At 37.7% G+C, this 144,179-nt stretch overlaps 1 long non-coding RNA gene across 2 annotated transcripts; it reads left to right on the plus strand.

Annotated features, from left to right (window-relative positions):
* The first annotated feature begins 29,469 nt into the window (after nucleotides 1–29,469).
* Nucleotides 29,470–93,374, plus strand: LOC149251094 (uncharacterized). Of its 2 annotated transcripts, none has more exons than XR_016266854.1 (4): nucleotides 29,470–29,765; nucleotides 59,010–59,080; nucleotides 90,397–90,539; nucleotides 93,111–93,374. It is a non-coding gene; the product is annotated as an uncharacterized LOC149251094 (long non-coding RNA). The 2 variants fall into 2 exon arrangements; XR_016266855.1 differs by lacking the exon at nucleotides 29,470–29,765 and adding an exon at nucleotides 30,317–30,443.
* Nucleotides 93,375–144,179: the final 50,805 nt, after the last annotated feature.

The following is a 144,179-nucleotide window of genomic DNA, read 5'->3' on the forward strand; positions in this document are numbered from 1 at the left end:
TAAAGATCTCGGGTCAAAGGCAAGCTGTTTCAAATAATTCAGCAGTTTTGTAGCGCGCTACGAAACTGCTGAAGGTAATGATTTTAACACAGACATGCAGTTTTGTATTATGAGCGGGAATTTTGAAAGGGAAACGCCAAAAGGGTATGCAAGACATTAGCTGGAACAACAATAGTCAATCAGATCAAGACAGGTGGATGCTTTAAAAAAGGTGGAATATTTCGACCCAATTTTAAATTTCTGTTGTAAAGTCCCTTTATCACCGTTCAAGAGGTATCAAACGATTTGCATACAAGGAACTTTTGCCTGCACACATGTCCATCGATGCATGTTACACTAAAAAATGTAACCATGGCTATTTACAGTTAGTATGGCTCTATCAACAGTCATGCTATCCTCTTAGGCAAGTCTTATGCCTCTGCTCTCCATGTCAAACTCCAAAAAGAGAGAAAGTCTTTATAAATGTATTTATCTCTGGGTACACAGGTTCTCTCAACCTTACCTGCGGGTACGCACCCAATGTTCACAAAAGCTGCGTACTTGTACGCTTTGTATGTAAAGGGGCAGGTGCGTACCCCTGTAAAGGTCAAAATGCGCAAGTTTCATCTTTAAAAAGTTACTTGTAGTCATTTCTAGAGCATTCTAGAAGGTTGTTCGACGTGTATTGAGCGCCTCCAGATGGTTCATGTACCCCTACCAAAGAGGAACTTATCCCATCAATGAGGGAGCTATCCCATCCAAAGAGGGGATTATCCCATTGATGGTGGACCTGAATAAATTCCTCTAGACCACTATAAATACAAGCATTGGGCCAGAAGGAGGAGAGGTTGGAAGCTAAACATTTCTAAGGGTAGATGCTGCTGGAATTAGGACTCCCATTTAGAAGCTTGTGAAGAGAGATTGCCATCTTTGCTTGTTCTATTTGGAAGTGGGTGAGCTTTGTCAAAGTAAAGGAGAACTCTTGATGGACCCTGGGAGGGACTTGCACAACACCAAGGCTCAGGTTGTAATTGTTCCTTTTGTTTCCTATTAATGCAAATGAGTCCATTATTCTCAATAACTTGTTATTTATGAGTTGTTTCATGTACTCCTTGGTCTATGTGTTAAACATGTTTTATTTTATGAGGTTATCAAGTGCTATTTAATCGTTTGATTGTTAGTGAACGTAGGTTTCGAAGTGAAGGAGGAGCTCATCCGGATCAGCGAGGCTGGACTGCTACAACAGCGTTGGACTACAGGTAGGATCTAAACACTTGATTTCTCGTATAGTAAATGCATGTTTAGAGAAGGATAGCTCTTGTTTGTCTTGTTTGTCACTAGAGAGTCTTAGGCTCCTAGGGAGGTTGGTTGTGTCCACACTATCAACTCTTTCCGCCTGACAAAATGGCGACTCCGCTGGGGATTCCATTGATGTGAAAGTCTTTTCCTTTGTATGCAACTTTGATCTGAGAAAAGTCATTTATTTTCTGGTTTTTGGCTCTGTGACTTTGCATTTGGGTGGGTTAGCTTAAGGTCAGATTGAATTTAGTTTTTCTTGGTTTTTTCAGTAGTATGCACCCTCGGAGTATTGCACAGTGCGTACTTGTACGCACTGTTGCTGTGTGCACAGAGCTGGCCCGCACCTGGCTTAACAAGTTGCCTGCGTACCCTGCTAAAAATTGAGAAATTTCCATTTTTTGCATTTTTTCTCTTAGATTTTGCTTTTTCTTAGGTTTTACTGTCCAGATCCATTAGTCTCTTGTCAAAGATCTTCACCTGAACTTGTTTCGATAGCATTGAGTGTTTTAGTGGATTTCATAGAAATTTAAGCCCTAGGGTTTGATTTTTGAGTAGGTCTTGTAGTGACTTTGGCGGTAGAAGTTGTCAAGCCTTAGATCTCTCTGGTTTTGTCAGCCTTCTTAGAAGTCGGACCTGTCATAAAGTCTACCTGTGAGAGCAACTTACCTTTGAGTTATCTCTTTGGCAAATTTCGAAGTGATTGTTGATTGAGTATTGAATTCCATTTTACAAAAAGAACAAAAAGATTTGAGTTTTGTTTTGACTGGTCTTTTGATTCTGCATTAGCTGGTCCTTGGCTTGATTGTGGTCAAGTAAAACAACCTAGAATCATCTTTGTAGGCTTTTGCCTCGTTAGGTTTGCTTAGAGTAAATTTCTTTTTGATTTGCTTGTCAGTCAAGTTTTCATAGATTTTATAACTTTTGAGATTGATTTTTGTTAAAATAGATTTATATGCTTTATTAAATAAGAGAAAATACAAAAAACATCTCCTTTGAAAAGTTTTGTTTCAAGTAGCTTTGAAGGGTTTTGAAAGAAAAAGAGTTTTTCGTGCACGTAAGGAGTGGTCATGTTTGTATGCTTGGAAAGATAAAGAGAATTGTTTCTTTGATTGTCTTTACTAAGAAAGTTGTTTTCTATAAAATTTGCATTTCTCAACTCTCTTAGTTAGGAGTTTCATTGAAAGAGAAAAGTAGCGTAAATCATCTTAGGGGCATCTTTGTAGTGGTTTGAGTCGAGTCTACACACCATTGGTTTTACTTCCGCTACCTTTTGTTTTTAAGAAAAACCATAAAATTAACGCTTAAAGTAAAATCAACTTAGTAACTTTTATTTACTAGGGCTCTGAAACACCAATTTAGATCAGGCTAGTGTCTTGGAGTAGGAGAGTAATTAACTCTCCAAGACAACAAAACCAAACAAGTAGCTTATCTTGTGATAGAATAAATCCAATTGTCTCATTTGTACTCTGGGAAAGCTCCTCTTAAAGGAGAAGCACGAGCTCATGTCTGAACCAGTGAGGGGATCAATCCTCCCTCGTTGGGAACGACGCCAGACACGCACGTATTACAAACGGTAAACCTCAGATTAACCATTGTCGAGGAGCCAGGGGTCACTTGTCGGTAAACCTTGGATTATTGTCAAGGAACCGGCAAGGGGATTGAGCTTGATACTCTGCCCTTGCATGCTCTCGGAGTGTAGACTGTTCCCCCAGGTGCATTTGTTGCGGTTGGTAACCTTAGTGACCATTATCTTTAGGATTCTACTGAGGTGACAGTGGAGGGAAGATCCCACTGTACCTGGAGCAGATGTCGGCTAGACTCACTTGGATTTTCCGGGGGGTTCACTTCACTCGAGACGGTTAAAGTGGAGGAACTTGTGCCGGTCTATTCATTAAGCAGGTTGCCGGGGTAACTGTTCCACCCGCCACTTCTATACTGAATCCGGCGATGTTGGGTTTCATCTCCAACTAGCGTTTTCGGTCTGGAAGGCTACTGTTTGTGCTTGGTTTGACGCCCTAGATTATTTAGGCGTGTGATTCAAATTTGTTTGGTTCTTTAGAGACTTTAGGTGGTTTGATTTGAGATTTTACTTTGTTTTCGTGTGTAGTAGTTAAAAGCTTTTAGCTGTGGCGGAATTACTGAGACAGTCCCGTAGATTTCGGGGCCAGTCTCCTGAAGTTGTTTCTGTGGCCGAATTGTTGAGAAGATCTCGTAGACTTAGGGGTGAACCTCCTCGAGATGACCCGAGTAATCTAGAAGGTTTGAAGGTCCTTGTAACTCCTCCTAGTTGTAGTAGAGTAGGTTCACCTGAAGAAGGAGAATCTTCCTTGGTAGTCCATCCAGATTACCAAAGTCTAGAGACAGGTTATAATCCCGAAGCTGTTACAGTTTCTGAGCTTGTTGGTAGTTTTTCGTCTGCTAGTGATACAAGCGAAGAACCTGAAATATCTGAACCTGTTACTCCGACTTCTAGTGTTCCGGATTCACCAAGAGTAGAACGAGTTATCACCGAAAATCTTCCTACTGGTCTGATTGCTATCGAAGAACTTGCTCCAGAGGAAGAAATAGGCGTCTCTAACCTTGAAGATCAACTTACTATTGAGCTCAGGGAGCGTGAATCTATCTTTTACAGTCCTCCTAGAAGTACTACTTGGTACCTTTCATTAACCAATTATTTAGACAACTCAGGGGTAGGTTTTTCTACACCTCGTACTCCCTTTCCACCTAGAGGTATTTATACTCCTGTAAATATGTCTGGTCAGTCGTCCGTGTTTACTCAAACTCCTGGATCTTTCTTACACGGCGGTCCTTCTGTTCCCACCGGGTATCAATCACTTTCTGGTACCTTTGCGGGGGCATCTCCTCAACCCATTGATCATGGGTTATTAGCTGGAAACAATGGTAATATAACATTGGGTGTAGGAGACATTTACATGATGTCAGGTTCAGTTCCCGTTTCCCAACCTCAAGGTGGTCAATTACCGCCTGGGGGGCAGCCTCAGTTAACGCCTGGGGGGCAAACTCAAGGTACACAAATCGTGTCTGGGGGGAAACCTCAAGGTCAGTATGTACCTATGGTGCAATACATGCCTCAAGGTCAACCCCAGCCTCAATATGTACCCCAAGGTCAACCTCAGTATCAACCTCAAGGGTATCAACGCCAAGGATATCAACCTCAAGGGTATCAACCCCAAGGGTATCAACCTCAAGGGTATCAACCTCAAGGTCAAGGTCAACCCCAGTATCCGTATTTACCTCAAGGCTATCAACCTCAAGGTCAATACTCGAGTCAAGGTTATCAACCACCTCAAGGTCAGTCATATGTTCAAGGTATGGGAACTGTACCTTTCAATTATCAATCCTATCCTCAATCCAGTTATGGATCTCAGTATCCTCAACCTGTTATGGGTCAATACCCCGGAATGATAGTGTGGGATCCATCACAGGGTCAACAGGTGTTGCAGCCAAGTATATAGTTGGTACCTCAAGCTGGACAACCTGTAGTTTCTGGTCCACCCCAGCAACCGCAACCTGTCCAGTCAAATGTTCAAACTTCTGTAACTTCGGTAGTTACTCAGCTGCCAATTGCACCTAGTACTCCATCTCAAACAACTGCTGCAACTACCGCAACATCTGCCACACTTACTTCTGGAGTATCGACAGCTCCGGTTTCTACTGTCTCTGCAACCACTCCTCAGACATCTTTACCGTTGTCTGGATCTACGATTCAAACCACGGTCCAGATGCCTACAGGTCAGCCTGGTATAAGTAGGGTTGTCACTACTCAACCTCAATTTGTTCATCAACCGTACCAGGGACAGTACCAACATGGGCAAGCTGTCCAACAGCCGGTTTACCAGTATCAACCGTATCCTGGGTACACTTATCAACAACCTCAACAACCCCAGTACGGTCCGGTTAATCCTGGTTTTCCAGGAGGATATAATATCCCTAATGCGACTCCTATTCCTAGTTATCCTGGATATCCTCCTCCTGGGACTGGTCTTGTGACCCAGAGTTTTAGAGATCCTAACCAGCAGTTACCGTTTATCGCAACTTTGGATTTACCAGACTTGACGCGCCTAACGAACGATCCAATTCAATATCTTCTGTTCTGTCCGCCAATGCCAAATAAGTTGCCCAGTGATATACCCAAGTTCGAAGGTAAGTCTGGAGAGGATCCGTCCAATCATGTGATGACTTACCATCTCTGGTGTGCTTCAAATTCTATCTCGGATGATTCGATCCGCTTACGTCTTTTCCAGCGTACACTCATTGGTCTCGCGGCCAAGTGGTACATTGAGTTACCACGGGCCTCTTTTTACAATTTCAGCCAGTTAGCTACCTTGTTCTTAACTCACTTTCAGTTGCCGGTCAGATACGATAACGGCACGGAGTTATTAACTTCACTAAAAAAATCGACGTCCACGTATATTTCTGATCACATTCATGAGTGGAGACGTCGAAGAAGGCTAGTGAAAGTTTTTATTCCGGACCAAATCTTAGCTGAATGGTTTGTTAAATCATTATTACCGAAGATTACTGAAGATGTAGCTAAGGCCGGAGTAGTTACTGAGGAGCAAGTCATTGCTCAGGCGCAGTACCTTGACTTAGTTTATACTCAGTCGGGTACGTTACACGAGAAAATTCTAGATCTTCCAAAATCGAATCAAATCGCTGCTGCTCCTTCGGGATCTCATGCCGCTGATGGTATGATTGGCATCGTGAATACAAAGAGTAAGAAGAAATCTTCCAAGACTTCTACTACTCCTATAATCACTTTGCCTGATTCCCCGATAGGAGAGTCTTCTCCTGAACTTTCCGCCGATATTCACGTTGTAGAGTCATCTACGGTCAAATCAAAAAATGGTGGAAAGAAGAAGGCTAAAGCAGACAAAGCTCCGAAGGAGAAAACGGAAAAGTCGGAAACCAATGACGAAAAGAGCAAACCTCGATATCCTTGTCTTATTTGTGAAGAGGATCATTTTACAAGAGATTGCCCTCATCGGGCCGAGGTTGTGAAAATAGTCAAAGGTTCTCCCACTCCTGCTGTGTTAAAAAATCCATTTCCAGAGCAGGAGAATAAGATGATAGGTTCTTCCTCGACTACCAGTGAAGAACCCATTTTGATGATGTCTCATGTGAGGATTGCGACTCGATCGCAAGATTATGGTAGTAAGAATCCTGTTGATGGTAAAGAAGCAGAATCTTTTCATTCTAATCCATCAACCTCAGCTCCTGGTTCCGATCCACTACAGATCGAAAAACCTAACCTGGACTTAGTGATTAAACCGCCCGCCAAGGGTGTACTTCGAAGGTCTGCTTTCAATCCACATGCGAGAGTGGCCCAGAATTACAACATTGTTTAGGACTTAGCTGTTTCACCCTCAGCAATGTTGGCTTTAGAAGTGCTGCAATCATGCCCAGCACAACGAAAATTACTTTTGTCGGCTATCGGAGCTGTTGATGTTCAGGACCCGAACCTGATAATCTTCAATCTAGAAAATAGTACACCGCGTCTACCCCATCAAATGGCTTTCCAAATTCCAGTGATAGTAAAAAACAGGCCTATTCATCGGACTGTGATTGATGAGGGAGCTTCTACGTGTATTATGTCGATTCAATGTTGGAGATCACTTGGGTCTCCTTCATTGAACCAATCCCCGACCATCCTTAAGGCCTTTGATGGCCGTGGGTTCCGTCCATTTGGTATTCTACAGGAATTGCCTATAGGGGCAGAAGGTAAAACCGTTAGTCTGGATGTGGAGGTGGTTGATGCCCCTCTAGACTACAACCTTCTTTTGGGTCGAAGTTGGTCATATGCTATGACAGCGGTCGTTTCATCAGTCTTCAGAGTAATTAAGTTTCCACATAACGGTAAGATCGTGACGATTGATCAGCTGACATACTTTTCATCCGACCCAGCCTCTTCAGAGAGTATCCAGCATGTCGGTAAGACGACAATCCCTTATAGGGACGTTGGCGTAGGTTTAGTTAAAGATTCCGGTTTACTGGGAACTTTTCCTTTCCCTCCAATCAACGCAGACCCTTCATTTGCATCAATTCATATGATTACATCAGACAACATTATTTATGATGATCCTTGGATTGTCCCATCTGAAACTGAGATAGACTCATTCGGTGATGCTATGCCTTTGAGTCCATATGAAATTGCTTATGAAGCCGTCATGTCTTTTACCGACTCGCATTCAACCGAAATCGACCAAATGAATGTGGTCAGTGAAGAATCACTTTTCACATCAACCTTAGAACGGATAGCGTTTCCCGAAGTCATGTCATCTGACGAACAACTTCGCGAAATCCTAAGTGTAGATGATCTACCATGGGAAGATCTCCATCACAGATCTTCGTTTTTACCTAAGGATGATGCTTTTGAAAATGATTTTTCATCTATCTTTACCGCTGAATATGTCAAATATGCTCAGAATCCAACGAAACATTCTGATTCAGAGTTGAATTTAGGGAATATTTCTCGCACTATTCCCATTGATATTTCAGTGAAGCCCGGAATTGAGGAAAACATTCATATAGGTTCCTCATGTACAGAAGATGAAATTCGAACTTACAAGGCCCTATTCCAAGAATTCCGCGATGTGTTTGCCTGGTCTTACGAGGAAATGCCAGGAATCGACCCTGCCATTGTTGTTCATGAAATAAAGACCTACCCGGACGCTAAACCGGTCCGGCAATGGTTGCGTCAGATTCACCCTCGGAAAGCGGCTGCGATTAAAGCAGAAGTCGAGAAGCTGTTGAAAGCAGGTTTCATTTATCCAATCCCGTTAACGGATTGGGTATCGAATATTGTTCCGGTCAACAAAGAACAAGGAACAATAAGAATCTGTATCGACTATAGGGATATAAATCGAGCTTGTCCAAAAGACAACTATCCTACGCCTTATATCGATCAAATTATTGATGATTGTGCCGGAAGTGAAATTTTTTCCTTCATGGATGGTTTTTCGGGCTATAATCAAATCAATATTCTACCTACCGACCAACCAAAAACGGCATTCATTTGTCCATGGGGGACATTTGCTTATTGCAAATTACCTTTTGGACTTAAGAATGCCGGGGCCACTTTTCAACGGGCGATGTCTTACGCATTTCATGACATCAAGCACATTGTGCAACTGTACCTCGATGATTTGCCTGCTCATTCTTTACATCGAGATGATCACCTTGTCCACTTACGAGCAATCTTTATGAGGTGTCGGCATTATCGAATTCAGTTGAATCCCCACAAGTGTGTGTTCTGTATAGAGACGGGTCGATTGCTGGGATTTGTTGTTTCAAAAGCCGGCATTCGCGTCGATCCCTCGAAGGTCGAAGCTATCATCAAATTGCCTCCTCCTTCGAGTTTGCGCCAACTCCAAAGTTTGCAAGGGAAAGCAAATTTTTTACGCCGATTCATTCCAAATTACGCCGAGGTCACTAAAGGTTTTACATGGTTGTTGAAACAGAACGCTCAATTCTTTTGGGACGAGATTGCCCAACAATCTTTTGATGCACTTAAGCACGCGTTGACCCATGCACCGTTGTTGCATCCTCCCAACTACAACCAGGACTACTTCTTATACCTCGCAGCTTCGCATTCCACCCTTGGAATGGTGTTAGTTCAAGAAGATGAATTCGGAGCGGAACATGTGATATATTATCTTAGTAGGACTTTAAACCCCACTGAGCTAAAATATTCGCATGTGGAGAAATTGGCCCTGGCAGCCGTTCAAGCTGTCCAGCGTTTTCGTCACTACATTCTTCTCCGTAAAACTACAGTTATTTCGGATTGCAACCCTATGATTTATATTTTGACAAAACAACTGCTAGGGGGCAAGTACTCTAAATGGATCGTTATCCTGCAAGAGTTCGACTTGGAGTTTGAGAAGTCCAAGTCTAAGAAATCCTTAGTTTTTGCGGAATTGATGTGTGATTTCCCGCGTGCTGACACAGAAACTGTGGCAGAGGAGTCCATTGCGGACGAATCTTTGTTTCTTATCAGTACTTTAGATCCATGGTACGGGGATATAATCATCTATCTCCAAACCCAAACCTTTCGGCCTGAAGCTTCAAAGTCGGAACGTCGAAAAATTCGGTTTCAATCCCAGCAATACAAGATTATTGGAGATACACTTTATCGCCGGGGGGCAGAGTTAGTTTTTCAACGTTGTTTAACTCACGAAGAGGATGAGAGGGTTTTGAATGATTGTCACTCTGGAGCATGTGGCGGTCATATGTCTGGGTATGCCACAGCTCAGAAGGTGTTGCGCGCTGGCTATTTCTGGCCGTCCATGTTTAAAGATTGTATCATTGCGGTCCGGAAGTGCCACAACTGTCAAGTGTTTGATCGCAAGATGCGCGCACCACCTGCTCCTCTCCATCCTATAATTGTCGTTGGTCCTTTCGCCAAATGGGGTATCGATTTTATTACTTGTAACCCTCACTCGGTCGGGTGGCATGCATATATCATCCTCGCGGTTGATTATTTTACTAAATGGGCCGAGGCGATGCCTACATTCGACGCAAGCGGCAAAACAGCTGCAGTTTTCATATTAAATCATATTATAACTAGGTTTGGTGTCCCACAAGCAATCATCACTGACCATGGGAGCCATTTTCGAAACATCATGATGACTGAGCTTACAAGCCAGCTTGGTTTGCGCCACGATAGCTCTACTCCTTATTATCCGCAAGCCAACGGTTTGGTTGAGTCTATCAACAAATTTCTGGTTATCATGATCCGACGAACCATTGGTATTCATCGGTCGAATTGGCACAACATGTTATTTTCAGCGCTATGGGCATACCGAACCTCAGTGAAAACTTCAACAGGGTTCACTCCTTTCCAGCTAGTTTATGGCTTGGAAGCTGTGTTACCCATTGAATGCGAAATCCCATCACTTCAAATGGTTTTCGAATTACTCCCAGCTACTTCCGAAGAGGAGAAACATTTATTATACTTAGCTCAGTTAGATGAGACTCGACGTGACGCTGCATTGGCAATCGAGACTCACGCAAAGCGAATGAAAGCTCAGTATGATAGAAATGTGACCCCTCAAAGTTTTTCGGAGGGAGACCTAGTGCTATTATATGATCAAGCTAACGATAAGCTAGGTGCTGGAAAATTCGTTCCTATGTGGCATGGACCCTACATTGTAAAGCGAAAGCTAGCAAAAGGGGCCTATGAGCTGGTAGATTTTGATGGGGACTCTTTAGGTAAACCCAGAAATGGACTTTACCTTAAGAGGTATTATGCTTAAATGATGGGTATGGAGAATGTTAGTTAGGTTAGGTTTTCTTTCTAGCTAGTATGTTTGTTAGTTTAGATAGTGTGCTTAGCTTAGAACGTGTGTTTTTCGTCGTTATTCTGGATTATCTTGGTTTTATTCTTGATATTGCAGATGTCGACGCCTCTCCAAACATACATTGGATTTGCTGATGGTGCTTGTCGTAGTACACGGAATATCTCTTCCGCAGCTTGGGTTATCTATTCGCCCTCTGACAAGTTAGTTTCTATGCATGGGGTAAGCCTCGGTCAAACGACGAACAACATTGCAGAATACAGTGCAGTGGTTGAATTATTATCTGAATCTATTTCATTTGGAATTCGACGTTTGATAGTGAGGTTAGATTCTGAACTTGTTGTATTACAACTTAATAGAGTATATGCCATTAGAAATCCTGTGTTATTAAGGTTGTTTTTGAGAGTGCGTCTCTTGGAACGTGAATTTTATTACATTGAATATCAGCATATTCCAAGGTCTTTAAATACATTAGCAGATGCAATCGCTTCTCGAATGTTGGACAGACATTTACGATAATCATGCAAGTAAATTTAAAAACATTTCATCACATATGTTAAACAAAATGAGTCGGTAATAATGATATATATATATATATATATATATATATATATATATATATAGATAGGAGTGTGTCAAAAAATATACATCGTCTTCGATCATAGGTTGAAAAACACCTTATGATCGGCAAAAATGATAAGTACAAAAAGCCAAAAATGTCATATGTGTCTACAAAAGTGACTAGCCAATCACTGGTGGTGCTCTCTATACGAGACCACTGCCCGCGCTACCCTACACAAGAACCTCCTAAAAGGTCCTGGGACTGTGACCACATAGCGCTGAAGTCGAATAGGAATATCATCTATGGTCGTCTCTGGTATATCCGCCGTCAGACGCTCTAGATCCTGTTCCAGCTCGGCTAAAGTCTCTGCGGCCGCATCCTGTGGGGTTGGTGCTGGTACAGTTGGTACTCTCCTCTCAAAAGCCCGGAGGTTGGCTGGACGCCGTGGACCTACATCTGCATTTTGAAAATTTGTGCTGTCAGTTTGAGGCGATATATATAAAAACAAAAAAATATATAATTTGAAAACTTGTGAAAAATGAAATACCTCTGTCGTCCCACTGTTCTCCCTGTGGAAGAACCATGTCCAGATCATTCCGAAAATCCATTCCGGCATAAGGAAAGTCCTGAATAGCAAAGACCTGGCTCTCTAGCCAGTGAAAGTAACCATCAGGAAATCGAACAACTGTTGCGCCCTCATCAGAATGCCAGGCCATTACCGCAACCCATCTCGTCAACTTAGGCTCCCGAGGCGCCCCAACTAGAACTGTAAGATGCTGGGGGACCAGCATTGGAACTCTCTCTAGGGAAAAGCTGACAACTATAGGCCCATATCCAAAGGTCTTCAGTTGTCCTCTCTTTGCCCTGGTTAGTTGGCCCTTCAAATTAGCCAACACAGCATCACACCAGTTGAAAATGATGTCATGGAAACAGTCTATAGCCATCCGCATTTGGGACCCGGTGGCTTGGTGCAAAGCGGCCGCGCCGCAAAGTCTGGTAACAGTAAAGGCTATCACCATAAGTTCAGGTCGGGATATGTACTTGATTTCTATCCCCTTCTCATGGTTTTGGTTGTTGCACCACTCTAGTCGGAGACTAGCAAGGGATTGGCCACCCGGCCTAGTCCCGAATAGAGAAAGTTTCTCGCCCCTGTTAGGCAAGCCAGTGAGAAAATATATGTCAGAGGGCTCTATCTCGAGCTGGTGCTCTCCGATGTAGAAAAATTGCTCCTGAATGTTCCACCTTTCAACCAGCCACTCAAGAAAAGGCACTTGGCCCCTCATGCCAGGTATGGCCCAGTATTTGTACAGTCCGCAGGCTTTTAATGCATCAATGGAAGGTTGATGACCTATCGCGGCCAAATCAACATCCTCGTGCTCTCTTTCACGCCAATCAAGCATGGTGTGCTCCCTGCACATCATAAAACATCAGTGAGAATCCATAAAATTTAAAAATTTTGGTTTATTTTGGAGGGCCAAGGGTTTCAAATTGTGTTTTGCGGGGTACGCACCCCGACCTTTAGGCACAGAGCGCCTGTACGCAGGTTCCCTTAAGGCCGGGTGTGTACACCCTGTAATTTTCCCATTGGGAAAATATCGGGGTACGCAGGTCAGCAGTGCATGACCTGCGTACCCCGAAGGGCGCATTTTGAAACCCCAATGCCCCGAAAAAATCAAATAAAAGCTTAAAAATAGATTCTAAATGGATGGAAAACAAGAGAGGGGTGTTGTAGAATACCTGGTGAAACGGTGCTCGATTCTGACGGTCAGATTCTCCGCAATCTCCACGGGAAGTTTCTTGTCAAAAGCCCTTTTCTCAACCTCAATAGTAAAATGGTAAAAATGACATGGTAAGAAGTCTTTTTATAGGTTTTTTGGGTAAATAAATGCTAGATTTGTTTATTTTTCACCATGAAAGGACATTTTCGATGAATTTTTGCCCATCTTAAACAGGTATGATTAATATGTTGTTTTTGTGCAGGACAAAGGGACTTTAAGGTAAATTATCATTTTTCACGTCAGAGTCATCTTTTAAGCTCTTTTCTGACTCCTAAAATATGAAAAGATCGCCGAGCGTTTCTTTTACACTCGTTAAAACGGAATTAAAAGACGGTCCCCTTATAGCTCTTTTCTGACCATAAAATCAGGAAAAGATCGCCGGGTTTTTGTCGTTTCAAACTCGATACGGAAATAAAATGACGTGTCCTTGATCGCTTTTTACTTTTCAGGTCAGAGACACTAATCATGAAAGTACTCCTTGGTCGCAAGATCAAGTGGTTCTCCTACGTATTATTTTATACTTTTTCGAGCTTGGGGGACACAAATTTACGAAAAAGTTCAACCTGGAGTCTTCTTAAGTTTTTCAGACTCTCTAAAATTGAAAAACACCGAGCTTCTCCTATACTGGGCTCGTTAAAATTTCACAGTAAAGGACCTGTTCAATTACAAACAGGAACGAACCACTCCTTCCTAGGGTTCGAATCAAAACTAGGTTGGACTCATCCGAAGGATGAGCTTATAATCAAGCATATGTTATCCTCCTCAAGCTTGTTAAAAATAAAGAGGTACTTGCCAGAAATGGTGGGGGAAAAGAGAGAAGAATGAGCCTATTTGTTATCTTTTGTCTCAGAAGAAACTTTATTACCACTCTTGAACACGACACTTTTCATTCACCTGGGTTGGGAAATCCTTTATCTCACAGTTGATCAAACCACATTGAAAGTCTTCAGCCGGGTTTCGGGGATTAACTTTGAGTCGTTTATCACCAATCCATCTGTTGTGTCGTTATGTGTTCAAGAGGTCTGCAAGCAAAACTTTCATCTGCAAAATACTTGTCATCCATTTGACCATCCCTGAGTCAGTCCTTACAACAACATTTCTTCAACTTGAACAAATGATTTCGTGTTGTAGGCTTGCCTGCAACGGGTCACTTTCTATCGACATCAACACATTATCTAGAGAGATGACTTAGAAATTGTCAGTACCTTGAAGTCTACATGCATCAATGGTAGGTTTCTCGTCTTTGACGTCAGTTTACATCATTGACTTTCGATCAAAGGATTCCGTGAAATGTTCGACATCAACTCATTCATTCACATCTCATGGATTGTACTGGGTACTTTGAGAACCATTGACATTACTGGTGGTCTCTCTCACACTTGTTAACAGTTTACATCATTGACTGGTAATCAAGTGGTTTCTACCATGTTCGACATCAACCCATTTAATCGCATGGCTAGAATCGTACCAATTCGGGAAGCAGAAATGAAGACCTTAGATCTAGTTTCCACCATCCAGGCTGCGAGGAGTTTTGTATTCATTATCTAAGTAGACTAATCATAAATAGATGGTTGCGTCCATACTGTGTCTACAAAATTCTATGATTATGATGTACTGCAAGATCATTCCTGTATCAGAGTAGTTAGTCTGTTAGTTAAAGTTTTGATCTGAGTATGGGAATGCCTACCTCAGTGATGATATAATCTTATGCATGTATTTTGTGTTGAAAATTGCAGGTTCTGACCAGGCTCTCCACGAGATAATCCTTGAAATGATAAAGTGCTTCACCCTTCCTAGATAATACAAAACCCTAATCTATTACAGGCTTCGCACTTTAGGGGGCAATCTGTTACACTAAAAAATGTCACCATGGCTATTTACAGTTAGTATGGCTCTATCAACAGTCATGCTATCCTCTTAGGCAAGTCTTATGCCTCTGCTCTCCATGTCAAACTCCAAAAAGAGAGAAAGTCTTTATAAATGTATTTATCTCTAGGTACGCAGGTTCTCTCAACCTTACCTGCAGGTACGCACCCAATGTTCACAAAAGTTGCGTACTTGTACGCTCTGTATGTAAAGGGGCAGGTGCGTACCCCTGTAAAGGTCAAAATGTGCAAGTTTCATCTTTAAAAAGTTACTTGTGGTCATTTCTAGAGCATTCTAGAAGGTTGTTTGATGTGTATTGAGCGCCTCCAGATGGTTCATGTACCCCTACCAAAGAGGAACTTATCCCATCAATGAGGGAGCTATCCCATCCAAAGAGGGGATTATCCCATTGATGGTGGACCTGAATAACTTCCTCTAGACCACTATAAATATAGGCATTGGGCCAGAAGGAGGAGAGGTTGGAAGCTAAACATTTCTAAGGGTAGATGCTGCTGGAATTAGGACTCCCATTTAGAAGCTTGTGAAGAGAGATTGCCATCTTTGCTTGTTCTATTTGGAAGTGGGTGAGCTTTGTCAAAGTAAAGGAGAACTCTTGATGGACCCTGGGAGGGACTTGCACAACACCAAGGCTCAGGTTGTAATTGTGCCTTTTGTTTCCTATTAATGCAAATGAGTCCATTCTTCTCAATAACTTGTTATTTATGAGTTGTTTCATGTACTCCTTGGTCTATGTGTTAAACATGTTTTATTTTATGAGGTTATCAAGTGCTATTTAATCGTTTGATTGTTAGTGAACGTAGGTTTCGAAGTGAAGGAGGAGCTCATCCGGATCAGGGAGGCTGGACTGCTACAACAGCGTTGGACTACAAGTAGGATCTAAACACTTGATTTCTCGTATAGTAAATGCATGTTTAGAGAAGGATAGCTCTTGTTTGTCTTGTTTGTCACTAGAGAGTCTTAGGCTCCTAGGGAGGTTGGTTGTGTCCGCACTATCGACTCTTTCCGCCTGACAATGCAGCTTACAACACATCAAGAACGTGGCAGTGTTCCATATCGTGGGTTATTAATGTCTAGAAAACATGCTTCTGTACATTCGAGCATTTTGAGGAAAACTGGAGCTGAGAAGCAAGGGAAATCTCCTAATACTTCTGAGCAGTTAAAAGATTCAGCATTCAAGCTCAATATGGAGTATTAAACATCCAACTCAGCCAAATCGAAAGAGGACCAGGTGTCAAAGAACAAGGAGAAGCCATTATGCATGGAAAATGGAGTTAGAGTCATAGTTAATTTAGAGCTCTTTAAAAACTCCAGTCAGCACTTTATTGTATTTATTAGTTAGTTAAATAGCTGATAGGTGTCATTAGAGGTAGTTATCGAATTCCCCTCATGCTGGAGGAGGAAGCTCGAATTAGTTAGAGTAAGGATTCTATATATAGCTGAAATAGCAATGTAATGAGGGTTGGAAATTTTATAACAGTGGACTGTTTTGGCTTATGTAAAGACAGAGTTTCTGTAATATAATTTGGCTGCTTTTCTTCTCAGGATTCATGAAGGATTTCCATGTTCAGAATGTATGAGTTTATTCTTTCCTTAATGTCTTTTACAGTTGCATAGATGTGTAATCACTCAGAATTCACTGATTGTGCTCTGATTTCCTATATGCATTTATGAACTATGGTTTTATATGAGTTGTGTTCTGAAAATCCAAATGCTAAATGCCCTGACTTCTATGTAAAGGCAGTATCATTGTTTACTGAGGTGTTATTGACTCCATAGGCCCAATGGAAACTTGTTTAATGTATTTCCAGCATTCATTTTTATCACTGTTATTTCACAAGAGTTAGCCATCTTATTCTTAATCAAAATCAATAACCCTATGAGAGAGCCCTCTCAGGCTAAGGAGGCTAAGCCTTAGTCAAAAGATTGGTTTGAAACAGTTACTTGAAGTCTTCCTGGTCTGCAGCCTTCCAGGGTCTGATTTTGAGATAACAGGTTCCTTGAGGTAATGCTTGGAATCAAGATAAGAGGCTAAGAAAAGTCACTTATGCTCAATCATAATAGACCATATCCATTTGCATTGCTTCGTACACAACTTGGCCTAGAGTTGACAGTGATAATTGACCAATTTATGATTTCGTGATTGGTGAGAAAGTTCTTGCCACCTTGAATCAGACAACCTGTTGGATTCAAATGTCCTTAGGAAGCACAAAGTCATGGGGAGCAGTCCTCAGTGTCAGAAAAAGAGGAACACTAGTCAAGAAGTGTTTAAAATATGCAAATAGGAGGAGCATCCTTTGTTATCGATGCCAAAGGGGGAGAAAATGCAGTCGGGGGGAGTAGCTAACACAAAGTGTGGAGAGAATGAAGATAGGTGAAACAAGTGTCAAAATAATGCCATCAATAATAAATGGGGATATTGTTGAAAATGGTTGTTATTTATTTTAAACACTATCCAAATGAAAGAGAAAGATACTTAGTCAAAGAACATATTTTGAGAACTTTCCAATGATATATGTTACACCTTCTAAATCCTCATGGTTGAAGAAAAATGATTTTTTGAATATTCATTATACATCTTGCGAGTCGCATAAGTCAACCCAACCAATGGGCAAGTCAGCCTAGCCAGTGAACAGGTCGACCCCAGGACAAATTGGCCCCTAAAAAGGTGATGTCAAACACTATAAATATGCCACTCATGTGGCTCATTTAAGGCAACCAATTTTGTGTTTGCGTGAGAAATAAGGTATGAAATAGACCACCAAAGATTTGGGTTAAAGAATTATTATAAAGAAGGTTGAGTTTGAGGAGCAACAAGTAGACTGACCTAGAGAAAGGATGTCGAGCTAGGAGAACAAGGGACAAGGTTGAGCTAGGAGAACAGGGATTAGCCAAGAGAATAGGGCCCAAATGAGTTGAGACAGGGCCGAGTTGAGGAAGACTACCAAGGTAAATTGTTTGTTTTATTATATGATTTTATCCCATCTGGTATTGGAGGGGGTTGAGTTCTTCTTATTTAGACCACAAGCCTGTAGGGAACCTTGAAATGAAGTGACAACATATTTGTAATGGCTATCTAAGTGCTAGAACATCAAGGAAAAAGGTATAGTGTGGGTACAAGCTTCCAGGAGGGGAAATCTTCTTTTGAACGTACAATAAGCCTAAATATTGACAACGATCGACAAAGTATTTGTTGAAGAATGTAACTAGGTTCGGTCTTCATAAATTGTACTTGAGTCAAAATGTAATATATTTGTCAAAATGAATTTTATTATTAATTGAATTGACTTGTTAAAGCATGGGTTTCATGCTTGGGTCAATTATTATAGGTCAAGCCTCCATTGTAGGCTTTAAGATTGTTTACTTGAGTCAAAAGTCAAAGTTTGTTTGGTCAAAGTCTCCTTGTTGTTGGCATCATCATCAAGTCGACTTCCCTTAATGAACTCAAATTGGCCTAATATAGAGACACATATGGAGAACAAATATAAATAGGAGGGTATACCTCGCTCCACAGGTCAGATTGACATATCGCATAAATGTCAAAAGAAATGTTCGATGTAACACAATGAAGGAGCTCAATTTAGTTGCAGAGATGAACTTGTGATACAAGTGCAGAAATCACAGAAGAAAGGTTTGGTATTTCAAAGATGAAGTTTGGTGTAATCACAGTGAGATAGTGCAGATATTTTAGAGAAAGTTTAAGTGGAATAAAGGTACATAACTTCGACATACCTCATTGAAATTTTTTGGATATTACAGAGATGACTATTCAATGAACCTCAGTAATGGAGTCCAAAATTACAACAAAGTTTTGATGTATTACAGTAAGGAGACTCAAAACATTACAGGACCGACATCAGAGTTTGGGGTAGTCACCACAACACTGAAGGCAACATACATTACAATGTTGGTCATCATATGTTACAGTGTTGGTCGTCATTGTTGGTCATCATATATCATAGTGTTGGTCACTACAAGTATATGGATATATTTATAGGAAATTTATAAAGGGTTACCTCATTGTTGCAAGGAGGACGTGTTGAGTACACATTGGAGGATGAAATACTACTTACAAGACTAAGAGCCAAGGTTGACTTGATGTAGGGAGTCCCTAGTCTAGGTTGTGAGGGCCTTGGTCGTCTCATCCTATTTTGAATCTACTGAAGAAATAATTTTGACTCGGTTTTACCCTAGAGTGGGGTTTTTCCCTCGATGTGTGCCTACACCTTGTGTCCTCTTCTATTTGTTGCTTGGCATTAGTCTTGATGATAAGAAAATATAAATCAAAATAAAGAATAATAATAAAGAAAATATCACAAAATAATGTCATAATAAGATAAATCAATTAACTTGCCACACTTTGGATTTCTCAACATGGTATCAGAGCTAAGGTCATGATCAAAGGCAGCTTGAAGATTACTTATGCATCTTTGAAATATTCTCAGTGAAAGGTTCATAGCTTAATGACATCTCTAGGCTTATAGAATTAAGATTACAGCGAGCTAGTTCAGTCTTTTCAAGACACCTTCAACAAGGAGGATTTCAGTATATCTCAAAGAGACAGAGAGCAAAAAAAAAATTACAGTGAAAAAGTCAAATCATTTCAGAGATAAAGGTTAGATGATCTCGCAGTCTAGAATAAATGTAACTTTGCTCCATAGGATAGTGATATAATCCACAGAAACAAGTGAAGTCCAGACCAAATTTCAGTGAGGAATTTGTAACAGGTGTAGTGATGAACTCGAGACATCTAGTATCACAAGTATAAGGTAAGTACTATCCTCAACAAGACAGTTCAAATCAGTTTCGGTGAAAATCACAAGGAGACAAGTTCGATCATTGAGTACATATAATCTCATAAGTAAAATGAGGATTACAATGTGATGTAAGCTACAATGAGACAACTTGATCACTTCAGAAATTGGGTTCATAGTTTTTTGGTGAAGTCATAGTCACAGTCATGACTTCGCTATAGATTTCAGAAGAAGGATTCAGGATCAGTGATATGTTTATAGTTGAAGCACTAAGTGCTGAAGCAATGATAAGGTCAAAGTAGCAAAAAAGTATATTCTATCTTCCACTCGTTGAAGGAATGGAACTTGGTACAACTGCCTATGAAGATCTATCAAGTACAAGCATAAGGAACCAACTTAAGGAAATCAAGTAAGTATTTTGTACTCAACAAGATGCACTTGCAATAAGTCTAATGAGCTATCTAATGAGAGGTACGTAAATACAAGGTATGCTTTTAGATTTGTAATATATTTAATCTTAGATGGTCCTAGTTTATAGTTAGTCTAGGGTAAAAAGAATGTAATCCCTAGATAACATATAAGAACCTTAATCCTAATAAGTAATCTAGGATGTGTAGCAAAAGCCCTAATATTGATTGGAAGAAGGAATAACTTGATTTTCAATATCATAGGATTCCATCCTCCATGATTAGGTAGAATATCTAACTTGAGAAATTAAATCATGTTCTTGGTACCACATGTTTTGCTTGTAAGTATGTATTACATGTATAAAAGATCATGGCTCAATACAAAGAAGACACTTTAAGGAATCCTTCAAAGGTTTGTCAATCTCCAGGTATGTCGTAGACTATACACCTTATAAAAACTCTCTTAATATAAAAGGTATGTTCATCTTATTTTTGTAATTTTCATTACATTACTAACATCGTTATGTCTAGTTGTCTTGAATCATAAATATTCTTGTCGAGGGTGATTCATCGCTAAGTAAATTTACCCTCCTTACATTCTTGATAGTTCTTACAGAACCCTAGACAGGTTCTCTGGAAACCCTAACTTAAGGGTATGCTAATGTTAATGTGTGAAACTCTAGCCTGCTTAGGGTTATTGGAAATGTTATTTCATGTTTTTGATGATAATGTCATGTTTGGGGTTTGGCATGATCATGAAAACCCTAACTTGTTAGGGTTGAATAATGTTGTCTGAAATTCTAAACCTTTAATGGTTTTGGTAATGTAGGGTTTGATTTTTTATGGTATGAAACCCTAGATCTTTAGGGTTTGGTTGGGTCTATAAGCAAAACCCTTGTTATGTAAGGTCATAGGAATGAAACCCTAGGTATATGTCCATTGGTTGAATCCTTGGCCTAGTCTAGGTCAGTATATGTCTAATATATTGTCTGACATATGATGTGCTTATTCCTGATAATGAATTCCTAGACATGTGTGCTTGACCTAATTATTAATGGTCATATGTCCTAGGGTTTCAAAACAAGCCCTAGTCAAAGTTTGATATTCTAAGATGATGATGTTTGGGAAATCTAGGGTTTTGCAACTAAACCCTAGTAGTAGTTAAATTCTCTAGTATGTGTGATATGACAATCTGGAATCTATGAATTTATATAGTGATTATTGAGATTGTGTAAATGATAAATCTAGGGTGTACATCAAACCCTAGTAGAAGCTAGTTATGTTGTTGATTAAGTTGTGATCATTGTTTAAGCTCATGTGTGAAATCTAGGATATGTATGAAATCCTAGTGAGGATTCTAACATATGAATTCTGATAATTGTTGGATGCATTAGTTGCTTGAATTGTTTATAGGGTTTTTTATATGAAAGAACTTGTCATATCATTGAAAAAATATTGAAACCCTATATGAGTTTAATATTTTGAGCTATTGATGTGATTTAGGGTTTAAAAAAACCTGGGCAAGAAGGTGAAGTATTGAAGTATAGTCTCTTGTTGATTATGTTTGTAAATTCTAATGCTTATGTTATTATGAGATTTTGAGATGATTAACCTCATGTTTCTATAGTTTTGGTTCTACTTGCTATCTAAGTTGTGCAGGTGCATCATCTTCAAGATGGTGAAGATGATCGTAAAATGTGGTAAGCATGAATCTAATAAGAACAATGGAAGCCATGAAAGATTCTCCAATTTCATAAGAAGAAGATGATCTCCCTAAGAGGGAGCCTGAATATAAGATATCTCCCTGAGATTAAGAGGGAGTCTAGATATAAGGAATCTCCTTGGTTGAGAGGGAGGGCATTTCATAGTTTTGATTGGATAATGCATTTTGGAGGATATGTTGTTGCATTTGAAGTAGGAAAGAAAATTTGATTGAGGAATCTTATATCAATGATTCGGTTGATAGTCCTACTGTGTTGAGAAGCAACATCAGTTGTCTAAAAGACCCCAAAGGTTTGTGTTTATTTGTGAACATGTGAAAGTATATTATTGATTGGGGTTGTGCTTGTATAGGTAAATCTTTCAAAGTTTTGATAACATGCTGGTTACTGATCAGTTTGATCCGGAGAGATTGTTGTCCTTGATTTGCTAGATCAAGTAGTGTTGAGGCTTTGTGAGTGAAGCACTGCCCGGGAGGACATCTAGACGACACTTTGTGCTGATGTCTAGGTACTGAAGTTGGGAGGGTGGTGTTGGTCATAGAGCTCTGATCTCGGATACACACGTAGATCCCTGGGTTGATGGTTAACAAGTAAGCCTGATGGTACCTAGAGAGGTTGAAAGCTTGAGAACATCTTAGTCCCTCTTGAATAGATTCCCTTGGTTAGGAATCTAGTCCATGGCATTGCAGTGCCTAAATTGTTGGGAGGCCTTGGATAGATTGCCCTAGTCAGGAATTTAATCCATGGCATTGCGGTGCCTAAACTTCTTCGTAGATGATGTGTTTTGAGATCTTCCATGTACCTATTTGATTATATGTAAATATGAATACCTCCCTAGTTAAGAGGGAGTGTTGAAGAATGTAACTAGGTTCGGTCTTCATAAATTGTACTTGAGTCAAAATTTAATATATTTGTAAAAAGGAATCTTATTATTAATTGAATTGACTTGTTAAAGCACGAGTTTCATGTTTGGGTCAATTTCTATAGTTAGAGAACCCATTGTAGGCTTTAGGATTGCTTACTTGAGTCAAAAGTAAAAGTTTGTCTGGTCAAAGAATCCTCCATCAAAGTCTCTTTGATGTCAACCTCATCATCAAGTTGACTTCCCTCAATGAACTCATACCGGCCTAATATAAAGACACATGTGTTCAAGAAACTCATGTCGACTTATTTATTATGGAGAATAACTATAAATAGGAGGGTATTCCTTGCTCCACAGTTTAGATTGACAACTCGCTAAATCTCAAAAGAAAGGTTCGGTGGACACAATGAAGGAACTCGATTTAGTTGTAGAGATGAACTCGTGAGACAAGTGCGAAAATCACATAAGAAAGGTTCGGTATTTCAGAGATGAAGTTCAGTGTAATCACAGTGAGACAATGCAAATATTTTAGAGAAAGTTTTAGTGGAATGAAGGTACATAACTTCGGCATACCTCAAAGAATTTTTTTGGATATTGCAGAGATGACTATTCAGTGAACCTCAGTAATGGAGTTCGAAATTACAGTAAAGTTTTGATGTATTACAGTAAGGAAACTCAGAAAATTACAGGACTGAGATCAGAGTTTGGGGAAGTCACCACAAGACTGAAGGCAACATACATTACAATGTTGGCCATCATATGTTACAGTGTTGGTCGTCATTGTTGGTCATCATATATTACAGTGTTGGTCACTACAAGTATATGGATATCTTTATAGGAAATTTGTAAAGGATTATCTCATTCTTGTAAGGAGGACGTGTTGAGCACACATTGAAGAATGAAATACTACTTACATGACTAAGAGCCAATGTTGAATTGATGTAGGGAGTCTCTAGTCTAGGTTGTGAGGGGCTTGGCCGTCTCATCTTGTATTGAATCTACTGAAGAAAGAATTTTAACCAGGTTTTCCCTAGAGTGGGGTTTTTCTTTGGTTGCATGCATACATATTGTGTCCTCTTCTATTTGTTGCTTGGCATTAGTCTTGATGATAAGAAAAGATAAATCGAAAGAAAGAACAATAATAATGAAAACATCACAAGATAATGCCATAATAAGAGAAATCAATTAACTTGCCACGCTTTGGATTTCTCAACAGTACTAAGTTGAGTTGAGTTGCAGAGGATTTGTTTTGAGTTGACAAAATAGTCTATGCAACTAACTATTAGGTTTTTTCGATTATGATACTAGTAAAGAGAAGCGCGCAGTCGTTGTGTACAAGTACAAAAAGAAGAAGGGGCAGAAGAAGCCAAACTTTGCTCGAGAAGCTCTGTTATTAGTCCTTGTGAAAAGTCAGAGGTGACCATAGATATTTTAACATTGGGTCTATATTTTTTACTTCATGCGGGAGAAGGAACTACCTGTTTTAAGCCCATATGGAGTTACACAAAAGTTGAAGAGTCAAGCCAAGTTAAATATTAGAGGAAGTGTATAGGAAGGACAAGTGGTTGTCACCAAGGTTGAAGGTACAAACCTAAGAGCGACATAGCGGTGACAAATCCTACTGAAGAAGGGAAATTTGTGTGAACTAGGAGAAGTTGTGAAGCATCTTGAAGAAGTAGGTTGGTGCCTGCAAATTATTGAGTCGGTGCTCAACTGAGGGGCTTATATTCTCCTGTATGTTGGTGCCTATGAAGTTTCTCAGTTAATGCTCAACTAGGGGACTGAAATATCTTGCAATTTGGTGCCTACAAAAGTTGTAAGTTGGTGCTTACTTTGTATGAGAAAGAAATTTGTATAAGTGTTTCTTATAAAAATATGTGTTTCATGAATTATGTGCATCAAATGTTTTAAAAGATAAAATTGTAAATAATAACAAAATATTGATTCACCCCCTAGTGTTTCCAACATATGTAGATTTTTTTTTAGGGTTTTAATAAAATTAAAATAAGAATATTTCTATATACAAAGATGTGAAATTTATATAAATATAAATAATTAAGTTAATAGACATATATATTTTGGAATAAGGTTTCCAAACTTTTAATTCAATTATCAATAAAAAAAATTTGTAAGCTAGAGAAGGACCTTTCATTTTCTATTTAATCGGGTTGAAACAAGTACATACATTCGGTGACCTCAACCCGCCCCGAAGGGAAACCGAGTCTGTTGGCCATCTTAAGTTTTTATTAGCCATCCAAAAGCAAAAAAGGATAAGTCTGTTTGTCCATGCCAAATACACTATACTGCCAAAAAAACTAATCTTGTTTCCTATCGACATAAAGACCTATGAACAGAAAAGGAGAGCTTGCTCTCAGTGAGCTAACAAAGAAAACCTTAAACATAGCTAGCAAGATTAGTCTACCATATTTCCAGGTGGGTTGTCCTCTTCTTTTGGCACAAGAACTATCTTCTGCAACTGTTGTTGAATCTTCTCTAACTTGCTATCCTGCATGAGCAGAGTTATCTGTAGGTTCTTCATTTCTTTCTTCAAATTTGGAATGCCCTAGGCCATCTCTATCATCTCCATAGCCACCTGCTCCATAGCTTTAGCCCGTAATCTCTTTAGCACCCAATAAACATGTAGGGCCTGCTTATATAAGGACATGCGACCTCTAGTATTTCCTGGGTCCGGAATCAGGTTGCCTCAATCCTCCATTTCAGGGTCTGAATCCTCCTGCATGGCTGTAGCTTCTAGTTCTTGGATTATCCTTTTGATGTCAGCGTTGGTTTCTTCACTGTATGCTCTTTCCGCCTCCTGCACCTTATGCTTCATCACTTTCCTGCCACGTCTCTTGCCAACTGGAGATAGAGTGCTCTGCTCCTAGCTATCTGCTCGGCGGCCTTTCTCTCTGCCTCTGCACCCCCTTCCCCGGCCTGGACAGACCACTTTATTGTCGACCGTTGCCTTGCTTCCCTGACCAACTTCGAAGGATGCAGTTCCTGAGAATCCCTCACCTCCCCATCCCTTAGTTTTCTTTCCCAAGTTCTTTTCCTCTCCTTGTTGCTTTTCCTTTGGGCGCCTGAACTTCCCCATTCCTCCTTTCCTCGTCTGTATTTGGTAACTCTGTTCAGGAGCTTTCTCTTCCTCCCATCCTGTCCTCTTTTCCATCTCCGGCTGCCTCTGAGCATTAACCTCCCAGGGATCGTGCATACTCTTATCCTGCCCTATCCAGCGCCCTTCTTTGCTCAATTCTGTTCCTTCCTTTCTCATACTCTCCCTCTCTGTCTTCTGCCTAATATTACAGTGGATGGGTGTTCGGTCCCTCTCTTTTTGTCTATCTTCTATTACTATTAATCCACCTCCACTTTCCTTGCTCTTGTCAGTGCTATCATAGAGAGTAATGGACACTTTCCCGCCTAAATGCCTCTTTTCATGCCAAGTATCATGACATGTCTGCCATCCTCTACCTTTTTGCACCTCCTCCCTTTGCTGCATGCAATTTCCATGTTCGCCATCTCCTCCCCTTCTTAGTCTTGTGCCATCTATCCTGCATCCCATCGATTGATCGCCACCATTCTCCCCACCTTCTCCCTTCATTGCTCTGTCACCGCTACTCCTCGATATTATTATAGGCCTGTAATCCATACTATCGTCCTGTGTTATTATGTTTTTGCGGGGTGGCCTGCCATGCCCCCTTCCTGCCTTCCTAATGATTTCACACGCCACCGCCTCTTTCACCCCGATCGGGGAAATTCAATTATCAATAATTAATAGGTAGATGGTAAGAGATTTAACTTATTTGGAATATTCTATAATATTTTTTTTTGCAATTCAACATTCTATTCATTCAAAAAAAAAAAGATATACATCCGATATTTCAAAAAGCATGTGGTCTCACCACGACTGGATTTGTTGACCATAGTCAACAGAAGGTGGCAAAAATACAAAAGAGATGCCAGTAACATTGCCCACAAATGAGAGGGCCATAGGCTCCAATAGATAAACAAAACATAAAGAAAGCCAGAGGACATTATAATCATCTGAGGTGACTGAAGCTGGGTTGTCTGGAGCAGTTCCTAGAGGAGGCGGAGGACGAAAGTTGCACTAAACGTGCTCTTCGAAGTGCGCCATCCAAGTCTCCCGCTGTTCCACTTTCTCCGCTAGATGGTTTTGTCCTCGCCAGACTACCACGACTCGCTCCCTAACCTAACACTGGAAGTAATGCATGCATTCCAATGTTTCCATTAGCTCATCGTGCTTTTCCCAATTAATTCGTTCTGTTGCATCTACCCGGTCCACCAAGGATTGGATTAGGCCTTGACAGTTTTCCAAGCAGCAGTGCTACAATCCTTTTGGGTTCGGGGCATCACAACGACCATCATTTTGAGCTGTATGAGCCCTCCTGCGCCTGCCACCTCTCCGAGAGCCAAGAGTCCGCGTACTACTACCAGTGTAGGGTGTATTCGTGCCGTCACTGCTGCCACGCTTAGTTAACTACCCCCATCTCCAGCCACCTCATCGACTGCCGCGAAGTCCACCACCTCACCCTCCGCGCGCTTCAATACTTGCACCCTGAGCCTTGCCCACCGGTTTGCTCCCACTTCCACCCAACATGGTTGCCAATGCAAGGGCCTCCTCCCTCCCCGTCCCTGGCTTCGCTGGGAAGTTAGGCCACCCCCGTTGAGGATTAGGATGCATCTATCGCCGGCCAATCACACCCAATTCTGCCGGTTGTGTTTTCGCATCTGCGAGAATTAATTGCTGCCCTCTCGTCCACCAGACCGAACTTAAGGCAGCGCCGCTAACACCACCTTCACATTCCCCGCCACACCAGTCACTCTACTGTATAGATCCAACTACCAGGAGGATGACAATTCTCCAAAAGCTTGATGCATCCCAAACACTAGCATCACCATGGCACTGCCAGCTTTTACAGAGACACTCCTTACCGCAAATGATCCAGAAATAACATTTGCTTTCAGACTGTGCTTGCCAACCCAGTCCAGCCTTGCAAGGCCTGAGAAAAACAAGGAATTGGGCTTCGTTATACACAAAAAACCATAATTCCTCGAAGAAAACCAAGAAACCACCAATTTTGTCATGCCTCCAATGCCTCTTTCGCCATCGAGTAGGAGGCCAAGTATATTTACACCACCAAACCTGAGCACTGAACCGAAATCATGACACCTTCCTCATCTCGCTTATCAACCTGTTGTCGCTTCCCTTTCCCAATGCGCCATAAATACTCACACGTTTGAGAGCTAAGGCTCATGTATGCGATTTCATCCTCCACATGGTATGAGGGGACTTGGAGGTATTACCCTCCCCACTGATCCATTTTTCACTCTTCATGGGGCCCGACAACAATGTTAGTCTCGGTTCTCACCCCCATCGGGGATTCTATACTATTTTTAATAGCAGGTTGACATTGATCTTAAAAGTAGTTATGCCCTTTCCACTCTTTTAATTAAATTGATTAATTGAAAAAAATGTTATATGAACAAGTGTCATATGAAATGAGTTATAATTTTGTTGACTTTGGTATTGATAAGCCATAATATTGTAAGAAAACCTATTTACAATCTCCATGGTAAAGTGGGGTGAATCTCTATGATAAATAATATTGTCACATGTTTTTTTTTAATGTATATATGTTTAATTCACACACACACACACACACACACACACACACACACACACACACACACATATATATATATATATTTAATTAATAAAAATAATAATTATTTAAAATAAAGTGATAATTTAGCTATTTTTTAAATATTTTTTTAAAGGTGAGATGTATCATGAAGTAAGTGTTTTGATGCTTGTTATGGATTGATGTCTATACGTGTTTACCAACCATTTAATTTACATGGTTGCTTTTGTTAAGAACCAACCATTTAATTTATATGGTTGCATTAGTATTATTAAGAACTAGCATAGATCCATGATATCTCCTGATCTACCAAGCACCAAGAGGAATTAAATCTCTAGCAAAGCTTTCCTCAAGTTTTGCACTCAAATTTTTTTTTTCATCTTGAGAGATTTGATCCCTCTAAGTGCTTAGTAGATCTAAACTCAAAATGTATCTCTAATGATATATAGAAAGTATAAAGTTCCAATCTCCTCCCATATTAAAAGTTTAAATGATTAAAAAAATCAATAATCCATTAAATTCTTTATTATATATTTACAATTTTGTATAAAATATTTTTTAAATAACAAACATTATTTTTAAAATTATCTTAAAAATATTTAACATAAAAATGGAAAAATTACATATTAAATATAATTCCATTTAACTAATTTATAGATTTTATTTTTATATTTACATCCTACTCAATTTTAAACATTTATTTTCACATTTAAATTATACTCAATATCAAAATTTTGAACTTTTATTTTCACATTTAAATAATACTTAATTTTGTTGTTGTTGTTGTTAAATAATACTTCATCTAAAATTTATTTTTTTGTTTAGTAGTTTATGTGAGTCTTGAGATGATTGCACCACTAATTTATGGCTTGAGTAAGAGGCATTTAAATTGTCAAAATCACTAGGACCTGGTCTAGGCCACACTAACACTTAGCATCACTGGATTTTGACCATAAAATTTTAAACCAGTAACCTTTACATCCAGAGTGCCTTAACAAAACACCTAACCACTATCTACTCTATACCCCATAAACTATATAATCTGAAAATTACTATATTTTCTCAATTCAGAAAATATTCTGTTATTTAATTTCTACCAAAGTAATTACTATTACCAAATCATATTCAATTTCAATAAAACAAAAACACATTTCCATACACAAACAAAGTTCCCTCTAAAATTCCTGGTGGCTAATGGACATTATCATTTGACAATTAAAAAGAGCAAATGAATTTTTTGTGACCGTCCACCTCCCTTTAGTTAAGTGTAGCACTCAGACCTCCTAGGGAGCTCCACTAATGATGGACCCCTTTCTATTTCTGAAGGTCACCACCATTGTATTATCACTGGAAACAAGGATTGAACGGGGGACGTTAGACACATTAGGGAATTAAACGTGGGGTTACATAAAGACAAACGCCAAGGGCGTGTGTGAGCTCAGGGTTTTATTCGATCTCGAGGAACCGGAGGGGAAGATGGGATGATGAGGACGAGGACGAAGGCGGTTGAGGAGGCTGAGCAGTAGAACCCAAAATTTCCAGGTACATATTTCTTCTTCTATAATATCATTTTCACTTCTCCTCTACTAACAGATGGTCACATGGGTGGCTCTCTCTTCGAGGTTCAATAAATTTTCATTCCCTCTGGTCACATAGTCTTTTCATTTAGCCCCCTTCTTAGATCATTACTGCTGGTTACACTTATACCCACTTTTCTTCCCGCGTTTTCTTTGAGCTGCTTATGGGGTCTATGCATGTGCCCGTTAGATGAATTTACGAATTTGGTTTTGGTTGAAATGCAGTCATGACGGTTCAATGGGAACAAAGCACAATACCCCCATTGTGATTGGGGGTCCCGAAGGTTAAAATTTTTGGGGTTCTGCACGAGAATGGATCCTGTGACTGCATGTTGGCAAATGATACTTGTTGTGCAAAACCCCATTTATGAATACAACAAGAATGCCTTGAATGCTTATGCTTATATGGCATGTAGATGCCATTTTCCTTCCTCTATCACTTGCTGTGTTCATCTTGTTTTTATTTAACCAATAATGGTGATTTTGGGGTTTTATGTGCTCCAACCAGTGCTGTTTTATTGAGGGGTTTCGCCATTCACTGTGGAGAATCTCCAAAATCTTCCATTCACTAACGCAGAACCTGCCCCAATACGAGCTGTTGCTTTTATTCCTTATATGGGCTAGTGGGTTTTGACATATTAAGGTATGATCCATATTCTTGAATAGGCCTTCAAAGATTAAATAGACACAGTACACATAGTAGAGCCCAAGTGATTCAAGTAACACGTTGAACAATGGATCATGTAGCAACCAAAGATAGGATGAACGCAAATGGCTTCCACCTTAAAGCCTGCAGTGCTGTATAGTTCTTAATGGAAGGAATCCTCAACAAGGGATTTGCCACTTCATTTTTAGTAATCTGGCAAGGAAGAAGGCATCGTAAAGGCAACGGGAAGGGGCCCACAAAACGTACACGGGCACTTCTAAGTGGTACGACATGTAAATTCGGGATAAAGAACTAACTTCTGTGGTAGGAGATGAGATGGTGTCCGTCAAGGCAAAGTGTCATGCCACTCATTGGAATTAGTTAATATAGCTAATTTGAGATATTACAGTCAACTCTTGGTATATGTATGTGAGATCAAGGTGCAGTTTAGATATTATCTATGTTTGTGAATCTGCATACTGCTTTTGGTTGGTTCTAACTACGGTCTACTTTTGGATCACAATGACATGTTTAAAACAATATCTAGATTGGTTTAATTGTAACCTCTAAGCAGAAAGAGAGATTGTTATTGATCACTAATTCTCTTTGTAATTCACCATCTTGACAAGATTTGGCTTCTAGTCTATAAACAGATCTCTTCACTGACTCCTTTGCATTGGCAACTATTCTCACGTAACCCTTAAAAAATCTTTGGCTCAATATTCTCATCACATCTTTCGATAGTCTAATTTTCTGAAAAATAACTTTCATTGGATAATGAATTTCATTTTGGGAATTGGTCCTCGTAAATTCCATGATATTATGGCACTTTCCCAAACTTCCAAGTCTTTAAGAATTTTTTTGCCACTCTTGAGATTTTATTATTTAATATCCCCGATTCAATGTTTTAATGTCTTGTAAATAAATAATGAGACAGTTTTATTATTAAGAATTTAATGATGTTATCGGATAGAATGTACAACCTTTTCGTGAAATGGGAAATTCATTGTCAAGACTCCATCAAGCAGGGTATGTACTATGCATACATGTCTAGGTAAAATACGAGGGCAGGTGTGGAATAAATTCAGGATAGATTAGCTTAGGACATGATGATGAGGAGCATGCTATATCAAATGGAGCAAAATCTGATCATTTTGCTTGTTGGGGAACAAAGCCTTATTTAGGTCAATCATTTTTGCCAAGCCACCTCACCTTTATACATCAACCACTTTATAATAATAAGGGGACTTTTTATTTGGCTTGTTCTCTATCCCTTTTTCTTTGGCACTTTCCATGTCATTCCTAGTTGTCATCAAGTCACTCCTTTTGAGTATGGCTAATGGTTGCTAGAAATGCTCTTTTGCATTGTTGTAGTCACTTTGTCTCGCAAGCTGTTCATAGACACATATTGATAAGTCTTTGACGGTGTTCTTTTGTGTTGCTTGCGTGCACATTGTTAGTCTTAAAGAATGCCCTCAATGGATGCCTATAGATTGTTGGCCTTAAAGAATAGCTTCAATGGATATGCAGGGAGAGATGCATGTTTAAGGAGAATACATCTTTGCTGATTGATGATTGTTTAAACTTAAATTAGCATGTTTAGATCCTTGATCTAGTTTGGATAGCAAGGAGGAATTCTAGCTGTACTATTGATTCATTTGGGATCATCAACCAGGTCTTGATTTGGTCAAGTGATAATATAGTTATAGTTGTTAGTAGTTGTGCATTGTTAAGTCTTTGACGAAATTCTTTTGTATCACTTTCGTACACATCGTTAGCCTTGAAGAATAACCCTAATAGATATGTTGGGAGATATATATGTGGGAATCCTTGCTATTGCAATAGTTGTTTAAACTTTAAAGAGCATCTTCTACCTCTTGATCTAGTGGAGTTAGCAAGGAGACATTCTAGCTTTTCCTTGGACTTGATTAGGATGATCAATGTGACCTTGATTTGGTTTTGGATAGCAAGATAGTTTTAGTTGTTCATAAAAGTTTCTTTTAGAGGGAAGAGATTGAGTTCTTTACAACTTACACATATTTAGGGGTTGAATTCAAGGGTTTAGGTTCCAGTGTGTGATACGCCCTCTAGCCTCAACTTAATAAGGGATGCAACGTCCTTGCTCTTCTTGAGAGATAGTGCTTCTAAAATCATTTCAAGGACATCTCATCCAAAATGCACCTCTTGGACATGATTATTAAGCCCATAGTCATTTATGGTTTTGAGGTGTGGGGAACAAGTTTGCTTCAGATTGATTGGGTTCAAGTTAGACAAATTCTAGACGCTCCTCGTCATACATACCATTGGATACAAACAAATTATACCTCGACACATTGTTCAAGTAGATTTTAGGGTTTAGTCTCATTGCCTTAATCATTAATGATGTCTTTTGATTGATCTTGTTTTGCACATCATTTTTTTTTTCGTTTTTGACTTATCTTGTTCCTCGCTTACTTTTGATTTTTGGGTCTTGGCCTTTGGCAAGGATTGGCATCCCAATTTAACATTTTGTTCTTTGGACACTGATCCGAATTGGATCCATAAAAGACTGTCAAGGACCATGACTGTATCAAGGCATGACAAATCTCTAAAGAATTCCAAAACTGCGATCAAAAACACCCCTGAACCAGTGACAATGGCAGCCAGTGTGGAACGATGAGGACCTCGGTCAAGGCGCGTTGACCGAGGCCCATGGAGACTGCACAGGAGGTCAAAGTAGCCCCTGGGAGCCTTGTGTTGGAAATAATACTGAGAGGGGGGGGTGAATCAGTATTATTAGATCAATACAACTTTTTCAATGCTCAGAAACATATACGCTACTTCAGTTAAGTGAACCAGCGTGTACACGCTAGTGTGTCTAAGGAAAACAGCGTATAACTAGAAAACTTATAATTCAGTTAGTTTATCTTCAGTTAAGTGCATCAAGTCATCATTCACCATATTAAGAGTAAACAGATGCAGTATAACAGAACAGATCATCACACAAAAGCCACACACATGAACACCATGATATAAGGTGGAAACCCAATGTGGGTGAAAACCACCTGCTGTAAGTCGTCTCTATCTTTCTTTAATAAGAATTTCAGTTTACAATCTTTTGTACTGGTGTAGCCTTATACCAGTACGCAGGCTACAACCTGCCGAAGGCTTCAACCTTCTCTCATTCTCCAAACTTCCTTGGAAGGGAGCTTCAACCCCCTTTGCTCTTGTACTAGCTAAGATACTAGTACGTAGGTGCTGGCCTACAATCTTCTTTCCTTCAGGTACCACTTTTCATCAATTTTCAGACTGGATACTCCTGAAGCACAACATTACAATCTGAAGACCATGATTCCTTCACAAATCATATAAAACAACCAATACTAGCATCATCAATCTTTGAATCACTGAACCACTGAAACCCTGTCAAACTCAGTCACCAGAACAAAGAGCAGACTACAGAACTCTGCAATAACAGTCAGATCCAGCTGCAACCCAAAAATCAAGCTCCAAAAGATATACGCTACTACTATGAAGGCAACCCGCGTATACACGCGGTTTTACCGAAGACAACCTGCGTACAGATCTAAAAATAAATTTTCATAACTTGCAGCTGTACCAGATTTCAGTTATACCCAGAACATAACATTGTGTCAGTATGCAGATCTAGAAATTCGCATAATCAACCATATAAAGATAGTTCATTTCAAACCATTTGATCCCAATCTCTCCTTAGATCTTGTTCTCCATCAACCGATGAGATCTCTCCTTAGCTCAGATCAAGCAATACACCATCAACCAATAACCTGCATACTGGATCTAATACTTCATCAGATATTCAAGACATTTCAGATACCTTTGCCTAATGATCTTCTTCTCCTTATATAGCCTTAGGCCTTGCTCAATACCACGAGCCAAAACCATAGAAATCCAAAACCATCAACTCAAAACTAGGGATCGACACGTCCGTCGAGACACCATGGTCCGAAACCATAGGCACAACTTCCAAGGAATAACCGCCACGGACCAAAAAAGAGTTTTCCACATACACGCGCTTTTACTGAAGCCAACCTACATGTACACGCGACTTGGGCTTGATGAACCTGCGTATATGAATTTTCTCTTCTTCTTATAGTCTGATCATCAATTCCTTGTTGCTGACCTTCTGCACTATGATTTGTCATCAGTGAGGTTTGCCATCAAGGACAACACTTGTCTCATAATGCCAACAATCTCCCCCTTTGGACTTGATGGCAACCCCAAGATCCTTAGAATCATTCTCCCCCTTTGTCATCAAGGGCAAAGGGCTGTGCTCCCCCTGAGTACATGCTGATTTCTCTGCTCTGCTGTGCTGAACATGCTCCCCCTGACTGTAGGCAAGATCTGCAAAAGATGTTCTTCAAACGAACCAAGACTTATACATCATAAAGGACCTTCCTATCACCAAAAGACTCAATGCATGCATCCATACTCTCAACCAAGAGGAGATACACCAGAAATATAATAGCCAATAACATTACATCATTCATCCATCTCAGGCATAGTGGGGAAATCAACATAGGCCGTTACATGACCTTGACACCATAAAAGAGATATCACAGAAGAGATACATGACATAGAGACAACAAATCTAGACCAGGACTTATGAAAGTCACAAGCAGCATCTGATACACCTCTTTTAGATCAGCATCCAAGATTTCTTTCTGAGCTCCTTCTCCTGAAACCAACAACAGTTGTGTACTAGAACCAAAAGCATCTAAATGCCAACAATGCTTTATGAAACTTTAATCTGCTCCCCCTGAACCTATGCCTGCTGCTCCCCCTGAACCTGTGCCTGAAGAATTCTGGCATACCCATCTCAGACCTTCTCCGACCAGAGTCTGCCCTTGCTGTTCAGAACTCCATATACGCGACTTCTCCTGCAGAAAACGGTGTATGCACGCGGATATGCTTTCTGCAACACGCGTACCCCATACACACGACTTTTCCATTATAAATCAGCGTGTATACGTGGATATCCCTTACGTAACTTGCGTATACCAAATTTTCTGTAGAACATACAAGCTTCAACAGCAGGATGAAGCATCAAATACTCCCAGCTTTTGTCTGAGATATTCAAAAGTTTCCCTGGGCAGTGGTTTTGTGAGAATATCAGCAACTTGTTCCTTAGAAGGAACATACTCCAACTTGACCTTCTGCTCAAGCACTTGTTCCCGAAGAAAATGGTACTTGATTGGTATGTGCTTGGTCTTTGAGTGCATGACTGGATTCTTTGAAATGCTGATTGCACTTGTATTATCACATAAGATAGAGACTGGTGAAGTGAAAGTGATTTGAAAATCCTGCAAGGTCTGCATCATCCAAAGAAGTTGTGTGCAACAAGATGCCGCAACCACATATTCTGCTTCAGTTGTAGATAAGGCAATCGAACTCTGTTTCTTGCTGAACCAAGATACTAATCTGGAACCCATAAAGAATGCACCACCACTTGTGCTCTTCCTGTCATCCACGCTTCCGGCCCAATCTGCATCTGTATAAGCATGAAGTGTGAGATCTGTATCTCTAGGATACCATAATCCATAATTTTGTGTCCCTTGAAGATATTTGAAGATTCTCTTCACTGCCTGAAGATGAGTCTCCTTTGGATTTTCCTGAAATCTCCCAACTATTCCGACTGCATGCATGATGTCTGGTCGGGTACCTGTCAAATAAAGCAAACTCCCAATCATGGATCTATAAGTTGGTTGATGAACTGCTGCTGATTCATCATTTGCACTGAGGCTGCATCCTGTAACCATGGGTGTACATACTGGCTTTGAATCTTCCATGCCATACTTCTTCAAGATCTGCTTGAGGTACTTGGTTTGAGACAAGAAGATGCCTCCTTCATTTTGTTGGATTTGCAATCCAAGAAAGTATGTCAATTCTCCAAGTAGTGACATTTCGAATTCTTTCTGCATAACCAAGGCAAAGTTTTGACTCATAGTCTCTTCATTGCTGCCAAAGATAATATCATCTACATAAACAACAAGTATTAGTAATTTGTTATTTTCAATTTTTATATAGAGATTGCTATCTGCTGATCCTTTTGAAAAGCCTTGTTGGTGAAGATATTTGTCCAATCGATAGTACCAAGCCCTTGTAGCTTGTTTGAGACCATAGAGAGCCTTTTTTAATTTGCATACAAGGTTTGGATCATTCCCAAGAATGAAACCATCTGGCTGCTCAACATATACTTCTTCTTCTAAGTCTCCATTCAGAAAGGCTGATTTCACGTCCATTTGAAATACCTTGAAGTTTTGAAAGCTTGAGAGAGCAAGGAACATTCGGATGGCCTCAAGTCTTGCTATAGGAGCAAAGGTCTCCTCAAAATCTATCCCTTCTTGCTGCGCATACCCTTTACAAACAAGTTTGGCCTTGTTTCTAATTACTTCTCCATTTTCATTCAATTTATTCTTGAAGACCCATTTTGTCCCTATGAAATTCTTATCTTTTGGTCTAGGAACCAGTTCCCAAGTGTTGTTCTTTTCGATTTGCTCAAGTTCTTCATCCATTGCTTTGACCCAACATTCATATTTGCATGCCTCTTTCACATTTTGTGGTTCAATGGACGAGAGTAATGCCAAATAGCTTGAGGCTTCTGCAATTCTTCTTCTTGTTTGTATTCCTGCTTCTTTCTGCTCCACAATCTGAGATTCTGGATGATTCTTTTGAACATATCTGGATGGAGTCTTCTCTTCTATTCTTGCCTGCTCCTCTGGTTCTTCTTGAGGTTCTTCTTCTTCATCATTCTACCTTTGAGTGTAGCCTTCATCTTCTTCAATGTCTTCATGATGAACTTGCCTAGGAATATATCCCTTCTCATCAACCCTACATCAATGCTGTCAACAATTCTGCCAAGTCTTTTATTGTAGCACTTGTATGCTTTGCTATATGGAGAATAAACAAGAAGAATGCCTTCATCTACTCTTGGTTCAAGTTTTCCAAGTTGCTCATCAGTATTCTTAATATAACATTTGCTCCCAAATATTTTGAAGTGCTTCACCGAAGGAGTCTCACCACTCCAGAGCTCATGAGGTGTTTGAGTGCTGTTTACTCGGACATTTGTTTTGTTAAGAATAATAAACGCAGCATGTGCAGCTTCACCCCAGAAAGTTGCAGGAGTGCCTAATTCATCAAGCATAGCACGAGCCATTTGTTGGATTGTTCTGTTCATTCTTTCCACCACCCCATTTTGCTGAGGAGTTCTAGCTGTAGAGAATTCTCTTCTTATCCCATGTTCTTCACAGAAATCAAATAATTCGTTTGAGGTAAACTCCCCACCTCTGTCAGATCTGAGGCACTTAATTTTGTGTCCTGATTCATTTTCAACCAAGGCTTTGAAGGATTTGAATTTTTAGAATGCTTCATCTTTGTGCTTCATAAGTCCTAACCAGACAAACCTGGAGAAATCGTCAATGAATAATATCAAGTATTCTTCTCCTCGAGGTGTTCTTTTTCTGAATGGACCGCATGTATCTGTATGTACTAGCTCAAGTGACATGCTAGCTGATCCTTCCTTCTCTGGAAAGTTAGTTCTGGTTTGCTTTCCAAACTGACAAGATTTGCATATAGTGTTGTCTGGAATTTTGATATCTGGAAGACCACGAACTGCCTGATATTTGCATGCTTTCCTTATTTGTGAAAAGCTTAGATGCCCCAACCTTCGATGCCATAGCCAGTGTTCATCATCCTTGCTCAAATAGCATTGTTGTGGTCCTTCTTCAAATATGTATAGATTATTTGGAGTCCTTCTTCCTTTGATCACTCTTTTACCTGTATCAAGATCACGAACACAACATCCATTTGATCTAAATATTACCTATGTTCCTTGATCGCACATCTGACTGACACTCAGAAGATTATGCTTCAATCCATCAACATACAAAACATTTCCAGCTTTGACCTTCTCTTTCAATGGAGCCACACCTTTTCCTTTTATGGCTGCAGAGATATCGTTTCCAAAAGAAACTTTCTTCCCTTTTTCTAATGCGGTATATGACTCAAGATTTTCTTTGTCCCCTGTCATATGCTTCGAACATCCGTTGTCAATGTACCATAGACTTTCTTGACCTTCTGCATAAAAGGCTATCCCACATCTTTCTGGTTGTGGTTCCTTTATTCTCCATGTTTCGACATTTGAGTTTTGCTCCTTCTGAATTGTCTTTCGGAACCTGCTCCTGCATTCAGAGTCTTCATGACCAAAGTTATTACAAATAGAGCATTCAACTTCATTTTCAAGAACCGAAAAGTTGTTATAAGTCCTTTTCATGGTTTCAGTCATTCTCCCTTGCTTTTGAGCTTCTCTAGTCATGATTGTCTTGTATGCAACACATTGAGCTGCTTTGTGACCGAAGTTATGGCAAGAAAAGCATTGGCCATTAAAGAAAATTCTGCGATAATCAGATCTATCATCCAACCGATTGTAGCTTCTATTTATTCTTGGAGCAAATTGGGAAGATTTTACCTGTGGCTGATTGTAGCTTCTATTTGTCCTTAAGGCAGTTTGTCCCCAAATTTCTTGATGGTCTTTATTTGTTCTTGAGGTAAACTGTCCCTGATTCACCTGATTACTTTTATTTGGCCTTTGCTCGCTTTTCCTTGCTGCATCAAGATAACTTTTAGAGGTATAGGCTTGAGATGTTTCTCCATGATATCCAAGACCTGTCTTGATTAGAGGAGATCGCTGCACATTGATAATCTCATCCAAGGTTTCAGATCCTTTAACAAATTTAAGATTAATAGCTTTTGTTTTCTCAATCTCTTTTCTAAGACCAACAATTTCACCTTCTAGTTTTTCAAGATGTTTTTCCTTTTCATCAATTTGAAATTGCAGAGTATCAATGATCATATTCTTTTCTTCTATACATCTCTCGAGTCTAGTAATTTCATCATAAAGATTATCCACATCTATAGCATCCATATAATCATCATCTTCAAATGCCATTAACAACTTATATTCATTACCTCGTTCATCTTCATCACTAATCGATAGACCATCACTATCTTCATGAGTGTAGTAGCTTTTCTTATTTGCACTCTGTTTCTTGTTCCATCTAGCAGGTTCCTTTCCTTTATCCTTATAAGGACATTTTGCAGCATAATGACCTACTCTTCCACAAGCAAAGCATTTAAAAGGTAACTTACCTCTGAACCTTCCAGAACCCCTTTGAAGATTTCTGACAAAATTTGATTCTTCTTCCTCTTCTTCTGGGACGTGGCTTGCTTCATAATAATCTTCTTTGCCTGATGCCTTGAAAGCAGCTTCTCTTCTGTCTGATGGACCTCCCTTTCTCATTTCATAAGCAGTTAGAATTCCATGTAGCTGAGACATAGTAAGAATTCGTAGATTTTCTTTTTCTTCTATTGCAGATACTTTAGATTCAAACTTGGGGGACAATGATCTTAGAACCTTTTCAACCACTATAGCCTCTTTTATTTCTTCACCCAAATTTTTCATGCAATTAACAATCTCATCTACCCGAAGAAAATAGTTAGCCACACTTTCATCATTATACATCTTGAGAGTCTCATATTGAATCCTGAGAGTTTGAAGTTTAGCACGCTTTACCCGTTCATCTCCTTCATAGCTCGTGACAATTTTGTCCCATATCTCTTTTGCGGATTTGTAGTGCATTACCTTCATGAATTCCATTTGGGATATACATCCTAATAGGGTACTGACTGCTTTCGCATTTGTTTCATACTTCTTTTTCTCAGCTGCATCTGTAGGAGTAGCTGAAGGAAAAGTGTAGCCTGTTTCTACGATGTCCCAAACTTCTGTACCAATAGATTGAAGATAGGCAGTAACTCTTACCTTCCAATAATTGAAGTTTGTCCCATCAAAAACCGGTGGCCTGATTGATGCTTCTCTCTCGTAGTTGCTCATGATGAACGATCTACCTTCAAGCGATCAAGCTTCTCTGAAGGACCTGCTATGATACCAATTGTTGGAAATAATACTGAGAGGGGGGGTGAATCAGTATTATTAGATCAATAAAACTTTTTCAATGCTCAGAAACATATACGCTACTTCAGTTAAGTGAACCAGCGTGTACACGCTACTGTGTCTAAGGAAAACAACGTATAACCAGAAAACTTATAATTCAGTTAGTTTATCTTCACTTAAGTGCATCAGGTCATCATTCACCATATTAAGAGTAAACAGATGCAGTATAACAGAACAGATCATCACACAAAACCCACACACATGAACACCATGATATAAGGTGGAAACCCAATGTGGGTGAAAACCACCTGCTGCAAGTCATCTCTATCTTTCTTTAATAAGAATTTCAGTTTACAATCTTTTGTACTGGTGCAGCCTTATATCAGTACGCAGGCTAAAACCTGCCGAAGGCTTCAACCTTCTCTCGTTCTCCAAACTTCCTTGGAAGGGAGCTTCAACCCCCTTTGCTCTTGTACTAGCTAAGATACTAGTACGTAGGTGCTGGCCTACAATCTTCTTTCCTTCAGGTACCACTTTTCATCAATTTTCAGACTGGATACTCCTGAAGCACAACATTACAATCTGAAGACCATGATTCATTCACAAATCATATAAAACAACCAATACTAGCATCATCAATCTTTGAATCACTGAACCACTGAAACCCTGTCAAACTCAGTCACCAGAACACAGAGCAGACTACAGAACTCTGCAATAACAGTCAGATCCAGCTGCAACCCAAAAATCAAGCTCCAAAAGATATACGCTACTACTATGAAGGCAACCTGCGTATACACGCGGTTTTACCGAAGACAGCCTGCGTACAGATCTAAAAATAAATTTTCATAACTTGCAGCTGTACCAGATTTCAGTTATACCCAGAACATAACATTGCGTCAGTATGCAGATCTAGAAATTCGCATAATCAACCATATAAAGATAGTTCATTTCAAACCATTTGATCCCAATCTCTCCTTAGATCTTGTTCTCCATCAACCGATGAGATCTCTCCTTAGCTCAGATCAAGCAATACACCATCAACCAATAACCTGCATGCTGGATCTAATACTTCATCAGATATTCAAGACATTTCAGATACCTTTGCCTGATGATCTTCTTCTCCTTATATAGCCTTAGGCCTTGCTCAATACCACGAGCCAAAACCATAGAAATCCAAAACCATCAACTCAAAACTAGGGATCGACACGTCCGTCGAGACACCATGGTCCAAAACCATAGGCACAACTTCCAAGGAATAACCGCCACGGACCAAAAAAGAGTTTTCCACATACACGCGCTTTTACTGAAGCCAACCTGCGTGTACACGCGACTTGGGCTTGATGAACCTGCGTATATGAATTTTCTCTTCTTCTTATAGTCTGATCATCAATTCCTTGCTGCTGACCTTCTGCACTATGATTTGTCATTAGTGAGGTTTGCCATCAAGGACAACACTTGTCTCATAATACCAACACTTTGGATCGGGAAAAGTAGGTGGATTTTGATGCGCGATTAGTGTTAATCGCTCATCGCTAGGTAAACAGGGCCGAAGTGGAGGGAGCCCAAGCACTCGAACACATCGGGAACCGGAGAACCATGGGCGAAAAGGCAAAAGCGCTAAACGTACAAAGGCGGGACCCGCGCTCTGGAAACCGGCGGTATTGATCGGGGTGCCCTCAAACGGTAAACGATTTTGGACGAGAGCAGAGCAATCCCACTCAACTATTGACGCGTGGCAAGTGGAGGTGAGAGAAAACTGCCGTTGATCGCGCGTTATCGATCGAGCAAGTCAACCGCGCGGGACGTGCGTATGGCGTCGGATCTGGAGGCCCCAGATCGGACGGCTGAGATCGCGCCCGATGGAGGAAGCGGAATCGACGAAGGAATACGCCGCAATTTGTAAAGATTTGGAATCCGTTTGACCGCCACGGTGGAGGAAAGACTTCATCCACGACGTAATTGAAGAAATGAACTGACGAAGCAGGCTGGCACTGTTTAGAGGAGGACAAGTGGCCACTCCCTGAGCGTTCATGCTGACGCCGAACAGGGAACTCCAAGCGCAGTTGCAGAAGGTGAATCGATAGAGGCGGAAGAGGAACCGAACAGACATGAGTTCGAATGGCTTCAAAGCCATGAACAACGGAAAAATACACAGTGAAGTCCGAGAGACTAAAAAAGACCAGAATCCCGAGAGGACGGAATTGACAGAGAAAGGAGGCAGTAAAGCAAAAGCAGAAAGAGGCAGAGGGTTGAGCTGACCAGCGACAGCATCGAGCACCAGAGAGCTTGAGAGATTCAAGTCGTCCCATAGAGGAATCTGTCCGGACTGAGCACCATAATTGGCTCTTTCCACTGTAGACCAGAAGGTCATAGAGCTGGTAGGTAGAAGAAGAGTCTGTGTACTCCAGTGGCTTAGGGAATCCAAGAACCACCTTACCAAGCAAAACCTGCTTCAGGAGAACTCACATTGAGTCCCTGAATTGTAATTCTCTGCTAAAGGCACAATAAAACAAGGCCACCATTGAAAGCTGGACCGAAGATGTAGCCCTGGAGAATAGGGTGAACTCCTTATTAAAATTCTTGTGTCTTTGTGTTTGCTTACTGTATTTCTCTGTTGTCTTTCCATTTTATTATCTGTGTATTGGCAATCTGATCGATTTGTTGCTTCAACAACATAGAACACACACCAGCACATGAGTCTATATTACCTTTGTTTAATGAATCTTTAACTGATGTCACTCATAAGGTGAATATCAGATCAGATACCCCCCTTTCAAAAAAAAAAACCAAAGGTGGTCAATCAACCTCTTTATAACATTCCCAAAACTTAACCCTGTTGATATTGTAATTGTATTTAATTATACTATTGATCGATGTATGGGCATGTAAATGGGCAAAGACCCAAAATAATTGTAATTACAATTTAAATAGTAGCTGATGAAGCAGTGAAGCCTTGATATGATACAAACCATGTGAGGCCATGAGGAGAGGGAAGCAAACAAAGGGAAATTGGAGGTTAGTAGTTTCCAATGGATTATTGGTCGAGCCAAATGTTCATAAGGACCAACATTGTTAACATTTTCTAAGAAAATATCTAATGGGAAGGTGCAACAATAATTGCCAATAGTTATTGGAGTGGGCAGTAGTACCAAAACTGCATAATGAGTATGGGCAACGTACCTCTTGAATACTTTCACAAGAAGTCTCTGATCTAACCTGCATGGGAAAACATGACATGCAATCCCATCAAGGGAAGAAACCTATGGAAGTTGATTGTGAAAGACAAGAAAAGGCAGAGAAAAAAAAGAAGGGAGAGAGAAGCACTTGTGCTCGAGGACAGAGAAGAGTAGAGCTAAAAAGCAAGGGGAAGAGAGGAGAGCGAAATATAGCACAAGTGGGTGTGCTAGAGGAGAGAGAAGCGCATAGCGCATGGGTGCAGAGAAGACCAGAGATGAGAGGAGGGCTCTCATGTGAAGGAGAAGGGAACCTCGTGCATGATCGGGTTTGCCTAATTTCGATGAGTAAGGTTAGGGGGCGAGTCTTAGCTTGAGTTAGAGGGTTGAATAAATTTTGTTGAGGACTGTCTGTGTAATGCATGAAGACATCGAAAGGAGGCGCTAAGGGACTTATGATTGAGTGGGAAGGGCTCCTTTCATGCTATGCAGGCTTGGAATGGCCATTTGACGAGTGAAATGTTGGAAGTCATGCACTTGAGCACTTGGAAGGGGCATTGAGGAACTCTTGGCCGAGCAAAAGGGTTCTCCTTGTGTTGTGCAGGTTCTATTGTGACCACATTGGGAATGGGATTAGTCCATGGCTATACATGCTAAAAAAACTCAATACGGACCATTGAGTGGATGAAGGACAATGGCCTTCATCGTTACACTACTAGTAGCATGAGAGATGTTTCCCCTTGGGGTGGTTTTTGTGTAGAGCAACTAAGAAATCACCCATAACAAGTAGGCAATGACTTTGGGCATTGTGTGATCTTAAAGGAAACCGATGAGTTAACTTGTTGAAGGAGAATGGATTTCATGAATTCAACCTATAATGCTGAGTAGGACTCCCCTCATGGTCTCTTGGTTTGGCCTCGTGGATGTGTAGCTACAAGAAAGAACACAATGCAATTGAGCGTATGGTGGGGTGGAATGTGGCTCACCCTTCATTATTGCAGACATCATAAAATTGTAATTAGCATGGATTTCATCTCTACAATGTAAACTATGTTAATAAGAAAGATAAGATCATTGTTGAAATGTATTGTATTTATATGCGTTCCTGCTTAATGGACAATATGGTCTGTACAGTGTCTATGTATGATGTGAAGCAGTACATCAAGTTGGAATGGTTGTATAATGCTCATATGCCCATATTCAATCATTAATATATTTTTGTGACATGCCTTTCATGTTATGGACAAGAAGTAAATGGTTCCTCAAGTAAGGGATTGAAGGAGTTCTAATCCTAGCCATATGGCCAATGACGATGGTTGGTTCTTAGACTGGGGAAACCCCAAACTAGCTGAGTTTATTAGAGGGTCTTGTGAATGATGTGGATGTCAAAGGCAGGAGCAGAAGCCTTGACTTCAAAGGGGAAACATAAGGGAAAGAGTCTTCCCAGAACATGTGATGGAATCATGAAAGAGTGAACTAAAGAACTTTGGCACTGTTTGGGGCTAGCTAATGGTTCAAAACAACCATTATGTATATTGGTTTGGGCCGCAATTTAGTTGTGAGATCCTTGGTATGGGAGAGAGAAAAGTCGGGGTTTTGATTCCATTGCTTTGGGTGAAAAGGGATTTGAGGTAGAGACCCTTAACACAATGTTTCATTGGAGATTTGGGGTTTGCAGGCCTCGGCCTTAGCCCCTGGTAGCATGGCTGACATAGGGGCTATGACCAAAAGGCAGGTATATGGAGGGCTTACCATATATCAAGACCTTAGAAGTATGTTGAAAGCATATTTTGTAGAAGTCTTGATATGGTGTGGCCCTCCGTTGATGGTCCTTACTGGATGGAAAAATCTTTGTTAATCGAATTAGACACAGTAAACGATGACATCGAAGCATCAAAGTGTGGGACTTTTGAGGGATGATATCAGAATCAATGACATGGCAGTACCAAGTGGAGAACATGTGTCATGTAGATTTGGGGTTTTTGGCATGCCAACTATTTAAAGGTCACTGACATGTGGCACACATTAGTAGTGCCATGTGGCAAAGGACATTAGTATTTGCCACGTGTCGGTCTGTGGTTGGATTTGATAGTTTTGAGATGGCATGCTGAGTTGGCCATCGGGCCATTGGCCTATTGAGAATTGCAAAAGTTCGTAGTTGTAGGAATTTGTCGATACTCGATATTCCATATTAGCATATTGGGTCACTTGGAATATTGACATATTGGGTTAGCCAAAGTATCAGTTTATTGAAACCTTCAGAGATTGGGATAAGGCCCATTTCATAGAAACAATGATATGGCGAGGGTTGACATCACAAGTGGGCCTGGGGCGTGGAATAGTGTGTGGGCAACACATGGATACGAGCTACCACATGTCAGCGATGTGGGCAAGTACGAATGCTTATATGGCCCTTAAGGGGAGAAGTCTTCAAATGGGAATAACTTGGTGCCTAGAGCTCAAAATGAGGAAATTTATAATGTTGGAAAGCTCTCGACAAGCAGGAGATGATGGTGGTGTCACAATAGTGATTTGAAGTGATGGAAGAAAGAGGAAATTTAATAACCCCATTTTCGTAATAAATCGTGAAGGTCGGGTCTAGTTACGCCCCACATCCCTAATAAGGCATTAGGGGGTTGGGTATGTTGTACTCCATGAGACTCATGAGGTGTAACCTTTTTTGGAACACCACCAAACTAGTGAACAAATTGATTCAGGGTCTCAAAGTTGGGTTACCCTCATCCAACACTCTACTCCCTAGGTTTGTTTGAGTAGCCAAGCTTCCATCTACAGTTTATTACCCATGGCCTTGGATGTTAGTAGTGTTGGGCTTCGTGCTCTTGTGTCTGCCCCAGGATCTTGCAAGTAGGCACTCTCAGTGCCTGTTAGTTCATATATGGGATATCATTTACTAGTTCATATTATTGGCCCTTTCATAGTTATTGATGACTCTGACGAGGAGCATGTTTTTTGGTCCCCTTAGTTGTCCTCAACAACAAACTGTAGGATGCCTTGACATCCTCTCTATTTAGCACAGAAACTTATTAGTTTCTCACCTTTGACAAACTTGGGCTTGAATATGTCCTACTTATAACATTTTCTGGAGTTGTGGGATGGAATCATTGTTTCTTCCCCTTAGACGTGTAGGCATTGGATGCACTCTCTTAGGATCCCTTTGGGATAACTTTGGGTTAGATCCCATCGAATCTAGATTGAGACAAATCACCATTTACCATGATCTGATAGGGTCTGCCAAGTGTGCCACCTTTAGGAGCTGGAGACATAGATGCACCTTATTTTTGTGCCCCTTATATACGAGATTAGAGGATACTATCTTTCCTTTATAGGGGCTTGGGGGACTCCCTCTCTACTTTCTTTGTGTTTCAGGAACAAAGATACTTAGTCCTCTTCATCAGGGAGATCTTTAGCCATAGATTTCAACTTCTGCACACCATGCCTTTCCTTGAGATGACCAAATTGTTCACCTCATACTTTCTTGCCTCGTTGATTTGTTAGATTGACGCAAAAAATGGCAGGCAAAGTTCCACAAGGCACCAAACAACATAATGGTGAGGCATTGGGTTTCTCCTTATCTTCCCCCTCTGAGAGGCCAACTGACATCATCGAGATTGCATTGATGATAATATGATATCAATTTGTACATTAGGCCACACATTCTCAGAGTTGTAGAGGGACCAATTCTAGACGAACTCAGAGTAGAGTACCTTTTGCTCGTCAGACTACCTTCTAGGCTTTGAGGAGCAATCAATGATCCATTTAGGGTTTCCTTTTTTCCAATTTTAGATATCATCGACATCATTGTTCAATCTCCTTCTCTCACTCTCTCTTGATAGACTCTTGAGTTGTCCAACATTGTACCTTTTTCATGATCTCACACACACACACATACACATACATATACATATACATATACATATGAATACAATGTGGCAATGCAAGCACAACTCCTATAAATGTTGAAATTATATAAGCTCATAACATATATATATATATATATATATATATATATATATATATATATATATATATATATATATATATATATATAGGAGCTGTGCTTGCATTGCTACATTGTATTCATACTAGTCGTACTCTTGAGTCCCAGGGACCTACTTTTGTGGTCATTTGTTGAACATTAATATAATTATCTTATCTTATCTCCTATGTCTTGTATCCTAAATCACATGGTTAAGGTTCGACAAGAATAAAGTTCGATTTGAATTTGAATTTTTCAATAAGGTTCACCATTAGGTTCGTCCATATACATATTTTCAAAATATAAATATTTTATAACACATTTTATATATTTATACATATTTTCAAAATATAAATATTTTATAATATGTTTTATATATTTCTATTTTTTATATATAATAAATAACATTTTGTATATATATAACATATATACTAAATATATAATATATAAAATATTTTATATCATTATATAATACAATATTACAAATTATCATAAAATAAAAAATATAAAAAATAACATTCTAACATATATGGTTAATATCTAATATATATAACATATTTTAAAATTCAAAGCATTGTAGCTAAAACTTAAAGGACTATTGCAAAAATTTAAAGAACTCATAGAAATTAACCAGACTGTGACAAAGGTTCAAGGGATAGATTCAAAAATTTACTACCATAGTTGCACAATTAAAGAATATTCATCGTCACAATTGCAGTCACGTGCCGACCGCATCCCCTTGGTTGCATGTTGGTTCTATTTGAAGGATCAATTAGTTTTCTGCCTTGGAATGTTGAGCAAGATTGATCAACTGAATCTCTTATTTACTGAGCGTGTTATACCTTCTCATCTCAGCTTTTTCAATAGTCAAGAAGAAATAAAGAGCATTCGTTCTTCAGAAAATTGGTTGTATGATTAGCTGGTGAATGCCATTGCCGAATTGCAATGAACTTAAAATTACTTTATTGAGATTGAGGTCCGAAATTCAGCGAACCCTGTGACATTTCTTGTACCTTATTTTATATCTTCTTTAAGTTAGTACATATACCTTTTAGCCAGACACTTAGTTTTTTATCCCTTTTTGCTTTTAATGTTGATCTAGAAGAAACTACAAAGTACTTTTAAGATGATAGACTTGGGATTGATGCATTCTTTCCTAGGTTTGGAGGTATGGGAATATGGGGACAACATATATCTATGACATAGAGTAAGCATGTAAATGAGTTATTTTATAGGGTTTAAGATGATCAATTGTAGGTTATCGTCAATGTTCATTGACATTGTTTTGAGGTTGACAATGGAGGATACTTCTAAGCCAATGAATGTAACTATTTATAGCTAATTGGTTGATAGCTTGTTTTACTTGACCAACACATGAATATATTTGGCTTATGCAATTTCATTGGTTGCAAGAGTTTTATCTTCTCCAAAGACCACATATTGCATACATGCTAAGATGATCTTTCAATATGTGATGGGTACCATTGATTATGGGATCAAGTACAACAAAAATGGCGATTTCAAGTGGACAAGGTATACAGATGCAAATCAAATAGGTCACATGATGATAAGAAGTTGATACCAAAGTACATATTTAGTGTGGTAGTAGGTGCAATAAGAACCATTAGGGCCATAGGTAATGGCATTGTCCACGACAAAGGTAGAGTACATGGCAACTATGGATGCTACTTGTGAAGTGGTTTGGCTTCAATGAATATGTGAGTATGAATTAGAAGCATATTTTTCCCTCTACCCTCCGTTGTGATAATCGAAGTGTGTTGGAGTTTGTGAAGAACCAATGTACATGCATGTGCCACATTATTGTGAGGTACACATTTCCATGACATCGGAGAGGAAATGGAAAATAGAGATTGAGTTGAGATAGCATTTTATTGATGACCAAACAATTAATATCACTGGGTAAGGACAAGTTTGAGAAATTTATATCAGCACTTGGAGTTCTGGTCAATGTGTTGATCATTAAGGGGGTGTTAGAATGTTTAAAGACCACATGATGACCTCTTTCATCCTACCTTTTGTTAATAATTTACTGTACTTATTGTCAGGGTCATTTATGGGACACTGATTTTTTATTTTGATCTTGTATCAATGAGGCTATAAATAGGCACACCTAATAGGAGTTTTATGTGGAGTTTGAATTCTTAGAAGCACTGGTATGGTTGCATTGTGTGTATTGATCTTTTGTATTGTTATCTCTCTTACTGTAGACCCTAACAGTGCTCATTTTCATCTTAAAAAATAACAGTACTATATTTTTCTTTTAACCATCACATTGGAGTATATAAATAATTAGGATGGGGTTTTGGGGTTATTGTTTTTAGACCATGGAATCTTTGACTCAGGCTTAATGTTGAATTGTATGTTACCATGTTGTGTAATCAATAATCATCCAAAAATTGGTTGCTTATCTAGGGGTTTTGGAGTTGAGTAGCAACAATCTCTTCCTCATATATATAGGTCAATTGAGCCTGTTTGACAATTAGGTCTTGAACGCATGGTTTAATGATGACTCGTTAAGATCAATACCTTCACAACTAGTTTCATTGAACCTTCATTTTCTAGGTGTCATCTAGTAAGTATTGTTGTCTCATAATTAGTTTAAGGGGCGATGGTGTTCTGCTATTTGTAGATATTATTTATTTAGAATGATATTCCCCTAGAAATGTGCTCTCTTTTTCTTGGTAAAAAAATCTTATGATCTATTGTGATTGTTCTTCACTTGGTGTGTTAATAAGAATTCTCTCTATTTGGGCTTTTTTCTTTTTTTTGGTACCATTTGGAATTGGGTCATTTCCAACTTGTCCTATTCTACCTCTAGGAGTTCCATGGGTTTAATTGTGAGTTCTCTAGTTACAGTTGAACACCCACTTGGATTGTTTAGTTCATCTTTTGGATTCAAACTTATGATTTCCCCGTTATATTTTAGCAATATATTTCTAGTATTTCCTTTTGGTTGATTGTTTTCTATATATGAGATTGTTTAGTACTCAGTTTTACCTGTTTACAGATATAATATTGTAGTGGAAGTACTACCTCTGTTTCTCTTATAACTTTTCAATAGTTTCTTGTTATTGGTAGTAAATTGTTGATTGAATTATAGGTCTCTATCACTCCTAAATTTTTTTGATTGGTTTCCTTTTATGTCTAGTCAGCTACAGTTGGTTTAATATCTTTTGGATTTATCCAAAGGCTTATGGAGATTGTTATTTGTTGGCTATATTGTGCCAGTGTGCTTAGTTATGTCTGCATTTATTGTAGTGCAAGTCTTAACCATGTTTTTTTTATGCAGCTTTAGGTTATATTAGTCATTAGACTCTAGACTCTAGAGTGCTACTACTTAATTCTTTCCATCTGTGGCTTTGATAATTTGTCAAGATGTCAATTTTATTTTGTTTGTGGTGTAATACTCAAATATAATTTATGTTTGACAACACATTTCCATAAAGTTGAATAGCTAGTTTCAGATGTTGAGAGATGTGACAATTGTCTTCTGCTTTCCTTGGTTTCCATGTTCTTCCAAAATAGTTGATTTGTGTCTACATCTATTCTTTTACTCATTTTTTGTAAAGGTGCTTACTTTTAACTAGTAATAAACAATACATATACATATAGACACACATTAGCATTTGTGTACAAAAAAAATAGTGTTGCACATGCCACAAGCACAAACACTAGCAACAAAGGCCTTAGTTGCCCCAAATTTTATGGAAAAAATGTTTTAACTACCATATCTAACAAAATTTATCAATTATCCAGCTGGAATTGGTGAATAAATCTAGGGTTACAATTATTAAAAATAAAACTGCCATCATGGATGCAAAAACCAACATACAAGGCACAAAATATATAGGGAAACTGCAAGTAATATGCTTGTCGCTGGAAAATTATTGTAATCATTGTTTTTGCAAGACACCCCCACCATCTATCTGTGGCTTTGATCTTCCACCCGACAATCTTTCTCTATGGATGCTTCTTAGTTGTAGAAATTCCTAGGGTTAATGTTGGGAACTTACCATTTTTTTAGCCATGGGAATCAGTAATTTGTTCGAATGCTTTGGTCTAGGCCTGGGATCAAACCAACTAGCTGCCACTATAATCCAAGAGTATATCTAATAGCCCGCATGCTAGATACACCAATAACCTATAACTTAGTAAGGGTCGAGGCACCTGAGTGGTCTTCACCCCTCTGTCTATCCTTCTGGTCTTATCACAACCAGCCAAGTCTCATTAGGGAACTAACATTATTGGCTTGTTCTGGGGGATGTAAGGGCAACTGTGATAGCATTGTTGATGTGTCCTCGGCTCCTCTTTGTGTGTCCAGCAATGTGTCTGTGATAGCCTTTGTTTGTGACTGATGAAAATGGAGAGAGGGAGTTGGCAATGGGACAGGAGGCTCCCAGTGTAAGATACAGGGGGCCCTACCTAAATATTTAAGGAGTTGCTAGAGATGGGTACCATCGAGCTCAATTTTCAGGTTCTGCACCTGAATTGGCAGGTTTTGTTCCTGAATTGGTCATAAATGTCAAAACTAGTTGATTTTGTATAGAATTGTATAACAAGTGACGGGGACCACTTGAACTTAAATTTAAAAAAAAAATCAATAAAATTTAAAAAAAAATCAATAAAATGGAAAAAAGTAAAACACTAAACCTAACTAGGCCCACCTCGACTCTATTTAAATAGGTCCCCGCTCCTCCATAAGACTCAAAATTCATGTGAGCAATTTGTAGTTTTTGAGCTGAGTTTCTTGGGCTGATAGAAGGGTTGATTTGAAGATGTGCACCCAGTGGTTGAACATGACCACCGAATCGAGTAGCATAGTCTTGGATGATATTGATCTTTTGTAAAAGAGGGTTATGGAGACTCAGCTAGCAGTGCTTGACAAATCTTGGAGGGACTTTGATCCACTTCCACAGCCAGATGATTTGATCATTGCTGTTGGACAGCTACCTTCAGGGCCAAGGGAATCAAGTCAGAGTCCCTTTTTTAATATACTTATGTTGAGGATGTAGATGATGAGAATTCAGATGATTCTATTATGATTAGATTGTAAAGTCTAGAGTCTAGACTCTAGAATATGGTTATTAATTAGTACTATGCCTATTTTTGGACTATGGGGGCCATTTAGAGCCTCTTTGTTGATGTATGTTGGTTTGGATGTAGATTGCAGTTGGTGCTATTTTCGTTACTGAGTCTAGGGCCTATAGTTATTAATTAGTACTGTATATTTCTGGATTCTAGAGGCCATGTAGAACCCTATTCTCGATGTATTTTGGTTCGAAAGTGGATTGTACTCGGTGCCATTTTGGTTGTATGCACCCTTGCTATTACATGAGAAACTTTGCATATTTTATGTGTAATGGTTTGGATTCACATGGATATATATATCATTTGATTATTTTATGTATTTTTTGGTTGGGGTCTGTTTCTGATTTTTCAATTTTGTCTGCTTCTAGTCCTCTTCCAGTTTTTGGGGTCAACTGGCTTGATCACTGGTCCAGTTCTGATAATACTGGTTTTTGATTTTTGTCTGCTTCTAGTCCTCTTCCAGTTTTTGGGGTCAACTGGCTTGTTCACTGGTCCGGTTCTGATAATACTGGTTTTGACCTCTCTCAGTTCTGTCCACGGCATACAATCCTTGGAAGCAACACCAAAAATATCATGAATAGTCTTAATCCCTTTTTGGAAGGACCTCAAGTCTTAGAACCATGTGGTCTTTGCTAGCAGCTTGCTATTTTCTAACACAGTGGGTGACCACCAGATGGAATATTCATTGAAAGTTAGATGTTACTGAAACTGTCACCCTTCCAATGTAAGAATGGTTTACTGGCCTCTTAGACTCTATAGGTGCTTCGAGCCAGAATTGCGTTTTTCATTTTAACTCTGGTCAGGGTGAGATTGAGATCTCGAAAGCTTAGGCCTGACCCAACATTTCTTTCCATTGGGACCTCTTCGAGTAGTACTGGTCTTTTATAGTAGCACTTTCGAAGCTGCCTGGCTGTCCAAAGATCAAATTATCCACTTAGTTGCACACAACTAGTCCTTGAATGAGTATCAAAGATACCCATAGAATCCTGATCTCTTGATGTAAAACGTACAATCCAATGAAATTTGTGGAAGAATTTTTGACCTTTCCCATATCCAACCTTTCCTTACAGTAATGATGAACTGATTGAATGAGGGAACAGGAGACAGAGATATAGACTCTGCTGTTTGGTAGAGAGCACATGCATGCCTTCACCATCAATTATTTCCAGTTTAAATTTTGTTTCAGTTTTTAGCAATTCCATTTTTGTTAGAGCTTGTTTATTGTTGGAGCTTTGCTTTTGTTAGTCTTCACATGCATGATCTGTTGTTTGTAGGAGGACGCTAATCCCTAGTAAGTTAGGAGTGCTCATGCATTATAAGTTTGCAGTTTAGGTAGATGGCACAGATCTTAAGGAAGGGGGTGCATGCTCCAGTTCGTCTTCCAGTTGAGGCACACATACTTGGCACTCTTATCACGCAGCTAGGGTGATCAGACTAGGATTAAGGTTTGACTGAGTCACCTTGAGTGCTTCATGCATGTGATCAGATACATTGTATTTTCCCTCTTCTTCCTATTTTGTAAGAGACATGCAGAGCACACCACCGTGTTGGTTAGTGAGTTTTTTCTTTGAGCTGTTGTAAGGTATTTTCGTACGTCAGTATTCAAGAGAAGATAGATGTGATTGAGAGTTCAGATCTGTGTATTTGCTGTTCGAATTTTTAGCAGTAGTGTTTGTAGATTATTGTACTTAGATCTGCTGTTTTGATTGAAGCTTTCAAGTTTTCAGCTACCTAGTATCTAGTTTGTTCTTGCTGAGTGCAGAATCTTCTCAGCATGGTTTGAAAATTAAGAGCCCATACAAAATGTAAAGGATTTTTCCAACCCCTTGTAGGTGTGCTCGTGTAAGGATCCCAACATGATTAATAGACATGGGTGGCTTCTAACACACTAGTCCAAAATCGGGCCTCATATCTTTTTACCTTTGGGGTTTATGTCCAATCTTTTTTCATGATTCTGTGAGGATAAATCACGCCTTACATATGACATCTTATGTTAACTTGTTTAATTCTTAAATAGAAGACTTCTAATTCTCAATTTTAAAATTAAAGATGAAAGTCAGTTTGGGCAAGCATTTTGGTAGGAGAGTAGTTGAGAAGTTCAGAATTGTTGGAGTAGGCTACCGTTTTTTAGTATATAAATATTTTTGGAGATTATTTTGTATACACTGGTGAATGCACATTCTGGATTAGCTTCTTTTCCTTCTCAGTCTCCTCAGAATCTTTACTTTTTTTCAGTGTTGTCCTTTGTTGCTTTGTCACTATCCTCCATGTCACTTAATTGCGCAGAGTGAAGAGTAGATGCAATTAAGGGTGGAAGCCATGAATGCTTAGGGTCCTCGATTTATTCCCCGGTTGGCTGGTGAAGAGGAGAGGCAATTATGGGTGGAGGCCATGAATTCTTAGGGTCCTTGATTGATTCCCTGGTTGGCTGGTGAGGGAGAAAGGGAACACTCACAGTGAGGATTTCTAACAGCAAAATCGGGCACTTGGTACCAGATCTTTCGGACAGTATGAGGCAATTCTTGAGGGCTGAAAGAGATTACCCCAATTGTTATTTAATACATGATAGAGTAATGTCTTTAGATTCCAGAAGCCAGAGTGACTGTTACCCGTATTTAGTATTTACATTGAAAAAAGGTGACATAATACATGGATAATGTTATTTCTCTTTCCATGGATATTTAGTAAATTATTATTTAGGTTCATTACATGTTCACATAGAAGTTTCAGCTTCATATAAGTTTTTGAATAGCACACACATTCATTACCACATGAAAAAGATATATATTTACTATTTAGATAATTTGCATATATTCTTGAGCAATTGTCAAGACTTTGTGTATACTCTTCAGATTGTGAAGAGCCATTATAGGAGTTAAATTTTCCAATCACATTTTTACATTGAATGAGTTCCCATGAGTTTTGTCATTGATGAATTTGTTTTGTAGTTGTGCAGATGGGATATTAGAAGGCTGGATTGGTTGTTTGTTGTTAGCTTGCAGCAAAAATTGTTCCCATTTAAGATTTTCTGTGCTTTCCTTTGCACATGAATACTAGTCTATGCATTTTCTTGCATGACTAGTGTACATGTGTTAATTGTAGGTGTTGAAGAATGTAACTAGTGTCAGTCTTCATAATAGTATTCAAGTCATGATGTAATGTATTTGTCAAAAGAAAGAAAAATAAATTTTATTATTAAAGAATTTGACTTATTAAAGCATGGGTTTCATGCTTGGGTCAATTGTTTATATGTCAAAGCCTTTATTGTAGGCTTCTAAGGTTTATGTCAAGTGTCCTTGCCCATTTGTCAAAGAAAAAATGTAATTTATTTGTAAAATAGGCCAATTAGCTCTCCTCCACCAAGTCGGACTCAAACTGGACAAGTCGACCTAACTAAGGGGCATAAACTCCTATATAAAGACAACAACTCGACCTCATTTGGAGCACTCACTGACCAAGTTCGATTTGCAACTTCTGGGCAAGGGAAAGTTGCGGAATTCAATGGAAAAGAAGGAGGCCATTATCTTCAGATTGTGAAGAGCCATTATAGGAGTTAAATTTTCCAATCACATTTGTACACTGAATGAGTTCCCATGAGTTTTTTCATTGATGAATTTGTTTTGTATTTGCGCAGATGGGATATTAGAAGGCTGGATTGGTTGTTTGTTGTTATCTTGCAGCAAAAATTGTTCCCATTTAAGATTTTTTGTGTTTTCCTTTGCACTTGAAAACTAGTCTATGCATTTTCTTGCATGACTAGTGTAGATGTGTTGATTGTAGGTGTTGAAGAATGTAACTAGTGTCGGTCTTCATAATAGTATTTAACTTATAGTATTCAAAGCTACAACTCAATAAGTTCCAACTTCCAAAATGAGCTCAGTCGTGGTTTGCTTCAAGCGGCTTCCTTTTCTGATTATAAAGAGGACAAGACAGTCCCAAATTGAGCAGTGAAGCCTGGTCAAAGAGTTGATGAGTTTTGAGCTTGAAGATCTACAGTTAGGGCTTGTAGATTAACCCAGATCTTGAGACACTTGCAGTGGTCCTTCATTAGGCAAACATGATCTAAGGTTCTGTGCTACAAACAGCCTCCATCAAGGTTTCATGTCTATTTGTACTGCGGCCTGTTCTGCTCCTTAGAACAGCCTTTCGGCCCCCTGTCCAAGACTCACAAATCTTGCGGCCCTCCTGAAATGATTACAAGAAGATGCATCCTTCAATAGAGGAGAAATCTCACCAAAATTCTCTGCCCTGACCTACAACTGCCATACTGCTTCAATATCGAACCTATGGAAGGAAGAACACACCGAAAACTTACCCAATACTTGTCCTCCTAGCTCCTTCAAGCTGCAGCTACCTCAGAGATATATTAGAGCCCTTGAGTTGTGTCAAATGAGGTTGAAAGGCACCTCTTTATATACAATTCAATGGGGTTGAAGAGACGTGACTTTTGGGCTTATTGAGCTGACATATAGGTGAGGCCGACCTTGATGATTTTATATGATAGAAACATAAATTCAAAAACACACTTTTCCTTAACCAAATTCGATTAACTTTAGGTTGATTTTGGTCCTCTCGGAAAGATGAATTCAATGCCATAATTATCTTCTTCAAGAGACCTGCCCAATGTGGAATTTGGCCCCAGTCTCCAATGTTAACAAAATTTCAACAGTTAAATTTGTGAAGAAGATGACCATTACTTTGGCTCCATGCAACATCAGTTGCAAGCAGATGAAGCCCTTCCATGATTCAAATCAATCCCCGAGATTCAATTAGAATACCCTTTATTACATGTTCACATCCTACATGTTTAGCGAAACAGGCAAGTCTGTATTTGTCTAGTCTTTCTTTACTAGGCGTATATTTCAGTCAGCATGGCTAACATGCACACCATGTACTCGATTACATCCTGAAATTCAATGGCATTAAATCTGCACAAATAAAACAAATTGAAAGACCTTGAACTTCTAACAACCACAATTTTGTTATATGGTGTACCTTCAAGGTCCACAACCACTCATTTCATTAGGACTGGCAAGTCCCATACAATGGGAAAGCAAGCAGAAGTTGAAACTTTTATTTAATTAATCCATATAGGTCAACTGATGGAGGGTCACTAGCAATGAGAGCCAAGGCATATATGCTTTCTTGTATATCTTAGCAAGGGTTCATAACTTTATAACTCTTTGTGAAGATTAATTATTGTAACCAACACTATTACTAATATAACTACCACTACTTTTATCTGAGTTTTTTGTTGGGACTGTGAAGATGTTTTAATCTAACTTGTTTCGAGTTAACATTTCACTTATCATCAAAGAAGTGAAATCTTCGAGCAAAATGTGTCAGATTAAATATTTTTACACAGTTCATACCAAAACTCAATAGTGTTAACCTGAGAAAGCCTCCACTTGACTTCTACTTGATTATTACCAAGGTATATCAACTATAACATGGCAGATCAAAACCATTTCTGGAGCATCTCTCATAATCTTTTGCATTATTCTAGCACTTAACATCTTGCTTGTTGAATGATTTGTTTGTGTGGATGCATGTTAGGATCTTTTGCAGGATGTTATTGTTATCACTATGGAAGTTCTTCAAAAATGAAATGCTTTTAGAATTGAGATTCCTTTGGTACTTCCAATTCTGGAATGGTGGCATTTGACACTTATATATCTTTTTTAAAATATCATGGGCATGGAGCTTCAAATAGCTTATTTGCAAATCTCTACTTGGCCTCAAGGAAGAAATTTTAGTACCATATAACTTGTTTTTTGCATGATAACAAGCATCCTAACAAACTTTGCTTTCTCTAGAACTTATAAACTGTCTAGACACAAGCACCTTTTCAGGTTTGGCAATGAAGCAAGTGTGATGCGCAGAGTTTCAATTTATCATTGTTAGAATGATACCCACAGGCAATCAAAAAACACATTTATATCATAATGAATAACCAATTTTCTACCAATACCCTATCCATTCCCATCGTGAAAGGCAGGTTCCACTTCCAAACCAAACAATAGCATTCCATCCTCAGTCCACACTGGCACTAAAATCAACTTTTATAACATACAAGTCCATTGTATTCAATGACCAGATACATTCTCACACTAAAAAATAAAAACTTGAAGAAAAATGACAATCTGAAATAAAAAATTCAGTAAGTTAGATGCTTTATTACATTTTATGAAAATAATTCTTTGTAGTTACCCATTTTGTTTGGGATACAAATTCTTTAAATGGTGTTTCATGTAATTTATTTGAATTTTGTTGGATTGTGATCAAAGAAATTTATAATTTGTACCTTGGTTTTACAGTTTTTGGGATTCTTCTATAGAGATTTACGACAAAGCCTGGTGGACCTCGATGCTCTTTTCAACATCTTAAGGTAATTTTCTTTGCTAAACCCTAGGATACACGTTGATTTTTAGTTTTGCAAGACTCCATAAATGCCATTAGCTTTATGTGTGACCTAATTAGTTATATTTTTTGCATGTGCATGTTGGAGTGTACATCTAAACCAATTTAATCATTTTACTTAAAAATTTGTTCAGAATATTAACAAACCATAATTATGCAAAAATTCCAAGCAAACATAAATAATTATATAACATATCACTAAAAAGAGATAACAAGCATTTATGGAAGCCAAATCTGCACACTGTTTATTAGCTTTTCATTGGCATTGAGAATGTAAAGTCTATTTCTATGATTATTGAGAAGTAGGGAACTTTTATAAGTGAATATTTATTCACCTAGTGGATGAGTAACCCTCATGGTCTATAACTTTTACCATCTTTGCCCTATTAAGATCTTTCAACAAAGCACACTTCAAGGGCCCCTACAAGCAAAATGTCCTAGGATTTTTAGGTCAATTTCACATGATTTGCTTGAGGGAAGTAGAGCCAAGTTTATGATATATTTTTTGGGATTTTTATGGTTCAAACAGACTCTGATATCGAGTAAAATTTTCTGGTAAATTCTAGATTGCAGAATGAAACAAAATGGGGTAAAAGAGAGAATAATTTTGGATTTTTTTTTATTAACAAGGAAAGAAGACTAGTGCCTTGATCTGTTATGGGCACATTATAGCAAAATCTAGCCCCTATTCTAGTCAGCGTATCATTTTGAAAATTTTAATAGATTTTGCAAGAATTCTTGTGTGGGGAAAATTAGGCATCAAGTCATCCTATAGGGTTGACTGTATATGCCATAGGATTCACACAGAGGAAATGCCATTGTGAAACATATAGAACCTGAAATAGTATGTTGTATGCAATTCGATTTTGTGCCTTTGAGATGCTTCACATACAGATCTGCAACCTGTCAATCATGTGATGCCATTCTTCTGTATGTGTTGAGTCTGTCATGTTGTACCTTTTGTTTATATCATGCCTCTTGATGAATTAGCAAAGCATTCATTGTTAGGTTGTAGCTTTTTCTGGAGAATTTACCAGTGTTCATCTTCCAGAATGGTTGATGTTTTGAATCCTCAACTGGATTCATCTTCAGGATGAACACTGGTAAATTCTCCAGGAAACCTACAACCATATATTCCATCCCACAGGAATCTTAAACCTGTCATATATTGTTAATTAATCAAAATTATTGTGCTGTTTTGTGGTTCCAGTGATCCAAGAAATTGATGTGTTGTCTTTTGGGTTCCATTATCTGGATACGAGTCAAAAATATTGAACTCCCAAGAGAAGTTTATCGGTCAATTTCATGAGTGTTAATGCATCAGCGATGGTGATCCCATGGGGTGTTATATTCCTAATATACATGTATATTAACTTGGCAACATTGAAGTGCAAAATATTTAGTAAGAGTGCCTTTCAATATCTAGCACATTAAAAAAGTTTATGTGCTGTCTTTTGGGTTCCATTGTTGCTGACGGTATACGAGTCAAAAATATTGAACTCCCAAGAGAGCAAGAGTATATGAAAATGTTGTTCTTACATAAAATGTCTCTGAGGCAATCCAGCGTTGTTGTGAAAGACACTGCCTTTAAAATGGGCTGTGATGAGCTCAATGGCAAATGATATGCAAAGTACAGAGTACAGAACACATCTGACCTTATTGGTTTTCTTTTGTTTTTATCAACATATAGAGCACACAAATCATAATCAAGTAGAAGAAGATGGTATTTATAGCCTGAGATTCAAGAAGAATGGCATTTTGCAATGAAGATAACTTGTTCTGAGCCATGACCATAGTGGCTTTCTTTGACTAAAATTCTTCCTGAGTTGACAAAACCATAGAGGAGCTCTGTGCTAGGCAATTATGAGTTGGCTAAAGCTCCTCTTGGTAAGTAGTGAACTAAAGCTAGTGTTGGCAAGCATTATCAGCAAGCTGTTTTACTGATACTGATACAAAGTCACTGTGTTGCCAGTGTCATCTGTTATATTTTGAATATTGTCTAATTGAGATGATACAGTGCTAGCCACTTCAGTGATTTGCTTTTATATCTTTGAAGTTAATTTTTTAAGGTACCTTATATCTTGTCCTAATCTTACATAGAACTTTTGAAGATCAACCATACTAGTGTCCACAGTCTTCAACATATCAAACTACTATTCTTGAAACTTAAATTAAATGCCAATTATCTGATGAGATTGCTCAAAAAAATGGAATTGCACTGATCTATAACATTTGTCATTTTATCTTGTACAACCTTTGAATTTGATCCAGTAGTTATGCTTGAGAATAAATAGAGTCTAGGGAATTATGGTTTTCATTAGAGTGCTCCAACTGAGAATCTGACTGCTGCTCTCTTTTATCCAATTTGTTCACTACCCGATGAGTGGATGACTTCAACTCATTCACAACCCTTTATCTTGCTTGAATGAATTGCTCTGCAAATGATGGCACATAGCTCTTGTACCCTGTATGCAATAATCTAATCTCTAGAACACTGATTTGCAGAATCTGATACTAGCAGAATAACAACAGTGAGTAGGGAGCACTCAACCTAATATGATAATCATAGGTAGAACAGAGATGAACTCTGCTTCTTACTGACTTGGTTCTAGAATTCTAACATACTTTAACAACAAGGTAAACAATGTAGGCAATTATATCATCGCTTCATCAACATTAGTATATATAAACCCTCAGTTCAAGTAGAGACAAATTCAGTTAATAAACAAAACCAAGAATTTGTATTAAGTTTTATTTTGTTTCACTGTTGAGAAGATATTAATTTCATTTAATAGTTGATCTACTCCATGAGAACTCCCAAAATGGATCCCTTTTATAGCAACAAGGTGACCATCAGTAAGCCTCCCAGCATATATAGTCCCACAAGCACTATGTCCACACTTTTTTTTGTAGTAGCAAATATTTTAGTGGCCTTCTCCAACATCTTATAAGAGAATAGATCAAGTTTGAATTCTTCAGAGTGCATAGGTAGAAGGTTTGCAAGTTGGCTTCCTCCCTGGACTGTCTAATTCAAAAATTAGATTATCTATGTTGTCTGTGTAAAGCAAGTGCAATAAGACTTGCTGCCACAAGTGTTGACGAAGCCACAAGCCCAGTCGCAAGGACTATTCTCTTTGTTGCATTGTGATCTCTTCGACAGTCCTTATTGTATGACTTCTCACCATGCATTTTGCATACTCTTACATATCCAGTGCCTTGACAGAACTCATCTCCTTGATAGCCATCTTTAGAAGCACACCTCACATTGTCAATTACATCTACTGCATATTGATAGACCACATTGGGGTCATAGTGAACATCATCAAAAAGTGCCCATAACACCCAATTCCCACTTAGCCGATACTTTGCATCCAAATGGGTCAATATGGGTGTGAGTATCCAACTAATGAAGCTCTGGCATTGCAACTAGGAGAAGTGAGCAAAGTCATCATCTCCATGGTGCCATATTGTCTCATTCAGAAAGGGATAGCAAAATGTCCTATCAAACATGCACTGCTCATTGCAGCTCTGCATATAAGGAATATTGCACTTCAACAGAAAATCTGGAGTGTTCTTGCAGTCAAATAACTGGAGAAAGTTGTTGACAGAAATTGCATAATTCTTCATGCCTTTGACACTGAAGCCCTTGAGGTTTTTAGGATAGGAAGATTAGAGAGGATTGATGATGATCCCATCTGATGAGAAACTTATAGTAAAGGTTGTTCACTTAAATCCTCACAATATTGTTATAGAATTGAAATTTGAATCCATCCAGATGACAATGCCTTGAATTGATATAGAAAGGATATGGAATTGAGGCATTCCTACAACTTTCACTGCATTTCCTTGTGCCATGTGCTATGTTAGAAAAAACTCTAATCGAGAAGACCAGAGGCAGCCATGAACCCAAAAAGGCCAGAATAACAAGATAGCAAAGGCTAATACTTATTTGTCTTGAAAGTTACCACATCATTTTAAGGCATGCTAAGACAATATATACTTCCCAGAATAACAAAGCAAATACGCATGTATGTTTTGTATATCCACCTGGTTTTGAAGCCTGCGATGGGAAGATTTTGCCTTTGATATGATGGAAGCGTTCATCCTATGCTCATTACCTACTCTAAACTTCCACTTTCAGCTTCACTACTCCATTCGATTGCAAAGTCTACAATGGTCCGTATCAAATCAACCCAAAAGTAGGACAATCATGGCTCAAAATATATATGCATTCAATTTCTTTGTTCATACTTTTTTTTTTCTTGGTTCTTGACAAGACAAGAGGTTGAATAATTTCTTAGACACTATAGTAGCCTGTCTTTCATAGTGTGCTTGATTAGTACTTCATTGTATGTCCACAACCACCGAGTATATGATATATATATTTACTCAGCCTACTACATATATATACTACATATCTATCCAAATACCAAAAATGACATTTTGGACATGTGGGTTCAAACTTCTTGCATTTGGGTCATGAAGACATGACTAGTGCTTCATTGTCGAATCCCGACAGCTACTGCGTATACATCCTAGTCTACAATATATACATTGGGTATATCACCAAATCCTTGAAATGAAATATTTTTGCATGCGGGTCAAGAGTCCTATATTTCAGTCACCCATTCACAATATAAAATATCAGGGAACCACCACTTTGATACGAGTGCCAGAATTCAAGTGCCACTCTAATAATATGTTTGTTTGCACCAGAACCAGGAAGGAGTTACACTGACGCAGATGGAATTCAAGTCCATATCTATGCAATTAGTGCAATAAAACATTTATTTTGCACAGATTTTTACCAATCTGACAAATATTGCAACGCTTTGACAATAGCCATGAACCATTCCAATAATAAAATACATTATAGACCCGAAGAGGGGGTCTTCATTTTTGTCGAAATAGAAATATTACCAACTTGGTGAAAGTTTTCTTTGAAAAAGATGGAAGAGGCTACAATGATTTTGGATCTTCGTAAACATTCTTGGCGACTGCTATGTGCCAAATTGTAAATTGATAAGACGCGACAATCATATGACGTCTTAAGTGGATATTTAATAAGAACAAAGCTATGTTTGAGCTTTGAGCAACTTGAAATAAAATTGAATGTCTGAATATAGAGGCATTTGGTGCTACTTGTGCAGCAGATCCACCCTTTGTTAAACTTGGGGAGCAAACTTGAGAGTGAGACCATTTGTACTGCCTCAACGCATATTCTTAGTGGAATTTTAACAAACACTTCCCTTGCAAACTCTAATCTCTCACTAGGAATACCACTTTTGTTGCAAACTCATATGCGGGTGTTGTCGTTGGCAGGTTGCAGGTTCAAACCCCGCAGCAGCTAGCTTTCGCCAGATTGCATGGCCCACCAGTTCGATGTGCATGGTAGTCTTCAAGTCAGGTGGCTTCCTATTTTGACTTGAGTTCACTTCTGATAGTGTGTACATTGACTTGCCTGCCCTACTTCAAAGTCGCTAAATGGGCACATGAACTTAAAACACTAACAAAGGTGACCCAATCTGTTTTCATTCTTGCCAAAAACGTTTCTCTAAAAATATGTAGGGTTTTCTCACCATACCCAACTTGGGCATATGTTGCCATCATTGCATTCCAAGAAACTGCATTCCTTGTAGGCATTATATTAAATAATTGGTGTGCACTCTCTAAGGTGCCAAATTCGTAATGATTGATGTCCATGAAATGGCATCTCACATAACCATTTTATCAAATAGAAGGTGTGCATCATCTATACTCCAACACATTTAGTATACATGTCTGCAAGGGAACTCTCGAAAAATACATCCAATTCAAGTTCACTTATGATTATCAAGCCATGTAGATGTCTTCCTTGCTCAATGGAGTGTAAGGTAACAAGCATTGAGGGCACTATTGAAGGTAATATAATTCAGCCTCATGCTAGACCTATGCATTTCACGAAACTATTGGAGGGATTCCTCACTATACCCATGTTGGGTGTAGATCCCAATCAATTTACTCCAAGAGACCACATCCCTCTCAGGAATCATATCAAACAATTACCTTGCACGCTCTAACCTACTGCATCGGGCATATCCGACAACCAAAGAATTCCATGTGAAAACATTAGGCACGCAGATGTGATCGAACACTTGGATTGCATCCTCCTTTCTATCACACTTAACATACATTTCAATAAGAGCAAGCTCTGGAAAGGCATTTGATTCGAATCCCACTTTGATTACCTTAGCTTGAACTTGCGCACCACACTGGGGACACATCAAGTTGGCACATGGATTTAGACCACTTGTCAATGTAAATTGGTCTGGCCTTAAACTTGCAAGCTTCATCTAAAAGTAAAGCTCCAGAGTCTCCTTGTTGTGGCCTTGCTGGGAAAACGCTGAAATGATTGCATTCCAAGACACAAAATCCCAATCAAGCATTTTGTTGATGAGTTCAACTGCATCTTCAACATTTCCCCTTGATAGCCCGGGGTGGAGATCTTTTTTTGGATTCCTGATTGTTTTTGTTCTTGAGCAACCTCCTTATGCCCTGGAATCTGGCTCGATGGTGATTGGGCAACAAGAAAGACCATAATGCTGCCCAATCTATGGCTAGGTGGAAAAGCGTAGTCTCTAACTCAGTTGCCCATTTTATCTGGGATTAGTACTTCTTATGATTGGAATGTGCATTAAACTCTAGGTCGAATTCAAGGTATGAGGCATAATCTTTTATAAGGAAATATATCATTGATGGTATTTCTTGATAGTGCATGAATTAATTTGATGGTTGTAAGAGTTCAATTACAAGCCTATGAGTTCAGTGTTGAAGCATACATAAGTACAATTTGTGAATTAGATATGCATTGTTTCTTGTCACCTTACAACCATTATCACTATGCGTTGATAATCATATCAACATTTTGATGCAATCAGTGATGGAAACTTGTAATTTATCCTTGTTTCTTTCTATCCTAACTATGACATGCAAATAGTTGCAACTACTGTATATCTTGAGGTCTACTAGAAAATGCAGATTTGGTAGCAAACTTTTGGGGGTTGTCATCTTCTGTTCTGCAGTTGGTATTTTTATTCGCTTTATCCAACATTGATTTTTGTTATCCAATGCTTTTACCTACGAGCCATTGACCATTGTAAGAATACTTCTGGCGTAAAGAGCATTGAAAGGCTTACATGCAACCTATAGGCTTAATTACACACACACACACACACATATGCATGTGTGTAGCACCCACAGACTTCATGATACCTAAAGGAATAAATACTCACATCGGTAACATCGATCTTTTTTGATGTGTGACTTGCAGTTTTACCCAGTGATTGAAATAAGGGAGCAAGATCTCTATCTACAGGAACTTTCACATAATCTTTCTAACTCTAAACCTTTGACAGCTATTAAAGTGTCCCTCATTGTAGAGGGTGTGGATGACAAGAAAGTGAATATTTGGGAAGCTAAAGTCCCAAAAGTGTGGTTAACGATATGTCCAAATTCTATAATTTTGCGCTTTGGTTTCTAAACTATCCTGCAAGGTAGATATCTCCTTTCATTCATTTCTATCTTCATTTTCATTTTCTGAATGTTGATGAAACTGGTTTGTCGCTAATAAACTGACTCAGCTTGTAAAGCTCTATATACATCCAAAAGATAATGTGCACAACCCAGATTATAATTTAATGGAATGCATTATCCCAATGATTCACGATTGTCACTGTTATGAATATTTAAAAGGTCTTGAAAGCATTACAATTGTTGGATTATTGAGCGCTTAATACTTTTTCTGGCTGGTGACATCTTAATTCAAATTTAGCTTTTATGACTCTTTAAATGGAAGAAGTGTCCTTAAAGTGAATTTGTAAGTTTTGCACCTTAACCAATTCTGAATGATTAATCATTCAGTTATGGACTTGGAGAAACAATGCCGACTGCTAATTGTCAAATTGTAGTATGTCACGTGTGAGATTTCCCGTTGAAGTTTGTTTAGCTTGAAAGTGTTTCACGCACCTTAATCTAAATGAAACTTATGTTACGTATAAGTGTACCTTCTTATGTGGTTGTTTGATGGGTCCCCTTAACTTGTAGTTGAATTTATCCTCCTTAATCTTCGCTGCCACAAAGATATCTTTTTCTTTTGATTGATGTGTCCCAAATGAGAGGGAATGCTCCTCTATATATACAATTTAGTGGAGTTGAGGGGATGTGACTTATGATCTTCTTAAGCCGACATATAGTTGAGGCCGACCTAAATAATTTACATGAGAGAAACATAAATTCGAAATTCCACTTCTACTTATCCAAATTTGATGATATTTAGATCAATTTTCGTCCTCTCAAAAAGAGGAATTCAATGCCACAATTATCTAGCCCCAAAGGAGCTGTTCAAAGTGGAATTTGGCCCTAGTTTCCATTTTTAACAAAAATAACCATCAATACTTTTTTATAGCATTTTAGGCTGAATTCACAATAGTATGCTAAAAAGTGTCATTTCAATGTCTAGAAATTAGGATATATAAATGTGAGATATATACTCTACATTTTTGGGTTATCTCCTTTTCAAATCTGAGCTTTTTTAGGCTACATGTTAATTGTTTGAACTTTGAACCTTGAAGAAATTTTTGAATGGACTTCGTAAATACTCGAATGAATGGACTTCGTAAGGCAGTGGTACCATAAATTGTGTTAATTCAAAGATTTGACTTCCATATTTTCACAAAATACAATGATCTCAATAAATACTTATATGTATAGATACTTATGTTTAGGATTATATATGTGTTGGAGCAGTGCTTTTATGTTTTACTATAATCCTGATGTTGACAAGTTTTAGTTGACTTTTTTCATCAATTGCTCATAGAATATGCAAAAGGAAATGATTGGCAAAATGTGGCAAAAATTACATTTCTCCTGATTTCTTTTTTTATTGTTCATGACAAGATAATCATGTTGCAGGAATGAGTTATCCTACAATCTGTTTCAATTTGTGGATTTTTTTTCCTCCCATTTTTTTTACAAGGATGTAGATTTCATTTTCATGTTGATGGTTTTTGCACGAATCTTATCTAGCCCCAAATGATGGTAATGGAGTGGATCTTGAGAAGTAGTCGTGGACACAAACTCTATCAGTGGTTAATGTTACAATACCACTTCCACTTGGTATCAGAAAAAGTTTAATGTTCTGTGACATAAAGAAGAGTCATTTAACGACATGGTTGAAAGGGCAACCTCATGTCTTAATTGTAAGTCATTTATTTGCGTTTCTTAGTTGTAAGTCCTCTGTTTGATTTTGAGCTTCATCAGATCAATTATTTCACTAATCCAATATGCATGGCTTGTATTTCTCACCCGATGTTAGTTACTTGACATGGTTGATATAACATTCAATTCTAGGCCACTTTTATTTTAAGTCAGAGATTTTATTGATTAAAATGATGTTCGTATTTTAATTGATTTAAAAAAGTTTTGTAAATTCCACGTGGACGTTGTTAGAGTCGGTCTAGTAGCCCTCCATCAGCGATCAAAGCTCTTTGCATTTGCATAAGTAGGTGTCTCATCAGTGTCATCTCATTGCATTCCATTAGGCATGCCATAACCCTGATGGAGGAGCTGGTGTCTTTATTCCCCTCTTGGCACTGCTGGATCAAGTTGTTTCAGTCAATAAACTCTTTTAAGGTTGCTTGTCTTGTCTTGAGGTCAAAAGTCCTAGGTCTAGGGTTTGGGTCCAATTTGTCTTTAAGGTCAGGTCTTTAAAAGTCAATAAATGCCCAGCAGGCCAGAGGGATGACTATCAAAGTGTTTCTTCAAAAAGATTTCATCTTGTACAACTACATTTTACCTTGGATTTAAAAACCCTGTTTTTAAAGCCCAAGGTCATTTTCTCAAATTTTTGTAAAAATTGTAAAAATTCAAAATTCTTTGAAAGTCAGCATGCAGCCCTGGTCCCCTTTGCCAAGATTCCTCAGAAGCTATCCCTGCAAAATTTTTCAAGAAAAACATCAGTTCAACCAATTTCAGGACAAAAGGAAACCATAAAATCAGCAGTTTTCAAATTTTGAAAAAGTGTCATGATAAAAACATTTGAAAGAGGGTTTGAAAGGAAATTAATTTAAATCAAAACCTATAAAGCTCCTCTCTCCCTCCCTTTAGTCTTCATTGTGCCTCAAAGTAATAGTGAAGAGTGATTGAAGAGGAATTGGGCGAAATTTCATAGACTACCCGCGTGCGACCCGTTGAGCCTTGCGCGCGACTTGTTGGGTGAGTGCGACCCGTCAGGGTGCCCATCGCAGTTCAAAAAACATACAGGCATGACCCATTGGGCGCGTGCGACCCGTCCAGCCTTGCGCGCGACTTGTTGGGAACTCTTCCACCAAATTTCGCCTGCAAGCTGCAAAACAACTCCGGATTGCTTCAAGCTTGCAGGTAGGCCTCCCATCATTAAAATACATTGTTTGCCAAAGCTTGAAAAGCATGAGGATGTATTTTAAAGTCATCATTTTGAAATAATGAGTCCAATGTATATTTTCTTAAGAAACTCAAAGTGTTAGTAAGGCTAGGGTTTGTCTTACTGTTTTCAAGGTCATCCTCTTCACCCCCACTTTTTCCCTACATCCCATTTCCACCTCCCTCATCATTTTTACTCAATCTCTCTACCAAAAATACCAAAAGCCCTAAAACCCTACCCCTATTCCTAAAAATCAAGAATCTAATCCTAAACCCTGTTTCTCATAAAAACTTTGCAAATGATAATTGTGTGATGGGGTGTATCATGATTCCTTCCCTTAAACTCCATATTACATATATTTTTCCCAATTTCCCTTAAAAGTCTCCTTTCCCTAACATTTCCCTTGTGCTATTTGTCCCCTTGAAACAGCATTTCAACAATTAAGCTAGCAGATTTTTGAGCAGAAGCAGCAGTACATTCCAGCCACTTTGCTCTCAAAACCATGTCAGAAACCGAGAGCGATTATGAGCAAAGTGATGACCGTGAGTCAACTCCGGAGGTTGAGGTACAAAGGAGGCCTCACAGGGGTGGTATGAGTGGTCACCATAAGAGAGAGGAGCCCACCTCTTTGACCGATTTGCAGGCTTGTCCAATTGCAGTCACATGTTTCCGCTATCTATCATGTTATGAATTTTGTGAAAGGATCTCTCAAATCCAACATCACAGGGAATTGGCCCGCTTGTTTTTTTTGCATTTGCATGATGGGCATGTGAACCTTGCAGGGGTGGATTTTACATTGACACCTGAGATGATTGCCCAAGCAACAGGGATACCTAATGCTGGAGAAGTGTGGAACAAGCGCAAACTGTTGGATAGATTTCAGTATGAGCCCTACATTAAACCTGCCTTTATGAGACACATGACTGGTGTAGTTCCTTTCAGATTTTTGAGGGATGAGTATGTTCCCTTGATGAGGCTTATCATGCGCTATTTTACCTGTGAGGGCAGATTTGCATCTTTGTATTTGTACCATATTATCTTGTTGATGCATTTAACACGGGTACGGATGATGAACATACCAGTTTTCATATGCCGGAATATTGAGAGGATGGTGCCCTTGGTGCAGAGAAGGAGTCCAACACAACAACAAAGGAACATCTATCATTATGGTTTGATCCAGCTTGTGGTCATACATCAGTTGGCTCAGCAGGGTATCCCATGGGAGGATTTTATCTCTCGGGATTTTTTCACAGCATCAGCATCATCACCCCCTGAGGTTGTTCATGAGGAGGGAGGGCCTTCACGGCAGCATGATATTCCTGAGACCAGACATGTCAGCTCTCCTCCATTGGTCACATATCAGAGAGGCCACAGGGCATTATTTGCAGCAGCTCGGTGAGTATTTTCTCCACATCAGGTGGAAGGGGTCTCGTCGTCTTCATCATCTCAGCGAGTGTTATCTCCACATCAGGTGGAAGGGGTCTCACCTTCTTCAGTAGCAGAGATACCAGAGAGAGGCAAACAGCCCAATATTGATGAGGGGCCATCAGGTGTTCCAGGCATAGAGGTGGTTGATATTGACATCATTTCTCCTAGCCTAGAGTCAAAGGAGATCATTCAGCACCTAAGAGCTGAAAATGACTCATTACGGCAAAGATTGGACATGGCAAATTGGAAAATCACCTACTTAGTGCAGCGCAACAAGCAACTTGAGGAAGAGCACACTCTTGATGAGTTGCGAAGGATCCATGAGGACCGCAACTTGGCGCGCAAGAGACCCGGTGACTTGGTACCCGTTGAGCGTGAGGCTATGCTTCTACAGGTCAATGCTCATTTGGAGAGGCTGCTGGCCAAGGCCAATAAAGATAGACCTACTCCAGAACACGAAAAACCACTATTGGGCCTGAATGCATGTATGCAAGGCGAAAATGAAGGTGATCCAAGGGCGGTTAACCAAAGCACTAAAACAAAGGAAAAGGCCCGATCCCCTCCACATCTTGGCTGAGGCTTCTTTGAAGGATCATGGTGTCAAATAACTCACTTCCAGCACAAAATTCTAAAAATTTTGAGCATTTTTGGTCATTTGTGATATTTTTTGGCAAAAAACAGGTTTTCTCCACCAACGGGTCGCGCGCCGCGCGCGGCCTTTTCGTTGGGAAACTTCTTTTTGGGAAAACTCAGCATTTTTGGATTTTTCATGCAAAGATACACTTGCTCAGCCATTTCCAAGAAATTTCACCAAGTTTTGGGCCTCCAGAAAGTCAAAAAACAAGCAAAAAATGACTTTCTGCCACCTTTTTGACACACAGGAAGCAGTCTTAGGAGATTGCAATTTTGGAGGGGCAAATGACCACCAAATTCAGAAATTCTACTTGGGTTGGAAAGTAGACATCCAGACCTTTCCAACAAGCCCCCGTTTGCCTCATTTGGACACCTAGAAGTACGTCAAAATCCGCTCCAAATTAGCGCGCCCCGTTCAGAAAAAGGGCGCGACCCGTTGGGCAGTTTTCACAGGAATTCATCTACAGCTCAGGAATTCGCCCAGTTTTGACCAGTTTTGACTTGTGATGGGATTTTTCACCATTTTTGATGTAATTAATGTATTTTCATGATGAAATGACACTTATTTACCTATTCTAGAAGATTCATTCATGTGATAGGTAAAAATTTAATGAATGAATTGGTTTCTTAGTTTGTAGAGGCAAGTTGTTTTGACCGCCTAGTTTTTAGTACTCAGTTTAGAATTGGTTGAAACAGCTCCTAGGATAGTGAGCTCGACACCTAGAGGCAAGGAAAGATGTTAGATTTCCTATATTATTTACTTTCTTGGTAATTTTCATGGTTGGACTCTTGAGGGAGAAGCTCTATTGTATTACTCATTGTATCTCTGCAATTTTGGCAAAGGAAGAAAGACCAGGGTTTTGCAGTCTTTTTTGGGATTCCTGTGGTTACATGTATTGATGGTGTGTATCTCTTTGTACTTGTAAATTTTTTATGTGATTCATCATCTTAATTTTCCTTCTGCAAATTAGGCAAATGAAGCGCTAAAGTAGAATTCATGATTGCCATGCTCTGCTTTTAAGTTTGCTTAATATTTATGTTTTCATCTGTCTAAAGAGAACTATTGAAGGTTTCTTGCTCTCTTTAGCTCCTCACCGGTCATTCCTATCCATTCACTTAATTCAAAGGCATCAATACAGTCTCCTACCTTGCCCCAAAGAACCCCCTGCAAAAACTGTGTCCAATCCCCGCACCCAAAATTGCATTTCCCTGATTTTCCACCAAAATCCTAAAACTTCCCAATTAAAATCTTTTTATCAGTTTACTAGCCTAAAATCAGTGTTCCCTTTTTGGTTATCTCACCCATTGAAGATCTTTACCGAGATATACCGGAGAGAGCCCTCTCCTTCCCCGTAGGGCTAGCTACGAGGCTAAGTGGTTTGATGTTGCCTTGGAGTTTGCCTTTCTCAGCCTGAGGTGAAATTTCAAGCGCTAACATATTGGCGACTCCAATGGGGAGAACAAACTTGTTTGTGGATTGATGTGTTTGTTTCATAAGTCTTAGACGGAGCCTGAAGTTATGCCAGGTAGCCTTCGAAACGCTTTTTCTTTGCATTAGCGGAAGTAGATAAACGCTGCTTCAGTCAATCTCCGTGAGCTTGTGAATACAGCCACCTCGATTGTATTTCACCCCAGTATATTTGTAAAACTCTAAACTTTTGGATGATTGGTTAAGAGTTTTCACAGGCTGATTGGCTATTTGTTCCTTGATATCCAAATTGGCTTCAGATTCTGGTCATATATTCAAATCTCATTCATGTCCTGTTGTTTTTGAATATCTTGAAGACATTGATTTTGACAAGAGTTTCGAGTTGTCCTTGTTAAAAACTAAATCTGAAAGTGCACTTGATTCCCTAGTTCCCAATCCTGATTTTGCAGCAGCCCTTGAAATTGAGAGACACAATAGATTGGTTGACAATTTCATCCTAAGATCTCTTCAGTCAGATATTCACGCTACAAATCTTGTTGAGTTCGTTGAAACTATATCTGTTGATATCGGATCCACTATCGCGGCGCATGAGCAGTCCAATCCTCCTTTTATTTTTGTTTCTCCTATAATCACTTATCCGGAATCTACAGTTGGTTCGCCCTCTACATCCCATACCACTTCTCCTCCTCATACTCCTCATACTACAGCTACACTTACTCTACCTGCTACTCCTAGACCCAATCTATCTAAAGCAATGGCTACCCGGTTTGCTCCTCTTGCTCTTCCCCAAAATTTGCATGATATGTCAGCTGATTATCAGAGTAAAATTCCTGTGTTTGGTGGCACACCATAGAGTATTTCTGGTCAGCAACATATAGACAAAATGACGACTTTCTTTGATCTATATGAGATAGATGAGGAGGATGTAACTATGCGTTTGTTTGTACAAACATTTGATGGCGAAGTAAGAAAGTGGTTCAGAGGTTTGACAGCCCGGAGCATCGCTACTTTAGAAGCACTTCAGAACCAGTTTCTAGATCGATGGGAAATCAGAAAGGATCCGCTTTAGATTAATGTTGAATACAACAACCTCAAGCGTAATCATGGTGAGTCCGTTCAAGATTACATAATCAGATTTAATACAGTGTACAATGCTATTCGCGATGATTTGAGACCGTCAAGAAAATCATCACTTCTTAAATTCTGTGATGGCTTTGAGCCGGAGATGGCTTATTCATTGCGAGATAGAGATCCGCCTACATTGGAGGATATGCAGAAAATTGTTGTTAGTGTTGAAGCGAATCTGAATGATAAAAGAGCGAGGATGAAGGCGGAAAAGCGAGTCACAATCAAAGAAGAAGCTTCTACATCAGATCAGCTCCTCCGTAAGGTTGAAAAGATTGAAAGAGCACTTGAACATACTCATCTCAGCAAGCTGGAATGGCAGATCCGTAATCCTAATTTCCGAGGTCCGCAGCAGCCGCAATATAGAATCAAACAGCGTGAAACAAGAGCACAAGAGGCAGTAGTTCAGCAGCAAATTAAACCCCCTTTTCAGAAGAATTTTATTAGTCAAGAATCAGAGGATGAAGGAGATACGGTGGGGGAGGAAAATCACTTTTTCACTCCTGATGATCTGCCTACCTGGTGAGCTCCAGTATTGTAGCAATAATGCTACAACTCCTGGAGCTTCCTATCTCTAATTTTATCAACCCGGTAGTTCGTACAAACTTGGAAGCGACGGTGCTGTATGCACAAGTACTAGCTCTTGTCGCAGCTGTCACTTGGTCAGCTGGCACAAGTCCGCTAGGGCTCAAGCCAACTTCTATATGCTCACAGAAGAAGCTTTATGAATGATGGACGAAAGCTAACTCAAAGGAGACTAGTCTATTTGCAAAAAGAAACTGAAAGCCAACAAAGCATGAAAACCCTAGTAAACCCTAATTTGACTAGCTAGACCCTTACAATGCAAAAATGTGAATGAAACTTCTACCAATGATGCCATTACTTGCAGTGAACTGAAATACATGCATCTAAGCTACTTGCATCTGAAAAGACATGTTTTTGTATTTTTTCATTAAGTGGTTGGATTTATTGTGATGATGCTTTTGATTAGGGTTTGGTTGTGCAGGAGTGGTTTGAATGGAAGGAAAGCATGGGCAAGGTCAGGATGGCTAGGGGAGGTCCCAGAGGGTCTCTAGCATCAGTCCACAAAAGTCTACCACATTCGGATGCTCAGCAACCGAGTTTGCAGGCTTCTACAGGAAGTCTGCAGGGGATCCTACACGAAACTCAGGGATTCTACAGGAAGTCTGTGCAATTCTACAGGATGTTTGACCGTGGAAGTTTTGGAAGATGGTGAAGTGTTGGAGTGGCGTGGGAGGATAGTTGAGATGGAGATGGAGCTGGTGATGGCTCAGGAGCAGAGAAATCAGATGGAGGAAGAGTGCATGCAGTGGGTTGATGGCTGGAAGGATGGGATCACGAAAGGTTAAGTAAATGAAGCTACGTGGAAATGGATGAGTTGGAGGGTAAATGAGCTGGACAGAGGCCGAGTAGGGCTTGAGGAGAGATCAAGAAGAAGAAGAAGGAAGTGGAATGATATGGAGCAGCGTAAATGAAACAAATGACTTATGCACCAAAAACGAGAATTCATTAACCTATGATAACTGTGCCATGAAACCTATGAACAGCAATGGAAAACCAAGAAATGAAACTCGTGCATGGAAGTGGAATGTAGGAGTATGGTTCAATATCAAAAGTGCATGGATGGATCTTCAACGAAAATGTCTATGTTGCAGCTTGCATGGAAGTGAGAAGAATTGTGTTTCTTTTTGGTGGTTGGTTATGGACTGCACCCCAATCCCTAAGAGAGATGGCAATGAGCCTTAACAACCTTTTTCTGGAGCTCCAATAAATTATAACTATCCTCCTATCGAATCTAAGCAACTGAAAGCAAATTCACCATAAACTAATCCTATTCAACCTCATGAAAAAGACTAAATTAACAGATTGTAAATTCAAATTGCATGTCAAAGTAAAGACTCAAAGTGCTGGAACGAAATGCAAATAACATTACAACACCGAGGAGATCTATTTCTCTCAGGTTGGGCCCTAACCTGAGAGCTATAGCTCCCTTAGAAACTCAGAATGAGATCAAAATCTGCCTGCCTTTATTCATAAACGAAAATCTGATGTCATGCCAAAACTGGCTTACAAAAGGAACAAAACACTGAGCTGTAGCTCGTACTTCCAAATTACAAGAGCAATAAAAAAGTTCAGAAAGCTCTATCCAAGGCTATGGCCTCAGTATTTATGCAAAATGATCATCCAACAGGTGTCCTTGATTTGTGGAGCTCGGCTGTCCAACTGAAGGTTAAACTGCTGATCCTGTAGAACAATTTTAATTGCTGTTCCTGTAGAACAGTTGGCTGCCTCTAAGCTCGGTGGGGAGATTTATTGGAGCTCGGAGCTATGGTGGGAATCACGAGGAAGGTCCCCAAGACCGTGGACATCCTCTCCTAAAAACCAGCAGTGCCACCTCACTGTCTCCTTGTCTCCTTTCTCATGGTCTTTGCTCCCTTTTAATGCCAAAAACCTGAAATCATCATGTATTAGTCACGTAGATAGAATGCCTACCCTTCTTCCTACAAACAAAATGAATAAACCAAGAAATGAATGCATAAGCAATAAAAAATGAATGGTTTGAGCAGAGCAAGTAGGCCAAATGAGCCCAAATTGCACCAAAAATTGGGGCTCATCACTACCTATATTACAGAAGAAGAAGAATTTGTGAGAAATTCAGTTATACATGAAGATGAGCATTATATCTTATCAAATGAGGCAGTACTTGAGGAAGAATCGGAGGAATACCAAAGGGGATATCTCAATGCTTTGTCCGCTCAGCAGAGGCAATTAAGAAACCGAGTTGTTCCCATAAATCCCATTCAGAAAAAGAAAGATACTTCAGCAAAGAATGATTCAGCTTCCCCACAGACAAAAGGAAAAGACATAATTGATCCTTCAGCAACTCAATCATCATCAGCAAACAGGATGGGTCAGCCATCAAGCACATCGAGAGATAAAGTTGAAAGAAGAGAAGTTCCGGTTAAAGAAGGTGAGAAGGTTTCAGCTTTCAGTTTGGAGAATGAAATTTCAAAGTTGAAAGTGTCCATCCCTTTGACGGAAATCATGAAGAACAACACTTACCGAGGCCAAATCTCCAAGATGTTGAATTTTGATCCAATGCTAGACACGGTGAATGTAGAAGACGATCAACCGGAATTGGTTTTTGGGCCTGCCTTAAATGGTGAGTCTCCCGAAAGTGATGTTCCTCCATTCTATATCAATTTGCGATTGCATGAGTATGTTTTACATAATGCTATGTTTGACTCGGGAGCTTCGCATAATTTGATGCCAAAAGCAATTATGGAAAGGCTGGGACTAGACATCACAAGGAAATATCATGATTTGTATTCATTTGATTCCAGCCGGGTAAAATGTATTGGTTTGATCAAGGACTTGGTGGTAAGCCTAGATCAAATCCCAGCAAAGAATGTTTTGATGGATGTGGTGGTGGCGGATATTCCTCCGTGGTTCGGCATGTTGCTTTCGAGATTTTGGGGAGCCAAGCTCAAAGGTACACTTCAGCTTGATTTTTCTTATGCTACAATCCCGGTCTTTGGTCAGATGAGGAAGTTATATAGGGAGAAAAAGATGAAATACATGATCACTAGTAAGGACAAGCCAGTGAATCATCCTGTAAATTATGTACATACAGATTTGGAATCGTTTGTTTTGTTTGCTGATAATTTTAATGAGATAGATAGCCAGTTGGTTCAAGCAGAAGATATACCAGATATTACAGAAAATTTTAGAGAAATTTTGAGAAAAGAAAGTGAAGAAAGAACCGCTGTCATGGAGCCAACAGCTGAAATGAACGGGCAGCAGCCAGAAAGTGCAAAGACATCACAATTTCAGCATTTAGAAGATGATGAGGATGGTCTTTGGACCGTGGATTTTGATGGCGCTATGGGCAGCGATGGTGCTGGTATAGGTGTGTGGATTCGAAGCCCATTTTCTGTCCGAAACAAAGTCCCAAGCAAGGTACAAGTATGCTCTTACAAATTGGCATTTGATTGTTCAAACAATGAGGCAGAATATGAGGCTCTCATTGCTGGCTTGAAAATCCTTCGGAAGCTGAAGGGAAAGAAGGTAGCAGTATATGGCGACTCCAAGCTGGTTATAAAGCAAGTGAAAGGTGAGTTTCAGGCCAAGCATCCTCGTATGCGCGTATATCGAAATGTTGTCCTAGATATCTTGAAGTTGTTTTCCGAACATACTTTGACATGTGTGCCCCGTATCCAAAATGGTGTTGCGGATGCATTGGCTAAGGTAGCAAGTAATCTAAAAATTCCCATGAATTCCAACAATAAGTTTGAGATTTATGTAAAGCACCATCCTACAGTCCCAGACAATCAAAGATGTTGGCAAGTTTTCCAAAATGATGAGGAAATCAAGGATTTTCTGCAAGTTGAAGGTAAGTTCGAAGACATTTCCATAGATATCGAACCTGAGGGAGTAAATCAAATGGATGTATTACAGCTTAAAGATAATTTCATTCCTAAAGGATTAATTCCTTTGGAAGAGCTGTTCGATCAAGATGATGTGGCTCGCAGACCAACAGAAGAAGGTGTCGAAGAAGTGAATCTCGGAACAGCTGAAAATCCAAAGATGGTGAAACTATCGAAAGCATTGTCGCCAAAGCATACCATCCCCATAAAGCCAAATCAAAAGCCTTTCCGAAAAAAGTTGAGAAGAATTAATCCTAAGTTGCTGCCATTGATCGAGAAGGAAGTTAACAGGTTGTACAAGTCAGGAATTATAGTTCCAATCAGATTTTCTGATTTGATTTCCAACTTAGTGCCCGTGAGAAAGAAGACCGATGAGATCCGCTTGTGTATAGAATTCAGAAATCTGAACAAGGTGTCGTTAAAGGACAATTATCCGCTGCCCAAGATGGACCATATATTGCAGCGGGTAGTTGGGGCATCAAGGATGTCACTACTTGATGGTTATTCCGGCTACAATCAGATTTTGGTGCATGAGGATGACCGCGACAAGACTGCATTCACTACTCCATGGGGAACATTTCATTATGCCAAGATGCCATTTGGATTGAAAAATGCAGGTGCCACCTTTCAATGGGCGATGGACATGGCCTTTGCTAATGAGAAGGATGTATTTTTGGTTGTTTATCTTGATGATTTAACTGTGTTTTCTAAGTCTGATGAAGAGCATCTGTATCATTTAACAATGGTGTTTCAAAAGTGCAGAAAATATGGTATCTCATTGAATCCAAAGAAGAGTCTTTTCTCCATGAGTGACGGCAAGTTGTTGGGCCACATCATTTCCAAAGATGGCATTCATATAGATCCTGCACGTGTGGAAGCCATTCAGCAATTAGAGCAGCCCCGAAACAAGAAAGAGATTCAGTCTTTCAATGGCAAGTTGAATTTTCTGCGCCGCTTCATTCCGAATCTTGCCGAGCACCTTAGAGAAATCACTAACATGCTTAAAAAGGACAGCCAGCTCAAGTGGACCGAAGAGGTGGTAAAGTCTTTCAATTTGGTAAAGTTAATTTTATCCTCAGCCCCAACTCTAATCAGCCCGGATTATACACAAGATTTTATTTTATTTTCATTTGCTTCTGAGCATACATTGGCAGCTGTGCTCATGCAAAAGAGAGATGGAGGTGAGAAGCCCATTGCTTTTTTCAGTCGTATCATAAGGGACGAAGCGCTGAAGTATAATATCATTGAAAAACAAGCATTGGCGTTGGTAAAAGCTTTGAAGGACTTCCGTGTGTACATACTGAATTCTCACATTTTGGCATATGTTCCTAATGCAGCTGTTAAAGATGTTTTGGTACAAGCGGAACTGGAAGGAAAGCGGGGTAAGTGGATTGCTACACTGTTGGAGTATGATGTGGAAATCAAGCCTACCAAGCTGATGAAGGGCCAAGGTCTCGCTAAATTGATGGCTGAAACAAATCTCCATGTCCTAGACATTAATTTAATTGCTTCCTTGTCCGACGAAGATGAAGAAAATTCAGTGCTACAGGTATCTGATATCTTTATTTCCTCCCCTTGGTATGCTGATATTATATATGTGCTTCAAAATTTGTCTTCACCTCCCGGGATGCCTCGAAACAAAGCTAGGACATTGAAATTAAAGGCTGCCAAATTTTGCATCCTCAAATCTGCACTATATTGGAAAGACCCCGGTGGCATATTGCTGAATTGTTTGGTCGAGGAGGAATCTAAGAGAGCTGTAGAGGATTTTCACAAAGGTGACTGCGGGGGTCACCTGTTTTGGAAGACCACGGCAAACAAGATCTTAAGGGTCGGTTTTTATTGGCCTTCGTTGTTTTCAGATGTATATAAGGCAGTCAAAAGTTGTCATGAATGTCAAATTTTTCAAGGAAAGCAGAAATTACAGCACTTTCCTCTCAAGCCCATTGAAGTCAGTGCACCGTTTCAGCAGTGGGGCTTAGATTTCATCGGCAAAATTCATCCAGCATCTTCCGGGCAGCATCAATGGATATTGACAGCCACCGATTACTTCACGAAATGGATTGAAGCCATTCCCACCCGGTAGGCCACGAACTTTGTAATTATTTCTTTCCTTGAAAATAACATATTGTCACATTTCAGCTGTCCACATAAGTTGATCACAGATAATGCAGCAGCGTTTAAATCAAAGTAGATGGCTGACTTTTGCTAAAAATATAACATCATCTTGGGGCATTCAACCACCTATCATCCGCAAGGAAATGGGCTGGCTGAATCTTCGAATAAATCATTGGTAAACATCATAAAGAAGTTGCTGGAAAACAATAAGAAGAGCTGGCACAAACAGTTAGTAAATGCATTATGGGCTGATCGTGTAAGTCAGAAAAAGTCAATTGGTATGTCACCTTTTGAACTAGTTTATGGGACATATGCGGTGTTTCCTACTTCACTTAGTATTCCGGTAGCAAAGTTGCTTCAAGAAACTAGTGGCGAGGAGGATCCAATGCAAAGGCGGATCAGTCAAATGATTCATTTACAGCAGACCCGAGAGGAGGTTCTTCAAAATACTCTTAAGTTGCAAGAGCGCATAAAGAAAATCTATGACAGAAAAGCAAAGTCGGATGATTTCCAGATAGATGATGTTTTGAGGTGGGATGCCCGCAATGAAGACAAAGGGAAACATGGAAAGTTTGATAATTTATGGAAAGGTCCTTACAAAATTGCAGCATATCGTGGTCCAAATTCCTTTCTTCTCAAAGAAATGAACGGTGATGATTGTCTTGGAGGGTCGGTCAATGGCCGACTGCTCAAGAGGTATCATGTCTGAGTATTTTTTGCTCTAGTCATTATCATTGTAATTACCATTTTACTTTTATTCCGCTGCAAGTGTGAACTGATCTTTCATCTTTAGTCTGGGGCCCGTGGTGAAGGCTATAATTCTGAAGATGGAGATTAGTTGGTGTGAGTTTTTTATGTCGTTTTTATCAGTCAATTTTTTGTACGAAGTTGAGTTAGTTTGTGTCAAATTTAGTCCAATTTTCAGTCAGTTGTCAAAGTCAATAAATCTCTCCCAATTTGGGTCGCATGTGTAAATAATGACTCCATTGCCTAATGATTATAAAGCACTGGTATGCTCTCCCAGAGGTCTAAGGTTCTTGGTACCTCCAAGGAGCTACCATCCCCATTGGAGCCAATGTTAGAGTCGGTCTAGTAGCCCTCCATCAGCGATCAAAGCTCTTTGCATTTGCATAAGTAGGTGTCTCATCAGTGTCATCTCATTGCATTCCATTAGGCATGCCATAACCCTGATGGAGGAGCTGGTGTCTTTATTCCCCTCTTGGCACTGCTGGATCAAGTTGTTTCAGTCAATAAACTCTTTTAAGGTTGCTTGTCTTGTCTTGAGGTCAAAAGTCCTAGGTCTAGGGTTTGGGTCCAATTTGTCTTTAAGGTCAGGTCTTTAAAAGTCAATAAATGCCCAGCAAGCCAGAGGGATGACTATCAAAGTGTTTCTTCAAAAAGATTTCATCTTGTACAGCTACATTTTACCTTGGATTTAAAAACCCTGTTTTTAAAGCCCAAGGTCATTTTCTCAAATTTTTGTAAAAATTGTAAAAATTCAAAATTCTTTGAAAGTCAGCATGCAACCCTGGTCCCCTTTGCCAAGATTCCTCAAAAGCTATCCCTGCAAAATTTTTCAAGAAAAACATCAGTTCAACCAATTTCAGGACAAAAGGAAAACATAAAATCAACAGTTTTCAAATTTCGAAAAAGTGTCATGATAAAAACATTTGAAAGAGGGTTTGAAAGGAAATTAATTTAAATCAAAACCTATAAAGCTCCTCTCTCCCTCCCTTTAGTCTTCATTGTGCCTCAAAGTAATAGTGAAGAGTGATTGAAGAGGAATTGGGCGAAATTTCATAGACTACCCGCGCGCGACCCGTTGAGCCTTGCACGCGACCTGTTGGGTGAGCGCGACCCGTCAGGGTGCCCATCGCAGTTCAAAAAACGCACAGGCGCGACCCGTTGGGCACGCGCGACCCGTCCAGCCTTGCACGCGACCCGTCCAGCCTTGCGCACGACCCGTCCAGCCTTGCGCGCGACCTGTTGGGAACTCTTCCACCAAATTTCGCCTACAAGCTGCAAAACAACTTCGGATTGCTTCAAGGTTGCAGGTAGGCCTCCCATCATTAAAATACATTGTTTTCCAAAGCTTGAAAAGCATGAGGATGTATTTTAAAGTCATCATTTTGAAATAATGAGTCCAATGTATATTTGCTTAAGAAACCCAAAGTGTTAGTAAGGCTAGGGTTTGTCTTGCTGTTTTCAAGGTCATCCTCTTCACCCCCACTTTTTCCCTACATCCCATTTCCACCTCCCTCATCATTTTTACTCAATCTCTCTACAAAAAATACCAAAATCCCTAAAACCCTACCCCTATTCCTAAAAATCAAGAATCTAATCCTAAACCCTGTTTCTCATAAAAACTTTGCAAATGATATTTGTGTGATAGGGTGTATCATGATTCCTTCCCTTAAACTCCATATTTCATATATTTTTCCCAATTTCCATTAAAAGTCTCCCTTCCCTAACATTTCCCTTGTGCTATTTGTCCCCTTGAAACAACATTTCAACAATTAAGCTAGCAGATTTTTGAGCAGAAGCAGCAATACATTCCAGCCACTTTGCTCTCAAAACCATGTCAGAAACCAAGAGCGACTATGAGCAAAGTGATGACCGTGAGTCAACTCCAGAGGTTGAGGTACAAAGGAGGCCTCACAGGGGTGGTAGGAGTGGTCACCATAAGAGAGAGGAGCCCACCTCTTTGACCGATTTGCAGGCTTGTCCAATTGCAGTCACATGTTTCCGCTATCTGTCATGTTATGAATTTTGTGAAAGGATCTCTCAAATCCAGCATCACAAGGAATTGGCCCACTTGTTTGTTCTGCATTTGCATGATGGGCATGTGAACCTTGCAGGGGTGGATTTTACATTGACACCTGAGATGATTGCCCAAGCAACAGGGATACCTAATGCTAGAGAAGTGTGGAACAAGCGCAAACTGTTGGATAGATTTCAGTATGAGCCCTACATTAAACCTGCCTCTATGAGACACATGATTGGTGTAGTTCCTTTCAGATTTTTGAGGGATGAGTATGTTCCGTTGATGAGGCTTATCATGCGCTATTTTATCTGTGAGGGCAGATTTGCATCATTGTATTCGTACCATATTCGCTTGTTGATGCATTTCACACAGGTACGGATGATGAACATACCAGTTTTCATATGCCGGAATATTAAGAGGATGGTGCCCTTGGTGCAGAGAAGGAGTCCAGCACAGCAGCACAGGAGCATCTATCATTATGGTTTGATCCAGCTTGTGGTCATACATCAGTTGGCTCAGCAGGGTATCCCATGGGAGGATTTTATCTCTCGGGATTTTTTCACAGCATCAACATCATCACCCCCTGAGGTTGTTCATGAGGAGGGAGGGCCTTCACAGCAGCATGATATTCCTGAGACCAGACATGTCAACTCTCCTCCATTGGTCACATATCAGAGAGGCCACAGGGCCTTATTTGCAGCAGCTCGGCGAGTATTTTCTCCACATCAGGTGGAAGGGGTCTCGCCGTCTTCATCAGCTCAGCGAGTGTTATCTCCACATCAGGTGGAAGGGGCCTCGCCTTCTTCAGCAGCAGAGATACCAGAGAGAGGCAAACATCCCAAGATTTATGAGGGGCCATCAGGTGTTCCAGGCATAGAGGTGGTTGATATTGACATCATTTCTCCTAGCCTAGAGTCAAAGGAGATCATTCAGCACCTAAGAGCTGAAAATGACTCATTACGGCAAAGATTGGACATGGAAAATTGGACAATCACTTACTTAGAGTAGCACAACAAGCAACTTGAGGAAGAGCACACTCTTGATGAGTTGTGAAGGATCCATGAGGGCCGCAATTTGGCGCGCAAGAGACCCGGTGACTTGGTACCCGTTGAGTGTGAGGCTATGCTTCTACAGGTCAATGCTCATTTGGAGAGGCTGCTGGCCAAGGCCAATAAAGATAAGGACCTGCTCCGGAACATGAAAAACCACTATTGGGCCCGAATGCATGTATGCAAGGCAAAAATGAAGGTGATCCAAGGGCGGTTAACCAAAGCACTAAAACAAAGGAAAAGGCCCGATCCCCTCCACATCTTGGCTGAGGCTTCTTTGAAGGATCATGGTGTTAAATAACTCACTTCCAGCACAAAATTCTAAAAATTTTGAGCATTTTTGGTCATTTGTGATATTTTTTGGCAAAAAACAGGTTTTCTCCGCTTTTTGTTGGGCAACTCCTTTTTGGGAAAACTCAGCATTTTTGGATTTTTCATGCAAAGATACACTTGCTCAGCCATTGCCAAGAAATTTCACCAAGTTTTGGGCCTCCAGAAAGTCAAAAAACAAGCAAAAAATGACTTTCTGCCACCTTTTTGACACACAGGAAGCAGTCTTGGGAGATTGCAATTTTGGAGGGAAAATGACCACCAAATTCAGAAATTATACTTGGGTTGGAAAGTAGACATCCAGCCCTTTCCAACAAGCCCACGTTTGCCTCATTTGGACACCTGGAAGTACCTCAAAATCAGCTCCAAAGTAGCGCGACCTGTTCAGAAAAAGGGCACGACCCGTTGGGCAGTTTTCACAGCAATTCATCTGCAGCTCAGGAATTCGCCCAGTTTTGACCAGTTTTGACTTGTGATGGGATTTTTCACCATTTTTGATGTAATTAATGTATTTTCATGATGACATGACACTTATTTACCTATTCTAGAAGATTCATTCATGTGATAGGTAAAAATTTAATGAATGAATTGGTTTCCTAGTTTGTAGAGGCAAGTTGTTTTGACTACCTAGTTTTTAGTACTCAGTTTAGAATTGGTTGAAACAGCTCCTAGGATAGTGAGCTCGACCCCTAGAGGCAAGGAAAGATGTTAGATTGCCTATATTATGTACTTTCTTGGTCATTTTCATGGTTGGACTCTTGAGGGAGAAGCTCTATTGTATTACTCATTGTATCTCTGCAATTTTGGCAAAGGAAGAAAGACCAGGGTTTTGCAGTCTTTTTTGGGATTCCTGTGGTTACATGTATTGATGGTGTGTATCTCTTTGTACTTTTAAATTTTTTATGTGATTCATCATCTTACTTTTCCTTCTGCAAATTAGGCAAATGAAGTGTTAAAGTAGAATTCATGATTGCCATGCTCTGCTTTTAAGTTTGCTTAATATTTATGTTTTCATCTGTCTAAAGAGAACTCTTGAAGGTTTCTTGCTCTCTTTAGCTCCTCACCGGTCATTCCTATCCATTCACTTAATTCAAAGGCATCAATACGGTCTCGTACCTTGCCCCAAAGAACCCCCTGCAAAAACTGTGTCCAATCCCCGCACCCAAAATTGCCTTTCCCCGATTTTCCACCAAAATCCTAAAACTTCCCAATTCAAACCGTTTTATCAGTTTACTAGCCTAAAATCAGTGTTCCCTTTTTGGTTATCTCGCCCATTGTAGATCTTTACCGAGATATACCGGAGAGAGCCCTCTCCTGCCCCGTAGGGTTAGCTACGAGGCTAAGTGGTTTGATGTTGCCTTGGAGTTTGCCTTTCTCAGCCTGAGGTAAAATTTCAAGCGCTAACATATTGGCGACTCCACTGGGGAGAACAAACTTGTTTGTGGATTGATGTGTTTGTTTCATAAGTCTTAGACAGAGCCTGAAGTTATGCCAGGTAGCCTTCGAAACACTTTTTCTTTGCATTAGCGGAAGTAGATAAACACTGCTTCAGTCAATCTCCGTGACCTTGTGAATACAGCCACCTCGATTGTATTTCACCCCAATATATTTGTAAAACTCTAAACTTTTGGATGATTGGTTAAGAGTTTTCACAGGCTGATTGGCTATTTGTTCCTTGATATCCAAACTGGCTTCAGATTCTGGTCATATATTCAAATCTCATTCATGTCCTGCTGTTTTTGAATATCTTGAAGACATTGATTTTGACGAGAGTTTCCAGTTGTCCTTGTTCAAAACTAAATTTGAAAGTGCACTTGATTCCCTAGTTCCCAATCCTGATTTTGCAGCAGCCCTTGAAATTGAGAGACATAATAGATTGGTTGACAATTTCATCCTAAGATCTCTTCAGTCAGATATTCACGCTACAAATCTTGTTGAGTTCGTTGAAACTATATCTGTTGATATCGGATCCACTATCACGACGCATGAGCAGTCCAATCCTCCTTTTATTTTTGTTTCTCCTATAATCACTTATCCGGAATCTACAGTTGGTTCGCCCTCTACATCCCATACCACTTCTCCTCCTCATACTCCTCATACTACAGCTACACTTACTCCAACTGCTACTCCTAGACCCAATCTATCTAAAGCAATGGCTGCCCGGTTTTCTCCTCTTGCTCTTCCCCAAAATCTGCATGATATGTCAGCCGATTATCAGAGTAAAATTCCTATGTTTGATGGCACTCCACAGAGTATTTCTGGTCAGCAACATATAGACAAAATGACGACTTTCTTTGATCTATATGAGATAGATGAGGAGGATGTAACTATGCGTTTGTTTGTACAAACATTTGATGGCGAAGTAAGAAAGTGGTTCAGAGGTTTGACAGCCCGGAGCATCGCTACTTTAGAAGCACTTCAGAACCAGTTTCTAGGTCAATGGGAAATCAGAAAGGATCTGCTTCAGATTAATGCCGAAGACAACAACCTCAAGCGTAATCATGGTGAGTCCATTCAAGATTACATAATCAGATTTAATACAGTGTACAATGCTATTCCCGATGATTTGAGACCGTCAAGAAAATCATCACTTCTTAAATTCTGTGATGGCTTTGATCTGGAGATGGCTTATTCATTGCGAGATAGAGATCCGCCTACGTTGGAGGATATGCAGAAAATTGTTGTTAGTGTTGAAGCGAATCTGAATGATAAAAGAGTGAGGATGAAGGCGGAAAAGCGAGTCACAATCAAAGAAGAAGCTTCTACATCAGATCAGCTCCTCCGTAAGGTTGAAAAGATTGAAAGAGCACTTGAACATACTCATCTCAGCAAGCCGGAACCGCAGATCCGTAATCCTAATTTCCTAGGTCCGCAGCAACCGCAATATAGAATCAAATAGCGTGAAACAAGAGCACAAGAGGCAGCAGTTCAGTAGCAAATTAAACCCCCTTTTCAGCAGAATTTTGTTAGTCAAGAATCAGAGGATGAAGGAGATACGGTGGGGGAGGAAAATCACTTTTTCACTCCTGATGATCTGCCTACCTATATTACAGAAGAAGAATAATTTGTGAGAAATTCAGTTATACATGAAGATGAGCATTATATCTTATCAAATGAGGCAGTACTTGAGGAAGAATCGGAAGAATACCAAAGGGGATATCTCAATGCTTTGTCCGCTCAGCAGAGGCAATTAAGAAATCGAGTTGTTCCCATAAATCCCATTCAGAAAAAGAAAGATACTTCAGCAAACAATGATTCAGCTTCCCCACAGACAAAAGGAAAAGACATAATTGATCCTTCAGCAAGTCAATCATCATCAGCAAACAGGATGGATCAGCCATCAAGCACATCGAGAGATAAAGTTGAAAGAAGAGAAGTTCCGGTTAAATAAGGTGAGAAGGTTTCATCTTTCAGTTTGGAGAATGAAATTTCAAAGTTGAATGTGTCCATCCCTTTGACGGAAATCATGAAGAACAACACTTACCGAGGCAAAATCTCCAAGATGTTGAATTTTGATCCAATGCTAGACACGGTAAATGTAGAAGACGATCAGCCGGAATTGATTTTTGGGCCTGCTTTAAATGGTGAGTCTCCCGAAAGTGATGTTCCTCCATTCTATATCAGTTTGCGATTGCATGAGTATGTTTTACATAATGCTATGTTTGACTCAGGAGCTTCGCATAATTTGATGCCGAAAGAAATTATGGAAAAGCTGGGACTAGACATCACAAGGAAATATCATGATTTGTATTCATTTGATTCCAGCCGGGTAAAATGTATTGGTTTGATCAAGGACTTGGTGGTAAGCCTAGATCAAATCCCAGAAAAGAATGTTTTGATGGATGTGGTGGTGGCGGATATTCCTCTGCGGTTCGGCATGTTGCTTTCGAGATCTTGGGGAGCCAAGCTCAAAGGTACACTTCAGCTTGATTTTTCTTATGCTACAATCCCGGTCTTTGGTCAGATGAGAAAGTTATATAGGGAGCAAAAGATGAAATACATAATCACTAGTAAGGACAAGCCAGTGAATCATCCTGTAAATTATGTACATACAGATTTGGAATCGTTTGTTTTGTTTGCTGATAATTTTAATGAGATAGATAGCCAATTGGTTCAAGCAGAAGATATACCAGATATTACAGAAAATTTTAGAGAAATTTTGAGAAAAGAAAGTGAAGAAAGAACCGCTGTCATGGAGCCAACAGCTGAAATGAATGGGCAGCAGCCAGAAAGTGCAAAGACATCACAATTTCAGCATTTAGAAGATGATGAGGATGGTCTTTGGACCGTGGATTTTGATGGCGCTGTGGGCAGCGATGGTGCTGGTATAGGTGTGTGGATTCGAAGCCCATTTTCTGTCTGAAACAAAGTCCCAAGCAAGGTACGAGTATGCTCTTACAAATTGGCATTTGATTGTTCAAACAATGAGGCAGAATATGAGGCTCTCATTGCTGGCTTGAAAATCCTTCGGAAGCTGAAGGCAAAGAAGGTAGCAGTATATGGCGACTCCGAGCTAGTTATAAAGCAAGTGAAAGGTGAGTTTCAGGCCAAGCATCCTCGTATGCGCGCATATCGAAACGTTGTCCTAGATATCTTGAAGCTGTTTTCCGAACATACTTTGACATGTGTGCCCCGTATCCAAAATGGTGTTCCGGATGCATTGGCTAAAGCAGCAAGTAATCTAAAAATTCCCATGAATTCCAGCAATAAGTTTGAGATTTATGTAAAGCACCGTCCTACAGTCCCAGACAATCAAATATGTTGGCAAGTTTTCCAAAATGATGAGGAAATCAAGGATTTTCTGCAAGTTGAAGGTAAGTTCAAAGACATTTCCATAGATACCGAACCTAAGGGAGTAAATAAAATGGATGTATTGCAGCTTAAAGATAATTTCATTCCTTTGGAAGAGTTGTTCGATCAAGATGATGTGGCTCGCAGACCAACCTTGAGACCAACAGAAGAAGGTGTCAAAGAAGTGGATCTCGGAACTGCTGAAAATCCAAAGATGGTGAAACTATCGAAAGAATTGTTGCCAAAGCATACCATCCCCATAAAGCCAAATCAAAAGCCTTTCCGACAAAAGTTGAGAAGTATTAATCCTAAGTTGCTGCCATTGATCGAGAAGGAAGTTAACAGGTTGTACAAGTCAGGAATTATAGTGCCAATCAGATTTTCTGATTGGATTTCCAACTTGGTGCCCGTGAGAAAGAAGACCGATGAGATCCGCTTGTGTATAGACTTCAGAAATCTGAACAAGGTGTCGTTAAAGGACAATTATCCGCTGCCCAAGATGGACCATATATTGCAGCGGGTAGTTGGGGCATCAAGGATGTCACTACTTGATGGTTATTCCGGCTACAATCAGATTTTGGTGCATGAGGATGACCGGGACAAGACTGCATTCACTACTCCATGGGAAACATTTCATTATGCCAAGATGCCATTTGGATTGAAAAATGCAGGTGCCACCTTTCAGGCACACACCTTATTCTACTATTGACATGGATCTCCATGGTTTTCAGGCATGGGACAAAAATGCAGATGTCAGTGGGATCTCCAAAGTCCGTGTTGGATGAATTTAATACTAGTGATGATTTTGATTCCTTGTTAGATAAAGAATGTCACAAGTCAAATTCAAATAAACAGAAGTAGCTTAAGAATGAAGGTGAAGCTATTGCTTTCTGTTCACATCAATTTTTTTTATTTGTTGGTTGTTGTTGTGTTTTGAGTGCGGACTTGTGAAATTTTAAATTGCATGTTAGTTTATGTGAAGGGGGAATATATTTATATATATATATATATATATATATATATATATATATATATATATATATATATATATATATTTATATATATCCTATGCCGTTCATGGTTTCTGGAGATCCATGTTACATTTGCACAGAAGTTTAGATATCATTCAAATATCTAAACACCCAACAACAACAACATTGAGATTTTTATTTCACTCAACCTATAACATATTGCATCTGTCTTCATCAATGCTCTTCTTCCATATGCTATCCACTTATGACATTTCTTTTGCAATATTTGGTGCATTTGCTAGTTATAGGTCATTTATAGGTTATAAATGTCTTCAAAGTTTCACTTCTAATTGAGTATTCAACTTAACATATTGATTTTCTTATATGTAATTATTTTTTCCTCCACCCACATTTCATAAGTTCCATAACCATTAAGTAGGGACTTGCAGCTTCGATGCTGCTTTGCTTGTTTAGTAAAATATTTTCGAGACTTTAATTTATTGAAAGTTGTTGAATTTACAATTTATGAAGTTTCAAGGTCTAATTATTTAAAGGGTGCTAGCTCAATGGAAGAGCATCTGCTTTACAAGCAGTTGGTTGGTGGTTCGATTCCATCGTGCCCTGATATCCATATGGAATGATGACGATTAGTTTTTGGTGACGAAGGCTCTTTTGCCCATCACCAATGAGCTTATGGTGACATTTTTTGACCCTCACCAAAATATGAAATGGTGACGGTCAACGAACGACACCATATATACGCATCAATAGTGATGACCATGGAAGGTCCGTAACCATAAATCGTTGTTGTTGATATGAAATGGTGACGGTCACTGTCCGTCATTATAGTCATTATTCGTGACTGACTTTGAATGTCACCACAACACCTATACTTTTGACAATGCGGCGTTTGGTGACGGTCAATGAACGTCACCATATATATGCACCAATAGTGACGACAATGAAATATCCATCACAATAAATCGTTGTAGTTCATATGAAATGGTGACGGTCATTATCCGTTATTATAATCAATATTCGTGACGGACCTTGAATGTCACCATAACACCTATACTTTAGGCGACGCCACCTTTGGTGACGTTCAGTTTTTGGTGACTGACGCTATAGTCCGTCACCATTGCTCATATGAAACGGTGACGGTCACTATCCGTCATTATAAATCATTATTGGTGACAGACTTTGAATGTCACCAAAACACCTATACTTTTGGCGACGCCACCTTTGGTGACGTTCAGTTTTTGGTGACTGAGGCTATGGTCTGTCACCATTGCTCATATGAAACGGTGACGGTCGCTATCCGTCATTATAAATCATTATTGGTGACGGATTTTGAATGTCACCAAAACACCTATACTTTTGGCGACACCACTTTTGGTGACGTTCAGTTTTTGGTGACGAACACTCTTTTGACCGTCACCAATGAGCTTATGGTGACATTTTTCGCCCCTCACCAATGTCATTTTTTCTTGTAGAGTGGTAAGTAGTGTGGTAGCAGCCCTGCTCTGTTCATATACTCATTCCTCTTTTGTTTTGCAATAGTGCTTGCTCAGGCTAGTCTGCTGATCCCGATGGGCATTCCTCTTATGTTTTCAGCATTAACAAGGGTTCTTGTAGATCTTGATAGGCATACTTCTATTGTTTTTTCAGAAGTCCCTGCAGATCCTTGTAGGGGTTCTTCTTTTTGTTTACCTAATTGATTATTATTTTGTCTTGGCTCAGTCTCAGGGCTCAAACATAGCTTCAAACTTATTAACCACCCAAATTCTCACTGCAATTCCTCATCACCATAGGCATTATTCTTTTATCAGCCTTCCTCTTACTGTTTTTGCAGTTATAACTGCTGATACTGATGGGCATACATCTTAGACCTTGTAAGCATATTTTTTACTCATGTAATTATTTATGGTGTTCTACCACTTGAGTAGATAACAGTCAGTCCGGTGGTTAGGGGTGCCCAGGAGCTGTGTGATTTGATGATACTTTGTGCAAAGACATTGTTTCTCATTGTTCATAGTAGTAAGCGGTCCTGTGTGGGACTCCATAACAATAAACAATGTGCTGCCAAGTCCTGACCTTTTCCAACTCAAAATAAATAAATAAAATCTTAAAAACCCAGCAAGAGCTTCATGAAAATGTATAGACTAGGAATAGGCTTTTTTATTAATTCCTGTTGCATTAATCTGCATTGCGTTCTCTGATACAAACTAGGCCTTTTCTAAAATTCAGAATGTCTGCTTTAACCAGAGATCATGATTGTTCTTAAGAATTGCTATTATTTCTGTCTGCTATTGAAAAATCCCTAAATTCCACTCCATTATCTCTGGGCTAAAAGCTTCTCACTGTCTCTGATTGCAGATACAGTTAACTAACTGCAATTTCTGTCTGACACTGAAATCCCTAAATTATACTCCATTATCTCTGGACTAAAAGCTTCTCAATGCCTCTGATTGCAGATACCATTACCTATTCGAATTCTGGATGTTCGGCCGAATCTTACGAAGGATCTGATGGAAGATGACAGCGAGGTTATTGCTGGAAGCTCATCATTAACTCACTGCAAAAGTGTTGCCACAAATCTCGCAAAGCGCTTTAATCGATCTTCAAAGAAAACCAGATCTGTGATGCTTTATGTGCAAAATTGGTTAATATTGTATATATCTGGATCCTTTTTGTCACCAATATGCCTTCGTCAGACATCTCCATGTCGTTGAAAGCAACTTTTTCCGATCACTAGTGAGCTTCATTTTTGGTTCTGTACTCCTGAGGCCCTGAAGGTGAAGGTCAGCGTTTGCTTGTTTGTGACTGATGATAAGCTGCAAATTGTAAATTATTAGGTCCTTGCATTTTCTTCAATTCAAAAGCAACGCACATGGGCCTTACTAAATGTCGGCTATCACTGGGGCTGGCATTAAGGGTAGTATCCTCTCGCTATTCAGGTGGGAATGTGATACAGTTAGGCTGCATTTCAACTGGAAGAATATGTTTTATCATAGAAATCTCAATCAACTTTGTGTTGATTTATGTATGCGATACAGTTATGTTGAATTTCAACCTGAAGAGTATGTTTTATCAATAGAATTCTCAATCCACTGTGTTGAATTTTGTGAATCATACAGTAATGCTGTGTTTCAACAGTATGAGAGTCTTTGTTATCATAGAATGTTCAATCAACTGGTAATTGATTTTAAATATGTATGTTGTATATCATATTCTTACTAAATACTACTTAAACATAACAACAAAAGTTACAAATTATGATGCGAAAATCAAATCAATTCAAACCAAACATGTAAGAAACTAGCCATCTTTTTAATCTTTACATAACAACAAAAGTTACAAATTATGATGCGAAAATCAAATCAATTCAAACCAAACAAGTAAGAAATTAGCCATCTTTTTAATTTTTTTTTTATTCTATAAAAATGTTTTAATTTTTTTAGCCGAAAAGTTCATTCTACAGCTCGATGTGAAAAGTTTATTCTACAGCCCTAGAATGCACGTGAAGAAATTAGATTCCTCTCGGCTTATGTTAGATCCTGATTTAAGATGGATCCTCTCAGCTCATGTTAGATCCTTATTTAAGATGGATCTATGCTGATTCTTTTTATTGAGCCGAGATGGATTTATGTTGGTTCTTTTTATTGAGTAGAGATGGATATACGCTGGTTTTTTATTGAGGAGAGGTTCATTCTATAGCCCAGTGTGATGTGTGACGTTGTATGTCGACTTGTAAAAAAATTTGAATGTGAAGAAATTGGATTCCTCTGGGCTCATGTTAGATCCGTATTTAAGATGGATCTATGCTGCTTCTATAAAAATGCTGAATAAACCAGACTCTATTAGTTCTATGTGCTAGAATTTTGTCAAGTTTCTGTTTATGTTTTTTTACCATAGACACACGCTTCATAGAAGTTGTTTGAAGTAAAAACAGGTAAACCAACAGAATCCACTCAACTTTTGAGACCTCATAAGTCATAACCCAAATTTCCAATACATTTATGACATATCTTTAGTTTACGAGATATCTGAGATTCATTTGCAGAATCAGAGTTTTACACACACTTTCCATGGGTTTTTTTATAGATCTTTTATTGAAAGGATATCATTATTCTTATTTTTCACAAGACATTTGCCATCTTTGAATTGTATAATGTGGTGATCTGCAATTGCAATTTGTTCTATGGAAAACAAATTCCTACCCAACCCTGGTACACGAAGAACTAGACCAGTTGATCATTATATGATCTCTATTGTTTACTCTATCGTTTTTATGGTTCGCTGTGGTCATATGGATGATGATCTTCTCAACTTATGATGTGTTATATTCTTTTCTAAATGCTTGACTATGGTTTGTAATATGTATAGTTGAGTATATGTAGTTTATGGTTCAGTATGATCTATATTGGTGACAAAGCCATTGGATAATTTGTCAATATCCTTTACCCTAATTAATATACTCTTCTCTTTTATGTGTGTGTACTTAAATTTTTTTTATTATTAATCTAAAGAAAAAAATTGTAATTTATATTCAAGAGGAAAAAAGTTTACATTCTGACTTGGGTACATCCCTCAGTATAACCCACTCTCTATTAGCGGCTACAAAGGGAAACCATTAAAATGGTTTAGATGCTTGAAAAGACCACAAAATATATTCAGAAACTAAGTCCCAAGTATCCACAGATCTGTCCATATGGTGTATACATAACAGTCTCAAATCAAATTTAGAGGCGAGCTCAAACTGAGCTTCAAAAGTTCAAAAATAGAACTGAAGAACTTCCTAGAAATGCATAAAGTCTATTCTGGATAGTCCACCTAGCGCTGCAAGATAAACTAGTCAGATATGGCTTTAATGCAAGGAGGCTGTGCAGCTTCTCCTTCTAATTCAGACATTTCCCAAACACCATCATTCTGGTCCAAAGCTTTCCTTGGTAAGTCTTCTGCTTCTGTTTTCAACTCCCTATAGATGTGAGCAACAGTGCAGACCATGAAAGTGCTGACCAGAAGTTTAGCCTGCTGACAGTGGGGTCTAAGAACCAGATTGCATATTACCAAAATGCCTAGAAATGCCATTTGTAACCAGTTTTGAATCAGGCCCTGCAAGCTAGTAATATTTCTTTCCAAGAATCACTAAAGCAAATTACACCTCCAGCTCCACTAGATGCATGATTACCCTGGTATGTCCTTTGAAAACAGCCCATGGAGAAGCTTTGTCCACTTCCAGTACCAAGCTTCCTAGGAACTTTAACCAAAGGAGTACGCTTGATGCCATCATAAACATACATGATTTGGTGCTTTACCTGAGAAGGGGGAGCTTCCTGACCTTGAAATAGAAAATGTTCCTGGCAATCGAAATGGCCCAGGAGACAAACAGGGGAACCATTTTAAACTTCTTCAAAGCTTTGTTAGTGAACCAGTTCATACAGTTGATTAAAATATTTTCCCGCCACAGTATCTCCACACCTCCTTATATATGCACAGTGTATGAGTAGGAGATTTCTCTATTACACTTGCAAAGTGAAAAGAGGCTAGGACCTTGCCATGCTCATTTCTGCAGTACCTCCCAGAAACACTTTGTTGGCTAAAGCAAGCCACATGTAAACATGTGTTTTCATCTGACCTTCCAAATGGGCTTTCACCACTAAACATTTCTCACCAATTTCATCACCAAATGTTTCTCTATAACCTGGTCTGGCAGTGAAATAATTTGTAGCAATATTTTTAGACCATTTAAAGGAATCATATCTATCCCCCAGTCTAACAAAGGATAAAATCAGCTGGTGAGTGTATAGCTTCCATGAAACTGCATCTGGTACCACCAGATTTACATGCTTAGTTTTCTTCCAGCCTTTCTCCAAAATATTAGTGGTTAATAGCTCTGCATTATCAGCAGTGAAGATTAAAGCTTTGCTCTTGAAGTATATTTTGAACCATCTGTTGTCGAGTTTGATGTTTTCCACAGCCCACCCAAGGGTCTGTTCACAATCTAACTCTTTTGCCATCCCCTCTTCTCTAGGCCAGCTAATTTACCCACCAAGGGAAATGATAAAAGTTAAAACAAGTGCTTTCAAAACCGGAGAAACATTAGAAATATACCTTACTGGTAATCTCGTTCATTCCAGATCCAGATATTTATGTTGTATAACAGCCTACCACAGCCACCCCTCAGAAATAAGCCTCTGCTAAGTTTTCACTGCTAGTGCCTTGCCAATTGCTTGTTATCTTACAAACCCCACCCACCAGCACCCTTGGGTTTAGCTATTCTTTTCCACTATACTAAGGCAATGCTATCTCTTTCCTTTTTAGCTCTCCATGAGAAATGGAAGCAGGTCATTCTAATCTTTTCCAACATCTCCACATGAATGTAAGCTAATGAATGCTGGTAAACAGGAACTGTTTCCAATATCGATTTAACAAAACTAAGCCTTTCTCCTATGAACAACCACCTAGTGCACCAATTTGTAACCCTTCTCTCAATTTTCTGATATAACTAAGTACAGTCCTTGAAGTCATATTAACATAAAACACAGGTTCTTTAGGCCATGGTTGAAAGGTATTATAGAGTATGAAAAAAATCTGAAAATTGCGTCCTCTTGACCTTGGTGCACTTTGTTTAGAGAGAAAAGATTTTAGAGTATGTATTTCCATGCCAGTTGCAAAACAATACAAATCTAGTCTTGTTTGACTTATGGACCGTTGCATTTGGATCAGAGTCCTTTATTAAGAATGCAACAATAGAAGTGAATTCATTGAACCAACTCAATATTGTATCTATTTATTCTTTTGACTTTGGAGATCTCTTGCTGCTATTATATTTCATAAAATAATGCTACTAATAGTAACTAGTTAATTACATTTGGTCTTCATGGCGAGAACCCAAGCCCACTTTCATGGTTAATGTGTCTTCTATGTGATCCCTCTTGGTTGTGAGTTGGCATAGTGGGCACAAGTTGTGGATTACTAAACTGATTTCTAAGATGCTTGGCATAATTGTAGGAATTCTGGCACCAAGAGGCTTGCATAGAAAAAAGTTGGGGCAATGATTGTTGCTGAGGTTTTAGTGTAACAAACATTGTCAAGGCTTTAGTGCTACGATCATTACTAAATTTGCATATTGAAAAACTCCTGTATCAGCCACTCTCCTAATATTTCCCCTCAGATTAGGGAAATTCTATATTACTGTAAGATCATTGTTTTCTACCAAAGAGGATAAATTATTAGCAAGTTATACTGTGCAAATAGGGTTTAAAATAAGAGCTCTGACTTTCTGCCTTAAGCAAAGTTCTACGGCCATTAAGAAACTATTCAAGGCCCCCTGTAACAATGATTAAAAGTTTCCAACTGATGGGGAAGTTAGTGTAGGATGAGGAGGCCACAACCGCTGTTGAGACTCAAGGTGAGCCATAGATTGATCAGTGTCACAGTGCAATAGATTTGATGTTTGGAGTTGGAATTGACAGAACCATGAATTCTGAAGCAAAATGTTAGCCATAACTGATAAGTTCTGAATCCACAATTTCCTGTTGTAAGCCTTGAAGATGAATGAGGATGAATTCCATCATTTACCCATCTTGTTTGACTTCCACTCACGCACTCTGCTGCCCTGGAAACTTGGTGGAACATAGGATATTGTGCATACTGTGTGTTCTATTATGACCAATGGTTTTGAAACTTGTAATTTTAGTGAAGAGCAAACAATTATGTTCGATTACAATCCATGATTCTGTCCCTATGCAACAAATGGCTCCTATCTGTTGTTGATTTACCATACCCAATTGAACTTTGATGGGAAGTTGATATGAGGTAGTGGGATTGGCAGCAGACACAAGCTGATGGAACAGAATCAATTTAGCTGATGTGTGATTCTTGCAAAAGTTGTGTGCTTTAATGATTGTTAAGGTATGCTGTCAGCCTGGCACTTATTCGGGTAAGACTTCCATGAATCCGTCCCTATGCAACAATGGATTGTATCCCTTGTTGATTTACCATTAACTGCCCACTTAACTTTGATGGCAAGTGGCAAGTTGATCTAAGGTAGTGGGATTGGCAATCAATGCAAGGTTAAGGAGCAGAATCAATTTTGCTTGTGTAATTTTTACAAAACTTGTTTGGTCTAGTGATTGTCAATGTATGCTGGAAAGTGGGTAACATTTTGTGTCTCTCGGTGCAAACTTCCATTGAAGATGGAAAGAGAGAGGATTCTGAACTGCAATTTGAATTAGTCTCTGTAAAATTTAAATTGTTTTTCAAATTGTTGTTTTTTCCCTTGATGAGAAGTCTGTAACTTGAGGGAATCAAATTTGATACGACATGGTAATAATGTTTGAACTATAAATTGAATTTGAAAATATATTCAAACTCTGTGCATGGCAGGTGTTGGTGGTAAGGGAAATCTTCTCAGGATTAATGCAAAAAAGCTCGTACCAGCTCAAAATTCTCTATCCATGTTGTATCCAGTCTTTAAATTGATATGGATGCTGCTAGTTGGACGATTTATTGGCCTTTAGCTATTCTCCAGTTCATAATTCATTGCTTGAATGATGTAGTATTTTATAAGTCTCTTCTTTACATATGTTGTCAGGTTTAGAAGCTTTGAACTCTTGCCTCGTTAAAAATGAATGCATAAACAACACTTAATTTATCTGTATAAATGCCAAAGTTCCAACAAAATCTATATGAAGTGTAAACATGGAAAATAATCAGAAGAAATATAACAGACCATGAAACCTATATTGAATTCCATGAAATGTTCAGTGAAGTAAGATGGACAATAATCAGAAGAAATATAACAGACCATGAAACCTATATTGAATTCCATGAAATGTTCAGTGAAGCAGGATGGACTAAATCCATATATGTTAATATACAACACCATGATTTTCCTTGTAATCAATTTCTGTCAACACCAGCGGGATTATTTTTAAATATGTACACATGGAGAGGTTTCAACGGCCGATTAATTCATGAAGATAATAGACGGATCGCAACAACACTCATCCAGAAGACAACAACAACAGAGAGCAGCCAAGCTGCACAATAAAAACTCATATCAAAACCCTAACAATACCTGACAATAATTCCTATTAAACCCCCATTCAAATAAAAAACCCTTACAATTCATATCAAAAACTTCAGAATTCCTATCAAACCCTTACATAATACCCAGACGTCAACAAAAACAACAACCAAAAGCTCTGGAAAAAACAACATACCATCCCTCTAGAAACCCTGCATTCCTCCTCGGAGGCGCCTGAGAGTACACCGGTGGGGCAACGACGGGCGGGGTTGCTGGTAATAACCCTGAGGGTAACCTGCAACAACATATTAAACATGGTCTCCTCATCGAATCCATTAAAAGGCAATTCAGACTTCAAAATACTGTGAATTTCAAAGAAATTTGAGTTTTAGAAACGCCAAACGTACCTTGCGCTGGGTATGGATAAGCGTACTTAGGATCCGACATGATTGGTCAATTGATCTCACTATGAATCAATTCGAGATGTCACCGCTATTCCAAAAAGCTCTGAAGGTCAATTTGCAACTTTAATGGCGGCACTGTATATAATCGATTGAAATTTGCTGTGTCAAAACCCAAAATTCTCGGCAAATCGGGAATTGGGCGTCGCTAAATGAATGGAGTAGTCTAACAAGGCGGAGGAATTGCAGAGTGGAAAAATGAACCAGCCTGTCTGGCTGGTGATGTTCGCCTTGGTTTGCTGCCTGTCTGTCGCCTCGGTGGTGAGCTGCAGAGCGCGGGAGCTGGTGAGTCGAATTGGTTAGGGGAGCTGCAGAGCCCGTGGGGAAAATTCGAATGCAAATGAGCGAAATGGGAATTGGTTTGGGGCAAATTTGAATTGCCATACCCGCGCTCAAAATTCTGTCAGACGAATTAATGTTCCACGGTGGTGGGTGGAACAGTGGCGGAGCTCGCGAAAGGTGGCTGAGGGCGGAGGAATTGCCGGTGGTCGGCGCTGGACGTTTTTCCGGGCGGTGACGGAAACCGGGCAATTCCTCCGCCTTGTTAGACTACTCCATTAAGGAGGGTGGAACGGTGGCGGAGGGTGGCGGAGCTTGCGAAAGGTGGCTGAGGGCGGAGGAATTGCCGTTGGCCGGAGCTGGACGTTTTTTCGAGCGGTGACGGAAACCGGGCAATTCCTCTGCCTTGTTAGACTACTCCATTTCATAATTCATGTGCCACATTTATCGAGCTCCTTGTATAAAAACAAAAAAATTAAATGTTAAAATAAAATATCTAATAATATGTAAATGGTGTATTATGGTAACCAAATGATGTTTCAATATTTTAAAAAAATTACTTGAAATAAAATGCATAACGCATTAAAAATTTATGTGAATATATAGTTTTAATAATAAATGTATTTTTATATTTATATTTAAATAAAGTTTTCTTATCTTATCATTTTTTTTCTAGATCGAGAAATAGCAATTATTATTATAATTAAAAAAAAGAATTATGATTTTTTTTATAAAAGTTTGGCAGGATTACATCTTCATAGTGTCCAATATATTACTCTGATTAAGTTGGGAATTGAACCGGTGACTTTACATTAAGGAGTTCATTAACATTGCAGCATATTACCGTCTATTTTATATTTTTAACCTAAGAAAATTTAAATTAAATAATTTTTATGATTTTTGAAAATAAATTTAAATATAACTTATTTATACTTCTAACCAAATTTGTAATGGATTATATCCTTAAAAACTAATTGTTTTTCTTATAAATTTTTAAATTCCCAATATATATATATATATATATATATAAACAATAATATAATTTTTCGGTGTAAATCACATAATTCAACAATAATATAATTTATTTTCACAATTGGAAATCATGATCATCACTTGAAGTATGAAGGAGAAAGATAAGAAATCAATCTCAAGCTTACATGAATTGTAAACAAATCACTATGGGTTGAATTCATTGGCATATTATCCCCATAATTCCTCATTGTGATGGATGGCAAACACTACAATCCACACAAACATGCCCTTAATGAGTTGCGCATTGTCCACCTTCACTTTCCTAAATGCCTATTGAGGCACTAGTGATGTCATCATGAAGAGTCACATTCAATATTATTCTTAATATCACGCAACAATTTAAATGCATTAAAAGTTTAATACACATTCTCAACAAATTTACATAAACACAATTATAATGTGCATATCCATGTAAATTGTATATAAATTTGTGTCTCGAGAGTGTATATAAATTTGTGCTCATTAGACATGTGTTTAAAGGATGGAATGGGATGCAAGTGTTGACTTTCTACATACCCACTATGCATTATATGAATTTTTTAGATATGGATGTTAATGAAATGTTATGTCGTAGATTGCATGTAGTTGCCATTTGGTTTGCATGCACCATGTTTTTTTTATTACCTTCCCATTTTGGTTTGGTCTACCTTAGGAACATCACTAACTGGAGAAATTGTGAATATTATATTAGATAATAATAAGGAAGAAGGGTGTCGTCTGATCACTCATTTGTCAAAAAGATAAAAATTCCAAGTTCTAAGGGTTTGGTAGTTATTGATGGGTTAATTTTGACTTACCCTATGAGAAAATTTTGATATGTCAACAACAAGATTTCGATTGGTGGTATAGGGCCCTATGGTATTGGTAAAACCATGGTATTTGAAGTGATGAAACCTATTAAAATGTTTGAAGAACACCATTATATAATGTTTTTAATTCACTTGGTATTTGTCCACCTTTGCCAAAGAAATACTATGTATTTGTTTGGGTGTTCATTTCTCAAGTAAGAGTTTCCAAGATAAATATTGGCTCTACGAACTTATTTGTGTTTTTTGTTCCTATCTTATAATGACATTTACATCTCTTATTTTTAAAATTTAGTATAAAACCTTAGGCTTGGACTATCTAGTGAGACTAACCTAGGCATTTCCTAGATGGTGAATCAAATCTTAGTATCCTTATCCTTTCTCACTATAGTGGTCTAATATTAATATATATCAATAGAGATAATAAGTCATAATTCCATCAACAGAGAGAATATGTCACAATTCCATCAATAGAAAAAATATGTCACAATTCCATCAATAGAGAGGATATGTCAACATTGTTGCATGATATATTTTTCCCGTGTTGTCTCAATGGTGGAAAGCAACAGGAAATAGATTACAAGAACCAATTTGGAGCATTGGTGACAACACATTACTATAGCTAATGAAGAAGTTTTTTTAATTAAGAAGTGTCTCATTTAGCTTATTGTATTTGAAGTAAAGGTAGATGCTTCAAAAATCATTTTCTTAGTCATATAGTGATAGGATATATGAATTAATAAGTACTTAGTAAGTGTATTTGGAGGATTTGAGTAATGAAGAAAATAGATGCTTTAAGCATTGCATATTTGAGCACACAATTGCAAGTTTATGTATGGAGTTATATGCATTCACATATTTAAATGGGTATATGGCTATAAGATCTATATAGGCATGTCTTCTTTTGATTCGGTTAGTAAGTAGTGTAAAGTGTGGATGTAGATCTAGTGATAAGGAACATTTTATATTATAGAATACATTTTTTTATAACAAAAACGAGAATATTTTCTATTAAAATATGTGCTCTAATGCAACAATTACTTGAGAAGTAGTAACAATAATTCATCTAGTAGTGGGTCCTCTAGAGAGGATCTTTCTAGAATTACAAATTAGCTATATTGTAATCTGACTATTACTGATGAACTACATGCATAAAATTTTCAAAACTGATCGAGAATCAAAACACATTTATAGAGGGAATATTTCAAAGAATTGATGGGGGGTCATCTTTGGGAAGCTAGTTGGGATCAGGCAGTAGTATGCCCACACGCTGATTGGAAGCATTGTTGTTGGTAGTTTGATTATCATCGACCGGGTGTTGCACCTTTAAACCTTCTTTTTGTTGTTGGGAAGCGTCGATTGTGGCCTTCTATCAAGCTAATTTTCCTTTCAAGGATTTTATTTCTTCAAGGAGGTTGATAGACATTGGCATTTGCTTATGCAACTTCCAGTTAATTTCCATTGTTTCCAATTGTAGAGATTCAATTTTCTTGGAACAATTTATACAATTTAGGTTATCCATAGTTTGAGGAGTTTTATCTCTTTTTTCCCACATCCTCAGATTGATGGCACGGGAGACCTCTTTTCCTTCTCGCATGATGCGTAATAGGTGCTAGAGACTAATAGGAGGGATATAGGAGAAAGGTGCTAGGGAACAATTTTCTCAAAGGAGGACAAGAGCGACCTTATAGTAGACAACATGGTCCAGGCAGAGAGGAAACAACCACAATTCACTAAAGGAGATAGAGCACGCTTAAAGAAATCCTAATATTGTGACATTTGGGCCCAAGTAGGAGTGAGACAAACTAATTTCATTGATGAAGGGGTAAAGATAACAAAGACACCAAAGTATAAATCTAACTCCAGAAATGGAAGAGGCTTTGTTGAATTCAAAGACACAAAATATGAGCCAAAAGAAAGGAGTACTAGATAGATGGATAAAGAAAACCAAATTTGAGGAGCTCCAACATAAAAATATAAACTTAGAGATGAAAATACAATCAACAAAGACTAATTGAAATGGGCACACCAGAACGAACCTGAAACCTAGACGAGTCTAGAGGGAATCACTACTGCCAAAGTCCACTCAGAAAATGATGAAGCAACAAACCAGAAAGTTATATTCGCCACCACAGAGATATGCCTAGAGATGTTGATCGTTCTCAATCGAAACTACTTAGAGTACCTTCGAAGGCCAAAAAACAAAAAGTGGCAGGGAATTAACATGTTGAGAGTAGGAGATCGATATGATACTGTAAATTTAACATGCCTGGAGTTAATCCCACATGCGATTATAATCCATATTCCATTAACCTTAAAAAATTATTGTAGCAATTGGAACAATCAATAGCAGGATTTCCAGATCTGAGAAGAGATCAAAACATCGACATTTCCTTGTACTCAGAGAATGTGAAGAGATTGAGATTAAATGAGTTGCATGAAGTGTTGCGTCAATGGGAGCCACAAACCCTGTCACATGGTCCCCCAATTTTTACCCATTTTCCTAAAGTTTGGATAAGACTGAGGGGAAAATGATTTGGCCTTATAACATTAGACATTAAAGCATGTACTTGAAGGAGGGGTTCATGGGATACTTTTCCATCCATTAATACCATTTACTTATGTTTGTCCTGCTTTAAGGAGACAAGCTAGGTATATTCTAGAATACATTGTTAATAAACTTCAAAGGGGTAGTTGTTTATCCCAAAAAAAAATTAAAACAAGAAATTTATATTAATTAAAATCACCTTGATTTTGTCGATCATGAGTTTACCATTGGTGATTATAGATCCATAGTATTAACTAACCCATAATATTTGATGTGATAAAACTTATTTAAAAAATTTCTATTATTTTTCTCTCTCCATAATTTATAAAACTTAATTGAATTGACTAGTATGCATACACCCTTTTTACATGTAAGTTTGAAATTGGTTCATTTACATCTATACCCATACCCATCCCTATACACCTTAACTACTTTGACTTGATTTCATGCAAAATTCCAAATAGTATATAAGGGAGGTGGGACAACCTATCCATTCATTGTCACATTTAATTAAAAAAATAAACATATGTAAAACACAATACCCAATATTTTCACTCAAAATTACTCATTTAGATTAGAGCCCAAGAGTACTTGTACTTCTCACTCTCTCTTTTTCATTTGCTCTACATGTGGCTCTGAAATGTCGACAATAAATTTCACATCTGTGGATATTCCTTTATCAATAAGAAACTCCAACTACAAAAACTTGAAAAATATAGTAATAATTAGTAAATGAAAAGCCTCTTTATATCATTTTCAATGGGTACAAAATATTGTATCTTGGTTTTCACATATCCCGAGGGAAGGGTTGGCCTCCAATCACTTCCAATTATTGTAGGCGAATTGTTAAGACCTGCAATTAGCTTTAAAACATTTGAAAATACAATTAGTACAAAAATACAAGGCAAATCAATGGGGGTTGTACAACCTTATGGCTTAGGGCTTCCCAAAATTGCAAATTTTGTGGTGGTTTTACCAATGATATAACCAATAAATACAATGTAAATCATAGTTGAGTGAATATATTCGCTATCTAAATATTTTTTGGATTTCTTATAAGAAACAAATTGATTTTTTGAAATATATAATTCTTTTAGGGTTTTTGTATTTAAGACTAACTACAAATTTACAAAAAAGATAAGAGATTTTGATATATAATTTTGTAAATAAAATGATTGCAAATTGTTGGAATAAGGATATGATCTTTCTTCCACGGGAGTTAAAGACATGGAATTATGTCCTCTGTTGATTTGGTATCTCAATGCTTGAGGTTTTGGAATATTAGGTGGAACACCAAGGATACAACCCTAGAATCCAAAATAAGAAGTAATAGAACCAAAATTCTACTACGAGGGCCTTCCAAGAAGATACTCCTCCAACCAAGCAATCAACAATTATTGAAGATAAGGTTATCTACCTCAAGAGGTGAAAGTGAATCATGTCCTAAAAGAGAACAAAAATACCTTGAATGAATTAAGAGAATGTGTGAGATGAACCCTAGACCTCCTCTTCCAAGACTTCTTGGATCAATTAGATTAGCCTTGTAGTAACTTTTTGTTTCTCCAAAAATTTCCTTTGAAAAATATTTGATCAACCAAGAAAAAGAAGGAAATTCACATGTAAAGCCTTTTTCCTCATGAAAAAATCCACATTTTGATAGATCTCAACAAGTTCACAATGATTTTCTAAGGAGGAGAAGGCCTATATTTATAGACAAGGCTCTTCAAAAATTCCTCCTTGGTCTTCCACAAAATAAGTAACTTGTCACCCACAAAACGCTTGCAGGCTAAGTTAAAAAATTGAAATTTTCAAATTTACATTGAGTAAACCCCAAAGGAGGAAAAATTTTACATGGATGAGGCCAAGAGGGGTCGTTTCAAATCTAAATGGCCAAACGTTCCACTTGTAATTACATGGTGTAGAAATTTTGTTGCAAGTCAAACCAGGTTTCAAGTTTTCTAAAATCACATCAAGTTTAATGCACAACCCACATGTTTTATGTTGTTGTCATAAACATGGATATTTTTCAAACAAGAAACGCATGAGCCTACTCTACTCTTTCACTTTTGTTGAGAATAACATTAGCAATCACATAATTTTTGAAGAAAGATATTTTGGTCTAATGACCTTGGAAAATCCTCGAAGGAAAAAATGCATTACACCCCTCGAAAAATAACATTGGTCTACATTTCTAACATGCTACAATAAATCTGATTTGATTCCCTTGATTTTCATTCCCAACTCAAATTTCATGCCATTTCTTACAATGATAAATGCTTATCATTCTCCTCGATTTTTTATCCCATAAGACAACAATAAATGCGACCCAAACTACCTCAAATCCTTTTCTATGTCTACAAAAATAAATGCACTGAATTTTCTACTCGAAATTCATGCAAGCCTACTCTGCCTATGCCTTGGAATTCATTCCTATAGCCTTATTATTGTACCTATTGTACTCTCCTTCCTTTGTTGTACTTTGTCCTCTCAAACTCCTTCTCCTCTTCAAATCTCATGAACAAAGTATGCAAATGGTGCCTCCCCCCTTTACTTTTCCTTCTTGTTCACTCATAATGAAGAGATACCTAGCCCTGATATCCAACAAACCAACCTCCTTTCATTTTCTTCAACTACTATCCACCTCTGCATACCCTCAATACAATGTTTTCACCTTCCAAAACCACTTCAATTCCATCCTGTAGCATTATAGGCCTCTTGTAGCAATCGCCTGTAGAAAACCTGTAGCAGCGTTTTCCTTCTTTAGTTTTGATCCCCATGCAAGTTTGACTTAACATAAATGCATAATGACCCCCAGCTGTGATATTATGATCAGGGAAAGCTCCTGGGCCACTCCAAACCTTCCTTTTCTTCACTGCAAAAACATAGTAGAGTTAGTTTCTTTATAATGCAAATAGGTTACTGATTTATGAGAAAGTATGAACTAGGTAGATGGTACATGAAATTCTGATTGGTAGCTTGATGAATTATGCAAGATAAGTTAGTTTCCATTCTGCATGTAGATGAGGTAATTTGATGAATTCCGCAAGATAACATAGCTTTATTTCTGCAAGTAGGTTAGCCTTTGTCCTTTCATGAATTGATTAGTTAAGTTTTTACAAGTTGAGTCAATGGAATTTCTATTTTCATAGCTAGAAGAAATTTCGAGTTGTCCTTTTATCAAGTTTTCATTCTAATTCAGTAGGAGGAAGGGTCTCTGAGAACTTTTTGATATAATGTCATAAATGAGGGTTGCATGAGTGGAATCCTTTCTGCTGTGCATATAACGTTGTCACCTTAAAGTTTATATGAACCTCAGTTTGATAATTTGAGTTGAGGAGCCCTTGGGAGTTGCAACATTCTTGGTGCAATAACAGGGATCACCAGTCACAAGGTCAAGATACAAATACAATATTGCAACGTGGAATTTGGGTTCTGCATAGTACGTTCAGGAGGTCTAGATTGTTTGATCAAATATCACACTAAGAAGGGGCGGGGGGCGGAGCGGTGAATCAATGTGAGAACAATTTTACCATTTCATAAATTTTCTTCAACAAACAATCATATTTCAATGAACCATAACCATATGCAACATATCAACAGATATAACTATAACCACCCATCCCATGTCTATCCATTTTCATCGGCCTGCCGGGGTAATCATGAGAGGAGGAGCTACTATCACATGACCTGAAATCCTAAGTCCCATTAAGGAGTGGGGCCAACCACGAAAAACAAACTAACAACTCAACACATCATACAGGGGCTATAGGTCACTTAGAGGCTGAGTAACCACCCCAGGTGCCCAAAAAATGAGTTGGACACCCTTTTTTCTGATATGAGCCCTCAACTAATCCCATAGAAAGGCATTCATACAGTTGGGAGCCTCCAACCACATGCATAAGCCTGCATCTCAGCGATTGCAACCCAAAAATTTCATTTTAGAGAATGTGGTCCCGAATTCTGAGCTTAATTTCCAGGTCAGCCTCCAGACCACTGCCCAGAACTCAGTGACACTTTCCAGAATCATTTCTTTCATGATGACAAATACATTCAACCAAACATAAACCAAAAACTTGACCTAACCAAGCCTAACCATGACAGTCATTTCGTCAAACATATGGCAAACATGTAATGTACAGGTCATGAATGCATATTTAAACATAGGGGTTTGATACTTATCTGATAATCATCAAGAAGGTCTAGTGCCCTCTCATAATAGATGAAATAACATCTTTTAGTTCATACATTCATTAACCATTCATCAACAATCAAAACACATCAAGATCCATAGCCAATATACATCATATAACCAACAAATGAATATCATGTACATCATGATAAAACAACTGTCAAAGCCACATATTAACAAGTACAACTACTTATGAAAATACAAGAGGAAAGAGCTCTTATTAACATATGAAAAATCAAACCAAGTCATGGACTTCCATGTACCACCCAACCATAGATTGGGATGAACCAAATCTCTCTTTTAGCCAATCACCTCGATGCCATATCCCAAGTGTATATGTGGGATCTCATGGAATAAACCAAACAAAACCAAACTAGGGCTTCTAGAGGCCAACCATCTCAACCCTCAACCTGATTCCACCTCACGGTCGGACATCACTAACACCAACCAGATCAGTCCCTACCCAAGTTGTCCAAGGCTCCAGAGCATTTGTCCCAACCACAGCTCCAGGAACTGATAACTCAACCCACAACCTTCCATGGCTCCAAAGCGTTTGTCCAACCAAGGCTCCAAGGCTAGTAACTCAACCCAATTTGTCTAGAACAAGTGGAAAAACCCACAACGCCATGGCTATCTAGGAAATGGAAAAGCTAGGAAAATCCATTGTCAATCTAGGCAATCCTCTGTGCCAATGATAGATCATAACCAAATAACCACATGCATATACCATGTATGCCAATACTAGCAAGGAAATCATACATGCAACTCAATATGTGCAAAGCAATCATGTTGTAGTTGTTGATCCCATTGTCCTCTTGCGATTTCCTTCTTTCACCAAATCGAATGAAAACTAGAGTGCTCCAAGCATGCTCCAACAATGCTCTAAGATTGCTTTAAGTGTGCAAGGGTACAAGAGAGAGAGAAAAAGGGAGAGCTCCAAAACTGAACTGATAAAATCTTGTACTGTCAAAAACTATGAACTGATCCTCATAAGCCTTTTTATCATTGAGGCCTATATTTTCTTCATTTTCCTCTAATTTTCCTTCAATTTTCCTCACATGCAATTTTGTGACCTTTCACCTTCGTTTTCTCCTATTTTCCATTATTTTCATAAAAAATGTCAATAAATTCCACTTTTCCTTTGCCAATGCCTTTGCTAATTTCCATAGCCATTTATTAATCACCAGTGATCCCCATCACTATGTTTTTGTGCCCAATATTCAGCTTGGAATACGTGTCCCATGACCTTGGTCATTATTTTTATTTATTTACATAGTAAATCAACCAAGGGTTGTTAGACTAACAATGCATCATGAAGCTACCATCACATCAATAACACATCAAGAAGCTATCGCATCAATCACAAAGATACACAAGATTTTACGTGGAAACCCATATAGGAGAAAACCACAAATTCTTCTTCTTCTTATGCTTCAATTTATTGCATAGATTAGGCACTAACCTACTCGAGGCACCCATCCAAAAAAATATGTAATCTACTACTTGCGATAGGATACAACCTGATTGAGGCACCAACCTCGAAAATATGCAAGCAATAACTCACTATAGGATACAAACCTAATTGAGGACCAACTTAGATGATGAGCAAGCTTCAACTTGCTCTAGGCTATAACATGATTGAGGCACCAATCTCAATGATGATAAAGCTTAGACTTGCTCTAGGCTCCAAACTTAAAGGAGGCACCCACCTCCTTCTTCAACCTTTTATGGACCTCTTTAAAAAAAATCAAACTGGATCCACCATCATCTTAAATAGTTATTTTTCAATGAATTTGTCAGAACTCGAAATCATTGTTACTATTGTCACAACCTGCACACACTTTCACCATCATTAATACCTGCACACATTGCCACTGCAAACACTGCCACAACCTGCAAACATTGTCACTGCAATCACTACCACAATTTTTCATTGCAATCATTACCACAAACTATCATATCAATTACTGTCACTGGCTGTCATATTGTTGTCCATACTCTTCTCCAACTAGTTCATTATCTGGTCACACAAACTCCTTATCAAAATTTTCTCTCAACATATATCCAAAACCACTACAACCTACTCATAAATCCTCAAAACCATGCAATATAGATTATGGTCATCAAATATATGTCAACAAGGCTTTCATCCACCTCTGAACATTGATCACTTGCATCTTCTAGATTTCAATTTGGCTCATGAATGAACTCAAAAAATCAAAACAACCATTTAAAACCATATAATAAAATAACCATTATACAATTTTCCTTATTTATGGCACATTAGACATAATGGCCATATTATGGTCACATTTTGGTGTCGACGCTACAAAATGTATGTTGTCGATTTGTTAAACATTTGATTAAATGACGTTATATAAAAGACAATTAATATAGCCTAACTATCGTTAGAACTCGAACCAGGGTCTCAGCCCATACACTATCGGTGCACCACCAACTGATCTATATGTTAAACCTTGTAATGTTATTCTCCTGGCATTATAATAAAGTTAACTTTGAATAGGGGCAAGATAACATGCCTACCTTATGCTCAAATATTTGTTACATCGTGTCAGTCCTTATACAAACCACCTTGGTCTGATGTGTCAGGCTTGAAAATTCATGTCATGTGCCAACCAATACAACATATACCACGAAATCCTATCAAGGGATGTCGTCGTGGAAATCTTGAACCAATCAAACCTCGACCATATATTATGCCTTTTCCATGTCATAATGTGAATCATATGATGTTGTATACTGAACCAGAGCCAGAGCTATGTAACAGTGGGATCAAAGTGTATTCCAAGCAAATTATGACTAGATGACTTGCAACCAGATCAAGCCTCAACAATCGAATCTATAACTGATCATGTTGCAATGTTTTATTATGAATAAAATGATTTTCATGACACAAGTTCACAATAAATAACCATACCAAACCATAACTTTAAACGACAATTATTTGTTTCACCAAAGCATCATTGCAGTAGTTATAACCAAAAGAGATCATTGAGTTAAAGTTGTGGAAAAACCACTAGAATGTTTCTAAAGGTCGTGTGTCAATTTTGGAAATGAAAGGTACAGGTAAGTTGATATATGTTATGGTTAATTACGCAGTTAACATGTGTCTTGGATGTTGATTAATCATTTTTTTTAATTTTTTACTCTATAGATTCATCATCAATTCCGCAACCATTTTTATACTATTAGTGTTTATTGTATATTTTCTCGTTCTCCATTACATTGACATTATTTGGCTCTATAAAACCCCTTTTTACTGCAACATATTTTAACAACTTTTTGTTGGAAACCTCACAAAATTAGCTATCGAGCTTAGTAAACTAAAAGGCCCTAATTTTGACTTAAGGTTTCATGAAATAGACTCTGGAAATGAGCTCTGAATGGGCATTTTAAAAATAATTCTCACTCTTATTGCAAAATGTGAAAGCCCTCATATAAGTTAAGGTTCAATTCGTCCTTGGGTATTTATGCTCGACAGTCAATTCATTTATTCATCTATTTTGATACAACTTCTATTTCTGGACCTATTACCCTTGTTCATGATCTTAAATCCTCAAGCCTTGTAAAAACCCTAGCCATGATAACTTGCTTATCTTTCCATACTCAATTATATTGAGTTTTTCCAGCTGTAAAATTTGAAGAATTACACTCAATTACTATAAATTTAGTGATAAAGGGTGGATAAAGGTTGAAGATAAAGGCTGGGGACAAATTGTTACAAACTTTGCTCGCCATATGTCTAATCACTCTCATTCCTCAAAAATCCATGCTCAATATTCCCCATTTGAAGCATCTATAACCCTAACACCAAATATATTGTGACTATTGTCATTACAGTTTTTGATCCTAGACATATTGATGTTGTTGCTACTAAAGTTGTTGTTGTTGATGATCCAATTCCCAAACATTTTGATTCAACTAATCCTTGTCCTCTGCCAGTAAATTCTATTAGCCCTAATGTTGAAAATCCTACTTCTAATCTTGAACACTTAAACATAGGCGATGTTTTCAGAGCTTCACCTCATGAAGAAGGAGGAAAATAAAAGGAGGTTGTGTCTAATGCAAACCTTGTTGAGTCATCTACAGGGAAACCAATGGCTGCAACTTATAATATTTTTTTCTGAAACAACATATAACTCAACTATTTTCTCATACATATTTTAATTTATAGGATTGTAGATTAGGTTTTGGACTTCTATTAAGTATTAATTACAATTGTTTGGTTAGTTTTGATGATGGTTTTGTTTTGACAATCAAAATCATATGGAAAGTTCCTATTCACTAATTTTGATATATATATATATATATATATATATATATATTTGGAATCTTTGAGGGAAAGTTGATCTTGTGATGAGTGACCATAATGTGACGCATGACTTTGTACAGGATACAAGGTGTTATCATGAATAATGTGGATTTTCGTTTCTTTAAAAGATTTTTTTTTATGTAAATATGATGGCATGCTAATGTTACGGAAGTGGGTCCTCCCTCCCTCTTGAGTCATATGTGTCCCCTATTTATTAAGAGTCCACCATTTTAAAATGATTTTCCTTCTCACCTATTTGTGAGTCATTTTTATTGATGAATCTCAGTGAAAATAAAACATGAAACAATTGCATAACCCTATGAAGTAAAACTTGATTACAAATACCTAAATGGAGAAGGAAAACTAGATAAATATTCACACAGAGTATGGTATGAATGAGCCTAATTTCTTTAGTTTTGGGATAATTTGTTAAGTTGTTTTAGATATTTTGAGACACATGAAAATTTTGTTATAAGACTTCTTTTAAATAGTAGCAATGAATGGAGGTTTAAAAGTTTTGTGTTTTTTGTTAAGGTATACTTTAACTTTTGACTTTAATGATATTTATCTCTATTGTTTATTTGTCATCGCTAATAATTAACATTTTTTGCAATAGTCATACCAACATCCAAAAGATCTTATTGAGTTAGCTGCAACAAGGCCGAGGCTATATTTTGTTCTTTACTACTTACATTTGACTCATAAGGTTATAAGCGTTGTCATTTCCAAAGAAGATTCTTGTCATATATTACTTATAATTTGTTAAGTTGGGATCATTATATCCAAACAATTTTTCAAATATACTCAATGAAGGATTTATTTCTTATCTTGCCATCCTATGTCTTATTGTTATTATTTATTTTCTTCACATTTTTAATTGTAGTTTCATTTGTTTTGTACACAACGCCTCTCTTGTTGATGAGTTTCTATATGAAATAGAAGCAGTAAATATTGTTGAATTTTGTTTGACATGGTTGCAACTACTTGCTATAACAATCTACCATGTATGTCTTATCTTTTATAGTTGTAAATACATCGTTAATAGATGTTTTAATTCTTTTCTTATGTGACTTATGGCACTACTTATGGTTGGTCCATGCATGTAAATATAACAATCATATTAATGTTATTGGTATTTATTTATTGAGTAGTTACTTTGAAATTGTAATATAGATAAAGAAGGTTATGAATTCAAGGCTACATTCCCATATTTTTTGTTCTAGCCTACCAAGGATTCAAAAAAAAATGGGCAAATAGTACTTTTATTTTGGACATCAATAGTATTGATCTCGTAACCTCCCAATAGATACCCTCGTATGTATGTAGACCACACCAACAAGACCAAATGAAGTGGGGTGGTCACTCCACCATCCCCAGTTGGACCTAATGCTTAACCCTTGTGTCAGAAGGGATTCCTAGACAATGTCTAATTGTATCTAGATTTACACTAACTGATTGAAGACTCTAGTTTTTGTTTTTATGGCCTTGGAGAGCATCCCCACCAACCTATTCGAAGGCCCTATAATCCTAAGCTAATGTTGGTGCGCTGCCAAAGAAATGAAAAATGTTTGATAAATTTAATTAAATTGCTTCTTAGTGGCTATTTTTTTTTATGTCAGGAGTATATGGCATGAAACTCAATGGTTTTTTGAATTGCTTCAAGGAAAGAGATGAAAAATATGCAAATGTAATATTTTATTTCAATGAAAACTATCTATAGGAGAGTATACAATCCTCAAAACTCTCTGATTTATCACTCTAACGTACATTAATATATTAGAATCGTAATATGCAAGAAATCAAAGAGAAATCCAAAGGAATAAAAAAGGAACATGCCAAAAACCTAAGACCCTAACAACAAGAAAGAATGCATCAAAGAAAAGGATTCAAATGTTAGAACATACTCACAACATAAGGCAAAAATGAAACATGGCTACATGAAAATGGTGACTGAGAGAAACACCCAACCTCCAATGTCACCGTTGGGAATAAAACCCAAGAGGATTCAAAACTTTTATACAAGATTGCAAACTCACTTATTTGAAGTGGATTTAAGAAATTTTTGAATGAGACAAGGACTAAAGAATTAGATCTAAAGTTGGCCTAACCTTGGGCTAATACTGGTGCAAGAAAAATTGAGAAATTTTAGAGAAAACCCATGCAAAACGCCTTTTTGAGTGTTTTAATGCTTTATAACAGAGGAAATAGAGAGTTTCAATCCTTTGTCACAACTCATACATAGTGTTGAACAAGCGAACAACACTCTTTCAAGACTGCAGAGGAGAGTTGAAGGGTTTTAGACCTAGTTTTGAAGTTTTTTTCAAGCACAACTTTTCATAATGAATTATTCTAAGACCCCTAATGATGACTCAAAAGCAAGAAAAGTAAACAAAAGAAATTAAATGAGAAAAAAATACCACAAAAAGGATCCACTAGGACTCTCTATTGTAAGCGCTAGTCCTATTTATATGGAATTTCCTCTATAGTAATAGAGTAATTTTGACCCACGGACCTACCCAAGGCCTATGAAATACAATATTTTTGATATCTACTTAACCCATAAAACATATGGCATAGGAATGAATAATGAAATTAAATGGAGAAGAAGAAATATCTACACCTTATCATGGAAGGTGGATGGTTGGTGCTTGCAATGATGAAGCTCCTAAAGGTCTTGGTATTTTCACTACTTGCACCTGTAACATGCACACAAACAACAAACAACCACTATATATATATCCTTACAAATGAAGTTGGCATTGTCATCATAATAACATAGATACATACATTATCAATAAAATAGAAAAAATATGTTGCATTAGGGAAATGTATGATCTTTTTATTATACCAATCAATACTTACAATGTTGGTCCCTCTATGGTCCTTTCCCTTGGCTCCTCCTCTCACCACAACTCATAAATAGGCTCAATGTGTTTTGTAGCTTATTACAAAGAGAAGTGGGTTTCAAATTTGATATAATATCACTATCCCTAGCTTTTCTCTTACATTCTAGCTCTCATTTTGAGGTGCTTCTGTAGTAGACCCAAAGGGGTGTCATTTTGAACTATGTTGTACCTTAAGGATGAAATTTTTAGCTATAACAAATTTTCCCACAAAATTCATCACTCCAACTATTCCATATGACTCCTTGATGATAAGTTCCCTTCACAATGAACCATCGTGGAGGTCATCTATTCAATTAATAATCCAAGGGAGGATATGTGTCATAATGCCTCTATTTTTCTTGATTTAGAAATGGTGGAGCTTGGTAAACAAAATTTTGAATCAGGCCAGGGGCCATTTCCTCAGTCATCCAATGAAGTTCCACCCTTGGATCGAGTCAAGTCTTGGATTTTATAAAACTTTACAATGAATTTTCCAATCCAAACCCCACCCCCCATTGGCGAGTGTCTTGTAACTACTTTGTGTATTAATAGCCATCATCAAGGAGCTATAATAGTTCATCATATTACTCACTCTCTATGTCCTTGGGCAGTTCCTAATAATGATACATTTCTAGGCTTTCCTCTGGAATCATCAACCTTTAGGAATGTGACAATTCAACTTTGTTTAGTGTGGCCTTGAAATGGTGTGCCATATGATGCTGACAACAACCCATGAGTTCATAAACATCCATAGGGATCCTTGGCTTATACCTGGGGTTGGGTACTAAATAACATAACCTATTAGATTATGTTGTACCTTATACATATGTATTTTAGTTTTGGTTTGGTATGTGACGTGAGTGCTTTTTATCTTGAATGCGGGTTGTTTTAGTTCAATGCTTATCATGCTTATTGATTTATTTGTATTTGTTGGTCACATGTTTTAGGCTTATCATAGGCACACCCATGGTGAGAGCGCGATGTTACTTACGTAATTCATCTATCTATGTTGACATTTTTCACAATCATTGAGGATTTATACAAGGACACACATATACAAAACATGGATTTAACCATGGGTCTAGTCTTTCTAGATGGATTTCATAGGAAAGGTAGGCATTTTTATTGCTATATCCACTGGATATTAGGTGAATTTTATTGACCCTGGCATATAGAGGTAGGTCTTTCCATGCCATTTCTAATGCATTATTGACCACCGTTTCCCTCTTCATTGTGCCTTAGGTCTGATCCCATTAGGTTGTGACAATAACCATTCTTTATTTTCATTTCATGACTTACAGGGTAGAGCATTCCTTTACATGGATGCCCTAATTTAGCACCTATTTTCCTTTTTGGTGTTCATATTGGAATCCCTCCTTTATACCTACCATGAATCTAAATATAAGCCTCATTTTCTCTCCTCTATTGTATTCTAGCCATACCTTGGGAGGATTCCCAAAAAAAATCTACCTTGTGATTTTTTCTATACATTGCATTATTTACTTATGTATGTTGATCTTCCTTAGGGTTATTTATGGTCATTTTAATCACATTTCCTTGAATCCCTTACTAGATTTCACTTGGTTTTTGTAACAACCCAAAATAAATATCTAATTAACTTATTAACATTAACTTAAATCAGAGTGGCCCTTACCTAGCCAAATAAACATGTAATTAATTAACTAAATTCAAACTATGAATAGTTCTTACCTGTGCTTTCCTATGGTAGAAGTAGGCTTACTGCAACAAAGTTTTGGGGACGACTCTCCACCCAATCGTAGGCTCAATTGCGCAAGGATTTGCTACAACTGGCCACCCCTGAGCCCTAAATCAACGTACTACTTCCAGTGACTCCTAAGTCTTAGAACACCATTTCCCAAGAGAATGAAAGATAGAATCTCGGAATGATAGAATGCAGGAATGCCTCTCATCTTCCTCACCATCTATTAAATAGAACAACATTGGAAGGGGAACCACATGCACACACTCCATGTGTCTACATGCAACTTTCTTTTGATTTTTAGCTTTCTTGTTTTATTCCTTTACTTTTATTTTGATTTTTAGCTTTCTTGTTTTATTTCCTTCTTTTTGATAGTTTTCTTGTTTTATTTCTATTTATTCTTATTTAGAGTTTTAGTATGGTTATTACTATTATTATTTTTATTTTTTTTCTTTGTATATATTTTTAATATGATTTATTATTTAACATTTATGATTTATTATTTTTATTATTTATTATTAAGTGATTTATTTATTTATTATTTATTATTTCTATTATTAATTATTAATTATTTTTATTATTTATTATTTATTATTATATTATTATTTATTATTTGTTATTAAGGGGAGGGATATTACATACTCTCCCACTTTAAGGAACTTCGTCCCGAAGTTAAGTTGAATTATTTATTATTTAATTTACTTCATGTTGCCAACACCCTCTGCTGAACTAGTATAACCAGCAGGCATCGAAAGTCCCCAACACTCCGGGAAATCTCAAGGAATCTCTGTCCTTTTTCCACTTTCGGCACCAGGCTAAGCCTGACCCGGTCGATATCCTAGTCCAAGGCTGGCCCCAAGGCTCGCGCCTGACTCAGACCTCATCTGCCCCAAGGCAGGTATCCGGTTCGGTACTCAATGACCCCAGGAATCTCGCAAGGCTGGCCCACTCCCTCCACAACTACTAAGGTGCACAGCCCCAGGCATCGAAGTCCTTTACATCCCTTCCAGACTTCGGCATCCCAATCCAATAATAGGCACCTAGACTAGAACATCAGGCACTTGGCCTCCTCAAGATGGTCTCATAGCTCTTCAAGAGCTATCCATCAAGAGCTATACACAAGACAAAGGAACCACTGGCATATGTAGTGTTGATTGAGTTTTGTCCCCAACCCATATGGTGTTACGTATTCTCCCTCGTGCATATGGGCTCGCACAAGATCATCAAATAAACCAACCCTCTCGGCCCATTTGTGGAGTCCTGTGAATCATCACATCTCAACATGTATCCAATGCATTAACCATACCATCATAGTATCATAGGAAATAATCCACATGCCAACTCTTGCATGTCACCATGAGAACGTTCATCTTTGTTAAGTGTAGCATTATCACTAATAACGAACTGCATGCTCATGCATATCATAAATTTGTATGCAATTATCGCATACTTCAGCTTATGAATACCCTCGTAAGTTAGATCATCAACGTATTTGCATCAAAGACATATCATAACTTCACATAAATGAATCACATGTCAATAAACCTCATAGCATCATAACTCTTAAGCCACATTGTGTACCCTAGTTGGTAGTAGATGTGTATGTTGTAGTCGAGGCAGTTTGACTTCTTTCTACTAGGTAGTTGACGATTTACACCAATAGTATAATCATCTCAGTACATCGTTAAATTTCATATGAGTCTCATCATCTTGAGTCTTAATCTCTCTTCATATATTCTTCCTTCCCCAAGGAAATTTGGGTGAAATTCATTGTTAAGATATTACTAGTGATACCATCTTTATTTAAATCATCTATCTCAAAATTAAAATCCTTTGATTTTACATCCATTTACCCTTTGGCTTACTGATTCAAATACCGTTGTAAACATTTTTTTTCATCATGATTTAATTTTATATCATGCTTAATTTACTTGCACGAGGATTTGTTGATCCATGTTGACTTATTTAACAATTAGCACTTCATCCACAGAAATATTTTCTTATCTCGTTGAGTTCATAAAGTTCGTAGCTCAATACCACTTGATTTCTTTATCATAAATTTAGTTTCCTCAAGTTGGGCAAAAGACTCTTTCTTATTAAATAGTATCATTATTTTAAATTTTGAAATAGTTGGAAACACTACTACCATCATTGTCCATTTAACTGTGAGGTGTTATGTGGAAGCAACCTCTTTTAACTTTATGGGAAGTCCTACTCATGAAACGATGAGTGAAAATTAGTCAAGTACAACCTCTATTAATTGACTTTCACTTCTTTTGTCACTATGTACACAATCCTTCTCAAGGTATCCTTATAAAATTTCTAGCAACATTCCTTCCTATCTTCCTTGTTTATTATCACTTTGTCATCATGGAACTTCACACCTTCACATTTTTAAAATATGTAGATCGTCATTATGACCATTACCCATCATGTTTCTCGCTCCACTCATCAATACCTTTTTTCTTGATAGAACATCCCTTCATTTCCTCCTACCAGATATTATTATATATTTTTCTCCTAGTCTTCCATGTCTATTAGCTTAAAATGGAAATTTCTTTACTTTATTCTATTTTGACTTTAATTTCTCACCTCCAGTCATTGTGGTTTCTTTTCTTCCTCTTTTAAACATAGCACCGATATACCTTGGAAATGTTGTTACTATTTCCCGACTTGGGTAATCCTTGATAAATAAATTCATTAAGATGGCTACCAAATGTAATCCTGTTTTAAGACATCCACCTAATAAAATTGCCTGATCCTTCATCTTGTTATCCATAATTTATTCATATAGTTAGTCATCTATGGAAAACTTACAATGTGGCTCTCCCATTTTTATAGATGTTGTTATGCACACAACTTATTTTCTCCAATCATTCTATTTTATCATACCTTCCAGGTTCCTTAAAATGACCTTCATTATTACCATGATTTTTCAACTTCCCTGGTTGATTGCCAATATTTTCTTCCTTAGATATACCTTATAGTGATACCTTTAGAGTACCAAGTGATGATTATACCAAACCCTTTCATTATGTTCTAAAATAGGTTGTCTCTTCTTACTCATTTCTTACTCTTGTTGTGATACTTCTTCGCTGCCACTGTAATTATCTGATCCAAGTTAGCCATAATCACATGAATTATCATTAGTTATCATCCCAAAAATTTGCAAGTTTCTCCTTTCCATTTCTCCTTAGACAACTTTGACCATTATATGCAATTAACCTTGAATCACGAACCTCATGTAACATTATACTCAACTTCTGAAATTTAATCCAAATTTATACGATTTGCCACTGAGACTAAAAGATACCCTCTTGTGGGTTATATATACACTACAAAACCCAACTGATTCACTCAAGAATGAAGGCAACTTCAATGGTAGCTTGATGATGTTTAGTAAATGAGCAGATACATGTAATCTTAATGGCAATTGCAATGCAAAATTAAATTTATTAGAAGATCATATTGAGAGAGTTGTGTTCTTGCAATAATATACCCAAGAAATGCCAAGCAACTACTATCGCTAAAGGAAATGAGAACAACAATCCAACCCAATTAGTGAATAGTATAATCAACATTCAAGGAATGTTATCTCTATGTTTTTAGATCAAATTTGAAGAGTAAAATAATGAACAGATTGTTAGTGAACAATGATCATCTAAAGGTACTAAAATATCAAAGTTTATCCATTGTAAATTGGAACATATTTCACTATTTTAGAGCACTTTAATTGGTGACAAATTTCAACTTCAATTATCCAAATAATTCAAAAACTGTGCTGTAAAATGAACTAGTGGTGAGTGGTTACACCAGCATTAAAGATTTGTTACAAAAAACATGCCAACAATTATACATCGTTAATTATGGGTAGATTATCACCATCCAAGATTACAAGATTATATATTGTTTCCAATGAATCAACTATATACTTTTAATTAGGTGAGTCATTTAGAATTTCGCTTTGTTATATGGTTGTAATGGAGAGAACCGTTGTAGTTGATTATAACACTTTTTATGTTTCGAAAATGATAAGAAGACAATCAACTCAAGAAAATGAGATAGTGGTTTTACCATGTAATGAGATTCTAATGCGAACATAGAACCAAAGAATCTACTGTCTATAATGGTGCATGAGAAAACCAATGAGGAACTAATGAATGCACCAAACTTTAAGTTATACCAACGTTATTCTGCTGTCAAGAATCCGATTGTTGTAGCTTATTGCCAAGAATATATCAGTCCTTAGATACCAAATTGGATAGCAAAACTGCAATGTGATGTGAGTCACTAGATGATCCAATCAATCCACTAATTCACTTTTCAAATGATCACTGAATGCAAGATAAGGAGTACTAATGATCTAGATTCAAGCTTAGTGCCAAATGCAAAGGTAATATATCACGGTAATGTCAAGATCAGACCTATATCCAACCTCTAAAAATATCAGATTTCTAACAGTGAAATCAAGTCACCCACATATGCATGCAATGATAGCCAAACACTATAATTAGTCACTCAATATCAAGATTCATCACTGAAGAAGCATAAAATAAGAGCCAAAATACTTAGATTATTGTTGTGATAATTATGCAATGAATTTTTAACCAGATATGTATTAACCATGCCAAATTTATTCAACAAAGTTTTGAAGATTCTTGATTCATTTCAATCTACTATTTTGTATATTTTTCCCCTACTGCACAGCATGCAATCAGACCATTGCCAAATTTGAAACTGTGTGAAAGAAAATTCACCATGACTTTTGAAATTATATGTCACACCAATATTAAGTCTACAGATTCATGACCTTATGTGCTAAGATAAATTGAAATTATGTGTTGTAGAGTGAAATATTTTGAGTATCTATTTAAGCAATCATAACTTATGTTAGAAGAATTAAATGGACTACAAAATAAATCGTTTAAACAAATTTATTGAATGTATCTTGAGATTCTTATGGCTATTAAATGATTACTCTAAGGAAATTTAAGAAATTAAACTACCAAAGAAATATTCCATACCATAGAGAAGAGACACCACCACCCGACCCAGAACCGGATCGGATCACTGGGAAGGTTATCCTTCCCCAACACAAAATAAAATCATTTTATTAATTATATGGCCTGCCTGCAAGTGCACCTGCGAAGGCAACACCATCCCTCAAATTACAATACATTTTAGCCATAATAATTTTCCGGATAAGACATAAAATTGCCTGCATAAGACATAAGGCATAATATTGTAAGCTTGTGGCCATGGCTATGCATGTTCCTGCAAATTCCATTGTTCTTTTCGACAACAATGTCGAGAAATCTGCACACACTATAAGGTCAATAGTACCATTTACACAGTCAATAGTACCATTTTCTCATGCAAGGAATAATAATAGCCCGATCACATAATCTCCACCCACTCAAGTAGCCAATTACATACTTGGTGGCTCTCCAGCTGACAATGCAACAGTTGTTGGCGCTTGGACCACGGTGTTTAACAACTAGCAGCAATCATTGCAGAAGGGCGAGCAATTATTTTCGTTCATATCAGAAGGAATGCAAATAGATTAGTGGATCTCCTTCCCAATAAAGGGGTGGAAGATAATCTGGCTTTGTGTTAGCTCACACAGAGTTCTCTCTCAACTGTCACGTGGTTCTCTCAATGTCAAACCCTCATCTCTCAAAACAAGATGCTTCAAAAAAAGAAATACCAATTCACTTATAATCAATAAAGCAAGCAAAAGAAATGACAATTAGATGAAAATGTTAGAACACTAACTCAAATTCCTTAATAGAAAGTGCTCTTAAAAATCTTCACTTATAATATGTTACAACAAATGGAGCAAGTGAGAGTTATGCAAATGAAAGCACAAGTAAATGATCGTAGATGAGATTACTAATTAAGAAATTAAAGATATACTACTTCAATCTAAAACACAAGTGAGATAAAGACGAATTACTCAATGTAATTTAGACCAAATAGCCAATAAGATCAAATAATTAGCAATGAAGTCTAGATTTATTAATGACCAAGTGAAGCAATCCAAAAAATTAGATATAAATACAATGAAATGAAATTTAAACTAAAGAGTTGGTCACTTCCGCAAGAAATCCTCCCTTTTAAATAAGGAGATGGGATACAATAGAAATAAATCCCAAACTCACTCAAGAAAAAAAATGTATTTTTATTATGAGATTACAAAAGAATAATCCCTTAAATATTAAAGAGAATTTTCAAATGAACGTTTAAATACCCATCCTGAAAATATTAATGAGAGAAAATACAAGTATTTTACAAATTTTTTATAATGATAAACCTTCTCCAAAGGAAATCGATTTTCTTCTAAATGAAATCCATTCCAAAAAATAATCGACGTCAAAGAAAAAACTTGGGCTAGGGGATCAAATCTCACAAGAATTGAATTTTAAAACCCCAAATCTCAAATTGCTTGATTCTTCCAAGATCGAACTTGGATACTTCTCAACAAATTTCGCTCAGGTTTTCTGGAAAATTTCGTTCAAGGAAACAGAGAAATTTCTCTGGCAGCCAAAGAAGTATGACTGAAATTCTGCAATTAAAATTCATCACATAAAAGATCCAATTTCCTTAATCCATAAATGTTTTTGGGGTCTATATATTTGACCCAGATAATGAAAACTGTAGCAGATCCAATTCTGGATACGTGAATTGCCATATATATTCCAGAACAGGTTGCAGGCTGTATTGGCGCAATATTACAAATGATATGTCGCTTCATTTTCACCTCAACAATGTAACGTGATTAATTTCTTGTATAAATATTCTATCATAAAAACGTACAACATGAATACTTCAGATGTGTCCCACAAATAATCTTAGCAACACGCATGATTCTAAACTACACACTCGTCTTGTTTGTGTAACCATCGATTAATCTCATTCTCACCGTTTTAAGCCCAAATTGTCTAACCAGTAAAGTCGTTACATCAGAGCCCATTTATAAAATACAATAAAAGATGTGCACAATAATGTTTTAATGAAATAAACATCATCAAACAATTATTAAACACAAACTGTGTTACAGTCACCAAAGGGGCCTGTATCTTCTACCACATGTTATACGAAAGATATTAAGCAGTTCAAGTAGAAGAGAAACAATAGTCAATGTGAGAAAAAACACAAGACCATAGACGATATATAATAAACCTCCATACCATTTCAATAGGGCAAAAAAACTGCATTACAATATAAAATTGTACATCATCATTAATCACAAAATACGTAACATTTTGATAAAAATATAGTAGAACATATTGTACAGGCATCAATGTTAGTAAATAGAAAAGATTCTGCAGGACTAAAATACCACAACTATACATGTCTCATTTCCCCGCGTAAACATCATAAATCAAAATATGGCAACGAAAAATATATATGACGTCATCAGAATTTGGGTTACCAAAAAAAAAAACCACTCGGTTTATGTTGTTGTAGAGCCTGCAAACAATTGTCAAGAATGGCTAATAAATTAATGAAAACAAATCAAAATTGCAGGAATCTAGAAACCACGACTCCAAAGTTCAGTTGTTGTGGAAATTACTCGTAGGAAAGTAAGCATCCTGTAACTTCAAAAACAAGTCAAGTTAAATATCCTAAAAAAAAAAAAAATAGATGTCCATAGGCCCTAAGGGTTGAGCCCTGCTCTGATACCACATGTAACAACCCAAAATAAATATCTAATTAACTTATTAACATTAACTTAAATCAGAGTGGCCCTTACCTAGCCAAATATACATGTAATTAATTAACCAAATTCAAACTATGAATAGTGCTTACCTGTGCTTACCTATGGTAGAAGTAGGCTTACCGCAACAAAGTTTTGGGGACGACTCTCCACCCAACCGTAGGCTCAATTGCACAAGGATTTTCTACAACTGGCCACCCCCAAGCCCTCAATCAACGTACTACTGCCAGTGACTCCTAAGTCTTAGAATACCATTCTCCCAAGAGAATGAAAGATAGAATCTTGGAATGATAGAATGCAGGAATGCCTCTCATCTTCCTCACCATCTATTAAATAGAAAAACATTGGAAGGGGAACCACATGCACACACTCAATGTGTCTACATGAAACTTTCTTTTTATTTTTAGCTTTCTTGTTTTATTTCCTTCTTTTTGATAGTTTTCTTGTTTTATTTCTATTTATTCTTATTTAGAGTTTTAGTATGGTTATTACTATTTTTATTTTTATTATTTTTATTTATTTTACTTGTATATATTTTTAATATGATTTATTATTTAACATTTATGATTTATTATTTTTATTATTTATTATTAAGTGATTTATTTATTATTATTTATTATTTCTATCATTAATTATTATTTATTTATTATTTTTATTATTTATTATTTATTATTATTTATTATTAAGGGGAGGGATATTACAGTTTTCTTACCCTTACTAGAGAGACCATTATGATGTGTGGGTTTTCCTTTTCGTCCTCTCTACTTCACTTTGCTTAGGGAAGTTCCATCATCTTGGAACAAGTTTCTACCCCTTATACCACTTGTTTCTCTAGGATGAGCTTCCTTAGTATTCTTCTCATGCTTGTTAAATATGAGTGATACTCTTTGTTGTGTTAGTAGAGTTAAAGATAATCTCAAAGATGTTATTGTGTGACAAATTTCTAACATTTCTTAAAATATTTATTGCACGACTTGTGAGGTGCTCTAAACGAAGTAAAAAAGTAATGAAAAATACTTATATTAAAGTTAAAAATAAACAAAAGGGCTTTAGGGGAAATTTAAATTTGTGTTTCTGAATAGAAATAAAAAAATATTGATAATTTATTAGATGACAATGATAATAATAAGAAGCATATACTTTTGGCCCACGGGGCGTATAATAAACATTGATGGGGTGTATGGTTAAGTCACTTCATGATGTGAAGGTCACTGATTCAAAACTCCATGGAAAAAATCCATTCATGTTAAGGGTTGGTGTGGCCCAGGCCAGGCGCGATCCTCGGGTTATTTTGACAGCTTAGATGCCCCTAGGTCGCGGTTTATCAAGCCAAATATTAAACCTATAGCCATCTCTAGAGGAAACAAACTACTTGAACTAAAAAAAAACATATAGTTTGGATTATGAAGTGATCATGGAGATAAAAAGGTAAACATGTACTTAGTTTGTAATAAGAAAAATAAATAACTATATATGTACATATATACATGGTAACATCTAAAACAAATAGTCTAAATCCATCTTAAATTTAATGTTCCATGAGGATGCATCCCCGAGCACTACTCTATAGTGCACTAAAATCTTATGGCCTAATGTCATATGTTTGATAGAATTCTATAATCACTTCGACAGGCCTCTTTTTCCAAGGCCGTCAGTGCAACCCGACCAAATAATTGACCGGACAAATGGCCATCAGATATCCGAAAACCGCCTTTATTTGGATAAACGATGAACAAGATATAAATATTCTGTCGAGTATTCAACACATAGTCCATTGGATAGCCCACGACATCTCGTCGGATAGTCCACAAATTTGATGATAAGAATCCAACAAATTGGCATTGGATAGTCAATTGGAAATCCACAAACCTCTAGTTAGATAAACGACAACCATGAGATGAATATTCCGTCGAGTATCCAACTTCTTCCTTGTCGGATGTAAGATGAATTTCTGCTATAAAGTACACAAATTCAACGATAAGAATCTTACAATGGGTGTCATATAGCCGACAAGAAATCTAAGAATGAATCAAAGGCCAAGATATGCATTCAACTAGGGGTTTCTAACATGTCTACGTCATAAATTCGATGTAGTAATTCGACACTGCTATTATACATTTGACGACTGCATTGTACATCCAACAACCCCTTCTGACCTTAATGTGTTGTAAATCTGACGGTTTATCCAACAGGCCAACATTATATCTAACAGAATACACAGGTGAATCCAAAGACCCCTCTGTGTATCCGATGGGTTTTGCATTGGAATTTTGATAGTTAATGGAGTATTATAAAACAAATTGATATTCACAGAACCATGATCCCTTGTTTTGATAAGAAGTATCAGACCGATCGAGGGGTGGTTTTTTAGGAATTATTTTACACCTGATACCCAATAGCATGACACCACGTCGACCCAGTAGTGGGGCTAGCCCCTCCCATCATATCGTTTAATCGTCATTTACCCACTTTCATATTTGAATCTGATATCATCAAGTGGTTGTAAATCCATCGATCCTATGGCTGATAAGGTGCATCCCCCTTGAACCTGCGTGCATTTCAATGCGATTTTAACCCCTGATGCGATCTGAAGACCCACACTCATTACATCCAATGTTCAATTTGTAATGTCGGGTGAGAAGATGGGACTTTTATAATGCATGCCTTGCTGTTGAGCGATATGATCCAATGGCAGTGAGAAATGCAAATCAATGGTTGTCGTGATATATCAAAATGTCAGGTGCATGGCAGTTAATGACCCTCGCCTGAACCAATATTGATTGTTGCGGTAGCTAATCCATAGCTCGATAAGGCTTCAAAGAAGCCTCTTTATCAAAATGTATCTTGGGTAACTGCACATGAAAGCTAATCAAGCATGTCAAGGATTAACTATGTGAAATTCTCATACTTTTGCCAAAATTATTTGGAAAACTGAAGTGTTATACATTGGATTGAAGTTTTGGGGACCTATGTTTCTTTTGGAAATGTTACATTGCACTTTAGAATTTGCTCAGAAGCAGGGCATTGTATTGATGAAGTGAACCTCGAAAGATGCCTTGCATATGAAACTAGTTGAGATATGTTGCCTCACAAAAGTTATAATGGACTATAAACCCTAATATGCCTTGATTAATTTTATCACATATGGATTTTATGGTTTTTGGCATTTCAATTTTAGAAAGAAAACTTGCATATGACAAAGGTTCGATAAAAATTGGAAGTCTAGGGTTTATAAACCCTAGCAACCTAGAAGGATTGATAAGAAATCCCAAAACCCTAGAGTTAGACCTAAATCTATTTTTCTTCTAAAAGAAGAAAAATATAGCTTATACGAAGAAGGAATAACATCATGTTGATTCAAGAACATGTAACTATAGTAGTTATGGTTGAACCTAGAACACATGTTCAATAAGAAGTCCTAGATATAAAAAGTCAATTTGTCATGCCAAGAATAAAAACACCAAGATTAAAGAAAAGAAGGACTTCTCTCAATGTGAGTTTGTCTCCTAAATGTAATTTTACAAGGAGCATGACTAGAAATATCAATGTAGAAAAAAGTACTAGGTCTATCAAACAAGAGAAGGTAATTGAGGTAGAAGACTCATATGAACAAGTTAGATGAAAAAATAATAAAATTTTGACTTGATTTGTATAACATACATGAAATTTACTAGTAAAGATCCATTTCAACTAATTTGATGTCGAATTTGGGATGAAAACAAATAAATTGAGAATAAACTACCCAAAACTCACATAAATTGAGTTGAAGGTAGAAAAATAATCATCAAAATAATATAATCAATCAACAAACATTTTTATGAATTAATCTTAATTAAAAAGAATCGAGTGCATGAATACCCGAGTGAGATCCTCTCTTCTTTTTAGAATAATTTATCAGAGTAGTCAAATCCTGGAGCAAATGTCCCTCGATTTGACGAAGCCACACATGAACTCAACATTAACTTTGTTGTTGCTCTGTTGTATTGAGGGAAGTTTTCTGCAATATTATCCAAATCCTAATTTGTTCTCTAATGAATAGGGCTAACCACATGAAGGTGGAAGCTCTTATGGCGCCTCCCCCCCACCCCCCTTCTCCTTCCCCCCCCCCCCTTCTCACATCACTCTCAATTCCCTAGTACCCAATCTATCTACTAGGAAATAGTTGAAATCAACAAATTAGGATTCATGCATAAACACTAGCAAAACAAAAAATTCATAAAGAAACATACATGCTTTTTACATAAAGAAACATATAGCAATCATTCATTAAACTATAACATCCATTCATTCATTAATCATAAACATAAAACACTTATCTCAATAAATTTTATCATCAAAAATATGTTTTCATAACATGGTACATGATGTTTCTAATTATATAACTAGTAAATCATTTATTTTTCTTTTTCTTCACTTTTGAATAGAATTCAGAAATGACTTCATCAAATGTTTCTTCTTCCCCTTCGTTCTTGTGGCCTTTGTAGCTCTCATTGATGACCCGATCATGTACTCACGACATCATTGAGGTTGTTGCAAGAGGGGAAAATCATCAATTGCAACAAGAAAGAAATGTTGAATTGATATTTTGTTTATTATTATTACAAGTATTTCATTAATAGAAAGAGAATTAAAGTGTTCTTTACCTGCTTCAATAGCAGGGACAAGCGGAGTTGTTTTTAATTTATTGTTTTTTAGTTTTAAATGTATGTTGTATATTGTCTATTATAATGTTACATGTGTTTGGTTATTTGATAATGATTCTAATATCATGCTTTAATAAACTAGGTTATAGAAGAGAGTTTTTGAAAGATGCCACTGGAATCCTAGATATTGGGTTCGTGATTGGATTCACAACTCGAATCTTAGGTTTTATAAGAAGACTATGTGGGGTATAGTCTTCATAGAACATCTAACAATGTGATGTAAGATATTCCCCAGTGTATTCATTTTCCTCACAATTATAGTATGGGGGTTAGCTTAGTCCCTTGATCATCATGGGGAGGGTTATATACACGTTATACACTCCCTAGATCTTACCCTGTATCAACTAGGTGAGCTATTGGAAATATTCCAAATAAGTGAATTCCTAAGATTTGAAAGTCCATATGCAGAAAATGGGTGGTTGATTTCTAACTAACTTAGTCACTAAATCAAGATAATATAAGGATACTACAATGCTAACATGTAATAGGAATCTCAACAATATACAAAGGAGAAAATGTTTGTTTTTGTTTTCCTTTTTTTTTTTTTTACTGCAAATATTTATTCCTAATGCTTGATGCAAATTGTGTTGAATTGCTTGCATTTTGGGTAAACACTCTCATATTCTAGGGAATAAATAGTTTGGTGGTTTGATGAGTGGACTTACACTTAGTTTAGGTGAGCCTAAAGACATGAATTGTCATAGGTTGAGGGTGTGTGAGGGAACTTTCCTTGCTCTAATGTGCTTCATGAAGATTGAATGTTTGGTTGGTTGGCCCAGTGGGTTATCATTGATGAAATTGTTTGTGTACTCTATTGATAATTGGATGAGGTGAATTAGTCAATAGTTTCATTTGGTGATAATTTCATCATATGAATATGAGTTCCACATGATGGATCTCAAATATATTCAAAGGCTTGTGCCTCAATTCAGGTTGGGTAAGAAATATGACATTTTAAATTTGTATTTGAGTTGTGATTTTCAAGAGTAAAACCCCTAAGACTCTTGAAAAATGTAACTAGGTCCGGTCTTCATAAAATGTATTTGTCAAAATAATTTTTATTATTGTTACAATCACTTATTAAAGCATGGGTTTCATGCTTGGGTCAACATTTTATTAGTCAAAGTCCCCATTGTGTACTCCTAGGATTAATAAAGAGTTATTAGAGTCGTTGTGTATTTTATGAGACCCTTCTTGGGCTTTCAAATGATGTAAAAAGAATTATTTTTGAATCAAATATGAATTATCTAACCTCCACACCAAGTCATCCTCAAGAAAGGTAATTCGACCTCATTGGAAGGATATATATACAAGGCAGTTCGAATTCATTTGGAGCATCTCACACATAGTTCATATATGAAGTTGGAAGCTGAGAAAAGTGCGAAGGTGAAGAAGGAGGCTAAAAGGAGTGCAAGTTTGGTAAAAAAGGAAGGGAAAGACAAAATCGAAGCTTTGGGATCTCTCTCTCTCTCTCTTGTGTGGTTTAATTTAGGAGATTGAAGTATCCTTGTCAAAGTCGAAGTTGATGTTGTTGTTTGTTGATGCCGGAAGATACCAAGTCAAAGTTGCTAGAGTCGAAATGTTTTTGCTACTAGGTTGAAGGTTGGATTGAAGAAGGAAAGGATGGCCTGGTATGGAGGAGGTATGTGTCTAGGTTGAAGAGTCTCAAGAAAAACTATTGAAGGAAAATATTTTGACTGGGTTTTCCCTTAGATAGGGGTTTCCCTAGCAGAGTGCCTACTTCTTGTGTTTGATGTTTTTGTGATCTTCATGCACACATAATTTGGTAATTGCTTCATGAAAGATAATATAACAAATAAGTAAAAGAAGCCAACATAATTTACAAGTAATTATCAAGAAAGAGAAATATAACCCTAGGTCTACTAGCATTGATTTCTCAACATGGTATTAGAGCTAAGGTCAAAGAAGATTGAATATCACTTCGTTGGCTTGAAGGAAATGATTACTCCCTCTATGATAACAATGGGATTCAATTCTATAGGAATATGGATCAAGAATATTGTCTACTACTTATTCAACAAGGTCAAAAGTCAAGGGTTCTTAGCTACACTTACAGGATCACTTAATGATGATAATGAATGGATCAGTGACAGGGGAAAGTAAACAACTACAAACTTTATCAAAGGAACCATAACAAAAGCTACGTTGTTAGAGGCATGGGATCAACATATTTGAAGATGGAAAATGGAGAAAAATTTCATCTCAATAACATACTATATGTTCCAGGTTTGAAAAAGAATTTGCTTTCAATTTCTTGCTTAGAAGATAAAGGGGATATAGTTTCTTTTTTTGATGGAAAGGTCTTGGTTTGGGGAAAATATTCAAGTATTGATAAAGCTAGGGTTATTGGAGTTCATGAAGGAAGCTTGTATAGAGTCATTACACCACCTCCTCAATCTCTGGTTCATATGGAAATCAATCCCATTGAGCTATGGAATAGAAGATATGGTCATCTTCACTACAAGTTATTTCCCACTCTTAAACATCCAATTCATGTCATCCCTGATATCAAATAATATCATGAAGGAGTTTGCAAGGGATGCTCTTTGGGAAAACATACAAGAAAACCATTTTCAAATAGTGAAACAAGGTATAAATAAATATTAGACCTCATACATTATGATGTGTGTGGGCCCATGTCTGACAAATAACTTGGAGTCATCTTTACTATGTAACATTTATTGATGATCACTCTAGAAAGACATGGCTCTACCTTCTCAAGAAAAATGATGAAGTATTTGAAAAATTCAAGGAGTTTAGATGTGAAGTGGAAACCCTAACCGAAAGGAAAATAAAGACTTTGAGATCTGACAATGGTGTGGAATACACTTCTAAAGAATTGATTGAATTTTGTAAAGAAGCAGGAATTAAGAGGGATATTATTGTTCACTACTATCCTGAACAAAATGGAGTGGTTGAAAGAAAGAATAGTACTATTGAAGAAGGTGTATGAACAATGATCCTTGATCAAGGCTTACCAAAATTTCTATGGGGAAAAGCAACAATGACAACCGTATATATTCAAAATAGAAGTCCTCATAGAATTCTTGAAAATATGACACCCGAGGAAGAATTCACAAGGAAGAAGCCAAGTGTGGACTATCTCCAAATCTTTTGGAGTCTAACCTACATCCACATTCCAAAGGAAAAACAAAAGAAGTTGGATTCTACAAGCATCAAAGGATCTTCGTTGGCTATAGTCTCTACTCAAAATCATATAGAATCTACATCAAGGAAGGGAGACACATTGAAGTAAGCAGGGACATTATATTTGATGAAAATCAAGCCTACAAAAGATCAAAGTATATTCCTATTGATTCTGATGATGAAGATCTACCTATATTTGAAGAAGAAGTACAACCTGACAAGCCCTCTACAATTCAAGAAGAAGAAGAAGGACTATATGAGCCTATTCAACCTGTGGTCATACTGAATGCTAGAAAGAGGCCAAATTTGTTAAAATCTACTCTTGAAGATGATGAAGGACATGGAGCTGCGAAAGGAACCTTTAGAGAAAGAAAAAGGCCGAAGAGATATTCTGCATATGTTTCATATATGAGAAGACTAATTGAAGAAGGACCATCTACATTTGAAGAATTTTATCATCAAGAAGTATGGAAGAAATTTGTGCAGGAAGAATATCAATCCATCATGAAGAATGAGGTTTGGGAAATCATTCCTAGACCTAGAGAAAAATTGGTTGTCACCTCAAAATGGATCTACAAGATCAAACACGTTGTTGATGGAAGTATAGATAAATACAAGGCCAAATTTGTTGCAAGTGGTTTCTTTCAAAAGGAAGACATATATTATCAATAAACCTTTGTACCCACTACAAGGTATACTACCATTAGAAATTGGGTGTCATTGGATGCTAAAATGGGATGGAATATCCATCAAATGGATGTGATGCCAACATTTCTAAATGGGACCATCGATGAGGAAGTATACATTGAGAAACTCGAAGGCTTTGAGGTAAATTGAAAATATAATCATGTGTGTAGACTCAAGAAGGCCCTATAGTTTTGAACCAAGATCCTAGGGCATGTCATGAAATAATGGATGCATACCTTCTAAGAATTGGGTTCATGAAGAGTTTCGTTGATCCAAATCTCTACATCAAGGTTGTGAATAATAAGCTAGTCATTATTCTATTGTATGTGGGTGTGCTATTCATTACTAGTGTGGAAAGAAGAATACAAGAATGTAAGAAGATGTTGGTAGATGAATTTGAGAAGAAGGATCTAGGGCTGATGCACTATTACCTAGGTCTGGAAGTCTGGAAAAATCTTGGGGATATATATTTGGGGAAAGGAAATTATATCATCAAGTTGTTACAGAAATTTAGGATGATCGATTCTAATCCCATGACTACTCCTATGATCACTAATCTCAAGAAGTTGAGGGGATCTTGCCCAAGTCTCGTGGATCCTACCTCATATTGTCATTTAGTGGGTTCTCTGATGTATTTAGTAAATACTAGTGTGGATATATGATTTATTGTGAACATCCTCAATCAATTTTAGTTGGAGACTCATCATGATCATGGGATAGCTGCCAAGCATATATTGAGATATCTTCGTGGCACAATACATCACTGCCTAAAGTAAAATAGCAAGGAAGTCAAGCCGGTTGGCTTCACAAATTCTGATTGGGGCGGCAACGAGACCGATGGAAGAAGCACTACCAGTGGATGCTTTAATTTGGGATCTACCATGATCTCATGGATGAGTACAAAGCAAGATCGCGTTGCTTTGAGTAGTGTTGAAGCAGAGTATGTGGTTTCATGTGAAGTAGGAAAGGAGGTTGTATGGTTGAGGAAGATTTTGATAGATTTGTTTGAGAAGCCTCTGGACCCTACTGTGATTAATTGTGATAATAAAAGTTGTATCAAGATGTCTAGAGATCCCGTGTTTCATGCTAGGATGAAGCATATCAACAATAAGTTCCATTATATTAGGAACTTGGTGAAGGATGGGATCATGAAGCTACAGTATGTCTCGACAGAAAATGAGGTAGTTGATATACTAACAAATTCTCTTCCTAATAAGAGGTTTGAATATCTTATAAGCGTGCTTGGTTTAGTTGATATTAGTGATCTTGTTGATGATGATAAAAGTTTGGAAGAAATTTGTTGAGGCCTTGTGTGTGAAACACATTGCCTGGGAGGACATCTGGTCGACACTATGTGTTGATGTTTAGTTTCCGAAGTAGGGAGGGTGGCATTGGTCATGGAGCTCTAACCTCAGATACACACCCAGATTCCTGGGTTGATGGTTAGTAAGTAAGCCTGATGGTACCTAGAGAGGCTGAATGATTTAGTCCATCTTAATCCCACTCGGATAGATTTCCTGGTTAGGATAGTTTGGGGCATTGCAGTGCCTAAAATATTGAGAGACCTTGGATAAATTTCCCTGGTCAGGAATCTATTCCATGGCATTGTGGTGTGTTATGCTCTTGACCTGCGAGAAGATACCAGAATACCAAATATGCGAAGAAATATACCCAGAACATAGAACAATAAGAAATAACAACAAGTATTTTATTATTCAGAAAAGGAAAGCAATGTTCACTTGCCTCTTCGAGGGGGCAACCTCCAATAGAGTTGAGCTCAATTACAAAATAAGACACGATGCTCCTCGAGGGGAGTCTCTATCCTTTATATAGGATTCATACATTCAATACCATGGGTCAATACCATGGTTCTTATTAATACCATCTATCTAATACCATGGCCCATTTGCAACTAACTGTGGTCCCTTGTTTAAATGCGGGTCAACCACTTACAATTATTAATATGGGCTTTATTGACTCTTTATTTAACTATAACTATGACTCGACCCTATTACATAAATAAGGGGGTTAGGGTTGGACCCTAACATGGTGCCTAAACTCTTTATAGTTCATATAGTTTGAGATCTTCCTTATGAATACCTCCCTAGTTAAGAGGGAGCGTTGAAAAATGTAACTAGGTTCGGTCTTCATAAAATGTATTTGTCAAAATAATTTTTATTATTGTTGCAATGATTTATTAAAGCGTGGGTTTCATGTTCGGGTCATCATTTTATTAGTCAAAGTCCCCATTCTGGACTCCTAGGATTAATAAAGAGTTATTAGAGTCATTGTATATTTTATGAGACCCTTCTTGGGCTTTCGAATGATGTAAAAAGAATTATTTTGAGTCAAAGATGAATTATGTAACCTCCACACCAAGTCAGCGTCAAGAAGATCAAGTCGGTCTCAAGAAAGGTAATTCGACCTCATTGGAAGGCTATATATACAAGGCAGTTCGAATTCATTTGGAGCATCTCACTCTCTCACACATAGTTCGATATCTAAAGCTGGAATTTGGAAAATTGTTAAGGTGAAGAAGGAGGCTAAAAGGAGTGTGATTTGGAAGGGCAGAACAAAATTGAAGCTTTGGTCTCTCTCTCTCTCTCTCTCTCTCTCTCTCTCTCTCTCTCTCTCAGGAGTGTGATTTTGAAGGGAAGAACAAAATTGAAGCTTTGGTCTCTCTCTCATGTGATTTGGAAGGGAAGAAAAAAATTGAAGCTTTGCTCTCTTTGAGCAAAATGGGAATTGGTTTGGGGCAAATTTGAATTGCCATACCCGCGCTCAAAATTCTGTCAGACGAATTAATGTTCCACGGTGGTGGGTGGAACAGTGGCGGAGCTCGCGAAAGGTGGCTGAGGGCGGAGGAATTGCCGGTGGTCGGCGCTGGACGTTTTTCCGGGCGGTGACGGAAACCGGGCAATTCCTCCGCCTTGTTAGACTACTCCATTAAGGAGGGTGGAACGGTGGCAGAGGGTGGCGGAGCACGGAGGAATTTCCGTTGGCCGGAGCTGGACGTTTTTTCGAGTGGTGACGGAAACCGGGCAATTCCTCTGCCTTGTTAGACTACTCCATTTCATAATTCATGTGCCACATTTATCGAGCTCCTTGTATAAAAACAAAAAAATTAAATGTTAAAATAAAATATCTAATAATATGTAAATGGTGTATTATGGTAACCAAATGATGTTTCAATATTTTAAAAAAATTACTTGAAATAAAATGCATAACGCATTAAAAATTTATGTGAATATATAGTTTTAATAATAAATGTATTTTTATATTTATATTTAAATAAAGTTTTCTTATCTTATCATTTTTTTTCTAGATCGAGAAATAACAATTATTATTATAATTAAAAAAAAAAATTATGATTTTTTTTAAAGTTTGGCAGGATTACATCTTCATAGTGTCCAATATATTACTCTGATTAAGTTGGGAATTGAACGGGTGACTTTAGATTAAGGAGTTCAAAAATATTGCAGCATATTACTGTCTATCCAAGACCCGTGGACTTATGATTTTGAAAATAAATATAAATATAATTTATTTATATTTTTAACCTAAGAAAATTTAAATTAAATAATTTTTATGATTTTTGAAAATAAATTTAAATATAACTTATGTATACTTCTAACCAAATTTTTAATGGATTGTATCCTTAAAAAATATTTGTTTTTCTTATAAATTTTTAAATTCCCAATATATATATATATATATATATATAAACAATAATATAATTTTTTGGTGTAAATATGTTTTCACAATTGGAAATCATGATCATCACTAGAAGTATGAAGGAGAAAGATAAGAAATCAACCTTAAGCTTACATGAATTGTAAACAAATCGCTATGGGTTGAATTCATTGGCATATTATCCCCATAATTCCTCATTGTGATGGATGGCAAACACTACAATCCACACAAACATGCCCTTAATGAGTTGCGCATTGTCCACCTTCACTTTCCTAAATGCCTATTGAGGCACTAGTGATGTCATCATGAAGAGTCACATTCAATATTATTCTTAATATCACGCAACAATTTAAATGCATTAAAAGTTTAATACACATTCTCAACAAATTTACATAAACACAATTATAATGTGCATATCCATGTAAATTGTATATAAATTTGTGTCTCGAGAGTGTATATAAATTTGTGCTCATTAGACATGTGTTTAAAGGATGGAATGGGATGCAAGTGTTGACTTTCTACATACCCACTATGCATTATATGAATTTTTTAGATATGGATGTTAATGAAATGTTATGCCATAGATTGCATGTAGTTGCCATTTGGTTTGCATGCACCATGTTTTTTTTATTACCTTCCCATTTTGGTTTGGTCTACCTTAGGAACATCACTAACTGGAGAAATTGTGAATATTATATTAGATAATAATAAGGAAGAAGGGTGTCGTCTGATCACTCATTTGTCAAAAAGATAAAAATTCCAAGTTCTAAGGGTTTGGTAGTTATTGATGGGTTAATTTTGACTTACCCTATGAGAAAATTTTGATATGTCAACAACAAGATTTCGATTGGTGGTATAGGGCCCTATGGTATTGGTAAAACCATGGTATTTGAAGTGATGAAACCTATTGAAATGTTTGAAGAACACCATTATATAATGTTTTTAATTCACTTGGTATTTGTCCACCTTTGCCAAAGAAATACTATGTATTTGTTTGGGTGTTCATTTCTCAAGTAAGAGTTTCCAAGATAAATATTGGCTCTATGAACTTATTTATGTTTTTTGTTCCTATCTTATAATGACATTTACGTCTCTTATTTTTAAAATTTAGTATAAAACCTTAGGCTTGGACTATCTAGTGAGACTAACCTAGGCATTTCCTAGATGGTGAATCAAATCTTAGTATCCTTATCCTTTCTCACTATAGTGGTCTAATATTAATATATATCAATAGAGATAATAAGTCATAATTCCATCAACAGAGAGAATATGTCACAATTCCATCAATAGAAAAAATATGTCACAATTCCATCAATAGAGAGGATATGTCAACATTGTTGCATGATATATTTTTCCCGTGTTGTCTCAATGGTGGAAAGCAACAGGAAATAGATTACAAGAACCAATTTGGAGCATTGGTGACAACACATTACTATAGCTAATGAAGAAGTTTTTTTAATTAAGAAGTGTCTCATTTAGCTTATTGTATTTGAAGTAAAGGTAGATGCTTCAAAAATCATTTTCTTAGTCATACAGTGATAGGATATATGAATTAATAAGTACTTAGTAAGTGTATTTGGAGGATTTGAGTAATGAAGAAAATAGATGCTTTAAGCATTGCATATTTGAGCACACAATTGCAAGTTTATGTATGGAGTTGTATGCATTCACATATTTAAATGGGTATATGGCTATAAGATCTATATAGGCATGTCTTCTTTTGATTCGGTTAGTAAGTAGTGTAAAGTGTGGATGTAGATCTAGTGATAAGGAACATTTTATATTATAGAATAAATTTTTTTTTAACAAAAACGAGAATATTTTCTATTAAAATATGTGCTCTAATGCAACAATTACTTGAGAAGTAGTAACAATAATTCATCTAGTAGTGGGTCCTCTAGAGAGTATATTTCTGGAATTACAAATTAGCTATATTGTAATCTGACTATTACTGATGAGCTACATGCATAAAATTTTCAAAACTGATCAAGAATCAAAACACATTTATAGAGGGAATATTTCAAAGAATTGATGGGGGGTCATCTTTGGGAAGCTAGTTGGGATCAGGCAGTAGTATGCCCACACGCTGATTGGAAGCATTGTTGTTGGTAGTTTGATTATCATCGACCGGGTGTTGCACCTTTAAACCTTCTTTTTGTTGTTGGGAAGCGTCGATTGTGGCCTTCTATCAAGCTAATTTTCCTTTCAAGGCTTTTATTTCTTCAAGGAGGTTGATAGACATTGGCATTTGCTTATGCAACTTCCAGTTAATTTCCATTGTTTCCAATTGTAGAGATTCAATTTTCTTGGAACAATTTATACAATTTAGGTTATCCATAGTTTAAGGAGTTTTATCTCTTTTTCCCACATGCTCAGATTAATGGCAGGGAAGACCTCTTTTCCTTCTTGCAAGATGCGTAATAGGTGCTAGAGACTAGTAGGAGGGATATAGGAGAAAGGTGCTAGGGAACAATTTTCTCAAAGGAGGACAAGAGCGACCTTATAGTAGAAAACATGGTCCAGGCAGAGAGGAAACAAGCACAATTCACTAAAGGAGATAGAGCACGCTTAAATAAATCCTAATATTTTGACATTTGGGCCCAAGTAGAAGTGAGACAAACTAATTTCATTGATGAAGGGGTAAAGATAACAAAGACACCAAAGTATAAATCTAACTCCAGAAATGGAAGAGGCTTCGCTGAATTCAAAGACACAAAATATGAGCCAAAAGAAAGGAGTACTAGATAGATGGATAAAGAAAACCAAATTTGAGGAGCTCCAACATAAAAATATAAACTTAGAGATGAAAATACAATCAACAAAGACTAATTGAAATGGGCACACCAGAACGAACCTGAAACCTAGACGAGTCTAGAGGGAATCACTACTGCCAAAGTCCACTCAGAAAATGATGAAGCAACAAACTAGAAAGTTATATTCGCCACCACAGAGATATGCCTAGAGATGTTGATCGTTCTCAATCGAAACTACTTAGAGTACCTTCGAAGGCCAAAAAACAAAAAGTGGCAGGGAATTAACATGTTGAGAGTAGGAGATCGATATGATACTGTAAATTTAACATGCCTGGAGTTAATCCCACATGCGATTATAATCCATATTCCATTAACCTTAAAAAATTATTGTAGCAATTGGAACAATCAATAGCAGGATTTCCAGATCTGAGAAGAGATCAAAACATCGACATTTCCTTGTACTCAGAGAATGTGAAGAGATTGAGATTAAATGAGTTGCATGAAGTGTTGCGTCAATGGGAGCCACAAACCCTGTCACATGGTCCCCCAATTTTTACCCATTTTCCTAAAGTTTGGATAAGACTGAGGGGAAAATGATTTGGCCTTATAACATTAGACATTAAAGCATGTACTTGAAGGAGGGGTTCATGGGATACTTTTCCATCCATTAATACCATTTACTTATGTTTGTCCTGCTTTAAGGAGACAAGCTAGGTATATTCTAGAATACATTGTTAATAAACTTCAAAGGGGTAGTTGTTTATCCCAAAAAAAAATTAAAACAAGAAATTTATATTAATTAAAATCACCTTGATTTTGTCGATCATGAGTTTACCATTGGTGATTATAGATCCATAGTATTAACTAACCCATAATATTTGATGTGATAAAACTTATTTAAAAAATTTCTATTATTTTTCTCTCTCCATAATTTATAAAACTTAATTGAATTGACTAGTATGCATACACCCTTTTTACATGTAAGTTTGAAATTGGTTCATTTACATCTATACCCATACCCATCCCTATACACCTTAACTACTTTGACTTGATTTCATGCAAAATTCCAAATAGTATATAAGGGAGGTGGGACAACCTATCCATTCATTGTCACATTTAATTAAAAAAATAAACATATGTAAAACACAATACCCAATATTTTCACTCAAAATTACTCATTTAGATTAGAGCCCAAGAGTACTTGTACTTCTCACTCTCTCTTTTCATTTGCGCTACATGTAGCTCTGAAATGTCGACAATAAATTTCACATCTGTGGATATTCCTTTATCAATAAGAAACTCCAACTACAAAAACTTGAAAAATATAGTAATAATTAGTAAATGAAAAGCCTCTTTATATCATTTTCAATGGGTACAAAATATTGTATCTTGGTTTTCACATATCCCGAGGAAAGGGTTGGCCTCCAATCACTTCCAATTATTGTAGGCGAATTGTTAAGACCTGTAATTAGCTTTAAAACATTTGAAAATACAATTAGTACAAAAATACAAGGCAAATCAATGGGGGTTGTACAACCTTATGGCTTAGGGCTTCCCAAAATTGCAAATTTTGTGGTGGTTTTACCAATGATATAACCAATAAATACAATGTAAATCATAGTTGAGTGAATATATTCGCTATCTAAATATTTTTTGGATTTCTTATAAGAAACAAATTGATTTTTTGAAATATATAATTCTTTTAGGGTTTTTGTATTTAAGACTAACTACAAATTTACAAAAAAGATAAGAGATTTTGATATATAATTTTGTAAATAAAATGATTGCAAATTGTTGGAATAAGGATATGATCTTTCTTCCACGGGAGGTAAAGACATGGAATTATGTCCTCTGTTGATTTGGTATCTCAATGCTTGAGGTTTTGAAATAATAGGTGGAACACCAAGGATACAACCCTAGAATCCAAAATAAGAAGTAATAGAACCAACATTCTACTACGAGGGCATTCCAAGAAGATACTCCTCCAACCAAGCAATCAACAATTATTGAAGATAAGGTCATATACCTCAAGAGGTGAAAGTGAATCATGTCCTAAAAGAGAACAAAAATACCATGAATGAATTAAGAGAATGTGTGAGATGAACCCTAGACCTCCTCTTCCAAGACTTCTTGGATCAATTAGATTAGCCTTGTAGTAACTTTTTGTTTCTCCAAAAATTTCCTTTGAAAAATATTTGATCAACCAAGAAAAAGAAGGAAATTCACATGTAAAGCCTTTTTCCTCATGAAAAAATCCACATTTTGATAGATCTCAACAAGTTCACAATGATTTTCTAAGGAGGAGAAGGCCTATATTTATAGACAAGGCTCTTCAAAAATTCCTCATTAGTCTTCCACAAAATAAGTAACTTGTCACCCACAAAACGCTTGTAGGCTAAGTTAAAAAATTGAAATTTTCAAATTTACATTGAGTAAACCCCAAAGGAGGAGAATTTTTACATGGATGAGGCCAATAGGGGTCGTTTCAAATCTAAATGGCCAAACGTTCCACTTGTAATTACATGGTGTAGAAATTTTGTTGCAAGTCAAACCAGGTTTCAAGTTTTCTAAAATCACATCAAGTTTAATGCACAACCCACATGTTTTATGTTGTTGTCATAAACATGGATATTTTTCAAACAAGAAATGCATGAGCCTACTCTACTCTTTCACTTTTGTTGAGAATAACATTAGCAATCACATAATTTTTGAAGAAAGATATTTTGGTCTAATGACCTTGGAAAATCCTCGAAGGAAAAAATGCATTACACCCCTCGAAAAATAACATTGGTCTACATTTCTAACATGCTACAATAAATCTGATTTGATTCCCTTGATTTTCATTCCCAACTCACTCAGAAATTCATGCTGATTGTGTCAAAATTCATGCAACATTGTTCCTTGATTTCCATGTCTGTTAGAATACATTAAATGTATCTCGGAACCTCAAATTTCATGCCATTTCTTACAATAATAAATGCTTATCAGTCTCCTCGATTTTTTATCCCATAAGACAACAATAAATGCGACCCAAACTACCTCAAATCCTTTTCTATGTCTACAAAAATAAATGCACTGAATTTTCTACTCGAAATTCATGCAAGCCTACTCTGCCTATGCCTTGGAATTCATTCCTATAGCCTTATTATTGTACCTATTGTACTCTCCTTCCTTTGTTGTACTTTGTCCTCTCAAACTCCTTCTCCTCTTCAAATCTCATGAACAAAGTATGCAAATGGTGCCTCCCCCCTTTACTTTTCCTTCTTGTTCACTCATAATGAAGAGATACCTAGCCCTGATATCCAACAAACCAACCTCCTTTCATTTTCTTCAACTACTATCCACCTCTGCATACCCTCAATACAATGTTTTCACCTTCCAAAACCACTTCGATTCCCTCCTGTAGCATTATAGGCCTCTTGTAGCAATCGCCTGTAGAAAACCTGTAGCAGCGTTTTCCTTCTTTAGTTTTGATCCCCATGCAAGTTTGACTTAACATAAATGCATAATGACCCCCAACTGTGATATTATG

Source organism: Pinus tabuliformis, chromosome 7, assembly GCF_031772625.1.
Source record: "Pinus tabuliformis cultivar Carrire ecotype Pingquan chromosome 7, CPIR1, whole genome shotgun sequence".
Classification (NCBI taxonomy): Eukaryota; Viridiplantae; Streptophyta; class Pinopsida; order Pinales; family Pinaceae; genus Pinus; species Pinus tabuliformis.